Here is a 144,179-nt window from a genome sequence, read left to right as displayed (position 1 = left end):
GGGTATGCTTGGGGGGCAATTTAAGCAGGATTTCATTACCCGCGTGGGGATGCATGATCCCCGAGTCCCTTCTCCCGGTGCTGCCTCTGCCTCCCTCTCCCCTTCCCATCCTCCACCCCCAGCCCCTGCCAGGCTCCCGCGGGAGAGCCCTGTCTCGCGAGTGAATGAAAGTTCACGGAATCAGGGGCTGCACCTGACCAGAAAGCTGCCAGTCACCTCCTTGTTGACAAAGCCAAGGATCTTCTATCCTTTCACGCGTGACTTCCTGGCAGGGGTGGCACTGCTGACCACACCCCTTGGCCTCCAATGGGCCCTGGGACAGAGGTCTCGCTTGCTCTTTCCCCCCCTCGCTGGGTGCTTCTTCCTCTGTCCATTCTTGCAGGTTCGTTTGCACAAGTTTAGGAGCATCCTCGTTGCTGCCTAAGGTTAAGGAATTTTTAAATCAAAATAAAGTAAGTACCATAGCACGTCCCCGAGACTGGTCCAACTGCCTTGCTCTGTCCTCCTTCTCTATCTCCCTTTTCTTCTTTCCCTCTCTTTGTCTGCTTTTCTTTGTTTTGTTTTTTAATCCTCACCCAAGGATATGTTTATTGATTTGAGAGAGAGAGAGAGAGAGAGAGAGAGAGAGAGAGAGAGAGAGAGAGAGAGAAACATGGATGTGAGAGAGAAACATCGATCAGTTGTCTCCTGTTATACGCTCCAACTGGGGATTGAACCTGCAACCTAGGTATGTGGCCGGACCGGGAATCGAACCCACAACCTTTTTGGTGTATGGGATGAAGCTCCAACCAACTGAGCCACATGGGCAGGACTTTCTCTTTCTCTCTTCAGACTTTAGATGCCAGTTGTGGGCTGGGCACTGGCAAGGCCAAGACGAGGGCCTATCGCTGCAGTCTGGGGGACATCAGTGTCTGGCGTACGGCCACCGCCCCAACACATTCTGTTCCTGAATTGTCCCCCCAAAACTCATTTCTGGATTCCAAGGTAGCAGAGACTAAAATGCTTTCTAGTTGTAGTCTTTGGTTATGGAAACTCTCTAATAAACTCTAACTTATGGGATCCATGTCAGAAATGGAGAGCCAGGAAGGATTTTCAAGTCCATAGTAACCAATGACCTCATGTAGCAAAAGAGGTCATGGGGATTAAACGAGGGGAAGTCACTTACCCGAGACCTTGTCACACAGGAGTGGCTGGTTCATGCAGTGGTAGCCTTTGAACATCAGCCCTCCCCTTCATCCCCATCATGCATGCATCATTTAAGAAAGGTCACAGCCCGGCCAGCGTGGCTCAGTGGTTGTGTGTCGACCTATGAACCAGGAGGTCACAGTTCAATTTCCAGTCAGGGCACTGGCAAGGCAAAGATGAGGGCCTACCGCTGTGGTCTGGGGTTGTGGGCTCGATCCCCAGTGTGGGGTGTGCAGGAGGCAGCCAATCAATGATTCTCTCTCATCATTGATGTTTCTCTCTCTCTCTCTCCCCTCCTTTCCTCTCTGAAGTCAATAAAAACATATTAAAAAAAAAAGAAAGAAAGGAAGGAAGGTCGCAGACTCACGTGCCACGGTGGCTCCCCTACCTCCCTCATCCCTCTAATGAGACAAGGCACAGGGCCATCTCCTAAATCCTGATGCTGACATGGTGGCCAGTGCCTCCTCAGCACAGGGCAGGAGGAGACCCGGCTTTAGTCAGGCTGACCTGAGACCAAGACCCCCAGCCCGCCCCTCGCGGCTGCGGCCAGGGTTGCTCTGAGGGGGAAACCTCAGTTCTGGGCACACGGGAGGGATTCCTTCCGGTGCGAACAGATAATTTCAAATGGTTGCTTGCATTCGGCCTGAGAGGTCCCCAGGGCGGCGTGCAGCTCTCTGATTTGCATGGAAACTCTGGGTCCCTGGACCATTAAGGATCCCTCAGAACTGAGTGAGGCTGAGGCTGCCGCTGAAACCAGTGACTGCCAACTGGAGTCACTAAATCACCCCCATGGGGTCTCCCCTGGACTTGGGTTGTGAACGGCTATTCGTTTTCACTTCCCACGGAGCTACCCAATTCAACCCCACAGTTCCTCACCTGGGAAGACACACGTGAGAGCCAGGCTGACGACACGCCCCTGTTTCTGACTCCCCTTTTCATCTTCTCACACACCTCCCAGGAACTACCCTCTCTGAGACCTGAAGGATTGTGTAAGCAAAAATGTTACTTTTCTCTAGCAATTATCTGTCAGCATCTTTCTCCATTCCCTTGCGCTTGGCTAGAATCACTCTATGAGGCTGTTTTTCTCTCAGGAAACATGGTATGTGTGTGTGTTCATGTGTGTGTACATGTGTATGTGTGTGTCTGTGTGTATGGGCATGCATGTGTAATATATATATTTATACATATGTGTGTATGTGTGTATAAATATGTGTCTTTGTATGTGAGTGTTTGCATACATGTATGTCTGTATGTGTGTATGTTTGTGTATATGTGTCTCTGCATGTGTATATATATGTACGTGTGTGTGTATGTATGCGTGTGTGTGTGTGCAGGCTCGGAGGGGTCAATGGTGACCTTGGTATACAGTATGGCATACGCAACAATCAAGTAACTGCTCCAGGTTATTCTTATTTTTTAAAATCTAATTTCAGTTGGCTCCCGTGCCTGGGTGACATTTGTTTGCAGAGCTCGGGTTATTTATGGCACGTGGTGAAACTGAGCTAGGAAATGAATTTAAAGCCTGGAATGAGCCCAATAATTCTCGGTAACAACATCTCCCCTAACAGCCCCATTAGGGGCCTCACATCCATGCCTCGCTGTCGTGCGCTTGAAATGGGCTCAGGCCTTAAGAAGCCCACGCTTCATGGAAGCACTTTGATTTCACACAAGCCCCCTTAACTGGACCCATCCCCCCCAGCCCTCCGCGGCAGCACACCATCGAAAACTCCTAAAGCAGATGGGTGGAGGGTATAAACAGATCACTCACATGTGAGGAGACACAAGTGGGAGTTAAATACAGAACAATGTTCACTGCCCTGGTTATCAGGAGAAAATACGGAGGTTCCGTTTGTCTCTCTTGTATAATGAAAAACAGAGGCTGCCCCGCGCCCGGGGCCGGCAGGGTAGTGGTACTAACGGTACACTTAGAGACTGCAAATTAGTCAAACACGTTTGCAGGGCAATTCGGCACCACACATCCAGGACTCGAAGACTCTCCAGACGTGTTGGCCTGTAGCATATTCTCTTGTTGGTACGGAAAATGAAGAAATAATTCAATAAAAGAGAAAAACTACCTGCCATGTCCCAAACTCTTGCAGGCAGTGTTTGCTATATTATGTGAAATTGGAAATGACCTCCAACAGTGGGAGAATCATTACATAAGTTACGTATTCATTGCATAGTCACTCACTGAAATATTACACAGTTATTAAAAAGTGACTAGAAAGACCATCGAAACAATAAAAATGTGTGAAGCGTAGTATGAAGAGGAAGAAGGGCTGAAACTGGATCTGTGATCATAAGGTGGACATGTAAATGCAAATGACAAACTAGAGAAGATAACTCGAAATGAGAATCTTTGCAAAAAGATCATTGTATATGTTTTCTGTGTGTGTGTGTGTGTGTGTGTGTGTATGTGTATGTGTATATATATATATGCCTAGTATGCAAAGTGTCCCCTCCGGAGTTTGACCGATTGGAATTTGATCGCTTGCTATGACGTGTGCTGACTACCAGGGGGCGGCGTGGAATGAAGGAAGGCCCCGGTTGGCAGCCAGCAGCTGGGGAAGGGAGGCCCCAGCTGGCAGCTGGCAGCCGCTAGGGACCCTACCGGTGCATGAATTTCGTGCACTGGGCTTCTAGTGTGTTTATAAAATAATATATTTTCTTTAAAAAAAATCTTAATATTAAAAATACAGATGGGGTCATGGAAAGGCAGTATTATATAGTTTTCAGTGAATAAGCTTGGAATTAGACACGTGGTGAAATCTTAACAACTTATTGGTAGAGAAAACTTGAACAAATGATTTCAGTCTCTGTTTCTGCATCAGTAAAATGGGATTAAAAAATACAGCTTGTGTATTTTTACTACCCAGGGGTACTCCACTGCATGTTTATTCCCAACTTGATTTTCAACGTTGTCTCCTAATTCTACTCTTTCTAATGCCCACTGCGTTGGTCCTTTAACATGCGGTCATTCTGCTTAAAGTTGCCTGCAGTTCTTTAGGGCTCTCACAGTCTATCCCAGCAATTTTCAACTGGTGTGCCGAAGGAACTCTTAAAACATGCAGTACTTGACTATTCAGTCAGGGCAATGCCCTCTTTTTCCTTAGATTGTCAAATAAAGAAAATGACAGCAGCCAACACAGCAATAGCCGCCCGGGGTGAAGGAATCAAAATTATACCTATTTTTTATTTTGGTGTCAGATCGGCAAAAAATATATTTTTTGGTGTGGCACAGAATTTTAGTAATTAGTTCACGTGTGCCATGAGATGAACAAGGTTGAACATCACTGGGCTGCAAGATAACGGGCACAAAATGGTCCAACTGTAAGAGTCTCACTACCACAACCAGGAGGAAGGGTTGCATGTTGACGTTTTTCATGGTAAAGAATCTCCTTTTCACTCTAATACCGTGGGAGGCTGTACTATTGTGCGCCAATGTTATGATGCCCCTTCCTCCTCCCCGGGAACCTGGCCAGTGGAGGGCCCTGGAGGTTGGGGTAGTAGAGGGGAGAGGAAGGAGAACAGGCACTCAGGAGAGGGGTGTATGCACTTGGACGTGTCTGGGTTAATGCACGGGGGCAATGGCTTCTCTCTCTTTTTTAAAAAAATCTTTATTGTTGTAAGTATTACAGGCAGTCCTTGGGTTACGTCGGACTCAACATACGTCGTTTCATGGTTACGTCACCATCTCCCATTTATTTATAAATAAATAAAAGTTCCATCATTTCGACATATGTACCTATGTGCTTTATGTTTTTTATTATTTATTTAACACAAGTAAAGGTCAGGAATTATCTTTCTTTAAATTTTTTTTACTGTTTCATTTCATTTCTGCTGTGTATGTGCTCCATGTGAGTGACGTAGGTGCTTATGTAGGTGGGTTCCAACTTACGGTGAAAATCGCGTTATGTCGCGCCATAGGAATGGATCTCCTACGTAACCTGAGGACCTACTGTGCATATGTCCCCTTCCCCACCTCCCCCACCTCTCCAGCCCGCCCCTACCCACCGCCCCAGGCCTTCACCACACTATTGTCTGTGTCCATGGGTTATGCATATATGCATACAAGGTCTTTGGTTGATCTCTTCTCTCCCCCCCAACACCCCCTAACAACCCCCAGCCACCTTCCCTCTGTTCCACGCTTCTATGTCTCTGGATCTAGTTTGTTCATCAGTTTATTTTGTTCATTAGATTCCACATGAGTGAGATCATGTGATACTTATCTTTCTCTGATTGGTTTATTTCACTTAGCAATGGCTTCTCTTGTCTGGTTCTCACGACAATGCCCTAGGGCAGTGGTCGGCAAACTGCGGCTCGAGAGCCACATGCAGCTCTTTGGCCCCTTGAGTGTGGCTCTTCCACAAAATACCACGGCCTGGGCGAGTCTATTTTGAAGAAGTGGCGTTAGAAGAAGTTTAAGTTTAAAAAATGTGGCTCTCAAAAGAAATTTCAATCGTTGTACTGTTGATATTTGGCCCTGTGGACGAATGAGTTTGCCGACCACTGGGCTAGGCAACCTCTCTCTGGGGCAGGCGGGAGAGGGGCCAGTCGTGCCTGGAGACGCAGAGCCCTGTCTGCCCCCTGCCCTGCCGGCTGGGCTCGCTCACCCCAGTACCCTCTGGGTCCCTACCCAGATTCAATCTCCTGTGCATCCCTTTTAGGCACAAAAGAAGGAATTCTTCTTGCCCTTAACACAGAGTTTCTTTTAAAAACACATTTACCAAAGTAAAAGTACATGCATCGATGTAGAGAAAAAACACCACTCTGGCAGCCGGGAGATGGCTGGGCCTGGGGAGCCGGGCAGTGCCCTGTATAATCAGCTGCCTACAGAAATGCTGAATGTCAGCCCTCCATTCCCCCCCTCATCCCCCCAGCCGCCTGGCCAGGAAGCCTATGAAAGAAAACTCAAGCGCTACCTGCCATTTTGCCGTTCACTCCTTTTTAATGGTTTCTGAGTTGTTGACTTTTCTCCCTTAAAAACAAGTGGAAAACGTTCTGAACTAACAGATAACTAACAGACTCTCCCCTGGGAATCGGCTACACCAACAGCTGCCGCTTGTAATCTTGGGAAGATAGAACAAAGGCAAGGTCTGCAAGCGGGGGCAGGAGAAACACTGCCCACGATGAAATTGGGAAAAGGCTCCCCGACAGAGCACGTCTCTCACTTCCCCAGGCCTGCTCCTGTACACGGCGGAAAAACTTGAAGCGAATCACGCCATTGTCTTCTTAAATTAGACGTTTAGGTCTTTGTTAGGGGAAAAAAAAACCCCTGCAGCTCTCCACTGCAGAGTGTAACCTGCTGGACAAGCCCTGGCCTCCCGCAGAGAGGGGCGTGCCCTCACTCTGGGGAACTGTTTGCAGAGCCAGCTTGGGGTCGGGGAGGGTCTGCAGCAAATTACCAGGTGAGGACAGTCCAGTAGCCACCTGGATGTCTGGTTAATAAGAGCCGTGCCAGGGTCTTTAATTGCTGTCTGGACTGGAAACAAAAGCTTCAACCATCAATCTGGCAATTACCCCACCACCCCACCGTGCTAGCCCTTCAATTAGCCCTGTGGCTGCGCACTGCCCATCAAATCATTAACTCCCACGCCGCGTGCTGCAGATCAGGTCAGCTCCCCGTGATCCAATCCCAGCGTCTCTCAGGTGAAACTAGAGGCCTGCTTGCTGGTGGGGAGGGACGTGTCCATTTTGTATTGAAAGTGCTTGGGAAGGCCACCGGTTCCCGTCCCGGCTCTCCCCGTGAATGCCCATGGCTATTTATTTGCGGTGTAACTGGACACAGCGGGTTTGTTTCAATCCCTGCTTTGTCTATGCGCAGAATGTGATGAGCTGCTGTGGAAAGCAGGGGGGCATTTCAAGGCTGGGTACCAATGCCGTGTTGTGGGTTCGATGAGAGAGCTGAAGTCTCCTGTGTGTTCCTCATGTCTCGCCCCATCCTCTCTCCAAAGGAAAGAAGAGCTGGCACAGGTGAGTCAAGTTCAAGGTCAATGTTTTGTGAGAATGAGTCCAAAGAAAGGTCATGTGATAAACAAAGGGAGTAAAACGTTGATCTTCGCGTGGGGATGCTCCCTTGTCTCTGTCTCTTTCTTTTCCTTTTTTCTCACAAAGCAAGCACAGTATAGTGGGCCTGGGATTGCTTCTCTGACCATCTCTTCACCCCGAGAGAAGTGAGGAAGGGGTGGGCAGAGAAGCGGGCAGACCAGGGAAGCACTCCCTCCATCTTCCCTTTTCTGAGGGGCCCCCTTCTAGGTCCTTTCTCCTCTCCCTCACGCACCCTCCTCGGGTTAAGTCATCCCTGCCCCCTGTCTAACCACCGTCTCCCTACTGATAACGCACAGGTCTCTGATTTTCACAAAAACTCTCTCATGAGCTTCAGGCCTGAAAAATCTACTTATTAACACCCACCACCTGGGAGTTTTGTGGGCAGCAGAAATGCAACCTAACATTGACTTGTGTCTTTCTCTCCAGACTGGCCCTGTTTCCTCTGTTCCACTGTCACAGAGCGTAATGCGTCACCATCGTTCTTAACCTTTCCTCCCTTCACCTCCACGTGCAATTGGTCACCACGTGCTACGAATTCTCTCTCTGCACTGCCTTTCAATTCCGTCCTCTCTATCTCTACCCAGTCAGGCTCTCATCACTTCTTGGCGAGATGATTACAATAACTGCTAACCGATTTCCCTCCAGTTAATCATCCACATAGTAGCCAGAGGGGTATTCCTTAAATGCAAATCAAATCTCGCCAATGCCTTACGTAAACATCTTTAGCCCCACCCCCTTGCCCTGATTGTTGAGCTTGAGCAAGAGTGCCCTTCCCTGACTCTCACCTCCTGCCTGACCCCGTCTCTTTCCGAGCCCTCCTTAGACCTCACTTTAGCCGCCACGACTCATGTTATGTGCTTCACACGTGGCACCTCCATGAAGGCCAAGTCCCCTTCCTGGGAGCTTTTCAACAGGCAACCTCCTGAGCCTGGAACGTTTCCCCAGTACCTTCTTTCAATATTATTTTTAATTTACATTTTTTACTCGCTTTTAGCTTATTCTGGGGAAGCATTTTATTTATTTGTATTAATGTGTTTATATTAACAGTAGACTTGGAAACTAATGTTTTCCGGCTTTACTGAGGTATAACTGACAAAACTGTAATATGTTTACAGTGTACAATGTGATGACATGGAAGTGATTCCTATAATGAAGTTAATTAACACATCTGTCACCTCATGTAGTTACTTTTAAAAAAATATGTGAGAATGCTTCAGATCTACTTTCAGCACGTTTCACGGACACAATACAGTTTTATTCACTACAGTCAGCATGCTGAACACTAGATCCTGAGGACTTATTATTCATCTTATCATTGAAAGTTTGTACTCGTTGACCAACATCTCCCCATTTCCATTCTCCCTCCCAACCCCTGGCAACCACTAATCAACTCTCTCTTTCTATGAGTCCATACCTAAGTGATATCATACAAGATTTGTCTTTCTCTGTCTGCCTTATTTCATTTAGCATAATGCTCTCTAGTTTCATATACATACGTTTTCTGTTATCCATTCATCCACAGATAAACTACCTAGGTTGTTTCCTTATGTTGGCTATTGTAAACAATGATGCAATAAATATGGTAACTCGGGTATCTCTTTGAGATAGTGATTTTGCTTCCTTTGGATATATACTCAGAAGTGGGATTGTTGAATTATATGGTAGTTTTCTTTTTAATTTTTTTTTTTTGAGGAACTTTCATACTATTTTCCATATTGGCTGCACCAATTTACACTGGCATCAACAGTGTACAAGGATTCCAGTTATTCCATATTCTTGCCAAATGTGTCTCTTATTTTTTTGATAATTGATATTCTAAAAGGTATAAGATGATACCTCATTGTGGTTTTATTTGCATTTTTCTGATAATTAGTGATGCTGAGCACCTTTTCATGTACCTGTTGGCCAGTTGTATGTCTTCATTGGAACAATGTCTATTCAGGTCCTTTGCCCGTTTTTAAATTGGGCTATTTGTCTTTTTACTCTGGAGTTGTAAAACTTCCTTGTATATTTTGAATATTTATTTCTTATTGGATATCTGGCTTGCAAATTTGTTCTCCCACTCTGCAGGGTGCTTTCTCATTTTGTTGATTGTTTCCTTTGTGGTACAGAACATTTTTAGTGTGATTTAGTTTATTTTTGCTTGTGGTGTAAATCCAAAAAGTCATTATCAAGACCAATGTCAAGGAATAAGGTCTTTGAGGAGGTAGAAGCAGAGAGGAATTAGAAAAAAAAAAAAAAAAAAGGCGAGTTTAGTCTTAAGGAGGAGAGGAATATTCCTTCCAACTATTAAAAAAGGTAAATGAGTTTCAGATGACATCGGATAGAAAATGGGATCATTGTCAGAGCAGGACATTTGGATGGACCTTTGCCCTTGGCTTATATTTCTTCTGTGAAGTATAAAGGAGATCGTAGGCTGGAGTCCAGTCGGGGAGGGACCTGGTGGCTGGAAGTGGGAAGGTAGAAAGTTTGGCAAAAATAAAGGAGTCAAAATTGCTCCGTGGGGGAAGAGTGCATTACTATGAATATTAAAAACTAGAGGCCCGTGCACGAATTCATGCATGGGTGGGGTCCCTCAGGGTGGTCTGTGGGAATTGGGCCCCAGCTTTTGCCCCCAGCCTCGCAGCCCCGTAGCCCTGCCTGGCACCCTGCTGTGGTCTGGTGCCACCCCCTCACCTGCTCCACCATCCCCCATGTGGGGTGATCCATCAGGGGCAGGCCCCCTGCCCGGCTCCCTCAGTGCCTGGGAGCCTGGCAGCAGCACCAACCTCCACCACCGCAGCTGGTCGTGTCTGTAGGTGATTGGTGGGACGATTGACCCCGCTTGCACCGCCTTGGCCTGGTGCCGCCCGCTCACCTGCTCCACCATCCGGCCATGGTCCCGCTCTCATCAGGGCCCATTGGGGCCGGCAGCACCTCCACTGCCGCCCACTGCCAGCACCATGTAGCCAACGCCCACCATGTTCTGCATCGCCCCCTGGTGGTCAGCACACATCACAGCGAGTGGTTGAACTCCCCATCGAACTTCTGGTAGAACAATTTGCATATTAGGCTTTTATTAGATAGGATTGCTGGGCTCCTCTGAGAGTACAACTGAAGTCCTGCCCCTCCTCACATCCTCAATCAAATTATCATGCTGTTATACCTTGTAGCACCAGGCTCCAGTGGTGGCTTAATCCAGGTATGGGATATTGTCAGGCAGGTGTGAGAAATCAACAGGCAGAAATGAGTTTGAGGGTAATGTCACAAGAGCAACCAAATCATTGATTCCAGGGCAGGTAGGAAGAGGAATGGATTTGGGGGGTGGGGGTAGAAATCAAGTGTTCAAGAAAGTAGAGACCTCAGTGAGGGAGTGAGATCAAGAAAGATAGAGTTTGGTACTACAGGTAGAGCAGATTTTTGGTGGTGTCAAAATACAGGATATGTCTAGTATGGTCCAAATTGTCTAGTTTTGCTTTTGTGTTGCTTGTGTTCTTGGTGTCATACCCAAGAAATTATTGCCTTAGAGACTAATGTCATTAAGCTTTCCCCCTATGTTTTCTTTTATGATTTTTATAGTTTCAGGTCTTAATGTTTAAATGTTTAATCCATTTTGAGTTGACTTTTGTGTATGGTGTAAGGGTCCAATTTCATTCCCTTGCATGTGGACCTCCAGTTTTCCCAGCACCATTTGTTGAAGAGACTGTCCTCTCCCCGTTGTGCATTATTGGCCCTCATGTCAAAGATAAGTCGAGGGTATATGTGTGGGTTTATTTCTGGGCTCTTTATTCTGTTTCATTGGTCTATATGTTTGTTTTTATGCCAAAAGCATACTGTTTTAATGACTGTAGCTTTGTAATACATTTTTAAAATCAGAAAGTATGATGCTTCAAGCCATTTATTTTCTTTCTCAAGATTGCTTTGGGTACGCAGGTTCTTTTTGTAGTTCCATATAAATTGTAGAATTATTTTTTTCTGTTTCTGTGAATACAGCTATTGGGATTTTTATGGGCATTGTATTGAATCTGGAGGTTGCTATGAGTAGTATGGACATTTGAACAATATTAAATATTCCAATCCATGAACATGGGCTATCTTCCATATATATTTTTGTCTTTAATTTCTTTCATCAAGGTTATGTTGTTTTTGGTGTACAAGTTTTTCACCTCTTTGGTTAAGTTTACTCAAATATTGTATTCTTTTTGAATGTATTGGAAATGGGATTGTTCTTTAAATTTTCTTTTCAGTTCACTGTTAGTGTATAGAAACACACCTTATTTGTGTACGTTGTTTTTGCCTCCTGCAACATTACTGAATTTGTTTATCAGTTTAAACAGTGTGTGTGTGTGTGTGTGTGTGTGTGTGTGTGTGTAGTCTTTATGATTTTCTATATATAAAATCATGTTATCTGCAAACTTAGACTTCCCTAATACCTTCTCTGCTCCGGTTAATTCCACTGTTCCCCAACCCTCAGCTCATGTGTCCCTTCTCCAAGAAGCCTTCCTTGGGTCCCAGTAGAGCTAGGATATATAGGTCCCTGCTATGACTCCCATGACATCCCATGCTTTCTTCTACTACAGTACTGATTATATTATTTTTATAGCAGTCTTATTACATGACAGGTGCCCCCTATAGAAAGTCTTTAAAACCAGAGACTCTTTATCTTATTCAGGAACAATAACTCCTGGATAGTCAATATGATTTTGGGGGAAGAGTATGGACTTTGAAATTATAGACACCTGAGTTCAAATCTTAACTGCCAATTATAAGGTGTGGTTACAAGAATCAAATGAGATAGAAATTCAAAATGCCTCATAGAGTACCTTGCACTAAGCAAGCATTTGGTAAATGGTCATTATTATCATTATTCCTAAATGTGATCCTTGGAAAATAACTTTTTTTACAGCTTTGTTTTCTTCACCTGTAACATAGGGATAAGAATGGACCTAATCAAGCAGCCACCTGCGATCTGATTCCTCTTCTTCAATATTTCTATTCTCTGTGTATGTCCTCGCAAACATCTCTTCTTTGTTAATACTCCTTCTCCTCTGCCTATGGGAGGACGTGCACATAGGGAACCATTGAAACTGGTCTGGTTTGAGACCCTGGCTCCAACTGTCAGAGACTGGGAATTGCTTGACATGCTCCACATAGTTGGAGTTGAAAAATTTCACAGCCAGTCTAGCTCTGACACCCTCATGTCTTTTATTGTGTGTTTCCTGACTGAGAGCTTAGTTTCCCACTTCATGGTAGCTGCTATGAGGTCAGCAACTCTCCCAACCAAGGCTCCTTTTGCTGGCTGAAAAATGCAATGGTATAGAACAGATTTTGTGTAATTAACTAGATGCCCGGAATGGTGAATTCATGCACCAAATGGTGAATTCACGCACCAGTGGGGTCCCTCGGCCTGGCCTGTGGGATTGGCCAAAACTGGCTCTCTGACATCCCCCGAGGGGTCCCAGGTTGCAAGAAGGTGCAGGCAGGCCGAGGGACCCCACCGGTGCACGATCAGGGCCAGGGAGCAATGTGGGAGGTTGGCCAGCTGGGGAGGGACTGCGGGAGGGCTCCAGGGCATGTCTGGCCCATCTCACTCAGTCCCGATGGGCCGGACCCCAGCAGCAAGCTAACCTACAGGTCAGAGCATCCACCCCCTGGTAGTCAGTGCATGTCATAGCAAGTGGTTGAGCAGCTTTAGCATATCATTAGCATATTATGCTTTGATTGGTTGAACAGCCAACCAGACAACCGGACATTTAACATATTAGGCTTTTATTATATAGGATTACTGTGATCCTGTGTCATTGTGATGGCTGACAGCAGGATGCTTTAGTCAGATTAATCTAAAAATTGTAACTATGAACTATTTAATTATACAATATTGCGTGTGTGCATGTGTGTGCATGTGTGTGCATGTGTGTGTGTGTGTGTGTGTGTGTGTGTTACATGCCATTGAGTCAGCTGTCTTCTGGCGACCCTATAGATATCCACCATGTCCTGTCTTCAGCAGGCCTGCTCAGCTCTTGCAGGCTCGTGCATAGACCAGGGCTGTCCAGTTTAATAATTCCATGCACACTTTATACTTGTGCTACATATCTAGCCATAAGCAAGTTATTGGTGTGTTTTGCACATTTTAAAACTTTGTTTATATTATACTTTACACGTATTTCTACAACTTCTTTTCCTATATTCTTTTGAGATGCATCCGTTTTGATGTAGGTAGTGCTGGCTTATCCTTTCCCTCCTGTATTATATTCATATATATGAACACAACAGGGTTCATTTACATATTCTCCTGCCAATGGACATGGAGGCTGATTTGAATTGTTCACATTGACAAACAGAAATAGCTGGGCCATCGTGTGTGTTCATTTTCGACTTTGCAAGATGCTGCCATAATTGCTCCCCCAAAGGCTTGTCCCAATGTGCACTCTACCAGCTGTGTGTGACTGTCACTCTTGCTCCACACCTGGGAGTTTCCAGAAAGAAATGTGCTACCTGGACACTTCGACATATCTGCCTCGGGATATGCGCCGGTGCTCTGCCCTCACACTGCCTCCTGTCCCAGCCGCAAACTTGGTCCAACTTTTGTATGTGAAGTAGAAGGTAACCTCTGGATCTTCCCCAGGGTCTTCATTCTTCTGTTATATTATGACACACTCTTTTATTCTTTGCTAAAACTCCTCCCTTCCTCCCTCCCTCCTTCCTTTCTTTTCTCCCTGATTTTCTCTTCCTATTCACGAGGGCAGCAAACACTCACAGAGGCTTTGCAAATGTGGGTGGAAATAGAGATAAAAGGCACAGCTGTTTTCTCAAGGAGCTCCCAGCCCAGCGCACACACAGGGCTAAGCAGACACTTCCAAGGCTGCAGGGGATGAATGATGGAAGCACAGAGTCCCTGGCAGCCTGAGTCTAGGGAAGGGCTTTCTCTTAAAACAACGCACATGAACAAAACAGGGTTTGGGCAAAGACGCAGGCAGGGCATTCCCAGCAGAGGCCTGGAGGTACAACAGAAAGCAGGGTCTCCTCCAGGAACGGCAGGCGGCCCGGTGCCGCCAGGGCACAGTTAGAGGCCTGAGAGATGAGGCAGGGAAGGCAGACAGGGCCAGATGGCGAAGGTCCTTGTATGCCATGCTAAAGGGCTTATCTTTCATCTTGAGGCCAATAGTGTGCCGTTGGTGGTTGGCATCTGTTGTTTTTGTCTGCCAAGCGTTCTGATATTGCTCCCCCCTCCCATCTTTTGGCAGACTGCCTCTCCCAATTCTATGTGGTTCTGGGGAACTAGCCAATCATAGCCTTCTTCCACCCATGTGACCCAGGCCTGACCAATCATACTTCCCCAATCCCTTCATCCCAGGAGTGGGTGTGTAATCCAAATGGGCCAATCAGGTTCCTTCTCTGAAGTGATAGATAAAGATAAGGAAAGGGAATGTTTATTTCAGTAGAAAGAAGATAAAGATTCTACTTTTAGACTTATCATAGGACATTCAGGTAGGAATGTCAACTAGGATGTTGAGTATGTGAGCTTGGAGAAAGGTTCTGTCCTGGAGATTTGGACTTGGGGACTGTTGACTTGATGACTTGCTTTCTCTCAGTCACTACATTCAAGTCAGGAGTAAGTCCTTAACGCTCTGCCTCCAAAATGCATCCTGAAGCCATTCGTATCTCTCCATGTGCACAGCTGCAACTCTAGGGCAGCCCACTGTCCTCTCTCGCCTGGACCGTTGCACAACCACCTAAGTGGTCCACTTGCATCTTCCTTTTGCTCCATACAATATACCAGTATTCTCCACACAGCAGAGCGTGCTTTTAAAATACATGTGTGATCCTATGACTCCCCTCTTTACTTCCCCTTCCGACTGAGTGAAGTTGAACTCCCAACATGTTCTGTCTTCTGCCTCCTCTAACCCTGTCTTATAGTCCATTCGGTAATGATTCCTTCATTTCAGTAAACAAATATTTGTGCCATGCCTACTACTTTTCAGGCAATGTGGATACAACAATAAACTAGATAGATGAGGTCCCTGTTCTCATAGAGTTTGCATTTTAGGGGTGAGGACAGAAAATAGTAACGCATAAGACATTTGCAGGTAGTGATCAGTATGTTTAAAGATAGTTAAATAGCCCAGCCAGCATGGCTCAGTGGTTGAGCATTAACCTATGAACCAGGAGGTCAAGGTTCTATTCCCAGTTAGGGCACATGCCTGGGTTGTAGGCTCGACCCCCAGTGTGGGGCGTTCAGGAAGCAGCTGATCAATGATTCTCTCATCATTGACATTTCTATCTCTCCCTCTCCCTCTCCCTTCCTCTCTCTGAAATCAATAAAAAAAATACTTAAAAAAGATAATTACATAGAATGATAACCAAAGGAAGTAGTTGGTATTGGATTAAGTGGGTGACACTCTTAGATTGATGGCTTTTCTTCTCTTTCTAAATATAAGATTAATTTCTACCTCAGGACCTTTGCACATGAGGCCCCTGGGAGCCTTTTCCCTTAGATCTCCCCATGGCTGCTCATACTTGTCATTCATGACTCAGCTCAAATGCCATGTGCTCCATGAGGCTTCCCACTATACCTAAATCTAGTGATTACTATAGTTTCCATTTAATGAGATGCCCAAATAGGGACCTGGGTATCCCTGAGCCTGGGAACAGAGTAGGTCTTTTCAGAAAAGAGAGGAATGCTAATAGGAACACCCATTTCCTAAGCTCTTTTCCAAGCTCCCGCCCATTTCAAATTGTGAGGCGCCATCTCCATAGCAGTGCTGTAGAATGCCCATCTATATATATAAAACCCTAATATGCAAATAGACTGAACAGCAAAACAACCGAACAACTGAACAACTGGTCACTATGATGTGCGCTGACCACCAGGGGGCATGCACAGAACAGGGCAGGCGTTGGCAGCAGGTGGCAGAGCGCAAAACATGGCAGGTATTGGCCATGGTGGGATGCTGGAGCAGGTGAGCAGGGTCGCCAGACCAAGGTGGGGCGCTGGTTGCTGTCATCAGGGCAAACCTCTGATGGTTCCTAAAAATTCTTTGCTCCCGTGCGCTGCAGTCCTGCCGGCACTTGCACCCACTGCTGGTGCCGGGCGCCAGCCCTGATCGTTCCTCATGGCTTCTCAACCTCCCCCTGCTCCTGAGGGGTGATTGGGGCTGCAGCTGCTACTTGCACCTGCTGCTGGCACAGGCCCCAATCTCTACGTGCTGTCAGCAGGTGCGAGTGGGGCCGGCACTGTCAGCACATGGGAGTGGCAGTGGTGGGAGCAAGGCTGCGTGCAGACAGGGGACTGGGGTCACGGAAGATGGGCTGAGACCCACCCCTGTGCCCACTGCAGCCTCGAGGCCCACAGTTCCTTTCAAGGTGCACGAATTTGTGCAGTGGGCCCCTAGTATTTCATATAAAGTCACCAAAAAGAGAAGACTAATAATAGAGATTAAAATAAACCAAGAGGTAGTAAATTAGAGAGGCAGGCAATTTCCTCAAAGGCCCAAATCAAGCTAAATGACAGAGAATGATCTCTCTCTCTCTCACTCTCACTCTCATCTCAGTTTTCTGTCTGTAAAACGAGCCTATTAGATGAGGAGGTCCTGGGGGGCCTTCTGTTTTTCTGAGCTCTGCCCATCTTGTGACCGGTGTCTGAGGCACCAGGCTGCTTCACATGGTTTAGGAGTGTGTGGTGCTGGTAGAGATGGAGGTCGAATGTTCGCAGGAAAAGCCCTCTTCACATCCAGCCACTCTGGGGGCTTCACCAGAGACGGGGTAGCAAGTCTGGAGAACAGGAAAGCCAAGGGAGCTAATTAAAAGCTCTGATTGATCACTGGAGGGAGGAGGAGAAGCAGGGGTGGGTCCAGGAGTTGTTATGCATTTGCAGCTACAAATTGCTTTTCGGGCTCAGAATGGGCTCTAAGGAGAGCTCTGTTGGACATGAAGTGTTCCCCCCAATCACCTCCCAGATAGCCACGTGAAGCTCTCCAAGGAGCTCACGGAGAGAGAAGGCAGGGGAAGGGATGGTGCGCAGGATGTGTGCAGCCGGGGGAGCAGAAGTCGGCATCACCGGAACCCTCTGTGCATCCCTGGCTGGCAGGTGGTCTCTGTGTCTCTGCAGAGGCCAGAAATAATGCGTCCTCAGTCTCTGGATGGAGGGTCCCTCCAGACCCTACTGCAGCAGGAGTGCTGTCTGCACTCTGGTAGCAGCTGCAAGTCTAGGACTGGACAGACCTGGGGGTGAGCCCGGGCATCTACGGGGCACTGAGTCCCAACCTCACCTGGCTGGGCTAGCCCAGCCTCATACACAGGCTTCCTGTCTTGGTTTCCTATTGAAGGTAGCACTTCACAGCTGCAATTGGAGTTCTGTCCTGAGTCTCAGCCTCCCGGCTCCTTTATCTACCACTTAGCATTCCCATGGGGTCCTGTCCCTGTGGCTGGAACCCATCTGATGACCAGCACACAGATCACAGACGTGACATCTCCTGGCTCTGAGCACCACACGTGCGTGGGATCAGACCGGTTAGACTAGATTGCTGAGCCCCGTGGATGCGGTATATTGGACCACAGGTGTCGCGATGGCTGACTCCACGCACCACTGCCTCCTACACCAGTGGTCGGCAAACTCATTAGTCAACAGAGCCAAATATCAACAGTACAACGATTGAAATTTCTTTTGAGAGCCAAATTTTTTAAACTTAAACTTCTTCTAACACCACTTCTTTAAAATAGACTCGCCCAGGCCATGGTATTTTGTGGAAGAGCCACACTCAAGGGGCCAAAGAGCCGCATGTGGCTCGCGAGCCACAGTTTGCCGACCATGGTCCTAGACCTTCCAGTGAGTCCTCCTAACCTGTGCCTGGTGCCAGTCAGAGACATGAGAGCCATTCTGTGGTAGGCCCTAGGGCCACAATGATGCAGAGAACAGCGTTCTCGGTCCCGGTGGGTCACACCCCCATGGAGGACTGATACGTCCACAGTGGACAAAGATGAAGGACATGGCCTGGGGTTGTGCGGAGAAGGGCGAGCAGGGAGCAGTCCGTTCTGGGCGGGGCAGCAAGGCCCTGCTCCCGCTGGGCCACCATCTCCCACCAGCCTTCCTTCCCTGTCGCTTGCTCCAGGTTAACTGCCCCCTTGCTGTTTCCTGAACAGGTCTGGCCCGATCTGCTCCATTTCACCCAGGGGTCCGCTCCAGTGTCATCTTCTCCTGAGAGAGGCCTCCCTTCACCCGCTGCCTGTAGTAGCTCAGCCCTCCCCTCCACCCCATCACCACACACGGCTCCTCTTCTTTACAGCACGGATCGCCACGTGGCATGATCTGGGCTTTCATTTGTATGCAGTTGACCCTTGAACAACATGGGTTTAAACTGTGTGTCCACTTACATGTGGAATTTTTTTTCAATCAATCCAGTAAATGCATTTTCTCTTCCTTATGATTTCCTTACCATGTTCTTTCCTTTCGCTTATTTTAGTCTAAGAGTATAGTGTGTAATGCATGTAACATATAAAATATGTGTTAATTGGCTATTTATGTGATTGGTAAGGCTTCCGTTGAACAGTGGGTTATTAGTTGTTACATTTTTTGGGGAATCAGAAGTTATACACAGATTTTCTACTGCACAGGGTTTTGGTGGCCCTAGCCCCCGTGCTGTTCAAGTGTCAGCTGCATTTGTTTATTTTCTGTCTCCTAAATGAGAAGCTCCATCAGGGCACGGATTTCATTCATATTGTCCACTGCTGACTCCCCAGTACCTCAAGGTCACGGGGCGCATAGTACGAGCTAAATAGATGCTTGTTAAATGGATGGGTGAAGGATACAAAGGTTCCCAGCAGGTAGTGCACCTTGGGCTACCTTGAAGGCTGGGTCAGATTGAGTTGGGTGGGCATTCCAGGAGGAAGCAGGAGTGTAGGCAGAAGCATGGAGGCAAAGAATGGCAGGAGAAATCTTCAGTAGATCTTTTATTCAGAAAAAAATTTCCAACCACACACAGGAGGGGTATGGGTAGGGAGAGGTGTCTGTCCATCCAGCCCTGGCCCCAGCCCATGTGGTTTTGGTAGCAATAAGGGGTTTAGGGTAATGCCTCCCCCCCACAGATAAAAATGGTGTATGTGTGTGTATGGGAAGGAGAGGGATACAAAGGCAGGGGTGCATAGTGGGGGAGGGAAAGATGAGGTCAGGTGGGGGATAAGGGTACTGGAAAGAGGAAGGAATGGGCGCTGGTAGCCAGGATGGGGACAGGTGCCTGCCAGTATGTGTCACTTCAGCCTGTGATTGTGTTGAGTCCCCATCCATCCACCTCTTGTGCCTCCTCCTCCATTGAAAACACCACCTCTCCCTTGAAGCTCAGCCACAGTCCCACCCATCTAACAAACTGTCAACCCTGTGCGTTGGAAACACATACATTGTGGTTATGACCCTGATTTTGCCACTTCCTAGCTATGCAAGTCCCTCATGACATGTGGTAAACGTGCTACTGGGTCACTCAGCACGCAGGTGACAGACGTCACCTGTGACAGGGAGAGCTTCTATAGGGCAAGGCCCTGACTTTGCATCAGTATTCGGAAAAGGGGGCTTTCTGGAGGAGGAGGAGGGCAGAGGTGAATCAGAGTCCTGGTTTCACTCCCTTATTAGGTGTGTAACTTGGGCAAGTACTTAACCTGTCTGGAGCTCGGTGTCCTTGTCCATGAAGATAGGAGTTAAAACACGTCCCTTGTGGTTTGTTGTGGGGATTAAATGCCATTCCATTTAGAGTGCTTATCGCAGGGAGGTGCTCAAAACATTAGATCTCGGCCCGCCCCCCCCCCCCCCCCCCCGCCCCCCGCATCTGTTTGTTCCACTCCCACCACTCTCCCCTGCCAAAGGTACCACAGCTTCCAGCATGAGTCTTCCCACGCGGCCAACTCCACAGCTCCCCACAGGGCCTAGACCACCCCAGGCAGCCCGGGCTTTTGCTCATTAGTGGGGTGAATTTTCAAGCAGCCTTCACCTCTCAGAGGGGATCATCAGCCCCACTAATCAGAGAAGGCCTTCCCAGGTCCCCTGCAAGGCAGCCTCGGGCGTCGTGCACAATCCATCCTCAAAACCCAAATGAGATGGCAAAAGTATGTTTCCGTTTGAAACCCTGCTTCCCCGTCTGCTGAGGCGAGCTGGCTCGGAGACCGGTGACATTTTTATTGGTTTATTTGTGGGCCGGTGTTTGTTCTTTGCGATGATGTTTTTACCCCTCTTCCTAAGACCCATCGGAGCCCATTCGGCAGGTGGGTGCGTGTATCTGCTTAGAACCTAATTACCGTATGGAACTGCCAGGGATGGCAGTTGGCAGTTTTTCTAGTTGCTCTGCTTCCCCAGAGCACGTGGGAGGGTGGACGGAAAGGAAACGTGCTAAAGCAGCTCTTTCTCTCCGAGTGGGTAAGCAAGGGGGCCAGCACAGAGGAGGGGGTCATCTCTGGAAGTGAAAAGGGCGAATGCCACCCTTCCTACCATGAAACTTCTTCACACTCTGCCCACACATGTCAACGGGAAATCCGTGTCCGGAGGATGCCCTGAGAGACCTCCTTCCTCCTCCCACATTCACAAAGTATTCCGTCATATGACTGAGCTCCTACTGGGTGCCAGGCGCTGTGCTACACACTTTAGTTTGTTTCATTGAATCCTCACGAAACCTTAGTAGGTAGGCAGTTTTATGATCCCTAGGGTACAGATAAAGAAACGGAAGCATGCAGAGGCTAACTAAGCATGCACTTATTAAATGGTGGACTGAGGTGTAGACCCCAGGCAGACTGGCTCCGAAGCTGTGTTTTTAACTCTATTGATGTTAATATTAACAAATACTATGACAGCAGACGTGGGGGCCAGTTACCTCTGATGGGGTTCAGGACTTGCTACCCCAAACATGGCACCCTGCATACTGGAGGCTTGAAGCTGAGGGAATCTGAGAAACTGTCCCTCACAGCAGCTCATAAAACCCTCCCACCAGAGGGGCCCTCCCCACACCTGGAGGAAGGAGCATCCTTATCTCTGAAGAGAAAGGGACGCAGAGAAGAATCCAAAGGAGCAGGCCTTAAAAATTTCCCTCGGGCTACTGCACACACCTCTGCCTCTTTGCTCTGTCATATTCCCCCATCGCTGCCCACACCTCACCAAACTCAGCCTAAACTACTCAAGCTTAACCACTTCGCTTCCTTCTGAAGGCGCCTATGCCATTTAAGACTTACAGTCACTAGATTTATATGCTTTTCTCCTATTACCCTGTCTTTGTCAGTTTCATCTCTGGACCCAGCCAGGGGCCCTAAGAGGGTCAAGGCAAAATGTTTTTCTCCCCTGCACCTCCAAGGCTTCAGCCAATAGCCAGCCGGCCAGATGTGAGTGAAACTGTTCTAGATCAGTCATCCCCCAGGCGACCAGAGATGCAACAGCAAGACCAGCGAGACGAGCTAAACCTGGCTCACAGGCTTGTTAGAAAAGGAAAATCAGTGCTTACGCCTGTGTGCCTCTGCGGTCTGGGACTGCTTGTTCTGCGGCATTTTCATGGCAGTGGGTAACTGGTCCAGGCCTGGACTTCCTGTGGCTGTATCCCGACTGTGCCCCATGGCAGACAGAATTCAATTTGCCCTGTGTCATCAGTAGCCTCCTTCCCCTTGTCCCACTAACCACTGAATTTATACGCTTCCTCCCATCTCTCTTGGGCCCTGTCCCTAAGGCCAAAGTGATTTTCTGCTCCCCACAATTCTTTCCCGCCACGTTCTGGATGGGACTGTGGGGACGGGCGTGCAGGAACGCGCACTGGCCCTGAGGCTGCCGCTCGGTTGGTCTCGATTTCAAAGGCCATTTGAGTCTGGCACAGCCGCACGCGGTTCCAGGCTTAATGACATCTCGGCGTTCCCACCAGAGAAGGCCTGGTTTTCTGAGGGTATATAACTTAGCCATTATGACTCACTCCAGGGTAAAGCTGGGCAAACAAGTCCTACCGCCCGAAGGCAATTTTGATTTTTAAATTATGAAATAAATCATCCTGAGCTTTTATGTTTTCTTGGGGTTTGTTTTTGTTTTTCTCTTTTGCTCTAAAACTTCCACAGTAGCTTTCTGCTCTGAGATTATTTATCACTTGGCTCTCTTCTCACCCAAACTGTATTTGTTTTGTAAAATGACAAATCACCCTGCACATTCTGGGCCAGAGCCTGGCGCTGAGCGGGGTGCGGGCATGGAGGGGTCGGGCGTGAAGAAGCAGAGGTTAGCTTCACTTCAGTGGGGTGAGGGGTGCCAGGGTAGAGGGGGAAGGAAGAATTCCCACACCACATGGGTCTGGGCATGGATTTTAATACATGTTTGCTTGACACTGAAGCCCTGTTTTTCCAGCTATGCCTTTTTTTTTTTTTTTTAATCTTATGGTCCTGGTTTTCTCATTTTAAATATGTTTGTTTTATTTTATCTTTTATTTTATTTATTTCAGAGAGAGGAAGGGAGAGGGAGAGGGAGATAGAAACATCAATGATGATAGAGAATCATTGATCAGCTGCCTCCTGCATGCTCCCTGTGGGGATCAAGCCCACAACCCGGGCATGTGCCCTGACCGGGAATCAAACCCTTACCTCCTGGTTCATGGGTCGATGCTCAACCACTGAGCCATACCAGCTGGGCTATTTTGTAAAACAATTTATTTCAGAGAGAGAGGGAGAGAGATATAGAAACATCAATGATGAGAGAGAATCATCAATTGGTTACCTCCTGCACGCCCCCTACTGTGGATGGAACCCGCAACCCAGGCATGTGCCCTGACTGGGAATCGAACCGGCAATCTTTCAGTGCACAGGAAGACGCTCAACCAACTGAGCCACACTGGCCAGGGCTCTGGCTTTCTCATTTAAAAAATCTCCATAGAATTGTTGTGAACACCAAATATTTTAGACCAGAGGTCAGACATCTCCCAGAAATGATGGGGTTATTGTTTAGGGTCCTCACACCCATGAATGTTCTAGAATTGTCTGTAAAGTAGATAGAGAAGACTATCTCACAAACTCACCTGTCTCTCTTTTTAGGAAATGTATAAAGAGTCACTGCTGCCAAGCTACAATTCTATTTTGATTAATAAAACTGAAATTTCTCTACAAGCAACTCTACATTCACCCTAGATTTTAGCCATTATGCACCTTCTGGAGTAGGGAGTGTTCATGGGAGAGGAGGTTGGTGACATTTTATTTCTTTAGATTACAAAAGAGCCTTTGCACTTGAAACCTACAGGGAGCAGTTTCAGCTGGGAAAGGAGTAGGGCGCCTGAGCATTCGGGCCTGGGGAATGCTGGGAGGACAAAGGATTTCCCCCAGGGGAGGCTGGCCGGATTTATGGACACGAAATCAGGGAGCTGCAAAGGCAGCAAATCTGGGAAAGCAACACCAAACTAGCCAATGGCAGGTTTGTGGCTGGCTCAGAGCCAGGGCCTCCAACCACGTGGGGACTGCATGCCGGAGGGTGGCCGACCGTCCGAATTCAGAGAGAGAATTGGGAGAAGTGATCATTTAGCTACTCACCAGCTAACACGCTCATGACAACCTCCACACTTGTCGTGTGAGCTAACTCAGGGCTCTATTGCATAAGCCACTCTTGGGTATTCTGTTATCTGTGGTCAAACACATTCTTACCCAACAATGTAGGTACCCAGTCAGTGTTCGCTGAGTGTGCATTTGTGTTGCATGATGCATCTTGAGGGTAAAATTCATATCTCGGCTCCCTACAGCCTTGGGGCAGTGCCTGCTACACCACTGGGCTCAGAACATGTTGGGTTGCGTTACATCCCCTCTGTTCCCCCAAATAAGAATACACCTCACTCATCTCACGGCTTCTAGTCTCTGCTTCAGTCTGTCCTCAGCACAGGCACAGGGCCAGTGACAAAATCCCTTTTCTCTAAAACCTCCCATAGTTCCCCACGGGTTCCATAATAAAGGTAAAAATACATTCATAAGGCCATCGCGTTTCTCACCAACTTGACTCCAACCTGTTTTCAACCTCATCTCCCTGCGTCCCCACTGATCCTCCACTCTTCAGGCACTAGCTTCTGGGTGGTCCTCCCTCCAAGCTGGGCCCCTGCCCACCGGGGGAACGCCTGTCTGCCTTCCTCCCTCCCTCCGGACTCCTCCTCCCTTTAAGGTGGAGTGCAAGTTCTCCTGCTGCTCTGTTCATCCATCCTAACCAGGAGGAGCGAGGGCGGCAGGCACAGACGGATAGAAGAGACGTGGAAAGAGAAAGTTGATGAGATTTACAGACATTCAGCTTGATCAGATAGAAAGGGGCCTCTGAGTAGGTCCAGACATTGGCGAGAATTTACGAAGATTGCCCCCGAGCCTGCCCGTTCATTTAAGTGGAGCGCATCGTCACCGTGGACTTTCACAGGGTGATGCTGAGAGATCAGGAGCCTTTGGGATCCACAAGCTGTAACCGCTGTGCTGAGTCCCCACCAGGCCCCAGCCCCTCCGCCCAGAGGGCTCCAGAAAACCACGGGGAAGAACAGCATTATGGCTAATTGAATAATCGCTCTTGCACCTGTGAGTTGTAAACTCCGCTTCCATGGGGCTCACATCCCTGTATTTGAGGGCTGCTGGAAGCTCACAGGCACACGGGCCAGCGCTTGGCTGCTGCAGCCGGGTTGTTACCGCTATTGCTCAGAGGGGTGTGAACACGTGCACATTTTCGTCCCTTTCTCTGGCAGAAAGCAGCTGAGTGCACAGAGCCTCCGTCCAAGTTCACGTGCGGAGAGTTCGGGAGAGTCCACCAAAAACAATCCATGTCTCATTGGGTCGGAAATCCATTTGGAAGGGAACATTTCAGGGAGAGCCAGATGCCAAGTGAAAAGGTTAAAGAGAATAAAACGGGGCAGAGAGAACGCTTAGCAGCTATCTTGCAGAAAGCTTGCAGCCTTGAGCACTGCATAGCCTAGATGACCACTAGACATCTGGCGACGGGAGGAATGAAGGACCGGACCCTCACATCAGCAGAACTGTTTGCAGCCAGCAGAAGTCAATAAAACCCTGCCTCCTCCTTCAGTCACCACCGATTCCCTTTTTGGACTCAGCGCACCTGCCCCCAGGTGCCTGGAATAGAAGTTCTTTTGATGCATCATGGCCTCATGTCATGGGTGTGTGACCCTGGCCCACTCCGAACCTTTCACCAAGCAATGTCTTCTCTGGCCGGGAGTGTGTGGAGACACATTAGGTGTGTGAGCAATGGGAAATGGAGAGAATCGATAATTATCCAACTCCTGTGTGCAACGTGCTTTGCGTACCTTCTCGGTAGTCTTTGCGATAGACCGAGAGGAAGGCATTGAACTTCCCGAGTTATAGATTTTCAAGATGAAGCACTGTGAGCAGAAGGGCTTACCTAGAGCGAGATGGTGAACAAGGGGGGTGCTGCTTTCTCACCCGTGTCAGGCTGATGTCCCACAGTCCCTCTCAGTCATTAAGCCAACACTCTTTGAGCACCTACTACGTGCCAGGCAGCAGTCTACCACATGGCTAGGAGACACCTGCTACTGATCGGAAAGAGAGAGGAGCTGGACAAACCTCTGCCATCAAACTATGCAAGACGATGGCCCAGAGGGGTTCGTTAACTTTCCTTAGGTCACAGAGCGAGAAAGCAGCAGCAGCAGAACTGGGACTCAGTATCATCTGGCTTCCAAGTTCACGCTCCCTTTACTACTATTATATTTATAGGTTCCAACCTTTTGCCCACCAGCCAACTCACTGCTCTAGGCCCTGTCTCATTTCTGGGCTCTCTCGGGTCCAAACTGTACCCTCCCGTGTTTCAGCCCTTCTCCGCTTACCGAGTGATTATTAGCTGATCCAATAGTTTACTCCGTGCCAAGGTTTTAATGGGTACCTTAATGTCTTGTGGGGCCCAGATAGCATATTTGCATTTTAAAAGTAGCTTTTAATTCAGCCCCTTTCGCTGCAGTTTAATTCAACAGCCACGAGGTTAGCTGTGTACAAGGGACTGGACTGTGGGGGATAGAAAGCAAAAATGGCCCAGAGTCTCTCTTAAAGGAGCTTCAGGCTTTTGGACAGGGGCGGGGTGGGGGGGGGGGTATGAATAACTAACCCGGATACACAGAAAAATGATGCCAAAATGTTAAAGCCTGCTATAGAAATGCAAAGAGGTAAGCGATTGACTAAAAGATTAAAACAAACAAAAAATGAAGGCCCTTGTCTCCAAGCCCCTGAATAAAGGAAACAGAAATCCAAGTTCAAAAGCAGAAGACAGAGGTAGTCTAGCAGCACAGAACATGTATTAGAAGAATTTAGGGGCTAAAGGTTTCAGATGAACTAGCCACCATCTGGAAGGCAGCCACAGTTTTCTAACTGGTTCCCTGCCTTTAGTGTGCTTCCTCCAATCCATTCTCTTCTCTGGAGAGCTGGGGTGATGCTAGAGAAACCCACGTGTGATCATTATTCTCCTGCTTACAGCCCTGTAGTTACCCTCCATTGCTTTTAGGATAAATTCAAACCTCTGGACAAATGTGAAGCGGCTGCCCAAATAACTAACAAGTCTGGTGGAGCTCTGTTCCATGCACCTGCTACTTCCCATTGAGAATCTTGTGTCCATTCGTGGGGCCTGAACTGTAGGAGGGAAAGAGACAAATCTGAGCTCACGCAGAGGATACTGCGAAGACACTGAAACTCGTGTCCTAGCAGAAAGGGCTGAAAGACCAGGAGATGGTTAGGTGAGAAGACTAGGAGATGGGACAGAAAGAGAGAGAATGAAAAGGTTTGGGACTTAACCTCAGTCTTCAACCCAGTGAAAGACTTCCATGTGGAAGAAGGTAGAGCCGTGTCCTTTTTCTTTCTAGAAAGCAGAACCAAGGCTATGTGATGACGATTAGAGGGAGTAAGACTATGGTTTAATTAAAGAATGTCCCAAAGATCAGAGCTGCTCGAAGATATATAGAAGGTGGTATTTTGAGTTATCAACTGAGGATTATTTACTCTGACAGCCTCTGGGTACCTTGAACTACCGCAGACTCATTGTCCAACCTTTCCACATTCATGGCCTAAACCAAGGACATAGCTGAGGTTCCCGGTGGGTCTGAACTCCTAGAATGGACAGCAGTCTTGAAAAGCAAAGCTCTGATTTTTGTTATTGCTGCTGCTCAGTGGTTATTCTGAGAAAGTGAATACGTTTTTTATTTATTTTATTTTTTATTTTGAATGCTAACCCTTGACTATCAAGAAGAAAACCTCTCATGAAATTTAAACCAGAATAGGTGCCTTGGGAGGAAGGCATAAGAGCTGATTTCACTATTATTCATTCATTCCATAAATATTTATTGAGTACTTATTACTTGCCAGGTTTTATTCTAGACACTTGGGAAATAGAAGTGAACAAGATCCCTGCCCTCATGGAACTTATATTTAGTGGGATGGAAAGATAGCAAAAAACCCCCCACAAAAACAAAAAAACAACAACAACAACCCCTGAATAATAAATAAATGACATACTATGTGAGAAGGTGAGAACTGTGGAAGAAAGATAAGGGAGATCGGGAAGGCTAGCTGGAAGAGAATTGCCATTGTAAAAATTGGTGGTCAGGGTAGGCCTTATTGAGAAGTTGAGATCTGAGCCAAAACTTGGAAATGTGGGAGTTAGCCATTTGGATAATTGAGGGAATAGCACTTCGGGCAGAGAGAACAGCCAATGCCAAGGCTGCAATTCAAGGTTGTGCTTGCCATGTTTGTATTAAGGAAGAGTAAGGAGTACCCTGAGGCTGGAAGGAGAGTAAAGGAGATGAGATGAGAGAGTAAGTCGGGCCCAGGGGAGGAATTTTGCAGGGCAGTGTAGGTGATTGTCAGGGCTTTGGCTTTTTCTCTAGTGAAATGAATGGAAAGTTGTCAGAGGGCTTAGAGCTGAGGAATGATGTGATCCAGGTTTTACAAGGCTCACACACATTGCTGTTGAGTATAAACTAGAAGAGCAGGAATGACAGTCATGAGGTTGGTTAGGTACAAATGCAACAAGCCAGGCAGGAGCAAGATGATGGTATGATGAAGGGAACATGGGGTGAGATTCTGCAGGTATTTGGACGATAGAGCCACCAGGATTTCCTGATAAATTGCATACAAGTGAGAAAAAGAGAGGAGTCGAGGATGTTGGCGTAAGCGACTTGAAGTCCCTGTCCATGGAGGTGGGTAAGAGAGTGGAGCAGATGGTGAGGGAGGGGAGAGATTTGCTGGACAATTTTGGACAATTTAGGTTTGACCTGCTTGTTAGACATCCAAGTGGTGATGTTGACCGTGCAGATGGATGTCAGAACTTCAGTAGAGAATCTGGGCTGGAAATAAAAATATGGGAGTCGTCTTTATAGAAAAAATCTTCCCTCACCTTACCTTGTAGTGACAGTCTAATGTCAAGAAATGTTTCGTGTTTATTTGGGACTAGAATCTAAGCTCATATCGTTATAACCAGGGAGAGAGTCATGCAAGATGAAGGAGTCTTTGTGTGGGAATGTCTCCAATGTGTAGGACATCTTAGCATGCCTGGCCCCTGCTCAATAAAAGCCGACCAGTGTTCCCAATCATAGTGACAGCTAAGCAGTGCTGGGACCCTTCTCCAGGATGTCCCCTGAGGGGGGCTGCAACACTCCCCTTGCTGAGATTCTCTGCTCTGCACTCTCTACCCCAGGCTTTAGGGACCACATGTGCATGAGTGTCCCCTGAATTTGTATCGCCAGGCTGGAGCTTCCTTGCATTTTAGATCCAGTTGGCTACTGGTCCTCTGCTTGAATACCTTGCAGACAAATTAAGCTCAAATTATTTAAAGCTGCATTTATCTTACCACCCTGCCTTCCTGACAAATTGGATTATTTTCTATCATTCCTGTAAGTGGCGCACCCAGCCATCTGGTTACCCACACTGAAACCATGCATTATCCTTGGCAATTCCTTCTACCTCAGTCCCACCCCCGAAGTCAGCCAGTCACCAAATCTTACCATGGCTGCCTTTCGTATTTCACCAAAGCACTCACTTTTCCCCAACCCTGCTGCCATGATCAAGTCTGGCCACCTTTTGGAATGGCTTTCTAACTGGCTTCCTGCCTTTAATCTGGGTCCCTCTAACCCATCCTCTCCTGTGGAGAGCTGGAGTGATCTTTGGGAAACTGAAATCTGATCATTGTTATCCTGCTTAAAATTCTGCAATTATTCTCTGCAGGTATTTGGACAATAGAGCTACCAGGATTTCCTGACGAATTGCATACATGTGAGAAAAGAGGAGTTGAGGATGTTGGCATAAGCAACTTGAAGTCCCTGTCCATGGAGGGCCACGTAGGTGATTGTCAGGAGAAAACGCAAACCTTTCGATCAGAAGTGGGGACTATCTGGCCCACAAGCCATATAAGGCCCACGAAATCATTTGGTCTGGCCCTGCCAAGGCATTAGGGGTGAGTTAATTAAGTGTTTGACCAACTCTAGCAGGCTAATTTTCAAGTTGATAATTTTGTATGGCCTGTGAATGATGTAATAAATATACAAATGGCACAGGTCAGAAAATGGTTCCCCATCCCTGCAGTCTAGATGGTTGTACGCTCTTTTATCTGCTCTTCTGCGCATTATGTTTGGGTAACTCTTGCTTATCCTTTATTCTCAACTACATATACTTTTATTCACAAAGTATTTCTTATCCTCTGCTCCCAAAACTGGGCTAACTTCCTCCTCTGTTCTTCTCCCCCAGTGCATTTATCTCATTACGTTGTAATGGCTGTTTTATTCACGTAACTGCCAATGTCATGAAGGCAGAGATCTGTGTCTTTTGTTCTGCTGTCTTTCCAGTGCCTGAAACAGTTCCTGGAACATAGAAGGTTCTAAAAAAAATGGCAGACTGGGCATGAATGAATGGTTAGATGGAAAGATCTATATAGACGGATGGATGAATGATGAATGCAGGAGTAATTTTCAAAAAAAAACAACTGATCAGACATAGGCACCTACCAATTAGAATGGATGCTGGATATTTGAAAATACAACCAGAATCATATGTACTTACTTAATGTCAGGAGCATAGCTCTGAGAAGGAGGGAAAAGTAAAGACATTGAAAAGTGAGATCAGAGGGGTCATGCTCATTTGGGTTCTTCAGAGAAGACTTAGGGAAGACTTCTTGATGTGGCTCTGATATCAGAGTAGGAATTCTTACTCTGGGGTCTATGGATAATTTCAGGGTGTCCACAAGCCCACTGTAACTGCAGGCACCTTTTTTATTGAGCTTGTGAGTTTCATGGCATGTGGCTCCCTGCCTCCTATTAGGTGTCCGGAGGGGTCTGTGACCTAGATGAAGGTTAAGACCGCTGCTTTGAAGACACCAGCCCATCAAAGGCTAGCACTGACTTGTCTTTGAAGCTTTGCCCACCATGCTGGCTTTGAAGCAAAAAAAAAAAAAAAAAAAAAAAAAAAAAGGCCACCCTCAAAGGTTTTCATGTTAAAGCAGGGGCCTGAGCTTTTTCGGACGAGGAGCTATTTTTGACTTCTCTGAAGCCTCCTGAGAATGGGCCTGGCTGGTGCAGGGGTGAGGCGGGGCTGGTTCTAAGAGTGCAGGCGGTGAGGGATGGTGTGCGCAGGTGCAGTGACACCATTGGCTGTGTCAGCCCCCTAGGGGACTCCCAGTGAGCTCCGGAGAAGGGAAAGGCACGCGATAGTAGCATCCAGCTGGGAATCAATTCTATTAAAGTTTGAATTCATTTCGAGATTCTACTGACAGCTTAAGAAAAGGTCATCTGGGGAGGGCCCAGCTTCAGTCTAGAGTCAGCACAAAAGGGTGCTGGACTCTGAAAACTGGATTACATCAAGCCAGTCGACAAGGTGGCTGGATGGCTTGGCAGAGGTGAGCTGGAGGTGTGCGAAGGGGGAGGTGCCATTTCGGCTACTGACTCTGTGGGTTGAAAATGCTGCCATAATATTTATCCTCAGCCTGCTTCCAGAGGGTTTGATATCCCATAGTCTCATAAGCATTTCCTTTTTCCCAAGGAGTTATAGAACTAATGGTTGTTTTATAAATACACTCATTTAATACAATTTTAAATGAAATCAGACTTGCACAGTTCAACCGTGGCCTCAGGGGGCCTTGAAATATCCAATCTGGAAAGGTCAGCCCAGTCCTAAGCAGCAGGAGGTGCGGCCTCTTGGACGCCAAGGCAATGCTTGACCTTCTCCAGCCATGGTTCCGTGCCATCCATTGATATGCTTCCTTGAGTTAATGCAATCATTTATACACATGAACACACACACACACACACACACACACACACACACACACACACACAATTGTTCCTGCTCATTCTCCTTTGGGACAATAATCTTGCCTTGCAATGACCTATGATGGAAGCTCCCAAACAAATCAAGCTCTGCTCCCCTCAATGCCATGCGGCTCCCCTAGCTAGTTGGAGAGAGGGGAGGGCATGGGCTTGGCTACCAGGATGTGGCTGCCAAGGTTCCTTTCTGAAAGCACAGGGCCACAGACCTGAATAACTTCCTTGGCTGAACCTGGTCAAGGCGAATGAAGCCACCTGCTCTCTGGCCGAGCAGCCTCTCTCTGCATGGTCAGGGGGTCCATCATGCCTCAGTGTGACTCTCCGCCCCTCAGTCCCACCCCTTTTGTTTCTGCTCCTCTCTGCCCTTTGCTGGGTTTTGCCTGGATTGGCTTCCTTGGCATCATAGACTTTATTTTGCCTTAATATCATCTTGCATGGTTCTCAGCCCCCTGCCCAGGCACAGCCCTAAGGTCCTCCTGCCTGTGCTGTTGTGTGTGGGAGGGATACCCGGGTGGGGGGGAGGGTCTTCCTATCCTATCATCATTCTACTCAACTCTGCAGCACACAGAGGCTGAGGAGGCTGTGAGACCGCTCACCTCGTCTCCTTTGGGGGACAATGAAAGGCCCTCTCAGCCCTAACCTCCCCCTAAACACTTGTGTAAATTCTCGGGGTGCCTTGCAGGAGTCCGAATCCCTCATTCCCCAGGAGGCCCAAAGGTGAAGCGGGAAATGGTCCCCAGAGAGAAGCCCCTTCGGCCCGTGTTTACTTGGGGGAGTCCAGAAGGAAGAGACAGGCTGTTTATGTGGAGAAGACAAGCCGCAGGACGGCCCCGCATGCCCCAAAGAGCTGTCGGGAGACAGGCGCGCTGGTCTGGGTCTGGCAGCCCCGGGAGCTGGGTCGCCCAAAGTGGCCGATATGCAGAAAGGTGATGTCAGGCCAGAGCCAGGCGGCTCTTTCCCAAGGTGGGAGTCACACAAGGGACAACGGAGGAGCCAGACATTCTCCAGGCCAAGCCGGGGCCCAGCTGCCTGAGTGCTGGGGACAGCATCCCTGCTTCAGATGGACAGTTTGCAAAGCTCATCTCTAACATCCCATCCGGTCTAAGATTTGACAAAGAATCACTGATGCCCACCTGAGAGCTAGCTGACTTGTGAAGGGTGGGAGAGACCTGCAGAGTCCTGAGGTTCTGAAGAGAGACTGGGTAGACCAGGAGGACAGGAGTGTGGGCGCAGGTTCTGGGCTCGAGGCTCACTTCACCTGCTGTGAGTAGAGTGTGCCCTCTGCAGACAGAGTGGCTGCGAATTCGGTCTCAGGTTCTCCCATCGCTGATGCAGACAGGATCAGAGGAGGAGGGGTGGTGCGCTGGGTTTAATCAGGAGAGCATGGAGAGGATCCCCAGAAACTGCAGCAGGGTTACACTTCATCTACACGTAAGCATCAGTGCTAGCAGACCTATAACCTAGCAGTCAAAACTCCCCACCAAGATCTCCTCCCAATGGTGGTCAGGTACTGTGGTTTTGTCTCTTAGATAGAAACCTACCGCTCGCATTTCCAGAAAGACCGATGCTAATGCAGGTCCTAGTGGAGGGCAGGACAGCCCACACTCCTGTCCACCCCTCGGGTGACCAGGGAGTGTCCCCTAAAATCTCCAGCAAGCTACCTTATCTCTCACATGCCAATGACATAAGCATCAGATTCAGGGTGGGATTTCGACTATTCTACAATGATCTCCCCTCTCTCCTGGGAAGAAGTGTGCACGCTGGGAGAAAGAACCAAAGGAGAACCAGGAACTGTTTTACTGCGAGCTCGCACACCCAGGAGAGGGCGGCATTGGAGAAGGAAGAGGCTTCGACCCCAGGACGGAGGAGGCATCCTACTGTGCCTCCACAAGCTGAGTCTTGGGGACAGTAGGGATAGAGGGGGTCTGTGTCCATTAGCAGTCACGTGGGGAAGGGCGACGCATTAGACATCATTAGTGCCCAGTATAGGGTAAAAGGCTCCATTTATAGGAGCTATTAACCACCGTGATTGGTAATTTGATTTAGAGCGTGCTCTCCTAGAGAAGGTGAATGCTTTCCTAAATCTACTTTTATATTGAGAACCTCTTCATTATTTCCAACTAAATTTAACTTTAAAAAATGTGCTTTCGAAAAGCAGAGGTGAAGTCCTCCGTGCAGCCAGTGGCCAGCAGTGTAATTGTAGCCATTAGAGGAGGGCAAGAGGTCTGGGAGACTCAATTTATTTTGGCATTCATGCTGTGGCGCAGGCAGACACACCTGGTTCCTAATGCAGCCCGGCTGGTCGGTGCTTCTGTTGCTTTAACTTCAGCTGAGGCATCTCGAGAGCTCAGAGTGCTGTGTCGCAGGCAAACACAAGAGACGTGGAGTCAGGAGGTACAGCTTTTGTGCTCATCGGCGCTGCCATCCCAGGCACTTTGTGCCTCAGCTGTCATATCTGTGAAATGAGTACATACCGGCCTCGCCAGATTGCAGCCAGGGTCACACAGCCCTCTCCGTGATGCTTGGCCCAGCGGATGTAGGGTATTCCGTAAAGTTACTTGCAGCTCAACTAAAGAGAAGTTTCAACTGAATGAGAAGTCTCCTTTCTAGCCTCCGCTCTCCTCATTGTCTAAATGAGGTTGGCCGGCTTTGGACCCTTTCATTTCTGTCATTCTGTATTCCTATGTTACGATTGTAAAATTAAGGAGTCCAGGGGAAAGCATTGAGATGCTACAATACCTGTAGAGTTCTAGAGTTCATAATAAAACAACCTTGATCATTTGAAAGTTTCATGAACAACTGAGCAACCCTTAAAAAGAGAACTAGGCCTAGCCGGTTTGACTCAGTGGAGAGAGCATCAGCCCACAAACTGAAGGGTCCCGGGTTTGATTCTGGTCAAAGAAAGGCAAGTACCTCAGTTGCAGGCTCGATCCCCGGGCCTGGTCAGGGCATGTGCAGGAGGCAGCCAATGATATGTCTCTCTCACATTGATGTTTCTCTCTCTCTCTGTCTCTCCCCTTCCCTTCTACTCTCTATCCTCGGGTCAGGCTTAACAAAACAAACAAACAAACAAACAAACAAACCCAAATAAGTAAATAAATAAAAAGAGCACTAGAACTCATGTTCAGAAAATCCCCAAATAAGAGTCCTTCTGACCCAGGAAGCCAGCCTTGAATATACGGCTCTGAGCAATTCTCACCGGGGTCCACGAGAATACCCGTGAAAAGGGGTTCATCAGAGTGTTGTTTATGGTATCCAGGAGATAAGAGCCACCGAGACGTGCATGGCTGGAGGGAAAGACGAAGTGAAATCATTGGGTACTAACTGTAGAGTACTAGCTAGATACAGCCCACCAATTTTATACACAGCAACACGAATGGAACTTTAAGCTGAGTTAAAAAAGTAAGAAACAGGATGAACTCTGGAATGTAAAGCGATTCCTATAGGTTAAAGACTCCAGTGCTCATCCAACAAAATTACACATTCCAGGGACATGCAGACATTCAAGAATAGCAAACAAACACACCAGCGTGGCTGCTCAGAGGGGTGGGCAAAGTGAGGTGGGGTTGGAAATATTTTCAAAAAGGATAAACAACTAAAAAAAAAGGCGGGGGGGGGGAGGACATATAGTAAGAACAACAAAAACAAAGCGAAGCCTTTATTTATTACTAGAGGCCCGGTGCACAAAATTTGTGCACGGGGGTGTGTGTCCCTCAGCCCAGCCTGCACCCTCTCCAATCTGGGACCCCTCGAGGGATGTCTGACTGCCCGTTTAGGCCCGATCCCGGTAGGATGGGGCCTAAACAGGCAGTCGGACATCCCTCTCACAATCCAGGACTGCTGGCTCCAAACTGCTCACCTGCCTGCCTTCCTGATTCTCTTTAACTGCTCCTGCCTGCCAGCTTGATCACCCCCTAACCACTCCACTGCCAGCCTGATTGATGCCTAACTGCTCCCCTGCCAGCCTGTTTGCCCCTAACTGTCCTCCCTGCAGGCCTGGTCACCTCTAACTGCCTTCCCCTGTAGGCCTGGTCCCCCCCAACTGCTCTCCCCTGCAGGCCCGGATCCCCCCCAACTGCCCTTCCCTGCAGGCACGGTCACCCCCAACTTCCCTCCTCTGCCAGCTTGGTCACCCCTGCAGGCTTGATTGCCCCCAACTTCCCTCCCTTGCAGGCCTGGTCCCTCCCAACTGTCCTCCCCTGCTGGCCATCTTGTGGCGGCCATCTTGTGTCCACATGGGGGCAGCCATCTTTGACCACATAGGGGCAGCAATCTTGTGTGTTGGAGTGATGGTCAATTGGCATATTACTCTTTTATTAGATAGGATTTATTTAAAAATCTGAGTGTCTTGCCCAAATATCCAGTGACCCTCACTCACTTCCCTCACGTGAGGTTGTTCTAGCTGCATTCTGGCGAAATTCTGAATCTATGGAGGGAAGAGAAACGGGTTCTAACGAGGGCCTCCGGAAGAACGAAGTGGTGGCCAACTCAGGTTTTGTGTGTGTGGAGAACATCGAGGTAGAGACAAAATTTAGACCTGAATCACGGGAACTTTCTGTGCCTCTTCAGATCTGCTCCTGCCCTTCTCCACCTGCTGTGAGCCCAGAAGTCTGGCCTCTGTGAACAGCACCTGCCTGGTCTCTTTGTCCCAGCTTCCTGATGGTTCCGGCAATGGAGTAGCTGGCAGCCAAGATGAGTGGGCTGGAGCAGATAGCGGTGAGTGTATCGGTTTCTCTGGACCCCTCCCCATCAGACCTCTGTTTAGCAGAGCCTGTGCTCCTCCCCTGAAAGTCACTACTCTAACTGATTGGTCTCTTCTACAGCTCCAGCTTTTGCCAGCTCTGGTACCTACTCCCACCCCTCATCCCTTCAGACCTAGAGCTGGTTACAGCTCCCGCTGGGGATCGCCCTAGGGGCTTGGCCTTCCCTTCTTGTTGCTCCTTACCTCTGCCCATGCATTCATAAATAGTTCCTTTACTTTATTTATTTTTTAATCCTCCCTTGAGGATATTTTTCCCATTGATTCTTAGAGAGAGTGGAAAGGAGAGACAGAAATAGGGAGAAAGAGCGAGAGAGAAACACTGATGTGAGAGAGACACATTGATTGGTTGTCTCCCACATGTCCCTGACTGGGGCTTGGAATCAAACCTGCAACCCAGGTATGTGCCCTTGATGGAATTGAACCTGAGACCCTTGTATCAGTGAGCTGGTGCTCTAACCACTGAGAAAATCGGCCAGGGCAATAGTTCCTTCTTTAAACTCCTAGCCAGGACCCCGGTTGATACAATGATCATACCAGAACTAGTCAAATGGAATTAGGGTATTGGTTGCTCACCTCTCTAATGAATGCTCTGATAACCTCCTTGCTGGGGAATATGAGACACTCATCATCTGTGGCATGTGCTGGTGCCAGTTACTTAAAGTATGGCTGGTGGTAGCATGGGAGAGCATGCTGGCGGAGGCCAGGATTTGGAGAGATCAAAGGACTGAGCTACTTAGTCACTATGGCAACAATAGAGATTTCAGAGACTTCATGTGGGCAGATCGCATCTGGTTGCACGAGAGTATTCACAGAGAAAAGGACAAATTGCAAGGCATGATGTCCTTGAGAGGGCACAGGAGTGAAATCAGAGAGCCCCTGCGGTCCTTCGGAATGAGTCTCTTATGTCCATAATAGCCGCTGAGGGCTGAGCTCACAGCCTGATTGTAAAGGCCGTGGCGGTGTAGAGCCCAAAGCTGCTGTGTCTCTTATGCTAAAGCCAGGGGCTGGGGGACAGAATGAGACCCTGAGGCGGGGGCCGGGGACTTTGGGTGGACATGGCTGCAACTGAGAACTGCCCTGAACATCCCTTGCTGCCCCTGCTGAGGGGAGGACTCCATGCATAGACGGTCACTGCTCTCAGGACCCACCTCCACTGTCCCGGGGCCTTCACAAGGACAGCCCTGTGGCCAGGCAGGAAGTACAAGGCCTGCTCCAATAGGACCCAGCCTACGGTTCTAGTTCAGCGTAGCGTGGCCCAGTTCGTTCAATGACTCAGGGAACTCAAGTCATGGGATGCGCAGTTTTGAATTTTCCTCCAAAGGGGAACGGACTAAAGCTGGCCTCTACAGAACGGACTCAGATAGAGGAGAGAGGGGGACTGAGAGGGGGCGTGGGGACCTTGTCAGTCAGCTGCTTTCATAAAGGGGATGGGAGCACTCTGAGAATGCTCAACACAACCTTCAGCAAGTAACACCGGCTAAAGGCAGTCACCGAACTTCATCTCTGGTCTCCCTCAAGCCGCTGAGTGAGGGGGTGACTGCCTGCGTGTCCCCCTGAGGTCCATCAGAGCCTGGCCCCGGGGTAACTGGAAACCCTCCTGCTGCTTCCCATGGCCAGATGCAGGTGGATGGTGCTCCGTGGCCATCAGAACGTCTCGGAGGGGGCTAGTTAGGTTTGCAAAAAGCCTCAGATTGCTTCTAAGGGCTGACTTTTATGTATCTGGCCAGAGTGCTCTTCTTTGAGAAGCTGGCATGACGTGCCTGGTGAGGCACTGCTGGCCCTCGCTGTCCTCCAATGCAGAGCTCTGGGCCACCGTGGGTACCAGCTTTCTTGAGCTTCAATCCTAAGTTCCTTCGAGACTTGCACTTCGACGCTGGGAAAGGCCCTGCCAAAATCTGGGTTTCTAAGTTCCTATCTGTCTATAGATCGCTTTCTTTTCATCTTTTTCAGAAAGTTAGTCCCTGGAGTTCTTTGTTCATTTGGAGCTATCTTTGGCCTTTTTCTGAGTCCCCTAAGATTTGGCGATGTCTTTCTGATTGATATCTATGGATGAGCCACTTTAAGTGACATTGATAAAGAATTTATAGAACATGAAAAGAGCTTACATGCTAATGTTATATTAAGCAAGAAAGCCACTTATATAGTAGGCTCGCAAACGTTTAAAATATACTCAGGAAACAGCAGACATTCCTTTGCAGTGTGGGAAGAGGAGCTAACCTTTTATATCTTAGAAGTAATTTTTATAAAGAGTATGCATTGCATGTAGAGTAGAAATCGTAACATTATTTTCAATAGGTTTAGGGTCACCATTTGCACCTGCAGAGCGTATCCATGGCTCAGGCACCGGCCGGAAGGTCAGCTGGGGCGGGAATGTAGACCAAGCTCGGCTGTGGCGTGGAGGTGCACTGATCCAGTCTCCTTCCTCTTTCTAATTCATCTGCCCAGAGCAGGGTGTCTTTCCCCATGCCCCCGGAGGCTTTGCAAAGGCTAGTGGAATCTCAGATATGGAGCTGGTGAGTGAGCCCATCAGCCTCATAATGGGGAGCTCGGGGTCCTAGGGAATTTCGCTAAGTGGGATCCTTGTGTTTTGCATGTTCTGCAGCCTCCGCCATCACTGAGAATCCCGGATCAACTGTTGTGTAATTGTGCTTTGCTGGTTCCAAATGGAGCCGAATGATTCAAACCTGAGCCCCTCCGCTCGGAACGCACGCCAAGCACAGTGGCAGCTTCGCAGCCTCGGCTGCGATTTCAGCAAAACATGGTAGGTGTTCTGGCTCACTCGGCCCGAGACTCTCAGCAAGTGTTTTCTCAGAAGGAAGCTGGGCTGTCGCTGTTTGGTGCAAGTTAATGAGAAATTTCTTACCCCAGGTTTCGCAAATTGAGTTCTGCAGGATGTTAATGTGGTTCATAGCCACACATCCCCATATGCGCACACCAGTGATGGAAGGATGATTTGTTCTAAAGTTTACATAAAAGAATATTAAATGAGCTGCTTCCTATTGCCGCAGAGGCCTCAAAGGTCAAGGACGACAGTCTCTAGTTCACGCCCACACACTGAAGGGACGTGCTTCCGAGGACGTGGACCCATCTCTGCTGCACCAGCCCAGCACCCCTTCAGCCTCGGTGTTAGGGAAGGCGGGTGGAGTAAAAAACTTTAGAGAGGTGAAAAAGTGAAGGCTTTTCAGGGAGCCAGGAGTCCCCTCTCCAACGCAGAGCAGGGTTGCCTCCCCCACAGCTCCAGCCAAGCAAGAAAAACTTCAGGAAGACCTTGTAAGAACTTGACATGCGGTCCCTGAAGCCAGGGGAAGAGGAGAGGAGGGAGGGCGGGACTTGGTATCTGACTCACATTTGAAAACACCTGAGAATGGGAGCTGAGGCTGATACTTCCCGGCTGGCAGGGAGCAGGAGAGCTGCTCTGGGCAGGGTCCAGACTTGCAATTTGTGACACAGAAAACATGTGTGTTTCTGGAGAGCCAAGTGTGAACCCCGAATCACACACACAAAACCCTAGGATGCAATTCCCAGTGAAGGCAAGCGATTGCACTTTCTAACGCACGGGCCCCTGTTGGCATTCCTCCAATGCATAAAAGTTGTGACAGTGTTCAGAGTGTCACGTGGTTGGTGGTTGAGTAAGTTTGGGAATACTGCATTATCAGATGGGTGGGGGATGGTAAGTAAGGAGTAGATAGGGGCTGGTCAGATTGTCTCAAAATCATGTGCCGTGGGTCCCTGCAAGGATCCCCGTGGCAGACAGGATGAGCAATCAGTTTGCTTAGCACTTAGGAGTGTGGGAGTTTCAGGAGGTGCCACAAAGATTGCCATTGATCTTGCTGCCCAGGAGGTGTGGACAGAGCTCCAGTGACCTGCAGGGAAGGAGTTACATTTGTCTTTCTGCCTGAAGGCTCTTGTCAATTACGGGGTTCTATAAATGTAAACTGGGCGCCCTGCTGGGGAGAAGGTGGAAGGACTTTCTCTCTCTGCTCCTTCTTATTAGTGAGGATGAAACAGTCCCTGTCTGGGTGGGAGACATAATACAATAAGGCAGTTAAAAAAAAAAAAAGATCCAGGGGTTGCAGAGAAGGAATTAAAACCAGTGACACGAGGCTGGCCAGAGGAAGGATGTAGTGTAGAAGAGCAAGGGAAGGGGAAGGCTTTGAAGCTGGAGTGGTGGCAGGTCGGGGCTCTGTCTGCAGAAGGCAGAGCTGCCCCTTCTGGGAGAGTTGCTGCAGCTCAGGCTTGGAAGCAGTAAAGGAGCAGGTTCATGGAGTCTTGTGACTACTGATCTAGGAGGAAAGACTCCAGGGTGGCCTGGAAGTCTGCAAGCTGTGTGGAGGTGTCTGCATGCAGATGGGATCTGCCTGATCTGGCGGGGAGCTGACTTCCTGCAGTGACTGAGCATTCGCCAAGAGGTATGGGACCGAGCAATCACTACCCACTTCTCCAGGATGTGTGGGCAAAACGGATCCAACCGCAGTGGCTTAAAACTTGTCTCTAGTATTAATAGTCTAGAGCAGCGGTCGGCAAACTCATTAGTCAACAGAGCCAAATATCCACAGTACAACGATTGAAATTTCTTTTGAGAGCCAAATTTTTTAAACTTAAACTTCTTCTAATGCCACTTCTTTAAAATAGACTTTCCCAGGCCGTGGTATTTTGTGGAAGAGCCACACTCAAGGGCCAAAGAGCCGCATGTGGCTCACGAGCCGCAGTTTGCCGACCACAGATCTAGAGCCGCGGTTTGCCGCTCTGTTGACTAATGAGTTTGCCGACCACTGGTCTAGAGGAAGAAGACTTAAGGCCTTCAAGACACAGGATATTGACTCAAAGCACCACAGGATGATAATTTAGAGGAGAAAGGAAGGTGTGTGGAGTGAACCTTGTAGAAAATTTCAAAGAAATGGGTCATGGCCTTCTGGACTGTGCTTTGAGATGCTAGAATAATGAGTTTGTTACCGCTAGAGGCTACTGGAAATAAAGGGCTTTGTGAGAAGCAAACTTGCTCCCTTGATCAAGAGGGCTTGAAGCTGAAATTTGAGAGGATATAAGACAAACTCGGATGAACTAGTAGTCAGGAGATGGCGGAGCATGAAAGGCATGGTCTGGAACAGGCATTCTCAAGCCCAGGAACATCCGTTCTCCATGAGGCCAATTGTTGTTTAACTGAGGAAGGTTCTTTGATGAAGGACGAGTGGGAAACTCCAGCTTCCACCGACCTCATCAGGCTTCCATAGGAAAGGACCTCTCACACCAGCATGCATGGGGACTTTCACAGGGGAGTAGAGAACAAAGTGTTCCATTACTTCTTTGACCACAGAATCTTTTTTCCCCCATGGTCAAATCTTAATGTATCATGATAAAGCGAGTGATCCGAGTCACCCCATTTGGGAAACACGGATCTAGGGGAATGTAACAGTTCTGTAGAATTTCTTCCACAATTCTGCAAGTTGCTGAGTAGCACAATTAGCATTGGAGAGAGCTCAGTAGAGTTCCAGTCTCTGCCAGAGTTAGGAACCGAGTTAGAGATGAGCAGCTAAGTCAGAAAGAAGGACATCGAGGAGTGCCTTTATTTCTAATCAAAGCTGGGTGGAGAATGTGGCTTAAGGTCCTTCAGTCATGTGGTCGTATGGGCTTAACTGTGTCTCTCGAGAGTTCACCTATGGAAGCCCTCACCACCCAATGTGATGGTGTTTAGAGCTAGGGCCTTTGGGAGGTAATTAGGTTTAGGTGATATCATGAGGGTGGGGTCCTCATGATGGGGTTAGAGCCTGATTAACAAGAGAGATTAGAGAGCTCTCTCTCTCTCTCTCTCTCTCCTCTCTCTCTCTCTGCCATGTGAGGACACAGGGGGAAGGCAGCCATCTGCAAGCCAGGAAGACAACTCTCACCAAAAGCCACCCAAGCTGATACCCTGATCTTGGACTTGCAGCTTCCAACAAGTGTAATGTTGTTTGAGCCACCCCATCCCTGGTATCTTGTTATGGCAGTCTGAGCTAAGACATGTGGGGTTCCTAAAGTGAACTCAGCCTACACAGTCCAGCGGAACTCAGGGAAAATGTGGTCCTTTGCCATGAGGAAGTTTACCACTTGGTTAAAATGGGCCAGAATTGTGGCTGGTGTGCAGCTCCATCATGTAGGCAAGTGTGTTCTCCTAGACTCACCAACTGAACATGTCATGCCTTCTACTTCAGGGATGAGAGGAAAAGGGGTGGGAGGAGAAATTAGGATACACAAAAGTGTGTTCTTTCTTCACAATTTCATACTCAGCGAAGAAGTTAAACTAATGAGGAAGAATTTGGAATGATATTTATGTCCCGGGTGACCATGAAATGAAACCAAACGGGGTGAAAAGAGAGTGATCTCATGGGTATGTACGACCTGACATGGTGCCTGGTACATGGTGTGTGCTCAATGAGTATTTGCCTAATGGGGAAATCTGTGAGATGCATCTGTGTCTCCCTGAATACTCGTGGAAATTCCAATGAGTTCATTAAGATGAAGAAATTCTTCTTTTTAAAAATATATTTTATTGATTTTTCACAGAGAGGAAGAGAGGGACAGAGAGTTAGAAACACCGATGATAGAGAAACATCGATCAGCTGCCCCCTGCACAACCCACACCGGGGATGTGCCCGCAACCAAGGCACATGCCCCCGACTGGAATCGAACCTGGGACCCTTCAGTCCGAAGGACGATGCTCTATCCACTGAGCCAAACCAGTTTCGGCAAGATGAAGAAATTCTTCAATGTCTACTATGTTCATATCTATGGATTCAACTCGACTGCATATGCAGGTCTACATGCAGGGAAAAGAAAAGACTCAGCGAGCTACGTGTGTCCTCGGGAGCTAAAATGGAGGTCAGAAGTTCAGTGTGGATTCTAAGGACTCTTGGCAAAGAGTTAGGGGTGGGCACTTGGGGCCATGGCTCTGAGACCCGGGAAAATCTGGGACCTTTGTAATATTTTTTCCATCATGTATTCTTCCTTGATCTTCTTCCTCCACTGCCATTTTTTCCCATCATGGTTAATAGTAAAATTCATAAAAGGCAAAGTCCTTCGAGTTTATCTTTGGAAGCATCCAGGAGACCAGGAGAGAGGTTCAGCCAGGCTTTGGGAGAGGGATGCCCAGGGACGGAGCGAGCATGGGATTAGTGACAAGGAGGAGTGCAGTGCCCGAGCTAGTGTGGGCCAGAGGAGGGGCCCTGAACCTTCAGCAGTCACAGGACTTTGGGGTTTCACTGGGGTGGGACAGATGCCTAAAGATGAAATGTAAGGATGCAATTTGTTTTAATAAAACAGGTCTAAAATTTCGGGCTTGTGGAATAGCCATTGCATCCAGATAATGAACCTAAAGTGAAGCAGTTCAAACCTGAAAGGTGAAACAAAGGTTTATCATAATGGACTCCAGGTCTTCTCATGCAACAGGCATTTCAAGGAGCCCATTGGCTATAAAGCCACACACTAATTCATTAGCTACACAGTGTGCATTACGTAGTTCTATATTGGTGATAACAGTTGAGAATTGGGAATGCAGAGTAAAAAGTAATAATTGCTGAGGGTCCCTTTGTTGTCGGGTTTTTATTTTTAAAACCTCCTGATCTTTGGTCTTTTAGTTTACTCAGGTATATGCTATACGCAGAACTGCAAGATCATGGTCAAGGGTTTTAAGAGAGATGACCTATGCATTGAAGGACAAACAGAGCTGCACTGAAGTATGGTTTTAAAACATTTTAAAACCAATTTATTATTTTTAGCTTGCAATAACAAGAGAAACTTTGAACTATTAAAAACACCTTTAGTTCTGAAAGCATTGGAAGAAACACAACTTTGCTATTTTGAGCCTGAAATTCTCTCCTCCAAATTCTTTCCCAAAGAAACCATTGTTCCTGTACCACAATTTCCTGACAAAGGTTGTGTTTTCTCAGGAACATCACTTCTATGTTCTGTGGGAGGATGAGAAGTGCTCAGAGGGCTTGTGGTGTGACATGTTCCTTTTCTATTCAGCTTCTTACCTCAGATGTCACTTTTCTCGGAAATCCTCCCTGTCTCCATCCCAGGGTTGGACCTATCACAGGGGGTTATTATTGTGTATTTCCATGGCGCCCACCCCTCTAGACCTGATTTCGCCTTCCTGAAGGGCAGGGGCTATGTCTTGTTTATTGTTTATGGCACACCAAGCACAACACAGACCTTCAATAAATATCAATTGAATAAGTGACCCGACAAAAGATAGAATTTTGGTGAGGTTAAAGGGACATTGAGGTCTTGCAGGAATCTGGAAGAGCTCATTTGGCCAAACCAAGACACAGGGAATGAACAGGAACAAGTGAGTTGAAGAGGAGCGGGATAGAAAGGAGGAGAGGAGACAGCAAGACGGGGTCCCTGTGGATGGAACAGTATTTAGAACCCAAGGAAAGCAAAGACACAACCCAAACCCGTTCTGTTAGATCAGGAATGTGATGTTCTCGAAACACTTGAGATGATAAAATTTCAAGTTATTAAAGTATCCTTTCCATGGGAAAAGGTTAGGAGGTTAGAGATTTTCAGACTCAAAATAACGGATGATGCGAGATCTGCAAAGAATTAAGAGTGTGTACCAGTGGGGATATCAGCGAAGCAGACATCTGCTGGCGGTCTAACTCCGTGAAAACACATCAACTGATAAACTGTTGTAAAAGCCTCATAATCATTTCACTTTTCAGTGGCTGGTAGAAGCAATAACGGAGACGGACGCTGTGAGCTTGACAGTGATGGACACAACACAGGGCAGCGATAAGGAAGTGGAGGAGCTTGATTTGAGTCCCCCTCTCTCTCCCTCCCTCCCATTTTCTCATTTTCCTTCAATGCTCACTGTGTGTGTGGTGTCAGAGATACAAGATGAAGATTAATAACATTCCATTCATTTCTGTCCGCCAGGGGCTCACAGCCTGGGGAGAAAATCGCTAGCAAAACTTAACTCAAAAGTAACGTAAGAAGTGATATCTCTGGTGCAAATGGTGAGACTATATACATACAGAGTGAGGTACCCGGGGTGGCACTGGCTAGGGGGATGGTTCCACTGTGCTGTTGCCCTACTAGAATGCATACAAGTTTCTACTTCAATCAAGTGAGATGTGCAAGGGGTTTTTCAAGAATTCCAAGTGGAGGCGGAAGCATGGGCATAAAAGGGTGTCCTGGTGTACTTAGGGCAGGCGTCCTCAAACTACGGCCCGCGGGCCACATGCGGGTGTTTTTGCCGTTTTGTTTTTTTACTTCAAAATAAGATATGTACAGTGTGCATAGGAATTTGTTCATAGTTTTTTTTTAAACTATAGTCCGGCCCTCCAACGGTCTGAGGGACAGTGAATTGGCCCCCTGTTTAAAAAGTTGGAGGACCCCTGACTTAGTGGGATGATGAACTTAAGCGGTAGCTGAATTGAGAGAAATAAAGGAAGGGCCCTAAGGTCAGGCTGGGAATGTGAACCGGTAAACCATGTCTGCCTTCCCACATGTTGTACGTGTTAGATGAGTGTGAGTTATAACAGCAAACAGACAGGAGGTTTGAAACGGAGGAGTTACATGATTAGATTTACATTTGAGCTTAGAACTGACTGAGCGGTTCATGGCATGTGAAGGACCAGTGAATGCTGATAATAAAACACAATCCACCTGACTTAGCTTTGAGGATCATGGACTTTGAAAGGGTCAGCAAAAAGACAGGGATGGTCTTAGAGCTTCGACTGTGGAAAGAGAGAAGTTGTTAGGAGATGCTATAATATGTAACTCTTGATATATGTACTGATTCATTTATTCTACAAAGGTTTTTGAAGTCACAAATGTATGCCAGGGATTGTTCTAGGTCTGGGGATAGAGCTGGGAACAAGACGGCCCTGACCCCTGCCCTTGGGGAGCATAGAGTCTGCAGGTGGGGAATGTCCGGCCCGCGGGCTGTATAAGGCCCTTGAAGTCATTTGGTCTGGCCCTGCCAAGGCAGTAGGGGTGAGTTAATTAAGTGTTAAACCAAATATAGTAGACTAATGTTTAAGTTGATAATGTTGTATGGCCCTTGAATGGTGTTATAAATATCTAAATGGCGCTTGGCAGAAGAAAGGTTCCCCACGCCTGGTAGAGGACACGGTCTCAGCTGTGAAATCAATGTAATGGGTTCTATCTAGAAGTATAAGGAGGAGGAGGAATAAACAACATGGCACAGAATAGAGTAGAACAGAAGCTGTCAGGGTACATCCCACACAGTGGGAGTAAGACGTGCTCCATTAAACCCTTCCTCCCATGGCCCCTGTGATGGCACCACAGGCACTGGGCTGTGATGTAAGATGTACATCTCACTGTGGGTCACACTCAAGAATACGGAAAGCTGCTGGCTTTACGCCTGTCCCTGCTGAAGTCCCTTCCTGAGGCGACTCAAGTCCATGGTCCCTGCGCCTTCTCTGCGGACTCTATACCACCAGGCTCTCTCTCCTGCTCCTGGCACCTCTTTTTCATTCTTTTAACGCTGACTTCATGGGTTTTTTGGTGGTGGCAAGGAAGTTAATTGGATGCCAAAGTCAGTGTGATTGGTGGGCACTGATGGGACAGATACTGTGGGGCTGTCACTGGCTCCGCGGGTGGACAGGGAGGCAAAGGCCAGGTAATAAGAACGACCAGGCATGGAAGCTGTGAGAGTGTTTTCTAAGATGAAGGCACAGAGCCCACCAGAGCTATTAGCACAAGGGGACCCTGGCACCTTGCAAAGATAGCAAAAATAATAAGAAAAGGAAGTAAAAGTATCCATCTGGCATCCAAGAATCTCAGAGATCTGGCTTGTTGCTAATGATTGCAGCTCAGCTCCCAGGGTCCTGGGAGGCTCCTAGCAGGCGTGCGGCAGGCAAGGGGACCGGGGCTCTGAGAGCCAAAGCCCTGCCAGGAGCCGTGCAGGTCGCTCTTCCTCTGCAGGTTTGGCCAGTCCTCCTGACAGCGCTGGAGAAAGGCCGGGTCAGGCCATCACAGCTCATGGCCCTGAGGTTCCCGGAGGAAAATAACTCGAACAAGGTCGCTCATTCATTTCATCAGCATCGTTCTCTGTGCTCGGCTCTGCACTGGGCACAGGGATACAGTGATTGACAAGATAGTCAAGATCCCTACCCTCAGACAGCTTCCAGAGATAGACCACTGGTATCTGAACAGAAAATGCAGACGTTTAGAGAGTGGTCAGCGCCGTGGGAACAGCGATGGTGCCGGGTGATAGGAATGATGGGCCTGTTTTAACGGCTGTGGTCAGGGGAAGCCTCACCGTGGGCGTGACATTTGAGCTGAGATGCCTGATGAGGAGCCGGGTGGGAGGGTCTCTGGGAGGAGTCTCTCAGGCGGAGGCTGCAGGGTACCACGTCCTCGGTGGGCATGCGCTTGTCACGCTCAAGGGGCAGGAAGACGGCCCGGTGGCTGGAGCTGCATGGGGAAGAAAGGGGTCCCTGAGGCCCCCCCTACCCCTCCAGCTAAGGCTTGATCAAACATCAGATAAGCAGAAACACCACCAATTATATGGATAAGGCATTTATGATGGGGATTAGACCTTGTGCAATGGTGGGAACTAGAGATCGAGTTTAGGTGAGGCTGCTGCTTCTAGACCTGGTGATGGGCAGTTGTGAAGGGCATAAAGTGGGGCCAGCAGTGACCTATGCGACCGGCAGGAGCTGGCCCCCTTTGCCACGGAGCTGCCCTCACTGGCCCAGGATGTGAATGGTTAAGGGACCAGATGGGGCAGGAGCTAGAGTCGCTGCAGCCGTGTCAGCAAGGTGGGGCAGCAGGTCAGCGATGTGTGGGAGCAGTCACAGTACTTGGCTCTGGACCAACCTCCATGGTGTGTGTGTGTGTGTGTGTGTGTGTGTGTGTGTGTGTGTGTGTGTGTGTGTTGGAAGAGCTTCCATTTTTTTCCTTCTGCTTCCAAATCCCATGGAAATGACTCCTGTGGCTAATGTGCCCTGGAGCTGCAGTGAATTCTGGGAGGCTAGTCCAGACTACTGGATCAACACACCCCTCATTCTTCGTCCACTTGGCATACATTTCTATAGCTTTTAGCCATATTTAACTTCTCAGTAAGGACAATAGCAGAATACTGCTTCCACCTAACATGGTTTTATATGTAACTAAACACACACTGGCGGTCTCCCCCGCAAAAGGAGGCAAAGTCCTTTATCCATCTTAGGGTGATGTCCATTCTTTTTCTAAGTTGCATTCCTCTTTGCTATCTTATAACTTGAATATGGAGATATAAGATTAAATACCATTAAGCACATTTTATGTTACATGGTAGGGAAATGAGGGAGGGAAAGAAAAGTAGTTAATATATATGCAAATGTATTCGCTTCACAATAAGAAACACTCATAACTGTTACAGCTCTTGGTTCTGCAACTGGCCGTGTAGTGGTAGCTGATATTTATAACGTCCTTTTACCAGATGCAGTTCACATTCCCTCTGCCCTCAGCAGGCAGTTGGCTCCGTACAGTTCTGCGCCTGGTGGCGGGTGACTCAAACGCTTACTCCTGAAGGGGATGGGTCACTGGCAGGCCCGCCTGTGCTGGGTTGTAGTTTTCCATTTGACCTTCATCACAGGACATGGGAGGCACCTCAGGGCATCTCTCCTCCCAGACACATGCCCCTTCTTACCCTGACTGTGTAATAATAACCCAGTTCCTGCCTGGTAGCCAAGATCAGGAGTCCTCTTTGCCTACTGATCACTGGCTCCAGACACTGAGCATGGCCAGATGCACGTCTCAGCTTCCACTGTAATTGAATTGTTGCTGTGTCCTCAGTGGCAGCGTTTCCCCCTCTATCTAGAATCCTCCATGTGCCCGCCAGCTGCTAGGCCTGGGAAACACAGAGGGGAGGAACATGGTCCCTGCCCTTAAGAAGCCACTATAACAGATGCTTCTGGGAGGCCTTGCTCAGGAATGATATTTAAGTGAAATCTGAATAGTGGGAAGGATTTGGTTATGAAATGATCTGAGCAGGAGAATCTAACGGCCCCACTGGACCATTAAAGTAAAGGAGAGAAGACAAATACCATATGATTTCACTGGTATGTGGAATCTAATGAACAAAATAAATAAACAAAATAGAAACACTCGTAGGTTACAGAGAACAGATTGACAGCTGTCAGAGGGGAGGTGGTAGGGGGCTTGGTGAAACAGGTGAAGGGATTAAGCAAAATAAAAAATAAAAAATAAAAAAGCAACACCAAAACCTTACAGACACAGACAACAGTATAGTAATTATCAGAGGGGAAAGGGAATGGGGGGAGGTGGAGGAGAGTATAGGGGGGATAAATGGTGATGTGTATTGGGGTGATGAACACACAATACAATGTACAGATGATGTGTTATAGAATTGCATGCCTGAATCTTATATAATTAACCAACGTCACCCCAGTAAATTCAATAAAAGGCAGCTCTTCTCACATCAATGATTCCCAAACTCCTCACACACACACGAGCAGAGAAGTATTGCCAGGCATTTAATTAATACACATATAATATTTTCAAGATTTTGTGAAGTTTGTGATTTTATCAGCTTTCAGAATTTTGTTATATTCTCTAAATCAATGTCCACATTAATAGCTTAAAAAAAAAAAGAGTAAAGGAGAAATAAAAGCAACAAAAATGCCATTGGCCTCCTGGTTAGATATATGGGTTGAGACGGGGCTGAGCTGGAGGTTCTTTCAAAGGAGACTAAGCCCAGGGACATCGGGGAGGTTGCCAGCTGTGACCTGCCTGCCGTCACCCCCCGGTGCCCGCCCCCCTCACTGCACAGCTGCCGAGACCCCCGGCTGCCACAAGTCTCCAGGTCCCAGCCTTCCCTGGTTGATGTGCATCGGCCTGGTGCTCCGGCTGAGAACTCAACGATGCACGTAGGCAGTCTGTGATGTGAGCAGGTAAACGTGTGTTTCCTAATTCCACCAGAGCTGGGAGCCAAGTCTCAGGGAGCAAACACGTAACCAGGTGTCTGGAGTGGGCGAGGCATTACGCTTATGGCAGAAGGCCAAGGGGCTCTTTGCCGCTCGGAAGACCCAGGCTTTGTCCAGAAGGCTGTGGGGGAGACCAGCTCTTTGGAAGGAACTGTAAGTTTCTGGCAAAGCAGATGGACAAATAAGGCAGTTCAAGCCCTGGCTCAGTACTTGCACTGCGTTTGCTGCCAGCTTACTGTGTGATCGTGGCCAGGTCATTTTTCTGTGAGTCTTGTTCTCCACGGAGAAATATGGACATCAGATTGAGTGAATGCTAAGGTTCCCGGCAGGTGCCTTGATTCTGGGGTTTGAGCACTGAGTCCAGGAGCTGAACCCCACACAGGGCAATTGCAGGATGGGGCAGTGATCAAAACGTGTTCTCCCAAATGATTTGATATTTCAGTATTTCAACTACTGCACCTAAGTTGCTATCATGGAAGGAACCAGAATTTTGTGGAATTCTGTGAGGTTTAATACAATGTTCTGAGGATGAGAAATGCACATAGTAATACTAGGAAGTACTATTGCTGTCCCTCTCAGTGCCCAGTGTCCCTGAGGATGCCAAGCCAGGCTTGCTTGGTCCTGCTTGTGCCCTCGTTCATGTCTGGGGAAGGTGGGGATGGGAGTGGTCTTACATACCTCTCCAAATTTCTGTTCTCAAAAGAAAACATATTTTTGCCAAAAGGTTTTTAAAAGATGCAGTTGGTCTATGCCATTGGGCTCGAGGACTCCCTGTCAAATTTGCTTCTATTTCCCTCAGAACCACGCTCTGTACTCAATACTCAAAAGCCAGCTTGAAGAATGGGATTGCAGTATGCAGACACTCTGACGCCCAGGAGATGTGATAGCATCTTGTGATAGCTTCTGCCGATCTGCCGATGCTTGCTGCATTTGTTCTTTCAGTTCATAGGCATCTACACCCCCCCCCTTGCAACTAATGTGATTCTTTAATTACAGGGGCTGATGGCCAATTGGCCACTTGGCTAATGAGCTGCAGACTTAGCAGGATCAGTGGGTGCAACCAGCAGGCCTGTCATTAGGGCACCATTTCTCAGAGAAATGGAAATGGCTCTTCCAATGTGAATGCTTCCTCCTCGAACAGGATGATTTGTCCTCTTAGTCTTTTCTTTGTCTTTTTTTTTTTTTAAAGGGAGATGAAAAGTCATTTTGGTTCTCCCAGAGAGATGGGGACATGTTGCCACAAACAGGGACACAACAGACAAAAAACACAGACGGTCCTGGGCACTCCTGCCCGGTGCCAGCATAATATGAATCACAGTGTACTGGTGCCAGCCCAGGCCTCTCTCCCCCCAGGGCTCGTAATCAGAGGTGGGTTTACCTTCAAGGCAATAAATGAAGCTGAAGAGTCAGGACCCCACTTGCATGAGATTCTCTTGAGGCTCTGGAGGAAACCCTAGCCATGTGTTTCCATGAGCCTGTCTGTCTTAGCCCATCCAGGCTGCCATAACAAGTCCCAAAGACGGGGCGGTTTATAAACACAGAACTTTCTGAGATAGCTCTGAACTCATGCCTCTCTGCAACCTGCCCGGTGGGTCTCTGGTTGTGTCCAGCTTTCCTCTCCATGCTGCCCAGTCACTGCATCTTCAGAAGTTGCTGATAGCTTATGTCCTTATAAGCATCATCAGTGTCTTTGCACCTGCCTCTTCCAGTAGACCATGAACTCCCGGAGGCAGGGGCTGCGTGATGCCCCCCTCCATGCTCTGTGCCCTGCGTGGAATCCTGTATGTCCAGATAGTGGTAACTGCATAGGTTGATTCCAACCACAGTTTAGCCCCTTATTTGGTCTTTGATCTTAGGCAAATGACTCAGCTTCTGTTTATGAAATTGGGAGATAATAGTATATACCTACGAGGGTTGCTGTGAGCATTAACGTGGTCAATAAATATACAGAGTGGCACCTGGCTCAGAGAAGCATTATATCAGTGGTAGTATCACCTACCAGTTTTAGGAGGTTAGCACAATGCATGCAAGGGCTCTCTAGTCTGACTGCAAGGATCTCTGGCCTGACTCTAGATCTGGCTCTGCCTCCAATGTGCTGTGTGTTACCAGGCAAGCACCTACCTATCCCTGCCTGAGCTCCTGCTCAGTACGGGAGACTAGGGGCTCGGTGGATCCTTCTAGCTGGGACGTCGCACACTTTTCATCCTTCTAAATTCCATTAGCTCAGATAGAAGGGGTAAAAAAACAAACAGACAATCTGATCCCATTGTAGCTAAAGTTTTCTCTTTGTAGCACCTTTTAAATGTGAGAGCCAGAGAGAAAGCTCCATACATCTGCAGTAAGCCAAGAGCTTTACTAAAATAATTGCAAGATGGGGCTGCAAGTGAACTGCCTTCCCACCTGCTAATTGGAATCGGCCTCCCTCAGTTCCCACACATCAAAAGCCTAAAGGAGGCCACCCCCATATCACCTCACCTGAAAATAGAGGTGGGGCTCATGGCTGTGTTGCAGACACTTTGCCTTCATTTTCTAAATTTATTCAACAAGACACATGTTGGCACTGGGAGGAAAGTTGGCACTGCCCTTTTATAAGCACTTGGCCTTACTTCCTTAGACTTTGAAACATCTCACCTCACCCCTAGCCCCTGGCCCAGCATTTCTAAGGTAAGGTAATCAAAAGAGCCATGGTATGCAAAAGTCCTGTAGTGGAGGCACTTTCTGGGAACCAGGAGAAGGTCAGAGTTACGGGACCCTGAAGGATGTGGCTTGAGATGTGGTGGTGAGCAGGGGCCAGTTATTGCAGGACCTTAAACTTTTGTGCAATAGTTTAGTGTCCAAGAGAATTGGAAAGCCTACTGGCAGGTTTCAAGCAAGGGCAGGGATAGGGATGGGGGCTTAAGTTTAATGGAAGGCTAGAAAGCAGGATGAGCCAGAGGAGCTGGGGCATGGAAGGTCACCCAGGTAAGGCTTGGGCACCAGGTAACAGGCATGAGGTGGTGCCTGGAACACAGGAAGCAGGCAGAACCTGGTTTCTAAAACTGGGACACCGGTTAGCAAGAAAAGTAGCAAGGGCATCCATCCTTAGGTTGTGGCTGAGTAGAGTCTGGGAATCACACCCTCCTGCGGGTTCCTGGGGAGAAGATCAACTATGGCCTGTGCCTGGACAAGGACAACTGAGTCTGCAGGTGACACCTACCTGGGACTTGAGGGCTTCAGGATGGGCCACACAGAGTTTAGGGCTTGAAATCAGGGGGTATCCTGAAGGACCTAGGCTTGGCCCTATCTTTGAGAAGCTGGGGAAGTGGAGGGGGACAGGGAAAGGGAGAAATATTGAAGTAACATGTCCCAGGTGATACATCAAGACTTGTTCAGCCCCTTTCTAAGCAAGTAAAAAGATTATGCTCTACAGTTATGTAAGAAGCATGGAGAAGAAGACCCACTTCCTTATTTTTCATGCAATTGCATTTAGAGTCTCCCTAGCTAAGAGCTCGCCAAGGTCATTATGATGGGCATTTTCTCTTGCAGGGACCTGCTAATTTATCTCATTATAGCCATGCCTCTCTATTCTCCAAGGATGCATAATAGACATCTAAATTCTGCCTCCTCCTTTAAATCTGAACCATGGGAAAGGCCCAGTGATTTATTGGGTCAGGACCATTCTTCCCATTCTGTCCTCCAAATTGTCTCCACCCTCAGTTGTTACAGAACCATTATCACCTGTCTGGAGTAAGCCCCATTAGCTAAAGAGCACATGAGCATAGATGGCTTTCTGGTGCCGATCTTTGGAAGGAGTTCCACCCAGCTCAGGGCCCCAAGGGGGCAGGAGATCAGGAGGGTTCATTTGGATGGGAGGCAGAGTGATCGCCTGGAAAGAGACAGGACTCCAGATTCTGGTTCTCATTTTGCCACTTCTGATCTAGTTATTCATGTGAAAATGTTTTCCCTAGTATTTCCTAAGTGCCAGACATGGACTGTGCTCTCAATGATACTTGAAGTCCTATAATAATAATATAAAAGTCATATGGACTTATTTTAGTACCTCCACTTATCCAATTAAAGGAATTAAAAGAGTTCAGTGGAAATAAATCTATATTTCAGTTTGAGATACTTCAAGAATGTCTTAATGGAAGAGTTAGCACTTGAACTAGGCTTTGAAGAATGGAAAGGGGCTGAGAAAATCTTGACCTGGAACGTGTTACTTATCCTTTCCATCACAGTTTCTGATCACATCTGAAAAAGGGAGAAGCTTTCCTCTAGGTGCATACATTGATCAACTTTTAGTGAGCACCTTCTGTGAGGCAGGGCTGAGATAGACAGTGGGGATAAAGGTGGAATGAATGGGATCTCTTAGTCAACAACCCCCAAAGACATCACAATGTGAAGCGTGATTGCTAGTCAGGAAGCCATCTGTTTACCAAGTTCTGGGTTTCCCAGACACGCCCAAATCTCTGTTTCAGGACCAAGGCCAGCACCCTGACCTGCCTTCTCTGGTGATCGTTGTTGATAAGATTCTACATGCGTTTTCAGTGTTGGTGCCTAGTCCTGAAGTGTTTTACAGACATGATTAATGCCATCATATCTGGTTGGGGGAAAAGCAGAGAGTGTGGAAGTTTCTAGCAAAAAAAAAGTATATAAGCGTGATTATGGAAGGAATAAAAGTAGGAATCATTAAACAAATAGTGGTGATAAAATAATAGATGCTGTGGTCTATGTGGGAGGACCTGATTGAAAGGCAGAACGCACACCATGAAGCATGTGCAGGAGGATGTGTGTGCAATGATCACTCATCAGGAAGAAAAAGCAATAATAGCGACACTATTCAAACCCCTTCAATTTGTCAGGCACTTTCTAAGTGCTCTCTCTATTCATTAACATACTTATTTCTCACAAAAACCCTTGGGTAGTGGGAGTCACTATAATCATTATCTCCATTTTACAGATGTGGAAACTGAGTCACAGAGTGGGCAATCAACTTACCCAAGTTTACACAGTTAGGAAAAAAAGTATTCTCCCCCCTACTCCCTCCACAAATATATATTGGGTCTGTACTATGTGAGAGGTACTGTTCTAGACTCCATCTACTCACCTCTTTCCAGGTAACTTCATTTTGTCCTCACCACAGTCTGCTGTGGTGGACTCTAACCATGGCCATCATCCTGAGATTGAGAGAGGTTGAGTGACAGGGCCAAGGAGCCAGCGCTGAGAACTGAATCCAGCCCACCTAACTCCAGAGCCTGCCTTTGCATCGGAGAACACGAAGTGCAGAGTTTATGGAGAGAAGGGGACCCAACAGAAATACTCAAGTGAAAACCCAAATGGCTTTGTGGCTGAGGGCTCAGAACAGGGAGCAGCTGAGGTTTCTCCAGGATTTCTCTCAGCTTCCCCTCCATGCTTCATAAAGGAGGGTGGATGAGGGGCCACGGTGAGCTGCCCTGGGCTCCTGAAGCAAAGACTGAACGGCCTGGGCCTGGGAAAGCTGGCGCTCGTGTGCAACCAGCTGCCGACTTCAGGCAGATTACTTTTACTTGGATAAGTCTGTTTCCTCATCTGGAAAATAGAGGAAATACAGTCTGCTCTCCACTTACTTCACATCAGTGTTTTTATATAAAAGACTGAGTTATGTGGAATGCCGTGACTCAGGGGCTGTGGGAGAAAGCCCAAGTTGAGTGACTGACACCTGCACATCACTCACTCACTCACTCATGTACTCACTCAGCTGTGGGATCATAGACTCCTATCACAGCTAGAAGGGCTCTTGGAGGCTTATTCCACCAAATTCCCCCGAAGCAGGAATCCCATCCAGAACATCCTGAGTAATCCTTTGTGCCCACACCTCCAACGATAGCTAAATACTGACCTCTCAAGGACGGTCTCCCCATTGTTAAAAAAGTCATCAATGGAGAAATTTATCTTTCCATTTAGTGGGAAGTTGCCTTCTCCTACTGTTCTTATTCATTTAAAACGTTGACTACTGCTGACCGGCTGGCCATGTACTAAACACTCTGGGGCACCCAAGAAAAATGGCCATTGACATCGCCCTTGAGGAGCTGTGGATGTGTTTGAGGATGTGAGATTATAGAGACAGATAAGTAGCTGTCACAGCAAATGAAAAAATAAGAGTTATCAGAAGGCCGAGCCCGGTGGGGTCCACACAGAAGGTACAGAATGTAAGTGGCAGAGGGACTTGGAGGAGAAAGAATCCACTGTGGGCTGAGCAGCTGGGAAGACCTGCAGGTGGTGAAATCTCAGGGGAGCCTTAATGGAAGAGTAAGACTTGAACTGGCAGAGAAGAGGAGAGCACAGGGAGAGTGGGAACAAAATGCAGGGACAAGAATGCAGGGAGCCTGTGCCTTTGCCCTTCCAAATTCTCCCTACTGTGTGAGAAAGTGAAAGGTCAGAGCTGAAGTTTTCTCCAGGTTTAAAGCGAGAGAGAAAACTACAGTGAACTGGGCCTACTGGATAGCGAGGAGCCTAGCATTGCCGCTCCAAGCATTTTAGGATTTGGTGGAATGTTGTAATGTGTCTGGTGGTTAAAATCTGGAAACTAATAAGAACATGGACTGGGGTAAATCTCTGTTTTTACCTCTGATAGCCTGTGGCCCAGTGCAACTTCTTTACCATCTCTAAGGCTCAGTTTTCCTATCTATAAAATGGAGTCAATAATGGCACACAACTCATGGGATTGCTGGGAGGACAAAATGAGACATACGTGCAGGTAAAATGCTTATTGCACAGTTCGGACGCATGCTGAGCAGTTAGTGAATGTGAGCAGGTATTGTTGTTTCTGATACATGTGTTATATCACCTATACTCTTGGAAATGTGGAACCACTAAGCCTCTGTAAGCTTCAGGTTGGCATATTTTTCTCCCAGGGCTAAGCCATTTATCTTACTAAGACCCAAACTGGCAGCCGGGCTATGTTCTTTGCATTGTTCCAGATCCTTTTCTGGCAGGAGGTAGTAATGACCCCCACCGCGCCCCAGTCACCAAGTGGCATCTTAGCTAAAGGAAAAAGAGACCAACAGACCAGAGGGAGAAATACAGGCACTAACCACAGCTCTGTCACTGAGCTTGCATGAGCCAACTATCCCATCTTGTCCCATTTCTCCATCTGTCAAGTGAGAGTCTTGGTCCATCCTGATAGTCGTTGAGGCCCATCTTCCCTTGCACCCTGTGGGTTTCAATACACACATTATCACTACTCAAATGAGCTCTTGTCTTTTTCTAGCACTTTCTGCACATCATCATGCTTCCCCATCTATTATCTCATCTGCATCCATCACAGCCCCATAGGACCAGGGCAACCATTCTAATTCTCCTTTGACAGATGGAGAAACTGAGGTCTAGAGGGGATAAGTGACTTTTGATGGACCCAGAGCCTCTGAGTAGCTGCATTTGGGCTTCCTATCCTTAGGCTGACTTCATCCCAGGGAATCTTAAAAAAATACTATTTTGTAAATTGAAGTTGTTTTTCTTCTTCCAAATGAAACAACCTATTTAATTTCTCTTCCAACAGCAATCTTTGTACCTAATTCCTCTAAACCTTTTTCATTGCAGTTGCCAAAATTTCAGGTTGCTTGCAGTACAAATATTAATTTGACTAATGAGACTTGAAAACTATCTGATCACATTTTCCAGTTTTACTGCAATATAGAAATTAAAGAAACATGCCAAGGTTAGAGTAGCAAAGCAGTATTGGGTGTTTCTCCCTGAAGAAAATCTTGGTGAAAGCTGAGACCTCTGGGTGGGTAGGAAGGTGAGGTAGGTATGTGCACCCATCCAAGCTGCTTAAATTAAACTTGAAAACATACTTGCATATTTGAACTATTGAAACTTGAAAACATAGCGTTTAAAAGTATGAAGACTAGAGAACATGGACTAGGTTTTGAGTTGTACCTTTGTCACTTACCAGATGTGTGAGGCTATTTACATTTTCTGAGCCTCAGTTTTATTATCTGTAAAGTGATGCTACTAGTGGAATCTACATCATAGATTGTTGGATTGAAGATTGAATAGGGCAGTTAGTATAGAGTATCCTTCATAATGTTGGGTGCATACCAAGAGCATTGAAAGCTTAGCTGACATTAATATTAGTTTAGGACCTAAAGCACACTTGTGTGTTAAAGTCCCCAGGGCCTTCATGTCTGTGTCCAAGCCCCTCAGCCAAGCTCTGACCTACCTACCTTACCTACCTACCCAATCAATGTCTCTTCTAGAGAGTCTTGGAGGCACCTTGATCTCGACAGATCCCCAAAGGAACTAATGATCTTCCTCCCATAAGGGAGGGTGGATGTCCTGCTCACCTCCGTGTCTCCAGTGTCTGTAACAGTGCCTGTCAGGCCATAGGTGCTCTGGAAAATTTGTCCAAGATTCATTTCAGTGATTACTCTGGCGATGAGGATCAAATGCTTGCTATGGATGAGGTTCATTGCTATCATTTCTACATTTTATTTCTAGAACTTCCCAAGTCATTTTGATTCAGTGACAGAAATTATTATCAGAAGATTGTTAGAGGAGCCGGCACAGAGCTGGGCATGCATTGAGGACACAGTGATGTTTGTGGATAGATGGGTCTCTACAGGACCTTTGCTTTTAGGGTGTGCCTTTCAGCTGACTAGAGTATATGCAACATCTACATGGAGCGTATAGAATGAGGGGTTCCAGGAGCATTTCATAAGATATTTGATACTCAGCTGCTTTTCATTTTAATTCATTCCCACACTCTCTCTTCTCCTGCACTCCCACTGCGCTGCCTTCATGGAGCAGATGTCTTCATCGGAACAGATGTCTCTGCTGAACTTTCTGGGACGGCTCTGAACCCTCCCTCAGGAGACTGTCACTAATTCAGCCCATGGCTACATGAACACGCCACCAAGCACTTGTCTTGTCCTATTTCATTACCAATTTAAAAAAAATCCTAGAGGTCCTCATAGCCTTCCTTTGCCCCATGTTGTTTTTGATCCAAATAGCAAACTTTCAGCTTTCCATAAGTCTGGATTTTAGAAACATAACCTTCTTATAAATTTACTGTAGCCATGTGTGCAGAGGAGAGTGTGTGTGTGTGTGTTTGGGGGAGAAGAGGTTTAGAAATGGGTGCTGGTGCCACAGGACAGGAACCAGAGAGTAAGGAGTTCTTAACTGTCTCAATCAAGGGTAAGGATAACAGGAGAGTTATATACAGTCAGAGACTTTCTGGGGCATCATACGTTCAACCACCAGGCACACCAAGTCAACCCATTGCTAGGGTTACCAACACAGAGAAGAGGAGAGGGTCTCAAAGCCAAGAACTGACAGCTTGACTTGGATGGAATGGGAGAAAGAGGAGCTCAGGATGGGATGCCTCGTGATCACAGTGTTTGGGGGCCAGAAGGCTCACAAAGAGAAAGGTGGGCCCAAAGCAGGAAGAATGATTACTTTGTTGGAAAGACTTTTGACATTACTTTGTGACCACATCATCACACTGACATGTGAATCTTAATGCAGAGTTTATGAAGAATTTTAACATGTGCTATTATATGAGACTAATTCTGCTCAAATGATTAGAAATAATTACATTCCCTCATTTTATAGCTGAGAAAATGAAGTCAGAGAGCAGTTAGGTGACTTGCCCAAAGTGACACAGCTAGGAAATGATTGAGCCAGGAGTCAAGTAGAGTTATGTCTACCTAGAAGTTTTGTTTTTTCTTTTTCTTTACTCCACAGATAATTATTTAGGGCTTGCCATATGTAAGACTGTGCTCAGTGCTCAGGAAACATCAGTGAATTAGAGAGACAAGGCACCCACTGTTCTGTCCCTTACATTCTCTCCATTATAACTATACTAGAGGCCCGATGCACGAAGATTTGTGCAAGAATGGGCCTTCCTTCCCCTGGCTGCCGGCACCGCCTTCGCTCTGGCCGGAGCAGCCTTTCTGCTCTGGCCCGGAGCCTCCTTTCTGCCTTCCCATGCTTCCCAGAGGCCTGAAGAGGCTGGGGTGGTAAGGAATGCCTGAGTCGTTGCCATGGCGATGACACAAGCATCCCACCCCGCCCCCGGCTGCTTGTATTTGCATATGCAAATTAACATACCATCTTTGTTGGGTTAATTTGCATACCCACTCCTGATTGGCTGGTGGGTGTTGCGAAGGTATGGTCAACTAGCATGTTACTCTTTTATTAGGTAGATTATAGAGATCTTGATGCAATGAGCAGAGTGATTGTAGCCTGTGCAATGATACAGCATATCTGTTCACTGAGAAGACACTTTCCAACCACAATTAATAATAGTAAGAGCCAGCACTTATGAAAGATTTATTATGTGCCAAGCATCGTAGGAAATGCATTCCAGGCATTATGTAATTTTTCTTCACAATAAGCCTCTGAGGCAGGCACTGTTGTAGCCATTTTACAGATAAAGAAATGGAGGCTTAAGGGAAAATTTTAATTGGGTCACACAGCTAGTTATATTAGAGGTGACTTTGGACCTAGAAGTTTCTGACTCCAAAGCTCATGCACTCATCACTTGGCTTTGCTGTGACTAGAAATGGTACTGCCTGAGGTGGAAAACAATAGGAATGGTAAGGGATGTATTCAAGGTGGGAGGCTCTACTGGACTTTGTTGGGAGATGCACTTTTCCTTCTTCTCGCTCTAATGAATAGGGCAGTGGTTCTGTAGGATCTTCAGCAATGATGGGGAACAGCCCTCTCCCGAGAAGGTCTTGTGAGATTAAAACCAATTAAAAATCAAAAGGACTCAGTGATTTTTGTTAATATACTTGAAAAATGTAATTTAAATGTAAATCTATTTGTGAAAGAGTAAATTTAAGCAGCTTAAAAATAAGTGAAGTATTTAATGGTAATAATCCAGGACTCAACTCCAATTTCTATAAGCAAACACTTAGGCAGAGAGAAGTGTGCTTATGTCTTCATTATTAAGGGAGTAACCATGGTTTCACTCTCAAAATTGATAATAATAAAAGGACAATTTTAAATATACTTAATGTACAAGGGATTTGAATTTAAAAATATATTTATCTCCTCTTTTCAATGTTCCATGAATGGAAAAGTGTCCCACAACTATGTACAGAATGGGAGAAGGTTTATTAGCTCATGAAAAAAAAATGAAAAAACTTGGAAGAGGTGGAAACTAATAAAAGAGGATAAAGGACTTGAAAGAACACATAATTGGAAGGAGATGTTAAACAAAATTGAGAACTAAGAACTTCCAAATCTGGAAGAATAAAAAGCACAGACAATTAAAAACTCCAGGGTAATAAAGTAAGAGCACCATGAAAAAGAAATGTAACCACAATAATTTCTAACTTTATAGTGAACAATATCTGCAAAGCCCTAGAAATATTAAAATTATTTATTAATTTTTATACTTTAGGATCAAGTTATAGGAAAAGCATTGAAGACATAAATATAATTTAAATTTTTTAATACTATTAATTTTGACAATATAAGAGTAGAAAAAATGTAAATGTTGGCAGGTAAGAGGAGAAGAGGAATGAATGAAGAAGGATATATACTACTTGGTGGAACAAAAACATAAAGATAGTATATTATTTGGAGTTTAGAAGTGACCAATAATTTGTTTGCCACAATATTATTATTGTCTATTATCTTGGCATACATATTAGCATTGTGTCGCCCTCTCAAAAACATCCTGAGATTCCAAACATTATGAATCCAAAGAGACCCACACTGAAACATAATATAATTAAATTGTCAAACTTAAAAATAAGAAATCTGAAAAGTGGCAAGAGAAAAACAACGTTTTATGTAGAAGGGAATTCTCACGAGACTATTAGCACATTTTTCAACAGAAACTCTGCAGGCCAGAAGGGAGTGGTATGATATATTATTAAAAGGGTTGAAAGAAAAAAAAAAAAAAACCTCTGCCAACCAAGAATACTCTACAAATCAAAGTTGTCCTTCAGAATTGAAGGAGAGTTTTCCAGATAAGCAAAAACGAAAGATATTCATCACATTCTACCAGCCATATAAGAAATGTTAAAGGGACTTCTTCAAGCTGCAATGAAAGAATATTAATTAGTAACAGGAAATCATAAAAGTACAAATCTCACTGGTATTGGTAAACATATAGTTAAATTCAGAATAGTCTATTGTTGAAACAGTGATAGATGAATCACTTATAAATGTACTATGAAGCTAAAAGCAAAAGTATTACAAATAACTATAATTTGTTAATGTATACATGAGGTAAAAAATGTAAATTGTAACACTGAAAACCAAATGTGGGGGAGAAGAGTAAAAATGTAGTTTTGATATGCATTTGAAGTTAAGCTATTATCAGCTTAAAATAAACTGTTGTAAATCTAAGATGTTTTATGTAAGCCTTGTGGTAATCACAAAGCAAAAACCTGTAGCAACTACAGAAAAGATACAAAAGAAAGGAAACTAACCATACTACAATAGAAAATCAGATACTCCCAAAGGAAAAGGCAAGAGAATTACAAAATAGCCAGATTATAATTAACAAAATTGTAACTGTAAATCTGTACTGATTTATCAATAATTATTTTAAATGTAAATGGATTCAATTCTCCAATCAAAAGACATAGAGTGGCTGAATGAATAAAAATCAGGAGCCAACTATAGCTGCCTACAACAGACTCAACTTTAGCTTTAAGGACATAAACCGACTGAAAGTGAAGGGATGGAAAAGGTATTCCACGAAAAAATGGTAACCAATGGAAGATTGGGTAGCTATACTTACACCAGACAAAATAGACTTTAAGCCAAGATATTGTAAGAGAAAAAGAAGGTCACTATATGATGATAAGGAGATCAATCCAGCAAGAGGATATAACATTTGTAAATTTTTATGCACCCAATATGAGAGCACCTAAAAATATAAAGCAAATATTAACAAACCAGAAGGGAGAAACAGACAGCAATACAATAACAGTAAGGAACTCTAATACCCACTTTCAACAATGGAAAGGTCATCCAGAGAGAAAATCAGTAAAGACGCACTGGATTTAAACTATAATTAGGACAGATATTTACAGAACCTCCAGTTCAATAGTAGCAGAATACAACTTCTTCTCAAGTGCACATGGGACATTCTCCAGGGTGGAACACATGTTAGGCCATAAAAAAACCTAAGCGTCCATTAATGGGTGAAAAGAAGATATATATCACATCTTCTTCACACACACACACACACACACACACACACACACACACACACACGTCAAACTCATAGAAACAGAGAGTAGAAAAGTGGTTGCTAGGGCCTGGGGGTGGAGAAAATAGAAAGAGGTTTGTAAAAGATGAATTATAAGATGAATTAGGTCTGAAGCTCTAATGTAAAACATGGTGACTATCTATAACAATGAAGCATAATATGCTAATTAGACCAGATGGCTGAATGATCTTCAGGGGGCCACATTCCGGACGACCTTCCGGACGAAGCTGAGGCTGCAAGGGCCAAGCCCCTTGCACGAATTTCGTGCATTGGGCCTCTAGTAGTTAATAACACTGTATTATATAATTAGAATTTGCTAAGAGAGTAGAACCTAAATGTTCTCATCGCCCTCCCCCCAAAGAAGATAAAATTGTGAGGTGATCGATGTATTAACTAGATGGTGGGAATCCTTTCAGAATATATACCACATCACAATAATGTACACATTAAATATATTTCATCAATGTATATGTTATTATTTTCTTCTTTATGTTTTCTTAGGTTCAATCTCTTCTTTGGTAAATCTTTTGAGAAAGGTATGTAGATGATTGGTTTTCAGGTTTTTTTCAAAGCTACACATTTCTCTCTATGGACATTATTTTCATTATCATTCAGATAAAGATTTTTTTCTTTGACACAGGTTATGTAGGAGCACACTGCTTAATTTCCCATCATGTTGGGGTTTTTCAGTTGTCTTATTATTTCTAATATCAAGCTTATCTCCCCTGTGGCCAGAGACCCTGCTCATTAAATTTGCTGAGACTTTCTTTATGGGCCAGCATATTATCATTTTTAGAAAATTTTCTTCTGCACATTCATGAAAAAGTATGCATTTTCTAAATGCATGTTTTATATTTTTTATTATTATCTAAAATTAAACAAATACTTGTTATTTTGAAGTTACCATAATGGATGCTGGGGATTAAAAGCTTTATTTAAAAGCCATACTTACTATTTTATTTTTTTAAAGATTTTTAAAAATTGATTTTTAGGAAGAGAAGCAGGGAGAGAAAGAGAGAAGCATTGATATGATAGTGAGACATTGATTCGCTGCTTCTTGCACACCCCCTTCTGGGGATCAAGCCTGCAACCCGGGTATGTGCCCTGACCAGGAATCAAAACAGCAACCTTTCGGTGTGCAGGAGGGATGTCCAACCAACTGAGCAACACTGGCCCAGGCCATAGTTCCTATTCTTAAAGCGCTTACAATCTAGTTCCCATCCCACTTTGAAAAATAGATTTATGAAGGTAATAAAACTATCTGTAATCTAACAAAAACAAATGTTTTATTTTATTTGTACTACTTTCCCCCATAAACATCTATTACTAATCTTAATCATATAATTAAGGCAAACTTACATGCTATCTTTAGAATATATATAATATATGTAATATGAATATATATTTTATATTTAGGATAACCTATATAATAAAAGCGTAGCATGCAAATTGTCCCCTAGATCAGGAGGTCAGCTGGGAGTTCAACCAGGGGGTGGGGCTGGCCGGGGGAAGGAAGGGAGGCCCGGCTAGCAGAGGCAGCCACTAGGGACCCTACCAGTGCAGAAATTTCATGCACTGGGCCTCTAGTATATATATAAACGTATATACCACACACTATAATTAGAATATATATCCATACTGGCAGAGTCGCTGGAGTAAGTGTTATGGCAGTTGGAAGGGTCCAGGCCAAGTGACAGGCTTTGTAACTGACATGAACTGACACCTACCTCCAGAACAAAGTGGTAAACCAGAGCAATATCACATAAAGCAGAAATTAGTGCTTCCAGCAAAGCTTTGAGAGATTGCAGGAGTAATGAGGCCTATTCGATTCCCATTTAACTCATCTGTTCTGCTGCTGCAAGGGCATTTAGACCACGAAGGATGGAGTAGGTTATCACAGACTTAATCAAGCCATGCTGCTACTTGCAGCTATGGTCCTGGACGCTGCCTCTTCACTGGAACAAACCAGCACAGTTCCTGGCACACACAGATTGGACCTCGCAAGTAGTTTCTGTCCCATCTCAATTACCAAGCAAAATCCGAATCAGCCTGTGTGTACTAACCTGGTAAAGCAGTATACCTTTATTGTTTTGACTCTGGGCTATGTCCACTCTCTGGGTCTTTGTCACTGTAGTTGAGAGTGGGGGGTGCATGATTATTCTCATAACCTGCCTATCACCCTGGCCTGTTACATGATGACACTATGCTAATTTGCAATGGTAAACAGGGAATATCAAGCACCCCACATACCTTTAAAAAAAATACACACACACACACACACATACACACATTGATTTATTGATTTCAGAGAGGAAGAGAGAGGGAGGGAGAGACAGAAACATCAATGATGAGAGAGAATCATTGATTGGCTGCTTCCTGCTTGCCCCATACTAGGGACTGAGCCCACAACCTGGGCATGTGCCATGACTGGAAATTGAACCATGACCTCCTGGTTCACAGGTCAATGCTCAACCACTGAGTCATGCTGGCCTGGCCCACATACCTTAATAAGGCACATCAATATCAGAAGGTAGAAAGTTAATTCTGTTAAATGTCCAATCCTATCCTCTTGACGGAGTTTCGAAGGTCCGATGGCCTATGCTTATCTGTATTATGCCCCTGAAGTCAGAGCCTGGCTGTGTGCTTTCATCACCCACCACAAAGAAAGCTGCAGCACTTGGTGGGCCTTTTTGTCCATGGCAGGCAACATGCATCATATCTGGTCATGCTCCTTTGACCCATTTATTGAGTAACTCATAATAACGACCGTTTTGAATGGGGCTTAAAGCAAAACAAGGCTCTATAGCACGTCCCGTCTGTGGTGCAGAGTGTTACAAAGCTTTTTGATGCTATAGGCCTAATGGGATTGAAGACGTCTATAACAACAGTGATTCTGTATGAAGCCTCTAGCCAGGCCCGAGAGGTGCTTGACTCCTACGGTTTGTAATGAGGACTCTTCTGTGACAGTTATTCTCTGTTTGAAAAGCAGCTACTGGACCCCAGTGGAAACCGTGAGACACCACGTAATGATGAGGCCTGGGCTGCGGCTCCTTGTGGCTTTGATGTTATCTAATACACTGAAGCATAAAATTGGCATGTACAGTAGCATTTCATTATAAAGTAGAAACGGGATATATGGAGCATGTCTGGGTTGTTCTGGAAGATACTACTAAAGTGCACTTCCCGGTGGGAAGACTCCTTTGGAACTTTGTCGACTGCTTTGCTTCTTGTCCCTCAACTCACCCCTCTAAGTTTATGGAGAGTCCTGATGATCAGGGAAGGGTGGAGGGAACTGTGTGGGCCTGGTTTGATGATGGACCTGCAGAGGATGAGAGCGTACGAAGGCAGTGGATGGCTGTTGCATCTCAGCCTCACTCTGGGATGTCCCACAGAGAGCCATGGAGGAAAGTATTCCAGTGGGAAGAGTTTCAGGCACTACATCTGGTTGTCCCTCATGAGGAAGGGCAGATGGACTGTCACATGAGCGAGGACTAATGGTTGGGTGACTGTTTGAGGAAATAACTAGATCAGGAGATTGGGACAAAGGGGTCTGTAGGGAAGGGGGGAGACCTGGACCTCCCAGATAGGTAAAGAGCGTGAAGGTATTTCTATCCTGCATGAATTCCTGTCTGAGGACATCTGTTGCCAAGGAAACTCTTATAAATCAGAGGGATGTCAATCCCTAGACACTCGGGGGCTTGCTCGGTGGGTCCATGTACAAAGTGGGCATGGCAGCAGAGATGGAGGCTTCCTATGGCCCCAGCATCACCGACTTCCCCTCATCGATGCTGGCCTGGCTGGGCGATGGTGAGCATCGAGCTTGTCAAGATCAGAAGCCAACTCTAAACTCGGGATAGGGCACCATTCCAGGGGAAGCCAGTCGGCTCTCTGTAAAATGTTGATCACTGCATGCCTCCCTGCACTGATAGGGTAACCCTTTCTTCTAAGAGGGATTGGCACAAATTTCAAGTCCATACACATTTGCCTTCCCTGCCCAAACTGCTCTCTGTTAGCACCAACATTCTTGGTTCAAAATTACATCATGCTTTACACATTCCATGATTTCCAAAGCACCATCTCCTTTGACCAAGGAACTCATTTTATAGCAAAAAAAGTGTATTCATAGACTCATATCTATGACCTTCACTGTTCTGACCAGTTTCTCTGTTAGGCAGAAGCAACTGGCTTGGTAGAATGATGGAATTGGTTATTAAAGTCTCATTTATGGCATCATGATGGCACCAGGTGGTAGCCACAGCCTGGATTGTTAGTGTATTTTCCTACAGGATGTGAGAAATACTGTAAACCAGTAGCTAAACCATATAACCAGAATGCATCAGTCCAGGTGAAGATGGGAACAGACTCTCACACAATTATACCTACCGTACTTTCCGGCATATAAGACAACTTTTTAACCCAGGAAAATCTTCTCAAAAGTCGGGGGTCTTATACGCCGGAAAATACGGTAGGTTAGAAAAATCTCTGACAATGTATATGAGATTGCTTAAAACCCAAATACCGTATTTTCTGGTGTATAAGACCCCCGACTTTTGAGATTTTCCTGGGTTAAAAAGTTGTCTTATACACCAGAAAATACGGTAATGACCCATTTGGGGAACTTTTGCTTCCTATCCTGATAACCTCCAACTTGGTGGGCTTGTAGGTACACTACCCAAGGAGAAATCCTTCCACCAAGTGTAGTCGTGGTTCTAATGATTTGTAAGCTGAGATGTTCTATAGCCTTTTGGGACTCTTTATGTTGATAAACCAACAAGAAGACAAGGGATACAGCCTATATAATAAAAGCCTAATATGCTAAGTGTCCGTTCATCCATTCAACCAATCAAAGTGTAATATGCTAATGATATGCTAAGGCTGCTCAACCACTCACTATAACGTGCACTAACCACCAGGGGGCAGACCCTCCAACCAGTAGGTTAGCTTGCTGCTGGGGTCTGGCCGATTGGGACTGAGCAAGATGTGTCAGACATGCTCTGGAGCCCTCCTGCATCTCTCCTTGGCCCTGATCATGCATCAGTGGGGTCCCCTGGCCTGGCCTGTGCCCTCTTGCAATCTGGGCTGAGGGACCACCCCCACCCCCGAGTGCATGGATTTCATGTACCGGGCCTCTAGTATACTTATAAGAAAAGGGATTGCTGCTACACCATAAGGGCATATTTAAAATACAGGGGATTTACTGAGGTGCCTCCTAGAACTTCATTACCCAATATTCTTGGTCAGTGGAAAACTGTGGCAACCTAATAAGGCAAGACCTCTCAAGGCTCAGTTCCCACTGAAATGACAGTTTAGTCAGGATCCCATCTTCCCAAGGTGCTGAGAGAATATAAGGGGAAGGGAAAAAAGCATGGAAGAAGGTGGCTAAGACTACCAACTTAGACCTTGGCGCGAGGTAGGGAATGAGGTATATTTAAGTTAATGATTTGTTTCTCTTTTTTACCTCTTTCCCAATCCCAGATACCTTAACATGAAGGATGCTGGCTATGGCTAACATTTTAAATACCAGGTGAAAGTGAATTCATATCACTATGCAATTATGTGATAAGGCATGGGATTGGAGATTAAACTCTTTCCAACAATAGGACAACCATGAGAGCGATAGTTTAAGTTTTACTAAATGCCTATCATGTACCAAAGACACATCTCTGTGCTACAGATGTGAAGATTAAAGAAAATAGTTGATTGCCTAGTTCCACAACCCCAACTTTGGAAAATACAAAAAAAGGTAAAATCCTATATAATAAAAGCCTAGGTGGCGTTGTGCAACGCCCTCGCACGATGTCATCACAAGATGGCTGCCACAAGATGGTTGCCACAAGATGGTCACCACAAGATGGCCGGTAGGGGAGGGCAGTTGAGGGTGAACAGGCCAACAGGGGAGGGCAGTTGGGGGCAATCAGGCCAGCAGGGGAGCAGTTAGGCATCAATCAGGCCTGCAGGGGAATGGTTAGGGGGCGATCAGGCTGACAGGCAGAAGCGGTTAGGGGCAATCAGGCAGGCAGACAGGCGAGTGGTTAGGAGCTAGCAGTCCTGGATTGTGAGAGGGATATCTGCAGTCGGACATCCCCCAAGGGGTCCCAGATTGGCCAGATTGGCCAGATTGGAGATGGTGCAGGCTGGGCTGAGGGACACCCCTCCTCCTCCCGTGCATGAATTTCATGCACCGGGCCTCTAGTTTACTAATAATCTTATAACTTTAACACAAAACTTAGTATTTTAGTGTATTACTTACTTTTCCTAAAAATTTTTAACATTTAGTTTGTGTCACAAGGACAGACTATACACTTTTTCTCCACTGTGTTGGACATCTGCCTTCTATCCCTCCTGACCTGTCTATGCCCTTTCCCTCAGGTCTGCCTCTTGAAAGGCTAGTCTGTGTGCATGCCATCAAAAGGCTTGCTTGTCCTCCAGCTCCCACTGGCATTAGCCAATGGAGGATTCTAATAGCATTCCCCTTAATCTCCCCAATGACATTGGGGAGATTAAGGGGAATGCTATTAGAATCTTTATTATCCCGGACCCCTCCCTATGGGGCGGCTTCAGGATGGCTGTGTCGCTGCTTGGCTTAAAGAAGTCACAGCTCTTATCAAGATGGAGTGTTCCTGTGACCATCCTTCCAAAGTTCTGGTTATTGCCTTTCTCTCACCTCCTTAGGCTTACAGCTACCAGGGTTCTTCCTTACTAAGTCTTTGTCACAAGCTGTCCTACACCCTGCCCATGCCTTTGTAAATAGTCTCTTTCCTGAACCTGCCTCAGATTATTCTAATTTGAATTCATCACCTGTTTCCTTTGGGAACCTGGACTGATAGGCCTACTAACACCATATATAGCATGGGTGAATATATCGTAATTAAACCGATTTTCTTCTTGTTATTAATATTACTTATAAGTTTTTATTATTTTAAATTATGCAGAGATCCTCTTGTTCATGAATCCCCCTCCTTCTATTTCTCTTCTCACGTGAACATCTAAAACTATTTTTAGTTTAGATTCTAAATGCAGCTTAGTGTTGTCTGAAATCTTTGCAAGTGTCTTAGTGCAAAGTATGAACATATTTTGTAAAAGTATGACACCAATTCATACCACTCGATGCAGTAGGTAAGTGGGATAATTTCTCTACACTTTCACTGGGATTGGATACTCTTATTTCAAAATAATTGTGCCAATTCTATGGTTTTAAAATTCAGACTTTAATGTTAAAATATAGCATTCTCTTAACTACTAGTGAGTGTATATCTTTTCCCACATTTTAAATCAGATATATATTCCTCATAGATGAATTTTCTGTGAGTGGCTTTGCCCATTTATTGCTCTAAGTCCTAGTATTCTTTTATATTGATTGACATGAGCCATTTATAGAAAAGTTAACACTTTGTTACCAGTAATATTTGCTGCAACTATTATTTCAAGTCTGATTTTGGCTTTTATGTGTCTGTATGTTGGGATTTAAACAATTATATTTAAGTCATTGAATCTGTCAATCTCCTGTGTGTTTTTTTCTCTTGCTCTGAGCTGGGGAAGTTCTTACTCCTCAAGAGACTGAATTCTTATTCCCTTCTCTGTTTTTCTCTAGTTTTTCTAAGATTTGATATTTTTTATATTTAATTCTTTAACCCATCTGGAATTGATTTGTGCATGATGGGAAGTACAGGCCTAAAATTGATTTTTTTCTCCTAAATTGCTACCCAGATGTCCCAGCACCATTTGTTAAATCATCCTTCCTTTTCTCGTTGATGTGTGATGTCTCCTTTATCCCATATTAAATTCGCATACATCCTGGAATATATTTCTGGGTTATATATTTTGTTCCATTGATCTGTCTGTCTATTCCTGTGCTAACATCACACTAACCAAAAGGGACTTCTTTAGATATTTTTGGAATAAGAAGAGATGCAAGGAAGAGGTAGCCTTCCTGACTCGTTGAGGCCAATTGTAAAATTGTGATGTAACAATGAGAAAATTACACCCTCTAATTTTTTCTCCTTGTTCTCTTTTCTTTCAAGGAAATATCTCATTTAAAAAATGCAAATATTAGTTAAAAGGTTATTAAAAGCTAAAATGAATAAAAAGTTATTTTAAAAAGAATAAAAATCATCATTTACCTTTTTTAAATGAGCATACGGATCCTGGCCCAAATAAGTTCCTAGTATCAGGGTCCATGAATTCTGACCGAAATTTAAGTACATCATCTTATTTTATCCTTAGGTAAATTTGTGGGACACATATTGTTATCCCTATTTGTCATGTTTCCAGAATTTCTTGGGCCTCAGCAACCCAACCAGGATTCAAAACAGATTCCGAATAACAGAAAACAATATTTCTCTGGCCTCATCCTCTATTGCAATGTCGAAGAACACACAGTGCTTTTTACGTTCTTTACAAATAAGCCATTGGAACCCAGAGTGAATATGATGTGGTCTCTAATTAGCTTCTCATTACTAGGTGACATCTTATAATTTTACCCCCTGTTCTTCTCCAGCAATCTGTAATCATGCTCTACAAAGATACCATCAATACTGCTGAAACTTGCCAATATCCAGCCCAAGGCTGCTGCTGATTAATGTTGAGGCACATGGAGCTAAGACTGGGGGAGTGGAGATGAGGGACCTGCAGTGGAAAGAGGATAACTAGATTGCATCAAGAAGTTGATTGCATTCCTCAGGATACCCAAGGAGTAATACAAAGCATAGGTTCTGATGCTAGCAGAGTCAACAAGACAATTATGGAGTTGTATAACTATAACCTAAGGGTGTTGATTACCAGGTCCTGCGAACCTGGAGGAAGTCACCAGGGGCTAGATGGCCAGCCCCCTTTGTATCTCTGTTCTACTTAATCTTTTCCTCAATGACTTGGATGATGACAAAAAGATGCATTCATCCTGTGTGACATTAACATGAGAAGCATAACAAGTATATTGGTGATATACTAGGAACCCAAATCAGTCTCAGCAGATTGGTCATTGGACCCATATCACTGACTTGGAATATTATAGGCTACTCAAGTACTGGATTAGGGTGGCTGTCCAGATAAATGTTTGAGAAAAGTGAGGTGCTATTGAATATGACTTCAACATGGCCACACAAATCCTAGCTCTTCTATTTTCCAGTTTGATTAGTTTCCCCAATTATTTCCTCCCACGTGTGATCCCCTCCCCTGTGAATATGATGAGCTATCACACTATGTGAAGTTAAAAGACAAAAAAGAATTTTGCAGGTGTAATTAAGGTTACTAATCCATTGACTGAGATAGGGAGATTGTTCATGGTGGGCTAACATAATCATATGAGTCTTTTAAGAGAGAGAGTTTTCCCTGGCTGGTGACATAAGAGGAAATCAGAGAGATTAGAAGTGTGAGAAGGACTAGATGCAATGTGGCTGGTTTGGAGATGGAGGGGCTATGTGAGAAGGAATATGAGCAGTTTCTGGAGCAAAAAATGACCCTGGCAGCAAAGAAATGGGGATCTCAGTCTTACAACCACAAGGAACTGAATTCTTCCAATAATCTAGGTGAGCTTGGAAGTGGATTATTCCCCAGAGCCTCTAGATAAGAGCTCAGCCTAGCTGGCACCAGGATTTCAGCCTTGCAATATCCTGAGCAGAACCCAGCTAAGCATACACAGATTAATCACAGAACTGTGAGTTAATAAATGGGTATTCTTATAAGTTGCTAAGTTCTTGGTAATTTGTTTTAGAAATCATAGAAAATGAATACACTTCAGTTAATGTGCCTTGATATCATGGTGGTAGTAATAATAACAAGAATTTATTTCAAGCTTCCTATATGCTGAGTACTTTATAGGATTTCTCTCAATTAATCCTCATCTCAACTCTATGACCTAGGTTACAGATTGCTCAAAGTGACCTACTAAGTAGTAAAGCCAGGATTTGAACTCAGCAGAATCTTTCCATTCAATTATAAAATGACTCTACTCCCCATACTTTCATGCACTGCTTCATCAACATCCCCTTGGCATGCAATCACTGCAGAGTTTTCAAATACAGATGTCGAACTCCACATGTCACATTGCAGTTCCCCTTTCACTAAGGGGCACCCCAGGGCTTTAACATGTTCCTCTTTAGTTCCAGCTTGCCTGTATTCTCCTCAAGGCTTCTCTAGCAACTCAAACCCTTGGTCCCTCTACTTCTTCCCCATTTCCTCAGTGCAAGTTCTTAGCACCATTTATTTAGTATTTAGTGCCATGCAGCATTTTGACAAGTCCCCTATATTTTGTTTCTTGTATTTCCACCTCCATCTACACTAATAAAAGAGAAAGATCCAAATTGACCGTACGTTCGTGACACTCACCAGCCAATCAGGAGTGAGTATGCAAATTACCCCAACAAATATGGCAGGTTAATTTGCATACATAGGCGCAGAGCATTCAGCACTGCCCCAGCTGCTTCGGGTCTCTGGGCAGCATGGGAAGGTGGAAAGGCAGCTCCGGCCTGAGGGAAGGTGGTGCCGGCAGCCAGGGGAAGGAAGACCCATTCTTGCACGAATCTTCGTGTGTCGGGCCTCTAGTTAGAATGTAAGTCCAATGAGGGAAGGAACTTTTCTGTTTTGGTCACTGTTACGTCCCAAGCATCTAGAACAGCTGCTCATTCAGTGGAGAGATGCTTTACACATTTTTGTTGAAAGAATGAATAAACAAATGACTTAGGCACTCTGTGCCTCTCTCATTCAAATTATGTTGATCTGATCCATTTTAGATCAATTTCTTCCAAAGTTCTGCATGACCTTCTACTTTCTACTACGCGTAAGCTTTGTGGAGGTCATGCAGAAGGTGCCACGTTGGAGTGTTCCCTTTAACCCGTGGCTATTAATGCTCTAAGTGTGCAAGGGAAATATCATTTATTGCTTAACCACTTTGTTCCTGACCTTTATTAGGTATTTTATATACGTGCATTATTTCATTCCACCTTTCTGCTACTGTCTGAGGCATAGTTCCCATTTAACCAATGAAAAGATTGAAGATCAGAGAAGCCATCCCAAGGTCACATATCTACTAGAGGCCATGATTGCCACTCAGAATCCAAAGGCCATGTCTTTCCACTAGACCAGGACCACTAGAATGTGAGCTTCTTGAAAACAGGATCCTGGCTATTGTTTATTCCTGTTTCTTTAGTCCTTCCCACATATTTGAGCACCAGTGCACATCTGCTGAATAAATGAGTGAATCAAAGAAGAAATGTATGAACCAAAGAAGAAATGAATGAGTCATGCCTCTACTCTAGCTCTGCCTCAGAGGGAAAGACCTTCATCTTTCACCCAAGTACCTTTGACTTAGATTTGGATTCTCCTACACAAGTTTTCATGCACTTTTACCTGAATCTTGGTTTAATAGGGGTTTTATTAGCGTCTCCAAATTAAAAGTGTACTTAGCAAGTGGTTTTTCATCCTCCCACCAATGTAGACATTCCTTTTTAATAGCATCCTGGACAGATTGTTGGCCAGTCTCTGCTTAATCCCCTCTAGGGACGGAAGACGGGAAACGGGAAATGGGAGGCAGCCTGTTTCATTTGGAAGCGGTTCTCATGTTTAGAAACATTTTCAATGGATTGAACTGGATTCTGCTGTGTCGGCGAGGCTTCTTCATGTTGCAAGAAACAGAGAGCACAGCTAAAGCTGTATTTTTAAATAATGAGAATTGATCAAATCAGCACATGAGAAGTTCAGTGTTAGGGTGAGTTCCAGGTGCTGTTTGGTCAAAGATCTGAAGTGTCCTCGGGGTTCTGCCCCATTTCTTGGAAATTCTCTGTGCCCTGACATCCTCCAGGTGTCAGCATTCTCCTTAAGCTGATTTTCTGTTATAATAATTAAAAATGGAAAGAGCAGCCCAGCCAGTGTGGGTCAGTGGTTGAATGTTGAATGTGAAATTAAAAAAAATATTTAAAAATAATGGCAAGAGCAGTTCTAGGGCCTTCTATCCCCGCACCACCATTACATGGAGGAATAGAGAAAGAGCTTTTATCCCAGCCAATCAAGCAACAGTCAGGAGGCTTACTCAGACCAGACAGGATTAAACCTAACATTCCGCTGGGTCAGGATGATGAAATACAATGACTGACTGAGTCTAAGTCAAGTGCTCCAAGGCTGGTATGATGTGGGAATGATGTGGTAATGAACACTGTTGACTGCCCTACTATTCTTCCTTTCTTCCAACAGAACTCAGATTTTATCTGTGTGTCTCCTTATCACCCATGCAGTCCACGTGACTCGGGGGAGCCACTCTAGCCCTGAGTAAATTCCATGCTTAACTCCTGATTAGCCTAATACAATCAGTGTGTGGAATGCCCCTGGTGACTATTACTGGCTGGGGCTGGGCCATCACCTAAGTTGAAGCAATCAGATAGAGAGGAAAGATTATATTCTATGCTTGGAGAAGAGCTTTTCCTCCTTCCTTGGTGGAGATGAATAGTAAAGTATAGAGTCCTGATTGCCACGAGCAGCCGCTTGTGGCAATAATGCTGGTCAGACTTAGAATGAAGCTATTGCTCCTGGCAGCAGAATGGGATGGAAAGGACCCAGTCATCCATGATATCATTGAGCTCCTAACAGTTCCATGCCTGGACCTTTCCACACACAGCTCCCAATGTCCTGCTCTGTGAGATGACAATATCCCATTGTTTAATCCTCTTTGAGCTGGGACTTCTATTTGTTAAAGCCAAAATTATCCTTACTGACATGGATAATTTTATGGATGTTGGAGAGGTTATCTATCAACAGACAGGTGCAACTTCATGGGACTCCTCTGTCATCTGTCTGTTGGTTCCATTTGTACCACTCAACTTTGAAGAATGGGTGCCCAGCAATACTTGAAGTCAGCTAACATGCCAATGTTAGAATTCAGGCTATTATTTCTGTATCATTTCACTAGTATCCTTCAGGCTATTATTCCTAAGCCATTTGATCATTCTCTGTATGACATGGCATCCAGACTTTTCACGATGTTGGTAATACAACAAGGCTTACAGGATTAAACCATATTCCAAATGTGGTCTGGTCTCCCCAGGTACAATGAGAATGTTATGTTCCATATGTGTATTCAGCTTTATGTGATGGAAGGAAATGAGTTAGTGTGATTGTAATGGATTCAAATCCAGGACCTACCCACTCTAAGCAAATCTCTTTTTAAAAATATTTAAAAATTGATTTCAGAGAGGAAGGGAGAGGGAGAGAGAGAATCATCAATGTTGAGAAAGAGTAATTGATCAGCTGCCTCCTGCACGCCCCCCACTGGGGATCGGGCCCACAACCTGGGCATGTGCCCTGACTGAGACTCGAACCATGACCTCCTGGTTCATAGGTTGACGCCCAACCACTGAGCCATGCCAGCCAGGCTCTAAGGACATCTCTTAACCAGACTGATCCTCAGCTTTCTTTGGGATAAAATGGGGAAAATACTCCCTGTTTACTTCAAAGCGTTGCTATGCAAATCATATGAAATAATGGATGTAAAAGTTCTTTGTAAATTGTAAAACGATGGGAGTGCAACAAATGATGATTAATGCATCTCAAGATGGTGTCAGGTTCCTTCGACAGTTGTATCACACGGTTTAATTATACCCTGCCTTGTTTCAGAGAGAATTTCAGGCGTTTTACAAGAGAATGTAAAAAAGACAAGAGAGCATAAATTAGAAACAATTTTTTTTTTAAAAAAAAGGAAAAGAACAGTGCAGCCAGGAGACAGTCAAAGTAGGCTCTCAAGTAAACATTTTTCAATGAATGTTAGAGTTGATCAAAAATTATCCTCTGAGCTTTCAAGAAGCCAATGTGGTTACAGAAATCATGTCTGTTACACAGTTCTCGAGCCTCATGAAATAAAAATAAATGTAAGCTCTCTGTGGCAGCTTTCCTGGGTTTCCTAGCTGGGGAGACATGTTATCATCATGTTTACATTAATATCTCAGGACATCCACTTTAATTACATTAGCATGCTGTGGACCTTATGTCTATGAGATGTGGTTCTGCAGGCCCAGACCCACCCTATGAAAGTCTTCACTGGGTGGCTTCCAGGCCACCTCCACAGGTCAAAGGGCCACGGACAGTTTCCACCAGGAGCGTGTTCTTGAGGGTGTCCCCATACTCAGCCCTGAGGCCCCAAGTGCCTGGTGGTTCAGAGGAAAGAAGATGTTCCCTTCCCACTCAGTTCAAGGCCCACTCTCTGCATCCTTACTTTCCTGCCCAGACCTGCTCTTCTCATCAGCTTGGCAGTCGGATTGTCACCTGCCCATCCAGAGTGGTGCGACTTTACCTCTGGCCCTAAGAGGACGACATCAACATGCAGCATTTCCACCTCAGGACAGTTCCCCATTTTAAAGTTTGGGGAACCAAGGCTCAGAGAGGCTTAACTTGACCAAGGCCATTAGTGCTCAGTCTCAAATAATGCTTCTCCCTGTATTCAGGGGAACTTTGCTTTCCCAAGCTGGTTACATGGTCCCTTCCGTCTGTGAGGAAGAACAGACCTGCTCCTTCAACACTCAGACTTGAAAGCATGCATACATAGATATTCTGAGTTGTATTCAGATGGTCAAAATGCATAAATCTATCAACATGGATGTGACGATTACTAAATTATTTTATAGAGATTTCACTTAATTTTCTAAGATATGCCTCAAATAAATGTGCACATAAGGAAGCTGGATCAGAGTGGATAGCAACCCTTCTAGGTTGAGAGAACTGGTGGGCAGCAGCCTGAGGTGAGGACTCAGAGTCGTCTCACTCTAAATCCTATCACTTGACCCAGCATTACTGCAGCTGTGTAGGACCGCATGGCTCAAGGAATAGATGCATTAATTCAACAAACATCCATTGACCTCCGACTTTGTGCTAAGCCTTGCAGTTGGCCCTTCAGCTCTACTACTTATCTTTCATTAATGAATTCATCAATTTTTCCAATAAATCTTAATCCTCTATTTCAAACACAGCAGAGCGTCTTCCCTGGATTTCTCCTTCAAGGATATTGCCTGACACTTGGTACCAAAATGACAGATGCCCTGTTAATGCAGCTCCATTAAACAGAGGGAACACTGTGTCTCCTCTCATCCCCATGGGGTGCCACCCACTTTATGTATTATTCCACATTTAATTAGCCTAGAGAATTCCCTCCAGAGCCTCGTGTAACTGCGGCCAGCCCTGGGATTTATCGTGGTTTGTTTCATCTTGGGTGGTAGTGTCCCCTGCACTTAGGTGCCTCTGTCTCTGGTTTCCCTACGAGGTAAAGCAGTGACATGTGCCAGTGTCCTGCCTGGGCTCACAGTGGCCCTCACTGGAGTCGGGCTCTGATAAGCTCACAGGCAGGATACTGCCTTCGTTTCAGGGCCACGGGGTGAGTCAGAGAGAAAGGACTGGTCCACGAAGCCCAGAGGGTAGATGCACAAGGTTGTGAATGTTAGAGGTGTGCAGCAGAGAGCATGGAAATCTGTGTGTTAGCTGGAAGTGAATGCAAATCAGCCCTCATTTGTATTCATCTGCTGCTCAAGCAAGCAGGTCGGAGAGGCTGCAGGGTGCAGCACACTCCAGTCAGGGGAGAAAAAGACTGGATTCTTGTCTTGGCCATGACACTAACTTATAAGTGAACTTGGACCTGTGATTTGCTGACTGAGTCTCAGTGTCTTTCTCCATAAGGTGGGTTTAATCATGTTCTATGGGTCAAACAGGCCCATTCTTGAACCCCAGCTCCACCACTTGCCAGCTGTGGATCACTGAGCATGTTCCTTATGCCTCGAGCCTTGGTTTCCTCATCCGAACAATGGGAATAAGGCCAACACCTAACTCAAAGGGCCATGTGGGGATTCAATGAAGCAGAGCTGCAAAGTATTTAGCAGAGACCTGGCCCGTGGTAAGCCCTGAAACAAGGTTAGTGGTTTTCGTCAATATTATTCTCTCCCAGGGTTGTTCAAAGCAGCCAAGGAGACTTCATGCACATTCCCATTCGACGCAACCCCATAAAGTAACTGGAATTATATCTGAACAGTAAAAATTACAGCATAGATTTAACGGATCATTGAAATCAAGCTGTACTCAGCAAAATATCCCAAGAGAATGGGAACAGCTATCCCTGGACTCACAGTGTTTCAGAGATGACCTGACCCCACTCTCTTGTGTGTAGGTGGGAATACAGAGGACTAATGAAACCGAGGAAACCGAACTCCCTGACAATGGCCAGAGTTCATTACGGGCAGATGGGGATGGAAACCAGAACTCCTGACTCAGAACATGGTCATTCTTCCATCTGCAGCATCTCCCAGAGGAGAGAGCCAGAGTTAGATTGAACGAACTGCCCGAGCTCATGTGTGCACGGAGCAGCCAGCCTAGGACTCATATTTATAAAGCTCACATTCATGGCATGCTCTGTATGTGCCAAGCACTCTTCTTAGTGCTTTCTGTGTGTCAAACCATGTAACCCACCCTACCACCTTAGCAATGACTAAAAGGCCCCCATTTCTCAGCTGTGGGGATGGAGGCACAGAGGGATCTAGTAACGGTGCACAGGAAGCACTGCATTAGAACACAGAGGTCTGGCTTCTGCACCTGCACCTTTCCCAACTACATTCTTTTGTATCTCTCAACCCAACCCTATTATTCCCCCCCTTGGGCACCGTAGCTAACCAGCTCTGGCCCACACAAGGATCTGCATCAGGACCTGCAGTTCAAATATCTGAAGACTAGGCCTATGGTGGCCTCCTGGACCACAGATCTGCCTTCCACTGGGGTGGAGCCTGCCTTGCCCTCCACCCCCGCATCCTGGAACAACCATCCTGGAACAGACTTGCATTGGTATCACCGCAGCAAAGCACAGGCTCACTGGCCGATGCAGACCCAGGCTTTCATGTGACCCACCTGCCGACCGACTCCCCAGCACCCTGTGAGCATCTGTTGGCAGAGCTGCCTCCTTAGTGCGGATGGAGCATTCTCAGACCATTCGGAGCAATGGAGAGGCCCTTGTAGGAAACTCGGGGCCTCTCGGTCATCTGGACCTAAGGGACGCTTGAGAAATTAACTGTGCTATTAAAAGAGATGTATGTTCATTTATTCTGCAACCAGTTACATGCAAGAACATTTAATGAGAACTTATGATGCTTCTGCAGGCACAGTATCAAGTAAATTACTTAACTCATTTCATCTCTGCAACAGGACGGGATAGGCTGTATCATTCAGATTTTATACACAAGGCGACTGAGCCCCGAGAAGGGAGATCACTTGTCCAAGGTCATGAAACTATGTTGCAACGAAGCCAGTAGCAGAATCAAGATTTTCAAGAACAAAGGCCACCCCTTCCCGCCGTGAAACACGGCAACGCCTGAAACACAGAGGGAGAAGCATTATGGGAAACACGGTAGATGGAGGGATGCTTATGTGCTTTTGTGGGTTCTCGGGCAGGGAATGAACCAAATCAGCAGTGTGTTGTGCCTTTAAGAGAGAAGGTTTCGTGGCAGAAGCTGATGTCCAAATGGAAGGTACAGCCCTAATGAGCTTATGGGCTCTCCAGGTGAGCTTGGCCAAGTTAATTTTCTTTCTAGTCTAGAGAGCAGCCCAGCTGGAAAGCTGGGCACAGCATAAGGGCCTTTTACTGAAAATCAGATCTGGTGCCTGAGCCAGGCTTTGTCCCTGGGAAAGAAATTGCCACAAAATGAGAGGCAGGAAGGGCCCTTTTCTAGCAGCAGGAGCTATTCCAGGGCCGTGTGAGGCTGCTGTGCCAGGAGGCAATGCAATTAACAAAGCCGACACCGGTGGCTGCTTCTCTCCCGGGCAACGTCTACACTGGAGCCAACATCTGCCGGCGTACCTTGCCCGGCCAGGATGGAGGCTGTGCCAGCCCTCTGCCCACACAGTCCATGCAGGCAGACTTGGCAGGGCCCGGCTGTCCCCCGAGGGCTGTGTGGCATGGCCATCGTGGGGAAGGGACAGCCAAGTGGCCCCAGGTGGCCCCACAGTCAATGCTGATGCTGCCAACAGAACCTTTAGCCTGTAAATACTGACCATGGCCCAGACGACGAGAGAAGCACAGGAAATAAAATTGAAGTGGACGCTAAGCATATTAGAGTCTTTGCTGCAAGGCGCCGGCAGAATGTGTTTGTTCGACAGAACTAATAATATTAGCTACCACCGACTGAGCGGGACTCGGTGCCGGTCCCCCTTCTCAGTGCTTTGAGCACATTATCTCGATGGATCCCTACAGCGACACAGGCAGGAAGGTGCAATTGCACATCCCATTTTACAGATTGGGGAACTGAGGCTCAGAGAGGCTTAAGTTGACCAATGCCACAACGCTTGTCGGCGGCGGAGCCCAGGTAGAATTAGAATTAGTCCCAACCCCGAGAGCTCGCCTTCCACGCTGCCTTCCCTCCAATCCCATCCTTGGTAAAGTGGATCCTGAAGCCCCATATCCCAGGAATTCAGTCCCTTACAAAGGAAGACACAAATACACACCTGCCGATGGCATACATTTCTGTGACCCTCATGACCAGTAACACCACAGGTTCCTCAGGTGATGAATCTATATTGTAAGTCTGGTCAAAGAAGGGATACTCAGGTAAGTTTTCGAATTTTAAACAAGAATCTGTTTATCCTTTTTTCCCCCCTCTAGGCCTTAATTTCATCTCTAAGGCCAGTGGGCAAGATAGAACAGCTGAGGTCCCTTTTGCTGAGGTCCCTTCTGCCTCCAGATGCTGCGATTCCCCAGAAAGCCTGCACACAGGCATCCCCAATGCCTGGAGAGGATGCATTGATGTTGGGTCTACCACCCTCTATTGTGCCCCCTCCCACGGCCTTTCCCATCTGCTCAAATCCTCTCAAACAGCATAATCCCAACGCATGGACCACCTGCTGCCAAAGCCTTCTTTCCAGGAGCCCTGAGCTAGAGGTGCTTCTTTTTCCTCAACCATGGGAGCTCTATCAGCACATCCAAGCCTCTGCTGTGCCATCTTGGAGCACAACCAGGTGGAGAATCCCAGGTGGACTGGCCAGCAGGTGTGAGCAAAGCAGGTGTGTGGGCTGTGGCTATGGATGGGGTGGAGGCAGGATCATGGAATGAAGGAATTGCAGATAGGGACTTGAGCGGGGAAAGGAGAAGGAGATGGCCAAAATGTTTTGTAGATTCTGGGTGTGAGACTTTGGGGAGCAGGACACAAACCTAAAAAAGAGTATTAGAAATTCTTGGAATCAACTGTATTCTTATCCTTGGCCATTTCCCATCCAAACAGCTGGGAAAGATTTGATTGTCTTTAATTACCTCGCGGCAAGTAGACTCTTGCTTTGCAGGTGACACTGTGCAGGGACTGGGCCGTGGGGAGCACGGGGTCTGCATGGTTTACAGCAATGCTAGCTGACACTGTATGTGACTGATTACGGTGATTTCCAACCAGACGCTCAAGCCTGCTTCCCATGCTTGAGATATGCCCCATTGCCCACTATGCCCTTCATGTCAGCTTGCTTTTGTTCTTACTTTCCTTTCTGCCTGGAATTCCCTTCCTTTCCACCTCCTGGAAGCCATCTTTCTAGATTTATCTCAAGCATCATCTTTTTGAAGCCTCCCCAGACAGTATAGCCAAATAAAACTATATACTCAGCCCTAACTGGTTCGGCTCAGTGGATAGAGTGTTGGCCTGCAGACTGAAGAGTCCTGGGTTCTGTTCAATTCTGGTCAAGGGCACATGCCCGGGTTGCAGCTCGATCCCCAGTAGGGGGCGTGCAGGGGGCAGCTGATCAATGATTTCTCTCATCATTGATGTTTCTATCTCTCTCTCCCCTCTCCCTTCTTCTCTGAAATCAATAAAAATATATTTAAAAACAAAACAAAACAAACAAAAAAACACTATACACTCACTCCATTGCCTTCACTGTAGCCAGGATAGGTATATACTGTGGCTGAGTGCTGTAGACTTTTACCTCCACTGATTTGTTTATCGATCTGTCTCCTCCACAACATGGTGAGCAACTGGCGGGCAGAGACCCTCCCATACCCCTTTTTAATTCCCGGCCCCCTGTGGATGTCTGTTGAATTATCAGAGATGAGAACTTTCAGGGCTCCCAGTGCAGAGTTTTGTATATGATTAATAATTAATATTTCACACTTCAGTGTTTACTATTTGCCAGAGAGCATGCCAATGCTTTCAATGGATTATCGAATTTAATCTGTTCAAACTGTATAAATTCTATGATTATTACCATTTTACTTATGAGAAGGATGAGGATTAAGAGGAAACATGTAATTAGTGAGGATTTGAGCTACTTCTCAAAACTGAACTGAGCTTACATATTCGACCTCAATATTATATTGCATCAGGAAGGAAGAAAGTGGAAGGAATGAATTCTCAGTAACATGTGAATGGGGCCAAATATTACTAAGGTGTACTAATGAAGTCACATGTACTAATGAAGTCACATGTCTAAATTTTAAACAAGAATCTTATAAATCTTGGTAATTATTAATACACCCTCTGATTATTGTGCATAGCTGATTATTGTCCCTTTCTCCTGGGGAAGCGTTGGGCGTACGGAAGTCATAAAGCTGTGATTTGGAACTTTCCTGCCTCTTAGCCTCTCTCCCCTCTGAGACTGGCTGCAGATCCCAGGTCATAATCACCTGCATTTCTACAGTAAGAGTGCCAAGTCAAAGGCATCTTTGTGCACGAAGAGAGTTTGCCTTATTTGGGAAGAGTTGAAAGTCACTGGGATCAAAGCCTGGGAGATGTGGTGGGTATGGAGCAAGGAGAACAACTCCGTTCTCTTAGTTAAGGAAAGAAATGGAATGTTATGGGAAGAGAATGGTCTTTGACCTCACAGAGTCCTCCATTCCCATAGCCTACCTGACACTTAGGAAATGTGTGATTTTGAGGAAGTCACCTAACTTTTCTGAGTTTCTATTTCTTATGGTAAAATGGAAATGGGAACAGCACCTCCTTCACAGTACCATTTACTGTGTAACTGAAATAAGATAATGTATGTGAAGCACAGAGCACAGTGCCTGGCAGGCACTCAGTAAACACATGCTAGTACTCTGACAGGTGACTTTAAAATTATGACACCGATTTCGAGGTGCACACATCAGTGTGTGCTCATGAAGTACATGCCATTTCTAATAGGAAGTCCAGAGAAGTTCTGAGGCAAGACTGTATCACATAAGATTTGCAAAGGGTCCCCATTTACGGGGCAGCTTTCATTCCAGCACATTAACCCAGCTGCTAGATTGTAAAATCAGTGAACATATTCCTTAGGCACACCTCATACATTTCTGTACCCTCCAAGGTGCTTTGTACCCTCTCAACAAGTGCTTGGCCAATTGATTCATAATTTGGGCACTTGCATGAAATTCATGGTGGTAAGGAGGTAAATACGGTAGGTTGCTCCCTCCACATTTTCTGGCCACCTCTTTGAAGTATTCTTTCCTCTGTGCTGCAGAGACTGGAAAACTAAAAATGACATTTCTTGGACTCCCTTGCAGCTAAGATTTTGGATATAATTTTGGTTTTGCATTCAGACACACCTGGCAAGACTTGAATCAGACCTAAGTTAGACAGGGAAGGTTAACACTTAGGAGGCATTGTGTTGCTGGTATCGACCTTGAAGCTTCAACATGACCTTGGAACAAGAGTTCCTATAGTGCCTTCCTGCTCTCCAGCCTCCTTCCTGTGATAAAGGTGATAGTTCCTCTGGCAGCCAATCCTACAGTGTTATCCAGAAATCAATCTTGGAAGCCAATTCCCCAGCCTGATTCTCTAGCTCCTCCAATAATTCCCTGTATTAAAGCTCTTAGGAACTGTTAAAGGGGTTCTGCCATCTGTCACTACACCCTGATGAATATAATATTTGGTACCTAAAACAGTGATAGGCACTAGACTCCCAAGGATGGAATTCTGAGATAGGTTATGTGACCTGGCTGGTTTGAAAGTAGTGAAGCCCTGGTTACCATTAGAAAATAGAAAACAAGTAACCTAAGGTGCCCAGTGGTAAAACAGTACCTAAAGGATCGTGTGTGCACATCTGGAATGAAGCACTGAACCAAGGCATAGCTTCGGCAAATGGCGTAGTGGCTGCTTTTGTTCTCCCAACACCCAGCATCTGGCATCTGGCCAAGGTATAGTGAACCACGGTAAGGTAGTAAAAGGAGCAGTAGTTCCCCACCCTCTGTCTCACCTTCTCCCTATAGAGCAACTTATTTGCACACCCACATTATTCCCCCTTTAACGGTATTGGACATTTGCCTGTAACTGGCGGAGGCTGCATATCATTCTTCCAAATGGAATTATACTTTTGGATAAGTGAGCATGTATGTGTTTATACATACATGTGAAGGAAAATTATTCCCCGAAGTGACTAAAATTCATTTTAGATAAATAAAATGGGCTTTATGCTCTCTATGGATATGTCAGGCTAATACACTTCAGTTTTTTCCAAAAGCTGTCCAGCCCAAACTCTGAGACTTGCCAGTCTGCCAAAGGCACTGGAGGATGCCTGCTCTCCCCTCCTCACAAGTTGCATCAGTTGGGAGATGTAGACTAGTCCTGTAGCCAACATCCCTAAGGAGCCCCCAGAAACCCTCCCTCACAATGTGGAATTGTGTTTGCTAAAATATGTACCGAGGTTTCCTATTCCTTGTGCCAAATAATACTGTCTACACAAAAACAAATTCAATCTCTGCCATGCAGGAATTGCCCGGCACCCCCAAAGTTGACGTGTTTGCCTATGCGGTAGAGATAAAGTTTCTCCAAGGACCAACTCTCAGCATATTTGGTAAATTTAATTTCAGATTCTTACTTACACATCTCCTCCTGAGTTACTTATTAAAATAAAAAGTGCTGCAACTGTTTTTCTTTTGATAAGACTCAGGTAGCCACAGCTCAGTCTCCCCTTGGGTCCTCCACAGAGCAGTTTCATCTTTCCACCTCCTGGCCACAGACCATGTGGAGATCAAGGCTTCTGCAGCCTCCTCTGTCTTGAATGGAGAAGAGGAAAGAGAAGCCGGGCTGCTGAATATGTAAATCCTCCTTAGAAGACAGCCTTTGTTGTCTGTTCTTGGTGTGGGGAGGCCCAATTAAGGGCTGAACTCTAACTCCAGAGCCCCAAAGGCTCAGAAAGAGACTCACCGAGGTGTTCATGGAGAGAACATGGAAGGTTAAAGAAGAAAGCTAAAAGGAATCTGTGAAAAGAACCTGATGATTGTGGATGGGTTGTTTTTTTTCTTTTTTACTTCAAAGGATAAAATGGTAGCCACATGTTGAAAGAAGGGACGGCCACATCACTGGCAACATCAACCCAAAGGAAGCCTTGCCTCTAGAATGGCCCTCGACTGGGCCAACTGAACTGCTGTTGGTCTTCAGGGCCATTTGACTAAGGACCCAGGTAACACTAGTGATGCTACAGAGCAACCCTGACCTCAAGAACTGGTGGGATCCAAGGCGGGCAGGAGAGAATAGTGATGGGTTCCAATGCAAGTGAGCGGTGTCTGGAATTGGACTGACTTGCTGCTCTGATTCCTACAGCTGGGGGTTTTTCCTTTTCTCTATTTTCCTCACTCTGTCTTACTTTCTGAATGACTCTCCATGTCCCTGCTGCTCTGAAACTTGATTCTGAGCTCCCCCACCCACTCCATGGGCTTGATGGGCTTCTGAACAGCTGCCTGTCCATGACTGTCTGTCTCGCCATTGTACCTGCCTCCTCATGACAGTAGCTCATTCATATTTGTTGAACGCACACACTGCTGGCTCTCTGCTTAGGACCTGGGTCATAGCCCAGCCTGCTCGCAGCCAGGCTCGCTGGAATGATATGTCTTCCACCTAAATGACTCCAAGTATTGTCCCTTCCTGAGATTTCGGCTGGGGTCCCCCACTCACCAGAATTGACCTTGGGGTTCATGCTCTTTCTTACTCTCAGGTCTTCCTTTGCTTTTACTATCCTCCTGCTTAGTTCTTTCTTTGTCCCTGCTCACCTGCCCAATTCCTCCTCAGTCTTTGTCTTCAGGCTTTGTCTCAGATGTCACTGAATCAAGGAAGACAGACCTGACTTTCTACCTCCCACCATCCCAGGTGTATTTTAGAAGCTCCTCCTTTCATGACCCCTGCCTTCACCTGTAACACTTACCAACCCATGTCTTTGCTTTTTCCCCCAATGAACTTTCATCTTCTTGAGAGGTTGGAATATTTCTATCTGGTTTACTGGTATATCCTAAATACATGGAAACATCTCAAAAATATGTGTTGAAAAATGCAGTTTTAAGCCAAACTTCCAGCTACTACATACAAAGCACTAAATGGACCTCCACAATTCTGAACCCATTGTGGGGCTGAGGTATGGCAGTGAAAATAAAAGTGAAGGAGGAGATGGAGGAGAAAGACAGGGAAGAGGAATCTGGAAAGAGAGCGGCTCCCCGGAGAGGGTATTGCAGGCTTGGCAGTTGGGCAGCAGATTCATGGCCCTAAAATAAGAAATAGAGTGGGTGGCAGGAGCCACAGAGGCAGAATATTAGGATGGCTGACTCTCTGAGTTACAGGACAAAGGAGGCATTTGGTAGGGCTGCCTCTACCTCTGGGCTGAAAAGGAGAGGTTGTGGGTTTTATCTATGAGGATGACATCTCCTTACAATGGACCATGATACTTCTGGTCCAGCAGACACAGGGGCAGAGAGCTGTGTTTGCCTTTAATTGACTGCCTCCCACTTCCTGGGGTATGTTTCATCCACAAACATTCCTTAGTCTTGGGAGCTGGGATCCAGAGAGGAATAAAGGCATGGTCCCCACTTCTGAGGAACTCAGACTCTGCTGGAATTGATGAGCACACAAGTAATCAGTATTTCAAAACAAGCAGGTGTTACAAAAAATGAGATGAGGGATGTCTTAGTTGACGTGTTTAACTTAGTTGACGTGGTAAAACTTAGACTGGGGGTTTATAAACAACAGGAAGTTATTTCTTATACATCTGGGATCAGGGTGCCAGGATGGTTGAGTGAGGGCCATCTTTTGGGGTGCAGACTTCTCATTATTTCCTCACATAGTGCAAGGGCCAAGGAAGTTCTCTTGGGCATTGTTTATAAAGGCATTAATCTCATTCATTAGAGTTCTGCCTTCATGGCCCAATCGCCTCCCAAAGGCCCCACCTCCTAACACTATCACATGGGGCATGAGGGTCATCATTTGAATTTGGTGGGGACATAAACATTCTGACACAGCAAGGAGACATTTGTGCTAGAACACGAAGAACAAAGGTACTTCCCTGATGATTTCAAGGAAAGACAATTCAGATGAGGTGAATATGTACGAAGATGTAACATTATAAAAGGTCACAGTATTTACCAGTTACATGGAAAAGATCCACTGGGCTGCAGCAGGGGACCTGGTGTGGGGTAGGCACAGAGTGGTCGACCAGGTGTTGGGGTTCAGACTGTGAAGGCCTGGGGTCTCCTGCTAAGGAGATGGGAACACGTGAGTGACTCTCAGGCAAGGATGAGCCAATCCGGCCTACCAGCCAAATCTGGCTGCCTGCCTGATTTTGTAAATGCAGTCTTATTGAACACGGCCATGGCCATGCATTTACTTGTGTCTCGCTTCATTAGCTCTGTGAGGGTAGAGTTGAGTAGTTTAAACAGAGACTGTCTCACCTGCAAAATCTAAAATATATGCTATCTAGCCTTTATAGAAGGAGTTTGCAGTCCCTTGCCCTGAATAAAGGAGTGACACGGTCAGGTTGACATTTTAGAAAGATTACTCTAGCAATTGTATGAGGTTCTGCCTAAGACCTCATTTGGAAAAAATAGAAGATGGAGTTTCTACAAGACTTGAAAACCTCCGGCATGCTTGATAAATCCTCTGATCCCTGTGTCATACGCATCATTATGAGGTCTTCACCTGCGTCCCCCAACCCAAGATCAAGTTTGTGTACCAGTCTCTAGGTCAGAGCAAATTCCTCTAGGGCAAGGACTTTTAGCATTTTAATATTTTTGTCTCTGTATCCCTGATGTCTGTCTCACTTCCTGCCATTATTGGCTTAATAACAGAATTTAAATGAATCGAGCATTACTGCCCCACCGACATGAGGGACCATCATCATCCCATTCGCCCCTCTGAGTGTCCCCGTGTCTGAATGCCCAACTGCACCTGGGCATGAGAGAGGGGACACTGATCCTTTGTCCTTCCTGGTGCCCTAGAAAGGACTCTGATTTGAGGAGGATTTTGTACTGGTGTGTCTGTACCCCTTTTGTCTTCAGGTACCTTACCTGCAGATGTGTTTTGAGTTTCCAGGCTGTATCCCCAGGTAGGCATCTCCTTGGCTGAGGTCCTGGAGAGAAGAAAGCAAGGTGAGGGTTGGGTTTACTTCTGGCCACCAGGAGTCCTTTATGAGGCTAATCAGCATTTGCAAATGAAGATTAAGGACCAGGCAAACAGCCCAGCAAGTGATAACTGCAAAGCTGGCCTAATCTTAATGAAATCTGCAACATATATTTATATAAATCATAATGACTCCTGCTTACTTTCCATGTAATTTGCTCGGATGGCTTTGGAATAACACAGCTAGTTGTTTTGCCACTGCCTCTGCCCTATTTTGAAGCGCTCTTCAGCAGCCCACGCCATGCTAACACTGACATCCAGCTGGGCCAGTGGGACTGCAAGCCTGTTGAAATGCATTACCTTGAACTCCTTATCTTCCCAGAAAAGCATAGAATTATCATCTAACCTGAATGTGAGAGGAGGTAGTGGAGGGAAATGTGGGTGTGATGACTATTACTGGGGTCCCATTAGCAATAATTTTCCTCCATTCTGTAATAATTCTCCCACCTGATGTCCTCAGGGATTCTAGGGTTCCGAGAATTGAGTTCTTTAGCATTCTCTGCTGTCATTATGACTCAGATGGCCAATCTGACCACAAACAATCCAGGTACAAGCAGGTTATGGTAAAGTATGGAAGCAGATGCTACTGGTACACCTCACATCCTCTGATTCACTGCTCCCTGAAACCCACACCTGCCACGTCCCTCCTGAACCCAACTGCATGGTAGTCCTCCCTCCTCGTCTCTCTAATTCAGTGGTTTTCCAAATGTGTTGGCCTGCATCAAAGCCAATGGAGGTGTTTGGCTAAAAATGCTCCGCATCTCTTGGGATGAAGTCCAAGAACGTGCTTTGTTAACAGATTCTCTGGATGATTCCTATGCTCATTCAAGTTTGAGAACCATTAAGCTTAATGTAGATATTGAAAGGATTTTATTCTTTCATTGTAGCTTGGATTGGGTCAGTCCTGCTTTTTATTTGTCCACTGCCCAAGACTCCTTCCTATGATCCTTCCATTTCTTGTTATCCACAACGGAGACTACCTGAGTCATTTCTGATTCTTTTTTAAAAATATACATTTTTATTGATTTCAGAGAGGAAAGGAGAGGGAGAGAGAGATAGAAACATCAATGATGAGAGAGAATCATTGATCGGCTGCTTCCTGCATGCCCCACACTGGGGATCAAGCCCACAACCTGGGCATGTGCCCTGATAGGGAATTGAACCGTGACCTCCTGGTTCATAGGTCGATGCTCAAACCTTGAGCCACACTGGCCAGGCTGATTCTTTTATCTCATTCTTTTATCACTAGAGTCTTATACAGGTGATTTTGTGCAGCTGAGCCAGGCTTTTCCCATTCCTGTGCATGGTCAGCTCCATCTCATTTTTTCAGGTCTTAGTTCAAATGTCACCTTCTTAAGGTGCCTTCTACGACCACTGTATTTACAATACCTCCCACAACTTGTACCTGTCACAGCATTCTGCTTTTCTTCAGAGCTTGTAGCACAATCTACAATTATGCTATTGTTCGTTCATTTGTGTTGCAGTGGGAATGCAAGCTTTATGACGTCAGTAGCCTTGTTTGTGTCAATCCCTACCGGATCTCCAGAACCTAGCCCAGTGTCTGACATGTTGTTGGCACCCCCTGAACAGTTGCCAAGTGAATAAATAAATGAGCATTGCCATATTCAAAGAAGAAGGCAAATATCAAGTCAAGTCACACATACCATCCCGAGCAAAGGGTCTGGGGCCACTAGATACAGGCCAGAAACAGAGGTGCAATGCCCACGGTGGTGGTCAGGACTCTCCTTAACCTTAACCTATCTGTAGCCTTAACCTATCTTTTTGGCTCCCTCTCTCATTAGTCTCTAATACTAGTAAGTACCCTGTACTGTGCTTAACACTTGCTATTCCTAAACCACACCCTCAGTTTCCTTGCCTCTGAGACCTTTCCTGACCATTTTCTCTACTCAGAGTTCCTACCTTCCCACTGGGGTATCATAATTTTTGAAAGTGCTGTGTCCAAGACTCAATCAATATATACAGAAATATGTAGTGGGAGACTTGCAGGTGCCTGGCACTGGGGCGGAAAGGCTAAAAAAGATGCTAGTTCCTCTCTGATGACTTTAGGAAGCCACTTCCCCCCAGTGGGTCTCAGTTGGCTCATCTGGTGCTTAGATGGTCTCTACAAGCTCTTCCAGCTCTGAAAGTACTCTGATGCTCCTGGCAGACCTCCAGGCATTATGTTAGATGAGAGGAGAGAAGGAATATGTGGGGTGGACTTTCTGCATCTCCTAAAAGGCTGACTCCTGTGTATAAACACTCCATTCTGTCTTTGATCAGTTCTTGTCTTCTCTTTCCTCCGTGCCTCCAGATAGCCGGGCAACATTTAACATTGGGCAGGAATCGATGCAGCCAATTTCAGAAAAACAAACAAACAGCCCCAGTGTCGTGTTGAGGGTGATAATAGGTTACCAGCACCTTCAGATCAGAGGAGTCATTACCTATAGGGTTCCCCTGAGCGCTTGCAGGAAAAGAGCTTCCAACAGCAAGTTGAACATGACCCGAGCAGGCAACCTGAGCCTGGGTCTTCTCTCTCTAGTTTGTCTGAATGTGAAGTTGTAAAGCGAATTATGATTACGAATTATGGTTCAACCAGTATCCCACCCACCCCAGCTAGGGCCCTCCTATTGGAACAAAAGACATTAGAATGAACTTCAATTGTCTTAATGTCCACATCTTTTCAAGGCACATCTGAGCCAACTGAGAAGAGGCCTCTAAGGACCCCTAGCCCCCACACAACAAAACCAACCATAATATATAAGGGCTATGAGGGCAGACAGCACTCCATTCAAATCCTGAGCCCTTGCTTTTTTTTCTAATTTCTTAAAAAAAAATCTTTATTGATTTTAGAAATGAAGAGAGAGAGAGAGAGAGAGAGAGAGAGAGAGAGAGAGAGAGAGAGAGAGAGAAACATCAATGATGAGAGAATCATTGATCGGCTGCCTCCTGCACACTCTACACTGGGGATCGAACCCTCAACCCAGTCATGTGCTCTGACCAGGAATTGAACCATGACCTCCTGGTTCATAGGTTGATGCTCAACCACTGAGCCATGCTGGCCGGGCCTGAGCCCTTTATTTATCGGCTACAGGACATTGATCACTTTGCTTAATGTCTTAGTTTCCTCTTTTGTCAAAGGAGCCATTGGAAGAATCATTAGATAACAAGGTTCCTGACAACATGCTGGGGCTATTGTAGGCAATCAATAAATTGTATTTCTTTTCCCTTTGTCTATAATTCAGATCATCACTCTCAACCTAGATGGTCACCTCTGAATATAAAATTCCTTTAGCACATCTAGCCCCTCAACTCCATATTTTTCCATCCAGGTGTTTGGGGGAAGGTAGGAAGCTCTGCTGTTTCCCACAGGACAAATCCAGCCAGCCCACCTTCTGACAGGCGCTCCTCCCTTGGTGTGTCCCTCCGGCACAGGGCTCATCAAAATCAATGATGATTGTTTGAGCTGCATCCATCTTCCCTCCCAAGATGGAGAGTTATTTAAGGATCCACGGACAAGGTTTGTTTCTGTGTCCCTATCACCAAGCGAAGTGCCTGGTATATATTAAGTGTTCTAATTTCCTGTGGCCAAGAGATTAGAAACAGCACCCTAGATGATGGCAGAGACACAATGATGGCAGGAGATTCAACAGCTGATGGCTTGGCAATGAGGTCAAGAGAGACACATGGTTCTAATCGTTACAGAAATCCAATATATCACAACAGAACTTCATAGAGAAAAAATGACTTTTTCATTCTCTACACAGTCATTCACTCAACCAATATTTATTAAACATCAATTCTGCATGAGATGCTATGAGGCTGAGCGAGAAATGAACTCCGCATCCAGCCTTCTTCAACTCAACTCCGCTCCGTTTGGAAAGGATGGAGGAGGTAGCCCTGAAATGGGGTCACTGGGAAACCAAAGAAATCCCCTTTGCCTTTAAGGGGCAGAAAGTCTGGCTGGAGAGACAAGATTAAGAAATGAGAAGTAATTATATATTTCAGATATGAACTTTTGTATTATCTGTCATGTTAGTGCAAATATTTTGTCAGGTTGCTATTTGCTCCTAATTTTGTTTATGTGGGTTTTGACATGGAGAAACTTTTAATTTGTAGGTTGTCAAATCTATCAATCATTTTCTTTCAGCCTCTTGGGGGACGTGTGTGCATGTGTGCATGTGCAAGCACGCGCGCGTGTATGTGAAGGCTCTGATTATTTCTGTGTTGGTGGGAGTTCTTTTTTCTTCTTTCCTAAGTGGCAATTTTTATTTCTGTTCAGTGGGACTATATTGAATTTGTAATAAGAAAAACCTTGTGTTCTTTTTTCAGTTTGCAAAAGAAATCATTTTAAAATCAAACAGAATACATAGGACTTGAACAAAGAAAGTCAGTGTATCCGGGAGAAGTGAAATTGTAATCTCAACATGCTGCTTAAGAAAGCAAGGAAGTCTGCATCACTCCCTTTAAAAATTATTTCTATGAAAAATGTCATACTGGAAAAAATAAATAAACCTTCACCTCAGCTGTATTGAAAACTATAGAGAAGGTAATAATTTATCTCTATTTTGCAAATGAGGACTCAAACCCACAGAGATTAAGTGGCTTTCCTTACCATTGTAATAAATAACGTATGATTGCAAAAGTGAGAAATGTGTGAGGAGTGAGCAGCATTCCTGTAGGGGTTATGCCATCAGAGGAGCCACTGGGAAGGAAAATCATGAAAATTAACTTGTGAATAAGATGTACTGCCCATTCATTCACATCGTTAGACTACAAGTCATTCAACCAGTGTAGCGGCTTGCAGATCTGTATTTTTTATTCCCATTTTCAAGGTGAGGAAACTAAGACTCAGAGATACCAAACTAGTTCCTCTGAGATGTGTGGCTGGTGAGTTGTAGACCTGAAATGCAAGCCTATAAGTTTAGATCAACTGTAACCAAAGACTAAAGGGTCCCTGGATATCCAGACTAATAGATGAAAATAGATGAACACAGAGGCAAATCAGTATGAAATTTCAGAACTCCGGAGACCAAAAGAAGATCCCTAAAGTCTCTCTAGAGGAAAAAAATAAGTCACGATCAAAAGACCTAGTATCATAAGAGCATCAGACTGCACAACAATAGCAAACGAACATAAAAGACAAAATAAGAATCCCTTTACAATTCTGATGGGATTATAAAAATGTTGGACAGCCTTTAGTTCTATACTCAGACGAAAGAATTCATTATGAGTATATAATAAACTATTAGACATGCAAGCTTCTAAAGTTCACCTCCTCTTCAGCCTTTCTCAAGAAGCCACTGAAGGAGAGCTCTACCAAAATAAGGAAGAAACAGAAAGAATGAGAGCTAAGAGACAGATGAACCAGTGGAGGAATGAGGAGAACAGATTCCCAAGGTGACTGTGATGGTCTCTGAGACTGGAGCAAGAGAATAGCGGTTCCAGGAAACAGCTCCAAGGAATCTGATAAAAAACCAAGGTGTCTGAGCGTATTGAAGGGAGATTTACACAGGGACATGAGTTTGGAGATTTGTGACAGGAACATAGGAAATTAGGTAACTTAATGAAAAAATCAATTGTTAACTTCAAGGTAAGGTGGGTGGGGGCCTGAAACAAGAAAGGCAATGACATCAGAGTGTTGTACCTGGCTTAGCTGTGATTGTGGTTACAATCATGGTAATAATTCATGAGATAAATTATCATCTAATAGTTGGAAGTCAGTATATAATGACCAAAACAAGAAGATTAAGATTTTGCAATATAGGTATACTAGAGGCCCGATGCACGAAATTCGTGCAAGGAGCTCAGCCCTCGCAGCCCCGGCTTCATCCAGAAGGTCATCCGGAAGGTCATTCAGCTGTCCGGTCTAATTAGCATATTACGTTTTTATTATTATAGATTATTTTGAGATACTAAGGGTAATCCTAAAAAACCCTACAAAAACACAACTAGAGGAGTTGAAAGTAGTTGCCTCCGGGGAATGGGAAAGATGAGATTGGGAGCAGGGGCAGGGCAGGGACTGTTGGTTGTCATAATAAGCCTTATAGAGCTATCTGACTTCTCATATAATAGTCAGGTATATCCTCAATAGAAATTAAAGTTACATTAAAAACACCTGCAGGCAGAGGGTAGGCGATGTGCAGGTCATACCTGGGTAACGTTTCACATTGCATTTGATAAGAAATAGCAAGGCAATGAAATGGGGCAAGGAATGATCATGTAACTTAGCTCTTATGGGATCAGAAGATTGGTTTGGGTATGAAGTGGCCCAAATTCAGCAGACCCTAGCACCTTAAAGTCAAAAGTGCACAAACACACACATTAATTTGATTTTCATGTGAATCCACTGTCATTATAGAGATGATAATAGTTTATTTCCATTTTACAAATGAGGACTCAAATGCACAGAGATTGAGTGACTTGGTGAGGGCACCCTAGTGGTGGAGCGGAGCTGGGACGTAATGCTAGGTTCAGCACTTTTCCAGTTTCGTGGCACCTGTTTCTCTAAAGAACTGAGCCTGAGCTTGAGGATGGATATTGGTGCAGATAGCAAATGCCCGAGAAGTTACAGTTATATAAACAGTTATTGACTAGCCATCCACATGCATTCGCATGGTTCCGTGGTACTCGACCTGGTCGTCACTGCTCATGGCCCATGTGTTCTGGAACCAAATCCCACAGAGAAATTGGTAAAACGAGGTGACTCAGGCATTGGCAGCTTTGCCTCAGAGTGGAGTTTCCTCACTCGTCCTGTCTCCGCTGCCTGGTTTACTGCTTATTTTCAGCTTGGTTGTGCTCTCTACTTCTTTCTGCCTTTGTAAACACTCCAGCCTCACTATGTAGCTTAAGAAATAAAGTCTGGCTTTGGTCTTAGCTGGAGTAACCACCTGGTCCCAGTTTGCCTGGGACTTCCCAGGTTTTAACACAGGAAGTCCCCCACCCTGAGACCAGCTCAGGCTCAGGCAAAGTGGGACGGCTGGTCGACCCAGGGGAGGCATTTCTCAGCCACCTCCATGAATATGAGCTAGTTCCGCCCACATACTCAAAGATGATTCAGCGACTTGTGAATGGTTCTCTGGGAGTTTCCACTTGGTTTGAGTTTGCAGGTCATGACCAGCTGACTCAAGAAGCAGGGGACACTGTGTACATGTGGATTCCTCTCCTTTGTCATCACCTCAGTGGGCCTAACCCAGTGGTCGGCAAACTCATTAGTCAACAGAGCCAAATATCAACAGTACAACGATTGAAATTTCTTTTGAGAGCCGAATTTTTTAAACTTAAACTTCTTCTAACGCCACTTCTTCAAAATAGACTCGCCCAGGCCGTGGTATTTTGTGGAAGAGCCACACTCAAGGGGCCAAAGAGCCGCATGTGGCTCGCAAGCCGCAGTTTGCCGACCACGGGAAGATCTGGCTATAGGATCTTGAGCCAGTTATTGAAACAGCTTCTGATTCTCCACTGGGAGTGACATTGCTTCATAGGAATGATATGAAATTTAAATTATTCTATGTATCTAAGTCCACTATGTGCAGGAATTCTGCTACATCTTCTCTATACATTATAATAATTTGTTTGCCTTACTTTCTATCTCCCTTCAATAGGATATAAGGTTTGTGAAGGTAAGAATTTTATCCTTTGTTTTTTTACTGCAATATCCCAGGATGGTATAGAGAAATTATGTATGTGTATGTGTGTGTGTATGTGTGTGTGTGTGTGTGTGTGTGTGATTACATTTTACATATATTTTCAAATATGGCTTATTTGTTGTGTGAATAAATGAAATTATTTTATTTAGTCCTAAATAAAACTGCAAGGTAGCTATTCCCATCCCAGTTTTACAGATTAGGAGATCGGCGCTAATAGGATTGAAGTAATTTACTCATGACCACGAATGAGTAGCAGACTCAGAATTCAAAATGAGGTTTGCAACCCCTTGGGCCCTATGCTGACCTGAGACGAGCGATGTGAACCAGCCAGCATGGTACCCGGCCCACAGGAGGATGATAAATCCCCCACCTCTCACTCTTTGATCATCGCTGTAGTCAGCACAGGGACTCCTGGCCTGTAATTCAAAGCCCTGTAGATTGCTTCCTGTCTGCCTTGGAAGCACATTCGGCCCATTCCACTAGGAAGGCAGGGCCCCTGGAGCCGCAGTAATTGCTAGTGATGCATGTGCCCATCCGCACCAAGGAAGTGGCACCTTCCATCAGCACGAGTCTCTTCACATCACACGGGGAGTGATCAGGCCTGACACCCTATTCCCACTTGACAGCAGTGTCACTGCCTGGAGACACAGAAATAATAAACAGGGAGGTCCCAGCCAAGTGACAGCCAGAGCATCTGTGTGCGACAACTGGGAGTGGCCAGCACAAGCGAGGCAGATGCACACTGGTGAGTGCTCTCCCATTCCTCAGCCCATTTTGCCCCGCGTCTGCGCCTGGGTGCCCTGCAGGGTCTGCATCCTGGCCATGCTCTGCTATAGCTGTCTATGTACACTGGCCCTTTCATCTCTTCTTCCTCCCCTGTCACCTCCCTTGTCATGCTTCTCCCTCTGAGTTCTTGCAGTTTTGCAGCTGTTCTTTTATTCTCTCTTCTATTCCCAGAATTCACCTTCTCTTGTCATGAAATTTATCTTCTTCTCCAAAAGAGATAAACTAGAAAAAATACTCGTATGTCGGTTTCACCGGAGACTTTGGAATAACAGGCAGGCGTCACAGAGCCATCAGCTCTAAACCTCATAGTATTAGACATTGTCCCGACACCCCCAGGGCCTCTGCCTGCCCTGTCCTCTCATGCTGCTGACCCTCCCACTGTCTTGCAAAATTCTCTTTCCCTCTCCTTCTTTCTTTGCCCCTCAACTCCTCCCTCCAAAAACACCCCGGACCAAAATTCTTCTCCTTTTATTACCAAGAACAGAGCAGAATTCCCTACCTGGAGAGAGTCAGAAACAAAGGAACTTAGAAGGTGGTTGAGGTTAAACTACAAAGCAAAAGAAGAAAAACACATCTGTTGCATCATTAATATTAACAACTGCATCTTCCTTCAAAATGCGCCCGCTCTTCCCTTTGGCTCTCGCAGCAGGTTGCTGGGCTTTGATTCGGCTCCCGCTGTGTGCAGCTCTGCCAGGATGAGCACTTACAGCCCCGCCTCCTCCAGATGACCACTGCCATCTCCCCTGTGGTCGCTAGCCTACCATTCATTCCCCCTCCGCACCTGGCCCAGAGCAGGTGTGCCAGTCTCAGAGGCTGGGCCCATTCTGGCTAATGGGGGCAGATGGAAGACCCCAGCTTTCAAAAGGGACTAGGCCTTAGCAGAATGGACTGATCACACTCTCACACGCCTTTACTTCCGAGGACACGTGGCTGCTTGACTGTGGAGGGACCCGATGTCCACTCTCAACTCTGACACACTTTGCTCCCAGTAGGTTTTTTTAGAAACCACAGCCACCACAGTGAAAATAAAAAGTGAGTGCTCTATGGCCAATGGAATCACTAGATGCTGGGCGATTTCTCAGTGTTGTTATCATTGCCATGTAATAAGGTGTGGCTGATTCCTTTCTGAGAATTCCTAGCATTTCCTTCCTCCTTTTCCCCCTCACCCTTTACTTAGGACCGTGGTCGGCAAACGGCGGCTCACGAGCCACATGCGGCTCTTTGGCCCCTTGAGTGTGGCTCTTCCACAAAATACCATGGCCTGGTCGAGTCTATTTTGAAGAAGGGGCGTTAGAAGTTTAAGTTTAAGTTTAAAAAATTTGGCTCTCAAAAGAAATTTCAGTCGTTGTACTGTTGATATTTGGCTCTGTTGACTAATGAGTTTGCCGACCACTGACTTAGGAGAATGTCTTTTCACTCAACTTCTTCCTCCTCCCCCACCTTGAAGAGAGCCCTATGTTCACTTAGAGGCATGAGGGACCTGGGGAAAGTGAAAGAGAGGACTAGATGGAGGGGGAAAAGGAGACATTTGCTGTCAAGTTCAGTTCCCAGGTGCTCCTTTTCTGCGAGAAATGGGTGAAGCAAGGAGAAACTCAGGGGAGTTAAAGCAATCCACATGTTGAAGAGCTGGCTGGTGGACAGCAAAAACAGGGCAACCCACGTGGGTGAGAATGTGGAAGGTTAAGGGTGAGACACTCCATAGCTGTGCCACTAGACACATCCAACTATAAAAGTTAAACTTCAATGAAGTAAAATCAAGTCAGAGCAAAAATTTGTATCCTCAGCCACACTACAAGTCACAGACTGTCCATTGGGAGACATCATTATGTAAGAGAAAGACTATTGGGGTTGGCTTCAGAAAGTCTGGGTTCAATGCAGGTGCCTCTACCCACCACTTCAGGTCCAAGCAAGCCGGTTGGTGAGACTGGCTCCCCTTGCCACTGATTTCTTGTTACAGGGGAGGAAAAATGTCAGGCAGGGGACGGTCACTGAGCAAAGTGTCCTACAGCTCAGTTCAGAGAGAAATCAAATGTGAACGAAGGCTCTTCTAGAGCAATGCAGATCACAGCAGAGAGACAGAGCAAAAAACAAAGCAAACAAGCAAGCAAAAAAACCCCACAAATAAACAAAAACAAACAAACAAACAAACAAACAAAAAAACTACCCCAGGCCATCTTCTCCTAGATGTACAGACACAGCACGGTTTGAAGAATGTGGAGGCAGGTGGAACAGCGGGACTCCAGCTGAGCAGGCATCCTTTGGCCCTGGTCTAACTCCTTGTTTCTGTCTATCTACTTCTTCCCTAGTCTGTATGCCTGGGGGATTTTATCTACATCCATTAAATCAAAACACTCATCGGCACTCAATCTCACAGCCTTTTTAGGGAGTACTTACATTCACTGGCATAACTGAGATGGATTCATTTTTACAGAGACCATCACCAGAGAAGGGTTTGCACTTGAAGGCTCCTTGGATATAAAGAGATGTTTAGATCAGCTTTGTTAAATCAGGAATTTATTTGGCCTTCCTTCTGCCAGTCTGTTAAAAATCCTGCCTGTGGATCTGTGCATTTGCAAAATAGGATGGTTGTTTGACAGCTTCCTTTTGGGTTTAAGACCTGAATCCCTGGTGAGAACTGTCCCTGAGTAAAACCAACGTTTAAGAGACCCACTAGCCTTTCCTTGCTTAGCCCAGTTCACTGTAACGTGTTTCAGAAAGGCTGCAGGCAGAAACAGGGTGGTTTCCCTAAATAGTATCAAGATAATCGGAGTTGGGTGTGTTATAGCCACATATGCCCAACCCTCTCCCTCACCCTGTACTTCACCACCTCACAGATGCAGGATTCTTTCCTCCTACTTTATGACTTGGGCACCTGGGCAAAGAAAACCATGTGCACTGAAGAGATCCTACCTAGGCAAGCCATGACAAAAGACAGCAAAAATATCTTAGAGTCTTTGATAGTAGACCTAACTTTCTCCCTTTCAAATGTCCATTGACTTGCCCCTTGCAAACGGAACTCCTGTTTGTTAAAGAAAGGCAATGTGCTCAACAAATAATTCCTATTTCCAATCTCCCATGCAGCCAGGGAGAACTGTGACATAGTTCTTACAAACAACTATGACAACCCTAATAGGATATGTAGTATATGCCAATTTCTGTGGTGTAAATGCTTTCACCATGGTTGATATCAAGCCACCAATGGCTAACACCTGGGTGTTTGTACCTTTTCCACCACCTTTTCCCTATACCCCACCTCTGGGAACCACCAATCTGTTCTCTATTTCTATGAGTTTGTTGTTTTTTTAGATCCCACATACAAGTGAAATCAAACAATATTTGTCTTTCTCTGATTTATTTCACTTAGCATATGCCCTCAAGGTTCATCCATGTCATCACAAATGGCAGGATTTCCTTCTTTTTATGGCTGAATACTATTTCATTGTATAGCTATGCCACCATTTCTTTACCTGTTAATGTGTTGGTGGATACTTAAGTTGTTTCCAGGTCTTGGCTATTGTGAATAATGCTGCAATGACCATAGGAATGCAGGTATCTCGTCAAGATCCTGTTTTCATTTTCTTTGGATATACACCTGTAGTGGGATTGCTGGATCATATAGTAGTTCTATTTTTAATTTTTGGAGGAACCTCCATACTGTTTTTCATAGCAGCTGTACCAATTTACATTCTCAATAAAAAAGTTTGGGGACATAATATACAGCGTAATGAGTATAGTTAACAATACCATATTCTATATTTGAAAGTTGCTAAGAAAGTAAGATCTTAAAAATTTTCATCACATGAAAAAAGTGTATAACTATGTAAAGTGATGTACATTAACTAAAGAGTGTGGTAATCATTTTGCAGGATATAAATCATCCTTTCTTCTCCTAAGATCTTTCCCTCAAGCATTTTGATTTTATGATCAGTTGCCAGCTGCTGATTAATCTTGGAAGCAAGGCTTGGCTGTAACTGGATGGTACTGTGTGCCCATTCTAAGACTGGCACAAACTGGAGCCCTCAGAGGAGGAAGGGGAGGGTCTTCATGGAGACCAGCACAGAGAAGGATTCTCTGTTGGAAGAGGAAATGCAAATGAGTTTGCGGTGGACAGCCAACCAGATTCGGAACTGGGTTTGCAGTGGCCTTTGTGGATTATGGGAGATAGGTAGGGGCACCCAACTCTTCGGAATGCGAAGGAGATTGCTCAAAGGCTCTTTGCCTCAGTCGGGGCCCAGGTGAAAGGCTTCAAGACTGCCATGCAGCCTCCTACTTGCTCCAGTTCTGGGAGCTGTTGCTGGTATTGTTCCTGGATCCGCAGATTCCTGTGGATTTTGTGGCTTATGATCAGAAGGAGGGATCATGGGGAGACTGGCATTCTGGTGGCATAGAAATAGTGCAGGGCATGGAGCTGAAGCCATCTGGGTTCCAGTTCTGGCTCATTAACTTCATTTATTCTTTCAACAAATATTTACTCAGCGCTTACTCTACATCAGGGACTGTGCTCAATGTGAGGACACAATGCTGAGCCCAACCACATAGGTGAGGCCACTGCTCTCAGGGAAGGCCTTGACCTTGCCCCATAGTTATAGCAGTGATGACTGTACATAGAAACATCGATGATGAGGGAGAATCATTGATTGGCTGCCTCCTGCATACCCCGTACTGGGGATCAAGCATGACTGGGAATCAAACCATGACCTCCTGGTTCATAGGTTGATGCTCAACCACTGAGCCACACCAGCTTGGCAAAGCCAGTATTCTTAACACATCTCAGGTCCTCAATATTATGATCTCTGAAACAGGGACAATTCAATAACTCTCTCTTTTTAGCAGGCTTATTGTTTGTATCAAATAAAAGTAGCTTTAATTTTTAGCTGGGCACACAGCCACCTGGAGTTGACAATCTTTACCCAGCCTCCCTTAAACCTAAGTGCAGCCACATGACTAAGTTCTAAATAAGAAAAGTGTGGTGTACAATTCACACACTTCCTTTCATCCCTTTCCCTACCGTCTGGAAAGCAGTGGGTGGGGAGCTAGTTTGGACCACGAGGCTGAGAGCAGCACCTGAAGGCTGGATGAAGCCACAGGACAGAAAGGCCCGAGCCTCAGTCACCATGAGGAGCTGTACAGCCTTGGACCTGCTCCTGGCAGACTGTTGCCAGAGGAAAAGGAACTTTATCTTTTTCAGTTCATTATTTTAGATTTTTGATATGTACAGCTGAACCTGTGTCTTTATGAAAATATATCCTTAGCAAAATATCATCTCTGTAAAAGAGAAGTACAGCAGGAAGAACCTGTAACTAGGAAGCAGGAAACCTGGGCTTCTTATCCTAGCTTTGTCACTAACTTACTGCGTGACCTTGAGCAAGTCACCCTCCCTTTCTGAAACTTAGGTCTTTCCTTGTGAAGTAAAAGGGGTAGAATGAGAGATAATAATGCCCACTCCAGCCTCAGTCATCTGTGAATCAACTATTATTATGTATGATAGAGAATTATTTGTTCAATAACTATAAAGTATCAACTATTTCAGGCACTGGGCTACGTATTAGGGCTATAAAAGATGAACAACAACAGCCTTGCCTTGGTTCACAAGAAGTTTATAATCTAGAGAAGATAGTCATGCAAGAAAGCAGTCATAATCCAAAGAGATTTGCAATTTGATAGACATATCTGAATATGTAACAGGGGCATAAAAAGAGCTCCTCAGATCTGTCTGGGAAATCTGGGAAAGATGCACAGAAGTGGTGACATCCAAACAAAAAGGTAAAGAATGAGCAGAATCTGCCCTGTAGATTAGGAGAGGGGGAAGGCTAGAAAAGGGGCACACCAGCCCTGGCAAGTGTGGCTCAGTTGATTGGGTATCATCCCATGCACCTAAAGGTTGCTAGTTCGATTCCTGGTCAGGCCACATGTCTGGATTGAGGGCTCAATCCCTGATAGGGGGTACCGTGCATGAAGTAGCTAATTGATGTTTCACTCTCACATTGATGTTTCTCTCTCTCCTGTACTCTCTAAAAATAAATTTTAAAAAATCTTTTCAAAAAAGAAAAGGGGCATAGCAGGTGAAAAGACTAATGTAGCAAAGACACAGAAGATTAAACTAAGGTGATAGATCTGAGGATGGGAAGGCAATTCAAGATGGCGCCAGTGCTGCCATGGTGGAGGGGCTGGTGGGATGTGAGGCTACACAGATGAGCAAAGAACAGGCAAGCAAGAAACACTGCTTGACGAGGGGCTATTATCCTTGTCCTGGGGGTGATGGGGAGCTGTTGGAGAGTTTTAATTAGGAAGTGGCATTGTCATATTGGCACAAGGGAAAAACAATTATGGCCAAAAGGTTGTGGAAGAACTTAATGGGTATAAAAATACAGCAGGAGCACAGGTTACAGACAATTCCAATAGTTTAGGAAGATGCTTCATGCACAGGGAGTTATATGAGAGGAAGATGGAGTCAAGAATATTCAGAGGATATAGCTGACAGATCTTTTCCAATACCTGGATGAGGGGTTAAGGAGAAGGCAATGTCTAATTTAGGTTTTGGGCTGGAGGGGACTGGAGAGGTGATGGTGGCATTAACTGAGACAGGCAAGGTCAGAAGGTGAGCAGACTCCTGTTTGGGAGGAAAGAGGTGAACTGAGAATGGACATATTGAAGGGAAGTGTTTATGGGACAATCCACATGGTCCTGTCTGGTGACAACAGTCATAATAACCAACACTGACTAGGAGTATGGCACTGCTCTAAGTATTTCTACATGACTAGGAGGGCCCTTAACCCTCACAACATCCTACACAAGTACAATTACTCTCCCAAGTACAGAGAAGGAAACAGAGGCACAGAGAGTGAAGTAAGCAGCCCAAAGTCACATATTTAATAAATGGAAGAGCTGGGACTAGAACCCTGGCAAATAGACTCCAAAGCAGTGCTCCTCCCTGCTAGACATACCAACGTGAGCTATAAGGTGATGGTGGATCCATGATTCTGCAGCAGAACTCTAGGATGGGAGGCATCTGCACCCTCACAGAGCGATGAACTATGCGAGCAATGAGATCATTCAAGGGAGGAAATCTGAACTCTGGGAAATATTCTTTAAGATGGGCCAGGAGATCTTCAAAAAGAAACAAAGATGTGGGGATACCGGCGGTTGATCCCACACAGGTAATGCAGTTAATTGTAGGAAATGGGATTGGGCACCAACAAGCGACAGGCCTGGTGCCTTCCAGGTGTCTGTTGGGGGAGAACAGACATACAAACAGATATACAAAGAGGTCTCCATCTCCAAATATAGCCATGCTGGGGTTAGGGCTTCAACACATGGATTTTAGGGAGACCCAAAAATAGAAGAGAGAAGAGAGCTCTCTTAGAAGAGTTAGCATGAGACCTCACCCAAGTGTTAGCATGAGACCTTCCTTCCTTTAGGGTAAGTATAGAACATGGGCTCTATTCAATTTCATCGAATGCTGTGGTGAAGGAGGTATCTACAGGATTCTATGGATGCCCAGAGGAGGGAGCCCCTAAATCACTCTGGGAAGTTCTGGGAAGATGGAGCAGACATGGGAGCACTTGAGCAGATTTAATAATATGAGATTTAATAATAAACTCCTTGAGCAGGGTTTTATTTGATTGAAAAGGAAATTAAAGGGCATTGTGGTCAGAAGGGAAATGTTAAGTTCTGGACCAGGTTTGTCGGCAAAACTAACCCAACAAGCCATGGCTCACTGCGGCGAGAGGCAGGCTGAAGTGGGCTATGTCACGTGGCTGCAGCGGCTCCACAGTGCCACGAGCATACCAGGCTGTTGTCATCATTTCCCTCTTCCAGCCTTAGCATTTTGTCCCAATGCTTGTCCCTCATGCTGCCACACTCCTATGTTTACAGTATGAAATGGGAAGGAAGAACCACAAGGCCAAAGGCGCACACTCAGTTGGTACCCTTTAGAGCCGGTTCCCGAACACGTCATGTGGCCAGTGCAAGCCTATGTGGCCACATTTAGTGGTAGGAAAACACAGAGAGGTGGGTATTATTAGCTGGGCACATTGTTCTTTCTTAGTGAGAAGAAAGGAGAATGGGTGTTGTCTAGGTAACAGGTGTCTAACGTATTGCTGTGGAAAGATTGGGAGTCTGGAAGAGAGGACAGATAAAATCTCTGCGTCTTCATGTTGCCTTATGTGCAAAATAGACATCGTGAAACGAACCCAAACCATGTCACACAATTGTCATTAGCATCAGGGTAGAAGGGACATCGCTGAGCGCTTGGGACAAAAAGTACATAAAAAGCTCCGCCTATGTGGAAGGAAACACAGCAGTGTCCTGTTCATCACTGTGAGAAGCGGGCTCAGGAAACTGACCACCAGCCATTCAGGAAAATGGTCGAGGTCCTAAGGAGATGTAGGCCCTGTGTGTGTATGCGGCAGGGACATTCCCAGCGCATGCATCTACTGCTGTAGACTCGATTGCAATTTCAGCATTCATAGATAAAGTGTGTATTGTTAGAACATATTGAAACCAGATTAATGAAAGGAGTAACAATGCTGAGAGAACGAGGCTGCTGTGCTGGGAGCCCGTCACCCTGGGTGGCTAAGCGGCAATGGAGAAGAGGGAGTGGAAGCTGGTAACGCCCATATCTGATGTGAAGGATGTGGTCCATGGGGCCACCTCCTCCCACAATCCCATCTTCTTTCTTCATTTCTTGAACGGTCCCTCCTGTGGCAGGGAAGGGGGCAAGCTGGCATTTTCACCACCTGCCTGCTGAGTGAAGCCAAGATGATTAATTTTCACTTGCAGAGGGCTGAATTATCTCTACCCCCTACATGTTAGCAAAAGTCCAGTAAGTTCTTTTTTTCCCTCCAACTTCATTGGCATGTAGGTTCAGCTGGGACTCTGGGCTGGCAAGTCAGGATCACTAAATGCCTGTCTTTTGGGTATTAGCATGTTTATTTAAAGATGATGTCCAATGGTTATTAAGAGTAATAACAGGTAACAATTATTAAACACTTACTATGTATTGGACTTCAATGTGCATGATTTTACAGATAATGAAACAGAGGCGTGGGGTGGCTAAGTTATCTAATGCCCCCCAGCTAATAGACAATGCAGTTGTGATTTCAACCCAGCTTTCTGTGATTTCTGTATCCTTAACTATTATGATACACAGTGACCAGATAAAGTACCTACTATATGCCAGACACTGCATGAGACCCGAGGAATACTGTTCCTGACTACGAGCAGACAGGCAGAACACAAGTGAGTGTTACAAATGCTCACTGAAATCTGAAGGGGAAGGTAACACAGGGAAAGGGACAGTCTAGTGGGGAGGAAAGAAAAGCAGGTGATGCTTGAGCTGTGCATTCCTAGCCACTGAGTCAGGATCCTGGATGCCATCCCTTTCACATCCTGAGTGGCCATCTGACACTGGGCAAGGTGATTCACCTCTCTGAACCTCAGTTTTCCCATCTGTAAAATGGGGAGAACTGCCTCAACCATCTAGCAGAGTGATGGTGAGACTGTAACTTTGTAAATGCCACAGTTGGGTAAAGCCAGGAGGGCTTACTGCTGTAGAATAAGCGCGAGTCCATAGGAATAAGACTTGGGAACATGCATGATCACAACCTGTGTGCAAACTCCACTGCCCATTGGTTCCCCATTTATAACTGCAGAGCTGGACTCTTGATGGTTCTCACTTTATCACGCAGAGAGTTTTGTTGAGCCATAACTCCTCTTGTGGATCATTTTTTCTTCTTTAAGGAAAACTCATGGGAGGACAGTTCCCAGGCCTACATCTGCTACAAACATATTCTCAGGACCTTTGATTCTGGTGAAAAGAGCTGGACTGGGGGGCTGGGGACCAATTCTAATCCCAGCCTCCCGGTGACTGGCTATGTTCCCATCAGCGGATCCTCCCTGATCTCCTCAGCCTCTGTCCTGTCCTCTTTCAATGTCTTTCCTATATACACAGTTGGAAATCAAGTTGATTTCCTAAACAATCTCAATAATCATTTATCCAGTTGTAACTTTGTCATCGCTAATAGACTTTCCAACTCAAATGCCTTGTAGATTTCCTATCACTCAGCGATCTGAGCCCCTTTTTCTCTAAGTTGTAGGACAGCAAAAAGTACATTGGAACAGAAATCCAAAAAATGGGGTTCAAATGTCTGCTCCATGAGGAGCAAGAAATCACTGACTCCTCTATCCTGCTCCCACCATCTGTAAACCGAGAGCGGTGGACCAGATGCCCCATACCTCACATCCCTAATTTCTTCCTATAACTGCAGCATCCTCAAGGGTACTCTTTAATGGAGCCCATGTTCTATACTTACCCTATCCTCTATCCAGATGATGAAGCCACCTTTCTGTGAGACATTTCACTTTTCCACTGTGGGGCTTCTTAAAAATGAAATGCTTCCCTCTGGTTACTTGGCTATGTCCTCTACACATGTTCTCTCTGTGTGACATGCCCTTTTCTTTCTCACCCCTTCTGCCTGATGGTTAAGTACAGCCATTTCTACCAATTAAATTTCATAACCTGACACCTGCATCAATTATATTTCAAACAAAGATGCTAAATATTAAAAACTCATTGCTTCCTAGTTATTTTACTACTATCCATGCTTTTGAGGCTATTATGTCCATTGTGTCAGCATGGTCAAAGAACTATACAACATCATGTTGGTAGCTTGAAGGAGGACATGGTGTGAGAATCTACACCATGGAAAATGGCAGATCTACAAAGCAGTCCTTTCTTCTTTCCTTCCTTCCTTCCTTCCTTCCTTCCTTCCTTCCTTCCTTCCTTCCTTCCTTCCTTCCTTCCTTCCTTCCTTCCTTTTCTTTCCTTTCCTTCCTTCATTCCTCCCTTCCTCCCTTCTTTTTTCCATTCCTCCTTCCCTCCCCGCTTCCTTCCTTTTGGAAAGCTTGTAGTTAAACATTTACTAGAACATCATTAGACCAAGAGGTTAAGTAACTTGCCCATGGCCACCCTCTAAGCATGAAGACAAAGATTCAGACCCTGGCCCTTACTTCCAGAGTCCACACTGTTAACCACACTCCCAGATAAACAGCATTGTTTATAAAGATCCCGGTTCATTCTGCACAGGCCCGATCAACTGTTACTTCCCACCAAAGCCTTCTTGGATTTCTCATCTCACTCCCCTCAACTCACCGAAATGCGGCCTTCCTCCTGGGGTTCTACACACTCTGATCCACCTCAGGGGAGAGATTGTGGGTATTTCTCATTCATCATTGTACCCTAGCTTTCTAGACAATGCCTGGCACCACATTCAATAATCTTTTGCACAGGGATGAAAACAGTTATGTGCACGTATTATTTTTCCCACCAAAGTGCTCTCTCGTTGAGAACTGGATCTATGATTCATCTCTGAGACCAACACCCAAGCACCAGGCACACAGCCACATATAGATTAAATACTCAGTAACTATTTGTTTTAGAGAACAAAGTTATCAGAATTTAGTGATCAGCTTTCTTCTCACAGCTAAGATGCCTGAGAGCAGATTTTAATGAAATGGGCAGAAGGGAAGACAAGGTTTGAGAGTGTGAGAAGACCCCTGCTATGGTACAGAAGTGTTAGCATGAGACAACATGGGCTATGAGTGGGATTTAGCAGGGAAAGAACACTGGAAGGGTTGGCTGTGGTCACCACTCTGCTAAACTCTGGCTTTGTTGTTCAGTCCTGCAGAGAGCAAAGAGTAAAGATGTCATGTGTGTGTTTCTTATTAAAAATAAATAAAAGTATTAGTGATTGTAAAAATAACCCCAAACAGGGCCAATAGAGACCTGGATTTGAATCTTGGATGTGTTAGGTTGCCATGATGATCTGGATTTTGTACCCCTTCTTGTATCCACAACCTTGTTATGAAACTTGGCATCCTCCCCCTATTATGATTCTGGGCTCATCTCTTTGATCTACTTTGGTCAACAGAATGGAATAGAAGCAACCATGTTCCAGTTCCATAGCTTGCTTTGGCTAACAGAATAAGACAGAAGTGGTCAGGTGTCAGTTTTATACTTGTCTCCTTTACCTATGCCACAGCCATGAGAGAGACCTTCCCAGAAGAGTCTGCTGATCCCAGGAGAATTAGAGACACATGGAACAACTTATCCATAGCAGAAGCCAGCCTAGATTGGCCAACCAATCTGCAGATACATTATACATCATAAAGGATTGATGTTGAGGTTGCTGAGTTGTGGAGTGGTTTATTATTCAGCAATAACTGACTAATGCATTGGCCTTTTCATATATTCATTACTGACTTTAGGCAAAGCGTTTGACCCAACTGTCTTAGCTAGGGCTGCCACAACAAAACACCAAACACTGGGTGGCTTAAATGGCAAAAATTTATTTCTCATAGTTCTGGAGGCTGGAAAATCCAAGATCAAGGTTGGTTTCTGGTGAGAGCTCTCTTCTGTATTCATGACTTGCAGATAGCTGCCTTGTTCATACTGTGTGCTCATACTGCCTTTTCTCAGTGTGTGTGCAAGGCTGGGGTGAGGATGGGCAGGAGTGGGGGGAGGTGGATGTAGTGAGTGAGCTCATAGGTATCTATTCTTATAAGGACCGAATTCTATCAGATCAGGGACCCACCTTTATGCACTCATCTAACCTTAATTACTACCTGAGAGGTCTCCATCTCCAAATATAGCCATGCTGGGGTTAGGGCTTCAACACATGGATTTTAGGGAGACCCAAACATTCAGTCTAGTCAACCTCTCTAGGCTTCTTTTGAAAAATAAAGCTGCCTGGTACATAGAACACATTTAATAAATATTTGTTGAACCAAGGAAACTTTCTAAGAATCCTTCTAAGATGGTTTTCTTTTTTCTTTTTTTCTTTTTTTGCCACAACGTCATTCAGAGTGGATGTAAAAAATGTCCTCCTCTATTAATATTAAGCCACCAGTGAGTAAGGAAGGGCATGGAGATGCCCAAGTTTAAATATACACATACATGTAATCTTAATGAGAAAATTAATCAACTATTTCATTCGATGTAGTTTCTCTAGATTCTGCATCGGCTTTTGGCATATAGTAGCTCCCTCGATATATTTCTAGAATCCAAAAAATGAGTGATTGAGGTAATGAATCAAATAAGGGCCCATGCCTGCTTGCAGTTGCCCTCAAAGTGTTCAGGGAGATGAGGCAAATGAAGTCTGAGTCATGGAGAGACTGGGTCCTCCACAGGATGAATAGGAATTGCAAACATGGAGGCAGAGGAGGTGCCAAGCTGCCCTGATGGTCCCAGTCCCCATGGGGCCATCAGTGACTCCTGCCTCCTTCCTCCGCCTCCCTCCCTAATGATCCTCCCTCCTCATGTCCCACAGGCATATCAGCTGCAACTTATTCCAAACCACAATCATTTGGTGCCTCTTTCTCCAAACCTAACTGTGCTTGTCCTCAGGATCTGCCTCATTGTCCAAGTGAGAGCTCTGAGTCACCTGCTCCCCTACAGCCACTCCACTGAAATGGAGACATCAACTTGACCTTAATTACAACCACTGAGCTACCATTTGCTGGGAGGGACCATGAGCTAGGTGCTGCTCTAGACGACTAGATCTCCTCTAACCCCCACAGGAGCCCAATGAAGTGGTGCAATCTTTCTATTAGAGTGAATAAATACTGGCTCAGAAAGGGGAAGTGACTTTCTCAAGGTTACAGAGCTGAACAAGCGAATGCGCACTTTCTCTGATAGACTTTAAAACCCCTGCCCTTTCCCAACTGTCAGATTACCTCCGGTTCAGATGGATCCTTGTCTCCCTTCCCCACTGTCTCCAGACTGGAAGTGGGCACTCACGCCTGCTCCCACGCAACTTGAGCATCTCTACGGCAGCTCTTACCATAGGAGAGAGTGATTATTCGTCTGCTCACCTATCACCTGCCGGGAAGTTTCTTACTCTTCCCCACGCTCAGCTCAGTGTCAGCTCTACATAACACCTGCTCCATAAATATTCTGGAAACTAATTAAATTCCTACATGTCTAGTGATCAAATATGTTATCTTTCATAGAGGAGAAGGTTACATCTCACATTAATTGTGAGGAAGAAGAAAATCTCCCTTATCAGCCCATTCTTTTCTGTAGGAACAAACCGATCTAGTCCTCCCTCTTCTCCCCCTAATGCCCAGGATTCTCTCCCAGCATTCCCCCTATGAGACCAGAGCAGCAAAACTACCTCCAGCCCACTGACTTGGGGAGGAAACTCCCAGGTGCTGCTGTGTGCAAGGGGATTGGTCAGTCAGGAAATGCTCAGTGAGTCCACCTGCGCAAGGTCAAGGACGTCAGATGCTTCCCTCCTTCCAGAAGCTTTGCCCCATTTTCTTACTGCCTTTTCTAAACCTTGTGGCCTCAAGATGTACAAACATCTTCAAATACAAGCAACCCAACAAACTACAACAACAACAACAACAACAACAACAAAAGAGAGAAAAGGAACCTCTGGCTTCCTGAATGCAAAACGTGGTTCCCGCTACACAGCTCTATTCTCCTGTCCTTCAGCATCACAGCCCACCTTTCCTTTAGCCATTCCATCCTCCATCCTTCAGAACCCAGGCCTGGGCACCAAGCAGACCCAGGACAAGGCTTCTAAAAAGCACCTGCTGTTCCAAAGAGGAAAAATAAAGCAGAAAGAGCCTAATTTCCTGAACTGGGGAGGAGAGGAGGCCATCTTGGCTGCCAGCTCATTCCAGCCTGCAAGCAATCCCCAAATTTACTACTTGGCAGCAAGCAAACCAGCAATTACCCAAGACAAGAAGTGGAGTGGTTTTCATTCTTGCCTGCTTCTTTTGCCTACATGTGAGCGATGAATGAAAGATTTTTATCTTGCTCTCAAAATAACCAGTCTTGGCCCAGCAGGAAAAGGCACTGCCGTGTTCTGTCCGGCACTGAGAATATTTCCATGGTTTTTCAACAGATGGGTCATTGGCTAGGAACCTAGGAAACTGTAGTGAGAGATGCTGGCGTGTGGTGGTGAGGACTGGAGTTTGAGGGAAATGGGTGTTTCTGAAAGTAAAGCAGAGCTTACTTCTTTTTTTTTTTTTAAATCCTCATCTGAGGGTATTTTTCCATTAACTTTTAGAGAGAGTGGAAGAGAGACGAAAGACCCAGAGAAATATCGATGTGAGAGAAACACATCAATTGGTTACCTCCTGCACCTGAGGTACATGCCCTTGACCAGAATCAAACCCCGGGCCCTTCAGTCTGCAGGCTGATGCTCTATCCACTGAGCAAAACCGGCTAGGGCTTTTCTTCTGATTGCTTTCCAAACTCATCTCTGTCCCCACCCCTAAACCTTAGACTCTTCAAAACATGAGTGCAGTGACTTCTGACACTAACTACCTGGAGTTAGGACAAACCTCACATGCTAAAGCAACAGTCCTCCATGAGACTACCTCACCCCAGACACTTACCGCACACACGTTTGAAAATTCCCAGGCCAACCCTACCCCTGACCAGCTGTCTGCAAACTCATGGGTCCCCACTGCATCCTCAGATTTGATAATTCACCAGAATGACTAACAACTCTGGAAAATGCTACACTTATAATGACAGTGTTATTATAGCAAAAAGATACAAAAGGAGAGAAGCATAAGGTTAGGTCTGGAAGTTCCAGATGTGAAACCTCTGTCATCCCCAAGGCTGTGGACCCTCCCAGTACATTGTGGAGTACTGCCAACCTGTGGAGCTCACCAGAACTATATAAGAAAGAAGTAATACTACCTTTTCATAATCTCTTCCAAAAGATAGAAGCAGAGGGAAAGCTTCTACGAAGCTAACATTACTCTAAAACCAGAGAGACATCTATAATAATAATTGCATAATATGCTAATTAGACTGGATGTCCTTCTGGACATCCTTCTGGAGACCTTCCAGATGAAGCCAGGGTTTTGAGGGAAGCCCAGGTCCCGGGTGCCAGAGGGAAGCCAGTGCCGGCAGCCAGGGAAAGGAAGGCCTACTCTTGTACAAATTTTGTGCATTGGGCCTCTAGTATTAAATAAAATTACAGAAAAATATCACTCATAAACATAAATTTTTAAAATCCTCAATAAAATATTAGGAAATTGAATTCAACACTGTATAAAAAGAATGACACAACAGGACCAATTGGTTCGTTCAATAGTTGAAAATCAATCAATGTAATGCAACATATCAATCAGAAGAGGCACATTAAGCTGAAGAAGAACAATCACATACCTCTACCAAATACAGTCAACTGATTGTTGGTAAAGGAGCAAAGGAATTTCAAGTGAGAAAGGACAGTCTTTTCAACGAATGTTGCCAGAATAACTGGACCTCCATATGCAAGCAAATAACCTAGAGACAGATTTTAACCTTAAATAAAAATTAACTCAAAATCAATCATCGACCTAAAAGTGAAATGCAAAACTATAAAAACTTCTAGAAGAAATACAGGAGAAAATCAGCATGATCTTGTGTTTGGTGATGAGATTTTAGATACAACATCAAAAGAACAATCCATGAAGGAAAACGATAAGATGGACTGCATTAAAATTAAAAACTTCTGCTCTATGAAGGCCACTATTAAGAGAATGTAAAGACAATCTGAAAAATAGAAGAAAATATTTGCAAAATGCATATCTGATAAAGGATTTATGCACAAAATATTTAAAGAATTCTTAAAGCTCAACAATAAGAAATTCAAAAATGGGCAATAATCCAATTTAAAAATGGGCAAAAGATATGAACATATCACCAAGAAAAGATCTGTAGATGGTAAATCAACGTGGAGAAAGATGCTCAGTATCATTTGCCATTAGGAAAATGCAAATTAAAACAATAATGAAATACCATGACACGTAGAAAGGCTAAAATTCCAAAACTAACAATATCAATTGTTGTGAAGGACATAGAACAACGTGAACTCTAATTGCTGGCGGGAATGCAAACTGGTACACTCATTTTGGAAGACAGTTCATTAGTTTTTTGCAAAACCAAACATAGTCTTACCAACAATCCAACTACCACATTCTTAGGTATTTACAAAACTGATTTGAAAGATCACATGTACCCAAAACCTGGAATGCAAATATTTATTGCAGTTATACTCATAATAGTCCCAAACTGGAGCAACCAGATGTTCAATAGGTGAATGGGTAAACAAACTCTGATATATCCATCCATACACGGAATGCTATCCAGCAATAACAAGGAATGGGCTATTAAGTCACATAATATGTGGATAACTGTTAGTAATGCCTATTGCTAGGTGAAAGAAACCAGTCCCAAAGCACTACAGACTATATGGCATTTACTAGTATATGGCGTTCTAGAAAAGGCAAAACCACAGTTATGGTAGACAGATCAGTGGTTACCAGGCATTTGGTCGGGGGAGGGGCCTATTAGGTGAGAAACAGAATTAATAAGGGTGGTGAAATTGGTTTGTATGATAACACTAGAGGCCCAATGCATGAAATTCATGAAAGGGCCTCAGCCCTCGCCCCTGCCGCCGTGGTTTCATCTGGAAGGTCATCTGGAAGGACGTCCGGTCTACTTAGCATAGTACACTTTTATTATTATAGATAATTGTGGATATATGACACTATGCATTTGTCAAATGTAGCCAAGATTTTTAAATAATCATTTAGGAAATAGGGAGATCCAAGACGGAATGCAGAATGTGATAGAAAGAATCAAACTATATTACAAGTGTCTGAAACAACCTCCCTGAAGGAAGTGCCGACCTAAGTAACTTTGGAAATGAATCGAGTCTGTAAGACTAAAGGCAAAATAAACTGCAAACAAGTCCTTTATTCAAGTTGGTAAAGTTGTTTCCTCAGAAGATAAGGGTTAACAATTCTGAAACCACTATATGTATAGACTGAAACTGAACAATGACATAAATAAATGCTGGATTTATTGCAGTGGTAGGTTACAAACCAGCAAGAGTCCAAGGCTAGAAAGCTCCCTGGGGCATAGAGTAGAACGGGAGACATCAGCATCAATGAATGTTTTGCATGATATAGATTCAGCTGTTTACATAAGTGATTAATATGCACACACAAGAGTTCCTCATTCTATCAGCTGAAAGGACCTGGAAGCAAGGACACCTTAGTAGCAACAAGCATCTTGTACCTGCATCTTGGTCTCTAATTACACTTTCTAATAAAAGGAACCCGGGCTCCTTGGAGAAAGGGCTGATTCTAGGACTGGGGCAGTGAATTTGAGAAATGAGAAAGTGTTGGTGTGTTGTTGTTTTTTAAGTACAATGACGGGGTATGTCAAAGGGACACAGGAACCAATGAAAAGAGCTCCCAAAGGAAAAGCTGAAACAATTTGAGCAACAAAATCAAGTAGTATTGGATTATGACTTGAACTATAAAATAAAAATTTATGAATCCATCTGTACTGATGTAGTAAATACATTACTGAATCAACAAATAGAGAAGAGACTAATCTCCCTTGCAGAAAATCTCCAAATAATTTATGTAGATAATCCACTGTTGAGAAGTTGGAGTCTATCTCTTTACTCCTTAAGTGGGGGATGTACATAGCCATTTTCTTCCGAGAAAAGAGGGAAAAGAGAATACAGAGGAGACCCCTGACGAACACTTCCTTTACCAGGCGATCAAGGTCAACATCAACAGTGAGAATTTATGATAGTATGCACCCTTGATAGGATGGGATGAAAATGGCATTTTACCATTTTGGTCTTCCTTTTAAGAGCACATAATCCCAATAGAAACATAAGGAAAATATCAGAAAATCCCAACTGAGGGGAAGTCTACCTGACCAAGCACTCTTCAAAACTGTCAAGGTCATCAAAACAAGACATCTGAGAAACTTCATAGGCAAGTGATGCCTGGGAGGCATGATGACTAAATATATAATGGTGTCCTGGCTGAATGCTGGACCAGAAGAGGCCCGCTAGGTAAAAACTAAGGAGGCCATCATCTGAGTGAAGTAATGACTTTGGTGAACAATAATGGATCGTTATTGGTTCATTAATTAAGACAAATGTACCATGGCAATGTAAGATGTTAATAATAGTAGAAACTGGATGAGGGATGCATAGGAACCCTCTGTACTATTTTCTCAAATTTTCTGTAAACTGAAAGCAATTCTTAAATTAAAAGTTTATTTAATATTTTGATTGATATTGACAAATTAATCCATTAAAATGCATCAATATATGCTTCCACCAACTATGTATGACAGTTTCTGTTTCTGTGTACCCATGACAAAATGGATGTTATCAATCCTTTTACTATTTGTAAATTTGAAAGGTAACAAATGATATCTCATTGTTTAAATTTGCATTTTTAAGTGACAAATGAGATTTGACATTCCTCTCATTGACTGGCCATTTATATTTCTTTTTCTATAGCTGTATGTTGCTATCCTTGCTCATTTTTCAAATTAGCAAGGATAGCAAGGTTGTAGATCTTTTTTCAGTGTAGAGCAAATTTGTTATGGTAAAAGAAATTAACCCTTTCCATTCATAGGTTTGCACATTTTTTTTACAGACTGCTTTCTTTTGATATTCTCTATGTTTTATTGCTGTTGTTTGTTTTTTGTTGTTGTTGTTTTGTTACCATGCAGAAAAAGGAATTATAATCACAATACCGAAAAATGACAAAGGAAGACCTTTAACCACAGCTGTCTTGGAGTGTGCAAATGGGGTTTCTGACCTACAATCAGGAGGTGAGATACTCTAATTTGCTCCAGAGGTGACTGATGTCATCTGCTCCCTCTTTAGAATGCTCTCTTGAAGTATTGATGACTTGGACAACTGGGTAATCTCTAATGACTTGGACAACTAGTCAACCCCAATAACTGGGACAATTGGTCAACCGCAATGACTATACAGTGGCTTGATTACTATAAATGGGTTCCTTTAAGCTAGTCCCCAATTATTTTAGGTGTCTCACATGCGTTCACAGTCTACTGTCAGCTCAGAGTCCTTCTGGGCTTTCCTCTTGTCCTTCCTCGGACATGTCATTAGTTTTTTTAAAAGCCATGTGGGAAACAGATGCCTGTGTCAACTGTGGAGACACCAACACTCATGCCAAGAGTGCTATCCTTACATCATCACAGGTTCCCACCCCTGAGATGTCAGAACAGGTTGGCTCAGTGCAATGGCAGAAATGCCTTCCATTTTGGAGTACAGTTTTTCATTTGGTTCCTGTACATCTCTGGCCACTCATAAGTTATTCTCAATATCCTTTACTGGCTTCTTCCAACCTCCTGATGATGAAATATTAGACTTATTCTCCAGGACTCAGTTCCTGACTTCTGCTCTAGCAGCAATCATTTTTTGGGTGACTCTAGTTCATTTTATAACTAATGCTTCCCAGCATTCCATATCCCCAGCTATAATTCCACCTTAGACTTCTTATCTTTCCAGACTAATCTATCCAAATCTATCCATCCCTTCTACTTGTTTATTTAATAGATATCTTCTGCTTTCCTGCCAGTCTTCAGAACTCCAGTAACTGGTAATGCCATTATCCCCACTTCTCAGGCCAAAATGTTGAAAGCATTTTTTTTCACACTCCATCTCATACCCTATATCCAATCTGTCTGGAAATTCAGTTAGCTCTAACTTCAAAATATGTCCATATGCAAACATTTTCCAACACTCCTACTGATATGACCCTGCTCCAAAGCTCCATCATCTCTGATCTGGAATACTGAATTAGCCTCCTAATTGGTCCTCCCACTTCAGATCTCGTCTCTAATCATCTGCTCTCTATACAACCACCACTGAGATCCTAAAACATGACAGAATACTTCACTTCTCTGATCAAGACCCTCAAATGGCTTTCCATATTACTCATTAAAACCCCAACCTTTTACAATTGACCCCAGGCCCTGAATTATTCTGGTTCCCTGCTACCTCTCTGATGTCATCACCAATCCTCCCCAGCTCTCTCTCGGAGCATGTGGCACAGGAGGCTCTTTGCCATTCCTGGCTATTTCCTTCACCACAACACTTTTCCTCCAGATCATGGCTCACTCTCACGTCATTCAGCACTCTGCGAGTGTGACAGTTCCCTGCAAAGGTCTTCTGCAAACCTCCTGAAGTAACAACTCCAACTGCACTCTGTCATCCTGCCACCTGCTTATTCTCTACCATTGTGCCTCTTGCCAAGTGACATACTATGGATGTTTATTTGTTTATTGTATAACTCCTACCCACTAGAAAATAAACTCCATGTAGAATTTGTTCTATATTTTACTATATTCTTGGCTGCATCCCTAGGGGGAAAAAACCAACACCAAAAACACAATGCCTAGGACTTAGTATATATGCAACAAATATTTGTTGAATAAGTGAATATAGCCATTATGTATCTGGCAACCAAACCAGAGGTAGACACCAAACTCTAGATCTGATCTCATTTCTTGCCCCCTTTTCCTTGTGAACTGTAACCATAATTGTGTCCCTTGGTGTCTCAGTGGCCAGCACATTGGAGGCACTTAATACTTAATGAGTGATGAGGGCCTTGGTAAAGTAGAGAGGGGCCCAGAAAGAGCAGAACAGAGTCTGGAAGCAAGTTCACAGTATGATACTGGGGAGAATAAACAAAAACACCAAGTAGAGATGGCTAATGAGGGCACTGTGCCTGATCCAGTGTCAAGGCTGTTGAGACAAATGAGCCGGACTCTATCATCTTTCTGTTCCCCTTTTCCTTCTATAGGAGCTCAGTTTCCTCCACTCTTAGAAAAGGCAGCAAGTTCATGTGGTGGAAAGAGTCCTGGACTCAGACATCAGAAAGATTTGGGTTAGAATCCTGCCTCTGCAAGAGCACACAATGTAGTCAAGACAGTCTCTTCAATAAATGGTGTTGGGAAAATTGGACAGATACATGCAAAAAAATGAAACTAGACCACCAACTTACACCATACAAAAAAATAAACTCAAAATGGATACAGGACTTAAACATAAGATGGGAAACCATAAAAATCTTAGAAGAATCCATAGGCAGCAAAATAGCAGACATATGTTGTAGCAATATCTTTAACAATAGAGCTCCTAGGACAATGGAAGCTAAGGAGAAAATAAACAAATGGGACTATATCAAAATAAAACACTTCTGCACAGCAAAATAGAACATATTTACCAATGTTATCTCCGATAAGGGTTTAATCTCCAAAATTTACAGGGAACTCATACAACTTAACAAAAGAACAGCATGGGAGAACATATTTACCAATGTTAACTCCAATAAGGGTTTAATCTCCAAAATGTACAGTAAACTTGTACAACTTAACAAAAGGAAGATAAATGATCCAATAAAAAATGGGCAACGGACCTAATTAGACACTTTTCGAAAGAGGACATACAGAAGGCCAAGAGACATATGAAAACATGTTCAAAGTCACTAATAATCTGAGAGATGCAAATCAAAATGACAATTAGGTACCATCTAACACATGTCAGAATGGCTGTCATCAACAAATCAACAAACGACAAGTGCTGGTGAGGATGTGGAGAAAAAGGAACCCTCGTGCACTGCTGGTGGGAATGCAGACTGGTGCAGCCACTGTGGAGAACAGTATGGCATTTCCTCAAAAAAATAAAAATGGAACTCCCATTTGATCCAGTAATCCCACTTCTAGGATTACTAGGAATATATCTCAAGAAATCAGAAACACCAATCAGCACCCCTATGTTCATAGCAGCACAATTTACAGTAGCTAAGATTTGGAAACAGCCTAAGTACCCGTCAACAGATGAGCGGATTAAAAAACTCTGGTATATCTACACAATGGAATACTATGCTGCTGTAAAAAAAGAAGGAATTCTTACCTTTTGCAACAGTATAGATGGACCTGGAGACCATTATGCTAAGTGAAAGAAGCCAGTTGGAGAAAGATCAATATCACATGATCTCACTCATTTTTAGAATATAATGAACAACATAAACTGATGAACAAAAATAGAGCCAGAGTCATAGAAGCATTGAACAGAACATCCAACCTAAGAGGGAAAGCAGGGGAGGGAGGGATAAGAGATCAACCAAAGGACTTGTATGCATGCATATGAGCATAACCAATGGACACAGACAGTAGCGGGGTGAGGGCATGTGCTAGAGGGTGGGAGTGCCTGGGGACAGGTCAAAGGAGACTTATGTAATACTTTAAACAATAAATAATTTAAATAAATAATAATAATAAAAAAGAATCCTGCCTCTGATATTAGAACTGAACGAACACATTATTTAATATTTGGGCATGTCACTTCTCTTAGCTGTAAAAGGCACTGACAATGAACACATCTCTAGATTTGCATGAGAATTTAATGAGAAAAGGTAGGAGAAAAGCTTAACATCCCATACCCAACACAGAGCAGGAACTCAGTGTAATGGAGCCTGTGCTGTCAGCAGGGATGGACAGATTTTGTATGTGACCTCACATCTTTCTTGTTCTACTCAGCTGATGGAAATTGTCATGTCCGTTTGTCTCTATTTTGTTTATTTATTTTTTGTTAATCCTCACCCAAGGGTATTTTGTTTCCATTGATTTTTAGAGAGAGTGAAGGGAGGGAGGGAAAGAGAAAAACACCGAAGTTAGAGAGACACACGGATTGGTTGCCTCCCGCACATGCCCGGAATGCGGCCTGGGAGCTAACCTGCAACCCTTCAGGTACACGGGTCGATGCTTTAACCACTGAGAAACACTGGCCAGGGCTGTTTTATCTCTCTTTTAGACTCTTTTCTTCCTTGAGTGTTCTCTTGTCTTATTCTCTAGAACCATTAAATTCTTGTGACGATCTGATTCCTCTCCTTATGCATAGATGGTGAACACCGAGTTTTAGAACAAACAGAAGCAAAAGAGAATAGGGTTCTATTAGGACTTTTACTAGTAGATCAAGAAGATGGTTGGATATTTTTATCTAAAGAAGTGGAGACACACACACACACACACACACACACACACACACACACACACTCAGGGTCCATGGTGATGGAAATGCATCCCTCCCAGTGTGGTATCAGCAGGTCCCACCATCAGGCAGCAGCAAGAGCAGGTGAGGGTTCAGAATAGCATGGGTCCCTAGGGTGGGTGGTGAAAAACAGCCTGGGGCACCATCAGGAGCTCTGGCTTCTGACCCCTGGGAAGCAAGAATTGGAACTGAACTTGACTTCTGGGAGGAGGAACTGTCTCCAGGACCAGTGAGAGCTACCCCTGGTGACACAGTGACGGCCACCTCCAGGATGTCTCTGTCTGAGCTGCTGCTGCAGTTTTCCTGGGCTCCCTTCCGAGTTCCGATCCACCACAGAGTAATTCTCACTGTGATTAAGACCACGTTTTCTTTCCAGCATGGTGTCCTCAAAAAGCAAGTATTTTAGGGCCATAAAACTCTGTATGAATTCCATTTCTGCCCGTTACTAGTTAGTGGTTGGCTGTAGAAAAGTTAGCTAACATTGCTGAGTCTCAGTTTTCTATCTGTAAATTGGGGCTAATAACCCTCGTCTCTCAGAGTTGTTTAAAGTGTTACATGGGAATGCATTTATGTCCCCCGAATCTGCAGCTGTCAATCATTTCTCACTGACAGAATATTTCTGAGTGGCAAAGCCCCTGTCTCTTCTCCCGTTCTCTGGGGAATTTCTGAAGTAGAGAATATAAATGTTAGCCAAAAGGAAAATGATTTGCATTCTTATCACCCATACTTCCCTGTCCCTGGCCTTCTTATTGCTCCCATTTCTGTACATCTCTGAGATCTCCTCTCACTTCCTTTCCTCTTCAGAGGGACAATATAGTCACCCAGGCACCACTCTGCTCAGTGGGCCCGCCAAAAACTGGCCTCTTCAATAGTCTTGTATTCCTCATCTTTGCTTTCCAACCAGGGAGGCCCAAATATCCTATCCCCGTAAATAAAGGCAATAGAAAAATGCACACTTCTTTGCTTTAAACCTGGTCCTCACACAATCCATTCTCCACATCCACAATAGTGCTCCTTTTAAACTCCGCAGGATCTCACTCCTCCACTAAAACCCTCCAGTGACCTCCCATCTCATGAAGAGAAAACGTAAAGGCCTTTGCCATCACCCACAAGGTCCTCCTTTGTTCTTTCCTCTGTTTTCCTGGTTTCTCCTCGGAGCTGATAGCAGCCGAGAGTGGTAGTAAAGCTCTCGCTCACTGTGCTACCAGGCCAACAGCATAATTATCCTAGTAACCAGTCTTACTATTCACCTTTGTCTCAACCATGTTTACTGACTTCATTGATGGGCGAAACTGCACAGAGTGACTTAATTCAATAGCTCGGTTGAATGTGTGTGACCTTGGAAAATAAATCTGTCTTTGCCCATTCTATTTATAAAGTGCAGATAATGGTCATACTCTGTGTAAAAACTCCAGTACAAGTGCCTCCCACTTGGTAAGTTATAAATAAATGGCAACTGGTTTTGCTGAATTACATGGTAGAACTCAGACTCCATATTTTATCAGGTAAGCCCCTTTTTAATATCACCTGAACCTATCTCACTTTTAGATTAATCTATACCTCTGATTTACATATATATATGTATACATATATATACATACATTCACATATATATTCACACACACATACATAATTTATGATATAAAATAAACATAATTACAAAATTAAATAGAAAAGGATCAATATTATAGTGGATAGCAGCAGGATATTTTAGTACACTGCTCTGTATTCAATAGAAAAAGCAGACAAAAAACTAAGTATATAAAAGAATAGGACAACACACTGACAAATGATTTGAGCAACATAATCAACAAGCTTGATCTACTAGTAAAAGTCCTATTGAGAACCCTATTCTCAACTTGAAGAATATACATTCTTCTTGAGCATATAATAAACATTTGTAAAAAAGGAATGACCACCAGGTCATAAAGCTGGTCTCAACAAATTTCCAAGAAGTATTAGCACATGTACCACATTTCTTAGCACAATACATTTTAAATTTAAAAAATTGAAAAACTAAAATTTAAATATTCCAAGAAAGAACAAGGAATAGAATAATGTAAATACTACATATCACATTTTATTAGCTACAGCTGAAGGCGCACTTAGAACAATACTAATACTCTTTAAAAACTATTTGATTGGTTTCAGAGAGGAAGGGTGAGGGAGAGAGACAGAAACATCAATGATGAGAGAGAATCATTGATTGGCAGCTTCCTGTATGCCTCCCTACTGGGGTTTGAGCCTGCAATCTGGGCATGTGCCCTTACTGGGAATAGAACCATAACCCCCTGATTCATAGGTTGATGCTCAACTGCTGAGCTACATTGGCTGGGCCAAAGCTAATGTTCTTAAAAAATTGTGCTAAAATCTGAAAATTTATGAGATAAATATTCACTTAAAATTTAGAGTGAGATAAAATGGAGTTAAAAAAAGAAAATTGAGCAGGAAAACAGCAAAGATAAGAACAGAGAACAATAAAATAGAAAACAAACTTAAAATAGACACAAACCACAGCTAACAGCTTTTTGGAAAAGTAATAAAACAGATAGGCTGGTATGATTTGTTAAGAATAAAAGGGATAAGATCTAAGTATATAATACGAAGACAGATGGGAAAGAGGGACACGTTTACAGATGGAATGAAGATTCAGAAGACCAGGGAAAGAATGCTATTTCTAAAAAGTTGGTTAAATAGATTTAAAACTTATATTAAATGGACAACATCGCTTACTAAAACCTTTACAAAGAAAAATACCAGAATATACTAATACCATTAAAGAAACTGAATGTGACTTATAAATATATCCCCATAGATTTACAGTAGAGTCCAACTTAAAAAAAAACCAAGAAACATAGAATTCCAATATTATACATATTCCCATAAAGAAGTAAAAGAGTATTAGGTCAACATTATGATCTCACTGTATGAAACCAGTATGACATTTATACCAATACCACACAATACTGTGGGAAGAAAATGAACTGAGTGACCAGAAATGATCAAAATAATTTAGCAGATCTAACATGGCCCTCTCCCCACACCTTCCACATACACATAATTATGATAAAGTCGGTCTTTCCCCAGAAAGACAAAAGTGTACCATTAGATAATCTATTGGTGCAATTCACCATATTGAGAGATACAGAAAAATAGCATACGATTGTCTTAAGAGAGAATGAAAAAACATTTTGACTAAGATTAATACCCATAAGGACAACAATTCTTAGCAATTTAATTAAGAGAGAGCATACTTAACTGCATGAAGTGTATCTACAAAAACAAACAAAAACAAACAAAACCCCCCACATAAACAACCCTGCAGAAAATCATAATTAATGGACAAAGCACTAGAATCCCAGTCCTGGGCACTTTTCGGCCTTTTGGCTAAGATAAAGTGTAACAGCTACTGGCCAGCACTGGTGCTCTGGGAGGTCCCGGCCGGTGCACAGCAGGCATCACTATGTCGATGACATTCCCTAGACTTGTGCAGAACTCAGCACGGATGGCACTATGTAGAGGCCCTCTTAACAAAACCAGACAAGATACAAAAAATGCTAGGACTGACGACTGTCCTGATTCCCCGAGGCTATGATGGATTATTTAGAAAATCCAAGAGAATCCTATAAATAAATTATTAAAATTAATGAGAGCATGTGCCAAGGAGTTTGGACATAAGATAATCATATGAAAAATAGTTGCTCTCCTCTACACCAGCAATGAAAATTAATTTGATAATGATTATTGATGAAGGCAGAAAAGTATTTAGGTTCATAAAAGAAAAATATTCTAAAGAAAGATGTGCAAGACTGTTACAGTGAATGTTATAAAACATTACTATGAATGACATATAATAAATGGGGACATAGCCTATGTACATTGATAGAAGATTGTAAAGCATCACTTATTCCCAAATACATCTAAATATTCAAATAATGCTAGTTAAAATCCCAACAGTGTTACTTGTGGATGTTAACAAGCTGATCCTAAAATTTATTTGTGCAGTTCCGTTTAAAATAGAAAAAACATGGTGAAGGGACATGCTCTATCAGATATTAAGCACAATTTCTATAAATACAGAGTATTTAACAAAATATGGCATTTTAAAAGGAATCAACAAATCAAGCAATTGAACAGAATAAAGAGCTCAGAAACAAAATGACATTAGAAACTTAACAATTAAATAATCCTTGTCTTTGCAGGTCCCGGGGGGAAGGATTGTCTATTGAATGAAAAGTGGGGGAGTATTTGATTGTGCATAGAGGAAAAAATGGATCCCTAACTCATATGTAGGTAAAAATATATTCCAGGTGAACTCAAAACCTAAATATAAAAGACAGTTTTTTTTATTTTAAAAAACTGAGACAGCTATCCATACAAACTCATGGTAGCAAAGTTTTATTTTAATAAAATACAAAAGCCCAGAGCATAACAAAAAGTTACATTTAAATACTACTTTAAATCAATAACTTTTACAAATCAAAGGTAATATAAAGTACAAAGACAGACCATAAATTGCCAGAAAATATCTGCAATTCAATGTGATCAATAAGAATTATTAACTAGAATATGGAAGAAAATAATAATTAATAACAAGGTACAGTGCCCTGGCTGGGTGGCTCAGTTGGTAGGAGCATGCTACCATACACCAAAAATACTGCGGGTTCAATCACTGGTCAGGGAACATACAGGAGACAACTGATCAGCGTTTCTCTCTCACATACTAGATGTTTCTCTCTTTCTTTCTCTCTCTCTATAAAATCAATAAACATATCCTCGGGTGAGGATTTAAAAAATAAAATAACAAGGTACATTAACCAATAAAATGTTCATTCACAGAAGAGATTACAAAAACCTAATGCAATATGAAAAGATACTCTACCTCCCCATTGTCCAGAAAAAATGAAAATTAAAACTATAAGGTACCATTTCAGACCTTCCAGTTAAGCAACACTTAGGAAGCCTGCTGATCCTACGTAGTGTGAAGCTGTGGACAAATGGGAGCGCGTGCCTGCTGTGGTGGGAATGGAAATGGTTTTGAGCCTTTGGTGAGCAGTGTGTGACTATCTACCACAGCGGAGGATGGATACACTCGATGACTCAGCAGTTCCACTTATGGCTAGAACGCACAGAAGAACAAAACATCAAAGGGAAAGAAAAATGAAGCACATTGGACTGCTCTATACGAGAAACCGGGCCAGAAAAACTCGACTTTGGGGAGAAGCTACTGAAAGCCGGTTTCCCCATAGACTGTCCCGAACACTGCCACATGGAGGGTCAACAAACACCAAGACCTGGAGGGAACCCGGGCACTCGAAGTGGAGCCGCTGCTCACACTGAACTTCTCTCCCTGCTCCTCACTGAACCTCTGGTGGCAATGGCTCTGACTTGGGGGAAAGCCCCGAGAACCAACATATAAACAAACAGAACGACTTTCTTGGAAGGGCTCTTAGCATGAGCGTTGGCACGGGATAAATAAACACAGCACGGCCTGAGGTAAGTCTGTGAGAATACACATACGTACATACAGAAAGTTTTATTTTGAAAGAGTTAGTTTCAATGAAAGTCGCCAACAAAGTAGTCAGAAGTACAGGTTTGCCTTGGGAGACTTACTATGTTCCATGTCCAGAGGCACAAGATTTGACGCCCAGATTTGATAAAGCACAAATACTAATCAGCAATGAAGTGCTCTGGTTAATGTCCAGAAGTTCGATTCATGGGCAGGTAAGCAGAGATCTATGCCATATACAGGATGTCCCCCCCAAAATGTATATGTGCTTTAACAGCTGATAGCTCAATTTTGAAAATGAAATGTATTTTAATAAACGCTACCTTTGTAATTATTCAAAGTGTGCGTATACATTTTGGGGACACTATATTTTGCTGAGATCAAATAGAGATACGTACTTGATCTCATACAATGAGATACACCGCTTCCACTATTGTTCAGTCTATCTACCTTTTACTACAAACAGAAGATCCAAGAACCGTCAAATATCTGAACCAACACATACCTTGGAAAAGGCATCAGAATGAATAACCAGAAAAATTATCCCCTCCCAAGCAAATATAATTGAGGACACAGAAAATACTTTAGGAAGATATAGTTACTATCCTCAGGGAGATTAAAAACCGTCTGCTATGAAACAGAACCATAGTTCTGGAACTTAAAAATAATATAATTAGCAAAAATATATGAATAGATAAATGACACAATGTAAATAGCTAAAGAGTCAATTAATGCACTGAAAGACTGAACCAAGTAATTATTAGCCTAGGAATAGGAGCAGGGGTCCTCAAACTTTTTAAACAGGGGGCCAGTTCACTGTCCCTCAGACCGTTGGAGGGCCGGACTATAGTTTAAAAAAAAACTATGAACAAATTCCTGTGCACACTGCACATATCTTATTTTGAAGTAAAAAACAAAACAAAACGGCAAAAACACCCGCATGTGGCCCGCGGGCCATAGTTTGAGGACGCCTGGAATAGAGTGCAATAAGACAAAGAGATGAAAAAGCAGGAGAGAGGAGGTATGAAGAACAGATCCAGAATGTCCAATATTTGTTTGTTAATATACTCAGAAGAAACAACCTTAGGTAAAAGGAATGTTGTAGAAGAATAATGGTCCCCTAAAGATGTTATATCCTGATCTCCAACATCGGTGAGTATGTTATGTGACATGATATGGTAGACTGAATAATGACTCCCCAAATATTTCCACATTCTAATTCTCCGAACCTGCAAATGTCAACTTACAGGCAAAAGGGACTTTGCAGATGTGATTAAGATCAGGAGCTCAAGATGGGAAGATTATCCTGGATCGTTCAGGTGGGCCTGCTATACCTACAGCAATCCTTCTATGAGGGACGGGGGTGGGGGTGGGGCAGAGGCAAAGGAGAAAGGGACGTGGCATCAGAAGCAGAGGCTGGAATAATGTAGCCAGGAGCCCAGGAGTGCCCGCAGCCTCCAGAAGCCGAGAGAAGCACAGAACAAATGCCCCATGGAACCAGCCCTCCTGACACCTTTCTTCGAGTCCTTTCAGATTTATTTAGGGCTTTTGAGATCCAGAACTGCAAGAGAATAAATGTGGTGGTTTTAAGCCACTACATTTGGGTAATTTGTTGCAGTAGTAATAGGAAACTAATACATATGGCAAAGGGGGAGTTAAGGTTACAGGTGAAATCAAAACTGCTAATAAGCTGGCCTTAAACATCTGAAAATCAATGCCATTCATCAGAGGAACAGACTAAAAAAATTTTCAAGTCATATGATCATCTCAAAAAAAAATTAGGAACAAAAAGCATTTCAACATTCATTCCTGATTTAAAAAAATAATCTCAGCAAAATAGGAATAAAAAGGAACTTCTGAACCTGATAAAGATTATCTTTGGGAAACCTATAAAGAGCATTTAATAGTGAAAGACTAAATGATTCTCCTCTAAGATCTAAAACAAGATGAAGGTGTCTTCTCTCAACACTTCTCCTCAACATCGTATTGAAAATTCTAGTCAATGTAATAGGGCGAGAAAAGGAAATAAAAGGAATCCAGTCAAAGAGAAAGAAGGAAAACTGTCTGAATCCACAGTTGACATGATCATCTACGTTAAAATCACATGGACTATACAAAGAAACCCCCAGAACAAATATGTGAATTTAGCAATGTTGCAGGATACAACATCAATATACAAAATCAACTGTATTCATATATACCAGCAATAAACAACCAAAAGGGAAATTACGGAAACAATACCATTGTCAATGGCATAAAAATATTAAATAATTAAGGATAGATCTAGCAAAATGTGTTTAAGACATGTGCATGAAAAACTATAAAACCTTTCAAGAAGCATGTAGAGAGGATCTAAATAACTGAAGATATGTGTCCGAGATGAAAAATCCCAGTAGGTCAAAAAATGTTAGTTTCCCCCCAAGTTGACCTATAGATACAACACAAGCCCAACAAAAATTCCCCCCAATATGTTTGTGGCGGATTCTAACATTCATATAGCAATACGAAGAGCTACAAAGGATTCTCTTGTCTTCCAGCATCTGCTTGTTGTCTCAGGATCCCAAGATGCTGTACCTTTGGGCTTCATGTCCAACAGCCAGGGAGGAGGAAGAGAGAAAGACAAAGGGTCTCAGGTGTACATGCCGGCCAAGGCTGTCCCTTTTAAACCCCTTTCTGGAGCTCCTCCTATGACTTGAGGGTGTATCCCTTTGGTCCGGGCTCTGTCACTCAGCCACACCTGGCTGCCTGGTAACCAAGGAGATGGGAATTCTGGGTGGGATTGTGTGGCTAACCAGCAGTCTGCTGGGGCACTGAATACCAGGTCTAGTTGGGATGCTTGATCCCTTATCTGGTCTTTTTGACTGAAATTCATCCTTGCTTAAAACTTTCTATGGTCCCATAGCCTAAAATAAGCTGACTCTCTTGAGTATGACATCTAAAGCTTTCATGACCTAATCCTGTCTCTCTCTTTGTCTTCACTTCCATTATCGTCTGCTTCCCATAAAACTCCTTTCCTGGATAATCTGCCATTTCCTTGCATGCTAGGCTGCTTCCCTCCCTGCGTCTTCTCACATGCACTTCCTTCTTCCGAAAATACCCTTTCTTCCCCTCTCTGTCTGATTTGTGGTTACCCTTCCTGTCACCTCTGCCAGGAATCCCTCCCAGACCCCAGCACAGAATGCACCGGGCACCCATCCTCTGTCCCCACGTCACCCTGTGCACTTCCTTCCAGAGCAGCCATGGCTCTTTATGTAACAGTTCATTTAATTGCTCTATATCCCTTATTTAATTGAGAGCTTAAGTGGCAGAAACTATGTTGCTTGTCTCTGCAACCACCGTCCCTGAGGTAGTAGTGGCTACATTAATGTTCATTGAATGAATGCAAGAAAAGAAGACGGGAAAGACTACACCAGCTTTAGACTTTTATCAAGCTCAAACCCCAAAGCACTCAGAGGAGGTGTTCCTCTCCCCCAAGGTAAAGCAACATCTGGCAGGCATCGGCCCGTCCCCCTCCGTTGAGAAGCTTCTGGGAAATCAGAAAGGCATGTAATAAAAGGTCTGGGCTTCTTCCTTCCACAGGGTGTTCACGGAGCCCCGTGGAGAGCTGGGGGAGGGGCCAGGGTAGCAGCCAAGCAGAGCCTGATTATAGACCAGCTGTCAGATTGCAGAAGAAATCTTGCCCGTGCTGGACAGATTGCTCGCCGAGGATCATTAACCATTTGGGACACACGGCACTCTTTTCACTTTAAATTGCCTTCAAATCCAGCATTATGAAAATGAAACTCCTTTATGACAACATCCCCATTCATCCGAGACCAGAACCTCATCCTTCAAGTGTGATGAGGAAGAATTTGAGGTTGTGGCCCACTCCTTGAGTTCGACCAGGAGGAATAAAATGACGACTCTGAGAGGGGATGGGGATTTGGTCTCAAAGAGGTGTGGCTCTTATCTACATATATACATTGAGCTCCTACTATGTGCAGGAAACGTTACATACATTATCACATTTATTCTGAACATGATGAGGTAGTTGCTATTATAATGAGGAAAATGAATCTCAAAGAGCATAAGTAAATGAAAGAAACTCACAGGCAGAATAAGAGCCAGGATCTGACACTAATCAGTTTATTCATCTAATAAATACTAATTGTTGACAGCCTAATGTAAATTCTATCCCAGGGAGGCAACAGTGAGAAAATATAGTCAAAAGCTACAGAATTACACAACCTCCAGCCCAATACAGAAAGCATCCTATATAATGAAAAGGTAACATGCAAATTGACCCTAACACCTTCATATCACAAGATGGCTACCCCAAGATGGCCGCCCCCACATTGTCACAAGATGGCCGGCAGGGGAGGGCAGTTGGGGGCGACCAGGCCTGCAGGGGAGAGCAGTTGGGGGTGATCGGGCTGGCAGGGGAGCAGTTAGGTGTCAATCAGGCCAGCAGGGGAGTGGTTAGGGGGTGATCAGGCTGGCATGCAGAAGCAGTTAGGGGCGATCAGGCAGCCAGGCAGGCGGGTGGTTAGGAGCCAGCAGTCCCGGATTGTGAGAGGGATGTCCGAGGGGTCCCAGACTGGAGAGGGTGCAGGCTGGGCTGAGGGACACTCCTCCCCCAGTGCATGAATTTCATGCACTGGGCCTCTAGTTTATTATAATAAACTGGGGTACTAGATTTTCTGGCAACACAGAACCAAGGAAGCTAGTCTGTGGATTCAGGGCTGGCTTCTTGGAAGAGGTGACACATAAGCCAAGATCTGAAGAGCAAGTTGGGTTAGACCAGTGGTTGGCAAACTCATTAGTCAACAGAGCCAAATATTAACAGTACAACAATTAAAATTTCTTTTGAGAGCCAAATTTTAAACTTAAACTTCTAATGCCACTTCTTCAAAATAGACTTCACCCAGGCCATGGTATTTTGTAGAAGAGCCACACTCAAGGGGCCAAAGAGCCACATGTGGCTCGCGAGCCACAGTTTGCCGACCACGGGGCTAGACAGATGAGAGTTAGGGAAGGAATTTTTCAGACAAAGAACAGTTCAATATCCCAGAGGTCATAACTTTGGAGAAACGGACGTTCTCAAAATGGGCATGGAGAGTAGAGAGAGAAGGTTTTTAGAGTTAAGAAACTTGTCAGCCACTGGAAACATGTGTACATCATGCTAACCACATGGAAAGCCACTGAGATGTTTTCATCAAGAACACAGCCTGGCCCTGGTCCTGAGCTCAGTGGTTAGAGCATCAGTCCAGGGACCAAAGGATTGTGCGTTCAATTCCCAGCCAAGAGCACGTAAACTCCATTGTGGGCTTGGGCTCGATCCCTGGCCCTGGTTGCTCTCACATTAATGTTTCTCTCTCTCTCGCTCGCTCTCTCTCTCTATATCAATGGGAAAAAATCCTCAGGTGCGGATTAACAAAAAACCAACAACAAAAGAACACAGCCTGGAGAGTAACCGAGGACTGTGGCCTGCTTGCCGCGTGCCAGGCCCATTCTAAGTGGTGTCTAGGCACTGACGCTTCTGTTCTGGTGGCTGGAGTGTGAGCCCCGCCAGCTGGTTTTCCTTTTTGCAATGCGAGGGTCTGACTTAAGCTTTGATCACCACTTCAAAGAGGCGCCCACCTGGGAGAGGGCTCCCTCGGACTGCTGCCAGCCAGGGAGAGAGAGCCAGCCCCGCCTGCCGGGCTCCTTCGTCTCGGAGATCATGGCTGGTTTCCACAATGAACCTTTCGGGCCACTTGCTGGTTCTCTTGCCGTGCTTTAAATTCCTGCTCTTAGGTTTCCAACTCACCAATAAAGAGGCAGCCAGAGCAGCCCTATGGCCTCATCCTGGACCCCAATAAAAGCGAAATCCCAGGCCCAGGCTCTCTCCGTGTCCCTCTCCTGCCCTCGCTGCGTGGCCCCAGCGTGCTGTGTAATTTCCAGGATCTGTCAGCAACACACCTTTCCCCCCTAGTTTCCCGATGGTTATTGCTGAGGGCATGTTGCAATCATAAGAAGAAGCATAGGGACAGTCCAGTCACAACAGTAGGTATCAGTAGCCTGAGGACCAGCAGCAAACAGCTGCCTCGTGATTTATCAGCCAAACCAGGACACTTCTAAGCATGGAAATGGCATTATTAGTAACTATACCAGGGCAACAGGCAGAACTGTTTTAAGCAAGTTAGAATATATGGTCACCCTACTTGTAATCCCCATAACAACCCACGAGGTAGGTACTATTATGATGTCCATTCTGGGAAAGAAACTGAGGAGGGAGGGTCCATCACTCCACCAGAGGCACAGAAAGCCTCTCTGCTAAGTGACACCTCAGAGCTGCCTATCTTGAAGGACTGTTTTCCTGGATGCAACAAATACCGATTGGCTTTCAACGTTGTGCCAGGTTCTTGGGACACAGCAGCACCCAGAATGCAAGGAGCTTCATTCTGGTGGGATGGGACTCATGGACTTACGGAACTCGCAGCCTCTGTGTTCAGAAGACAAACCACGTGACAAGATGCATAGCAAAGTCAAGCAGTAGTCATTGCCCAACAGGGTCATAAGATGGCGCAGTGGTTCCCCGCCCCCCCCCCCCACCCCGCCCCAGGACGGATGGTGGTCCCGTGGGGTGTTCGGCAAGAACAGAGGACGTGCTTAGTTGTCACCACTGAGGAGGGTGGTGGTGGTGTCTAGTGAGTGGAGGCCAGGGATGCTGCTAAACACCCTACAGGAATTGGACAGTCCCCTCTCCCATCCCCGCCGCCGCCACCCCACCCCCCCCTTCCCGCCCCGGCAAAGAATTATCTGGCTCCAATGGCCAAGAGTGCCGAGGCTGCAAATTCCAATACTCACACTTGCACACAGACACCCAGATACACCCACAGCATTACCTCCATCAGCATCCCCACCCCCAACCCTCTCACCCACCATTTCTTTCTAAATTCTTCAAAGCTGAAGAACGTTCATTCCAATTCAGAAAATCCATTTTTATTGAAACCATCTAGATCAGGGCACTGCCTAGATGCATGTTATGATTGAGTGAACACATTAGGAGTAGCTAAAAGCTGGAATGTATAAGATCAAATTGGTTTTGTTAATTTAACTTGTTACAGGTACTTGAAGCAATTTTCCATGCCCTTGATAATTACGTTAAAAAGTGAAAGACTGCAATCATTTCAGGAAATGGGTAAATAAATAGCAAGATCTTAGGATTCTCTGAGGTGTTTTGGCTTGAAATTTGAAATAAAATTTTTCCCTGTAGAAATCCAAGAAGATGCCAGGACACTCTTGTTCATGGGACTAAGGAGCAAAACTATTTGGCTTATTTTATAAAAAAACAATAAAAAGAACAACAATCCAACCTAACTCCCACATCCCCCAAACTGAGGATAGCTCCTAAGAGAAAAAAAATTGCAAAGATAGCCTAATTTATAAAGTATTGACACAATTAAGAACGGAATGGTTGCAAAAATCTAAAGATATGCACTACCGAAAGTCATGCATAATGACTATATGTAAGTGGCTGATTCAAAAATCGTCCCAAACCCTCAATTCTCTACTCCTATGCCCGTGCTAGAAGTAGCAGTGCTAGAAACCAATGGCCCATGACCCACTTTATAGGAGGTGGTGACAGCAAGGAATTAAAGATGCTCCTGAAATGAAGACTAGACACAAGTCCCTGAATTTACATTTCCATGACTTGGGCAAGAGCATGGAATAGTGGCAAAGCGGGAAGGCCTTGGAGTTCTGTAGCCCAGGGTCAAAACTTGTTTCACTACTTATTAACTACGTGACCTTGCACAAGTCATTAGCCTGCCAGTGTCTCAGTGTCCACCTCTGTCATGGGGTAAGAAGACAGCCACCTCATACTATGGAAGGGTTCACAGACATGCAGTCCCTAGAACACTGCTCAGCTTGTACTGGATGCTACGTAAGGGTCAGGTGCTGTTGGATTACTGTTGTTATAGATAAGATATCATCATTATTTTCTACGAGAGGCCTGGTGCACAATATTCGTGCACTTGGGGGAGTCCCTCAGCCCGGCCTGCGCCCTCTCACAGTCCAGGAGCCCTCGGGGGATGTCTGGGAGCCCAGGGGGAGCGGGCCTAAGCCAGCAGTCGGACATCCTTAGTGCTGCCGTGGAGGCGGGAGAGGCTCCCTCCACTGCTGCTGTGCTCGCCAGCTGTGAGCCCGGCTTCTGGCTGAGCAGCGCTCCCCGTGTGGAAGCGCACTGACCACCAGGGGGCAGCTCCTGCATTGAGCATCTGGCTCCTGGAGGTCAGTGTGTGTCATAGTGACCGGTTGTTCCTCCATTCAGTTGATTTGCATATTAGCTTTTTATTATTACAGGATCATTACAGGAGAGAAGGGTGCAGGACAATCAGGACTGTGTGAGACCAGAGACCTAGTAGAATTTTCCACACCTGATTGGACTTGTTCACCTTCACAAATTAGTGGTCACCTAACTTTATTTTTTTGGCTCCAAAATTCTAAAAATTGTTCTCAAGTTGTACCATCTTCCTCTTGCACCTGCCTCTTAATAAGACTCTGCTTCACTCTTGCCTCTTACCATCCCAGTTTCAACACAGAGTCTGGAGGATCCTTTTAAAGAAGTTAGATCACCCACTTCTTGGCTCAAGACCCTGCAATGAGTCCTCATTTCTCCAGAGCGACAGCTGACATCCTTATGATGACCTCTAGTCCCTCCGTGGTCCAGTCCCTCTTACCTTTCAGTCTTCCTATTACTCTCCCATCTCTTGCTCCACTTCAGCCCCTCAGGCCTCCCTGCTGCTGTCCAAATACACCAGACATGCTCCTGCCTCAGGGCCTTTGCCTTAGCAGTTCTCTCTGCCTAGCAGCTCTTCCCATATTTCCTGGTCAGCTAGCTCTTTACCTCCTTCATGTCCCAGCTGGGTGGCTCCTGGCTGAGAGCATCATCCCATACACCAAAAAGGCTGCAGGTTATGTTCTCTCTCTCTCTCTCTCTCTCTCTGTCTCTCTCTCTCTCTCTCTCTCTCTCTTTCTCTCTCTCTCTCTCTCTCACACACACACACACACACACACACACACACACACATATCCAGCCTACACCAGCTACCCTATTTAATACTGCTACCTGCCTCCCCTACTCCTTCCCCTGCTTTACCGTTACCACCATTGCCCCTCTCCTAGGTCACCCCTACTGTCCTAACAGGATCCTTAACAGGCCACTTGATTCTAAAATATCTCCCCTTCTAACCTGTACAATAGAGAAGGGCTCTTTTCTGCTCTTTATATGCCCTAAATCGTGTCTTTGTCTAAATTAGGGCTAATGAATTCAATGCATTCAGGAACCAAGCAGGTAACACAAATACGTGAAGGTGTTAGATGAAATGAAAGGAGTGGTAGGCCTACGGTGAATTAGGGATTAACCCTGTTTTCTTACAAACACTGTATGTGCCGTGCTCCCCCAAAGCTTCTAGCTGCTAAGGAGACAGACCTGCACTCCTGGGACTCAAATGTTACAGTGACAGAAGCCTGTAAAATCAAGTAGAGAAACAGAGGGAAGAGTGGTGGCCTCAAGGAGGCAGGCAGTGTTGAGTCTTGAAAGATGAATAGATGATCACAGGTCGGGTGAAACCATGGAGGGACCATGGGGACAAGGGCATTCCAGTCAGTTGGACACGAACACCAGCAGGAAGAGGAGGGATTTCCTGGCAGGTGACGTGCCGAGTGCCCGCCCTCTTCAGCTGTGGCGGCTCTGGCCTCTCTCCTCACTCGCTCAGACTCGGCTCAGTCTATAATGAGCATTATACCCATGGTTGCTATCGTGTACAGGTACACCCTTACTGTTACAAACTCACTGTTTTTTAATGAAATAAAACATGTATCTAACTTCTTGCAAGGCAATACTATCTATGTGCTGGTACTATGTGAGGTTTAGTGTGCTGGTTATAGATATAATTATTTCTAGTCTATTCTAATTTGTAATAAAATAAACCCAGAAGTCCTACATTTTTTTAGAGTTTCATACATGTGACACCTACAATCATCTTGTATATCAGCAATGCACACACCCCCACCCCCACTTCAGGAGCTCATGCCTGACCTTGAACCAGCAGACTCAGATGCCAGTCACTGGCTGTTTGACCCTGGCCCCTCATTTCTCTATTCTGGAACTCAGTTTCCTCCTCTATTAAATAAAGAGAGCAAGGCCCACCTTCCGTGTGGTTGAGAAGATCGGTGAGATGGAAAAGCACCAGGCCTGGCCCCTGGGCCTGGATACATGTGTGGTGAGGTCCAGCTGAGCCTGAAACTCCCGAAAGACAGATGCTGTCTTTGTTACCCTCTGAGAAGGGGGGCGGGGGCGGGAGGAGCTTCTGCATTTGACGGCCTTCGGAGAGGAAGTAGCAGTGCTAGAAACCAATGGCCCATGACTGTCCTCTTTGCTGGATACAGAAATACTTTCCTTGAAGGGTACAGAAATGAACCTGCTACCTAACTGCCCACTTTGAACAGTGCCTGTGCAAAGGAGGCCATAGGAAGGTCAGAAGCAAGGCGATCGCCGAAGCTGAGAATGTCCTTGAGACACCAGCACCCTTCTGCCTGCCTCCCCACCTCCAGCTCTTTTATCCTTCCCATCTGTCCCTCGGAAGCAGGTTACATCTCCCCTGACAGGTCCGGGGATAGCATTTTCTCAGCGCTGAGGAAGAATCTCTATCAGTGAGATGCGGCTCGTTATCTCCACGCTGTCAGGGCTGCCACCACCTCCGCCAAGCCACTCCTTTCTTATCACCCCCTGCCTCTTCCAGCTCTCCAACTCATCGCATTTCTCTTAATTTCTTTTTTTTTCTTTTTCCTCCCTGGTCCACATCTCTCGGATTCTTTTTGCAAGAATAAAAGGAAGGGAGTTTCCTGCCTTAAGACCTGATGTGGCATTTAGGTCTCTTCTTTCTTTCCAAGGAACGTTAACATCTTTGCCCACCTTCATCGTGATGGCGACTCTGGATGCCAGGGATGGAAAGTTCTGGATTCTAACCACTGCCTTAGTTGTGTGACTTCAGACAAGTTAAGCTCTGGACCTCTCAGAGACTCAGTTTCCTCTCTGACAATCCTCTCTTCCAGGGGGAAGTTAAATCAGCAGATAAATTTAAGGGACTCCTGGAATGGGGCAATGGAAGTGTTTTCTCTCCTCTGCCTGCCTTTGGTTTTCTTCCCTCCATTTGGAAGTCATCGATTACTACAAAGGCCGGAGAGCTTATCTACAAGTAGCTGAAGTCCCAGCAAGTCGAAACCCGGGCCAGGAAAAGAGATGAATCTAGTTCTTGTTGATACTGAGAAATGGGTTATTGAGTATCTGCCACGTGCCAGGCCATTTTTATCCCATTTTCATGTACCTGAACTCACTGCAGGGGTTTGAGGAAGGCAGAGCAGGTCGGGGCTGGGAAGACCATTTTCAAGACTGCTGGAGGCGACGGTGCAGGCTGGACCTCCTTAAGCTCACGGTAGCCGGGAATGGAAAGGCCGGGAAAACCATGAGAAGACTATCCCAGGTTCCAGTACCTCCTGAAGGGAGGGGGTGCTGTGGACACCCAGCCCCTGTTTTTCCTCCAGGAACCGGGTGTCTGCAACTAGAGCTCTCCATGCAGTCTGGGGGTTCAAGTGTATCCAGTGGGGGTCATGCTACAGACAACAAGGGTTCCCGTTTGCCCTTTAATGCTGGAGAGGTGACATCGATTCTATGAGAGATGAAATATACATTTGTCTGGGGCCGACAGCACAGAGGTAGGGAGAGAGCCACAGCAGTCCTTCCTATTTTCTCTGGTCCCTGTCTGTCCTCCCAGGTCCGGATCTGCCCTTCTCTGTCCCCCTGGGCAACCTTCTAACCTGGCTTCTCTGGGTTCTGCCAATGGGAGGTACTCGCTGGAGTCCCAGGGCGCAGGAGAGACACATGCACACACATGTCCCCTGCTCCCTTCCTGCCAGCCTCAGGTGGCTTCCCTGCTTGAGGTGACAGGGCAATAGCTCCCCACAGTCCCAAGACCCTGGCTCCTCCACCACACGGCCCTTACTGGTCTGTCCCCTCAACTCTACCCAGCCCTCTGTAAACAATCTTCTCATTCAACCTTCTCAGCAAACCCTCTGAGCGTGCCATTGGTTTCCTGCAGGACCTTGACGGAGCCACCATCCCAAGGACATTGCACAGGATCTCTACCAACAGGAGAGCAGAGAAAACCTGGATGGTGTCCACGGAGATCAGGGCCTGGGGCATCGCCGGGTCTAACTTTGTGGTTCTGCAGTTGAGGGGCCTGCAACCCATGGCCGCCAAGCTGCGGCTGGATGAGGAAAGACTCTTATCCCGGAGTGCTTTCCACAACATTACGCCCGTTTGTTTGCCATCAGTAAAGATAATTCCCCCCCTGTATTCCATTACCTCTTGTAAACCCCAAAGCAAAAATTGTGTCATTACAGCAGAACCACCTTACATAACACGGAGATTCAATAAGCTGCTATTATGCATAACCCGCACGGAAGATAACAGTAATCTATGTGATGCCGGATCGCCTTGTTTACACGGAAGTGCGGTGTGTTTATAGAATCAAACATCCCCTTTCCATATCCCATGCCTGTTGAGTCAGCCTTTCTTGTCAGTGCAATTTAAAAGAGCTTTATAAACTGTAACCATTTACTGGGGACACGAAATGGGAGGGTTTTTATCATCTCCTGCACCTGTCAGCAATCAGCAGCCCTCGTTCTTGAGGAGGGATTCAACAGATTTCTCTCCCATCTTTGTTGAAACGAACATCTCTCATGGTCGGCTCAGGGTCCCAGAGCTTCCAAACTGCCCTCTTGCCCTCAGGGGTGATCCCGCCTCCAGCCACAGATGATTGGACTGGGATGGGGCGTACCTGACTTGGGTCACCCAACCAGATTCTCTTCCCTAGGGATTTGTGAATAGGAGAGGAGGAGACTGCTGAAGCGAGAGGGCAGAGAGAGGCAGAGGGTACAGGTGGCCACAAACTGCAGAGCTGCGGGGTGACCATTAACCACCGTGGGGACTGGGGAGCAGAGATATCAGGCCCGCAAAGCCAGAGCGGTTAGATGGTCTCTGCTACCAACAGGGGCCCCCAGGACGTGGCCACCTTCCTGCCCTGGGATCCGGGACCATGACCTTAGTGGAATGCTTTCTGCTCTCATTTTGCTTAGAGGTGAGTTGGTTTTTGCTATTTAAGTAATGCCCTTCCTGGTTACGCATCCTGAAGAAGGTCCAGGCGGAGACACAGAGCTTCCTCCAGAGCAAACTCAGACACGGCAAACCTTGAATCTGTCCCGTGGACCTGGCGCCTGTGATTCCTAGGCTTCCTCAGGTCTGACCTCATGAGTTTTCTCAGAAACCCATGTCATCCAGATGAAGGGAGAGTTTTCTTTCTTTCTTTTTTCACTTTTTATTGAGTTTATGGGGGTGACATTGGTGTTAATCAAATTCCATAGGTTTCAGGTGTACAACTGTATAACATATCATCTGTATACTGTATTGTGTTCACCACCCCAAGTCAAGTCTCCTTCCTTCACTATTTATCCCCCCCTTTACACTCTCCTACCTTCCTCTCTCCCTCCTTTCCTCTGGTAATCACCATTCTGCTGTCTATATCCATGAGTCTTTCTTTTTCTTTAAAAATTTTGTATGTTTTTATCGATTTTAGAGAAAGGAAGGGAGAGGGAGAAAGAGATAGTAACATCAATGATTGAGAAAATCATTGATCGTTTGCCTCCTGCACATCCCCTACTGGGGATCAAGCCCACAACCCAGGCATGTGCCCTGACTGGAAATGAACCATAACCTCCTGGTTCATGGGTCCATGTTCAACCACTGAGCCTCACTGGCAGGGCTCTTTAATGAATTAATTAATTTTTTTTACATTTTACCATACGAATGGAGACCCAGAGAGGGTAAATAACCACTTACTGAGGGCCTACTGTGTGCCAGGTACTTCCCACAGGTTGCATCATTCAATTCTCAGAAAACATAGGAGATTAATACCGTTACTTCCCCTGCCCTTTGCTGATGAGAAACTGAGAGTGAAAGAGGTTAAGAGAGATGAAGGAAGATACAATAGCCAGGGTGTGTGCTAGAGGCTGACCTCGGAGGCAGGACACTATGCCCAGGACACTGATTCACTGACAGGCCTTCCCTCAGTGTCAGCCACAGTCACGCCTGCCAGAGTTTCTGCCAGGTGCAGAGTCCTTAGCATATGCCTGGTCCAGTGGTTCTCCAGCCTCACTGTGGTCAGAGCCTCCTGGATGGCTAATTACATGTGGATTATTGGCTCCCTCATCATGACACCTGATTCAGTAGGTCTGGGGCAAGGACTGAGATTTGAATTCCTAACCAGTTCCCAGGTAATGCTGAAGCTTCAGTTTAAGAACCTGGTCCAACCTTTTTATTTGACAGGTGAAGACACTGAGGCTCAGAAGATGCAAGCAACCTTCCCAAGATCACGGAGTGAGTAATTGAACCTTGCAGCCCAGACCTGCAGATCGTTGGACCCTGTCTTTAATTTCTCTCTATCCTGCTCAGGCACATTTCAGGGCGACCGTAAAGGTAAAGATAGGCATAACAGGTAATTTAAAAAAATTCCTCTGGGAAAGAATGATTCAAGATGCAAGCCAGAGAGGTAGAATAAAAGCTAACTCTTGGGACTATGTACTCTTTCTTGCTCCATGATGCTTTCTCTTGGGGCTGAGGGCCCTGAGTAAGGGATGCTTGTATCTTCGAGTTGTAGAAACATCCCCTTCCCCGAGTCTATGTTTTCATCTACATCAAGAAGCTCTGCCACTTACTATGAGTGATTTAGCCAATTTCTTAATCTCCATGACCTTTTCCATCTATGAGAAAGGAGCACTAGCTCTCTCTTAGAGTGGCAGTAAGCATAAAAGGCTACGAAAAAAGAGGATACAACAGAGCCCCTGGAAGTTAGGAGGATTTCAAAGAATGCTAGTTCTCCCCTCCCCTCTCCCTCAAGAACAGGATAAAAATAGCTGCAGACAGTGATGAGAATAATAGATGAGAGTCGGAAGAGAGTGTGAGACCTGAGAGATCACCCGGTTCAACCTAAGCATTTTGTAGATGGAGAGACGGAAGCATGAATAATGAAAGTTGGGTCCAACAGAGAACTTTTTAAGGATAAGGTTGCACAATTCCTTCTGAATAGAGTGTATTTACATATGCAATGGCCCTTTCTGAAGGCTGAGCATCAGATCAGATGGACCTCAGGTATCATTAGACCATACACACACACACACACACACACACACACACACACACACACTGTATATACATCCTCTCTAATAATAGACAAGTATGCAAATTGACCATACCTCTGACACACCCACAAGCCACGCCCACAAGCCATGTCCACCATCCAATCAGAGCGAGTATGCAAATTAACCCAAACCAAGATGGCTACAGCCACAGAGAGCAAGGTTTCCTAGGTAACAGAGGAAGCCAAGCTTTCCGCCTGCCCTAGCCAGGCCTAAGCCTCAACTCAAGCTACAAAGTTTCAATTATAGAAGGTAAATAAATTCAAACAAATGGCGGCAGAATGGAGCTTGAGAGAGCAGGCCAGGGTTGCCGCCGGCAACAGGGGAAGCAAAGCTTTCCACACACCCTGGCCGGGCCCACCCGCTTAAGGCAACAAAGTTTCAATTATAACCCCAACACAAATGGCTGCCAGCCTCAGAGGGAGCCCCAGGCTTGGCTCCACTCCAGGTTACAAAGTTTCAGTTGTAGAAGGAAAATAAATTCCAGATACCAGGGCCTCTGCTTGGGTTGCCAGGGGGCGTGGCCAGCCTGCAAACCACCACAGGCCCCTCGCTCAGGCCGCCCCACACCCCAAGGGAACCCCACCCTGATCAGAGACACCTTTCAGGGCAAACCAGCTGGCCCCCACCCCTGTACCAGGCCTCTATCCTATCTAATAAAAGAGTAATATGCAGATTGATCATCACTGCAACACACAATATAACTGCCCCCATGTGGTCAAAGATCCTGCCCCCATGTGGACACAGGATGGCCACCACAAGATGGCCAGCAGGAGAGGGCAGTTGGGAGGCACCCTGTCTGCAAGGGAGGGCAGTTGAGAGGGACCAAGCCTGCAAGGGAGGGCAGTTGGAGGTGATCAACCCTGCAGGAGAGGGCAGTTAGGGGTGACCAGGCCGGCAGAGGAGGGAAGTTGGGGGCAAACAGGCTGGCAGCAAAGTGGTTAGGGGGTGATCAGGCTGGCAGGCAGAAGCAGTTAGGGGCAATCAGGAAGGCAGGCAGGCAAGCAGTTGGGAGCCAGCAGTCCTGGATTGTGAGAGGGATGTCGACTGCCCATTTAGGCCCGATCCGGGGATCGGGCCTAAATGGGCAGTCGGACATCCCTCAAGGGGTCCCATATTGGAGAGGGTACAGGCTGGGCTGAGGGACAACCCCCCTCCGTGCACGAATTTCATGCACTGAGCCTCTAGTATATATATATATTCTGTAAACTAAAAAATTGAACAAGATAATACATTTCTTTGCACTTGTGTGTATCCTGCACTATATTAGACCCTTTACTTGTTTTATCCTAACAACAACACTGTGGGGAGGTTATTGCTGTTATTGCTTCTCTGGTTTGCA

The 144,179-nt window shown here is 45.2% G+C and overlaps 2 long non-coding RNA genes across 5 annotated transcripts; one reads left to right on the top strand and one right to left on the bottom strand.

Moving 5' to 3' along the window:
* Positions 1-46,473: 46,473 nt before the first annotated feature.
* LOC114232653 (uncharacterized) lies at positions 46,474-90,146 on the bottom strand. 3 transcript variants are annotated; one of them, XR_003618740.2, is made up of 4 exons: positions 89,855-90,146; positions 89,600-89,661; positions 57,230-57,348; positions 46,474-47,392 (listed from the first exon to the last, which is right to left on the bottom strand). It is a non-coding gene; the product is annotated as an uncharacterized LOC114232653 (long non-coding RNA). The 3 variants fall into 3 exon arrangements; XR_003618741.2 differs by having other exon boundaries at positions 90,058-90,133; XR_008556542.1 differs by lacking the exon at positions 46,474-47,392 and adding an exon at positions 55,476-55,724.
* A 124-nt stretch (positions 90,147-90,270) lies between these two features.
* Positions 90,271-94,217, top strand: LOC129149694 (uncharacterized). 2 transcript variants are annotated; one of them, XR_008556544.1, is made up of 3 exons: positions 90,271-90,375; positions 93,476-93,699; positions 94,041-94,217. It is a non-coding gene; the product is annotated as an uncharacterized LOC129149694 (long non-coding RNA). The 2 variants fall into 2 exon arrangements; XR_008556543.1 differs by lacking the exon at positions 90,271-90,375 and adding an exon at positions 93,049-93,228.
* Positions 94,218-144,179: the final 49,962 nt, after the last annotated feature.

Source organism: Eptesicus fuscus, chromosome 7 (assembly GCF_027574615.1).
Source record: "Eptesicus fuscus isolate TK198812 chromosome 7, DD_ASM_mEF_20220401, whole genome shotgun sequence".
Taxonomy (NCBI): Eukaryota; Metazoa; Chordata; class Mammalia; order Chiroptera; family Vespertilionidae; genus Eptesicus; species Eptesicus fuscus.
Note: the sequence above shows the minus strand (reverse complement) of the source record. Positions and strands in the feature narration are given on the sequence as shown.